Source organism: Leptonotus elevatus, chromosome 3 (genome assembly GCF_054856555.1).
Source record: "Leptonotus elevatus isolate MCC_2025b chromosome 3, RoL_Lele_1.0, whole genome shotgun sequence".
Classification (NCBI taxonomy): domain Eukaryota; kingdom Metazoa; phylum Chordata; class Actinopteri; order Syngnathiformes; family Syngnathidae; genus Leptonotus; species Leptonotus elevatus.
Window position 1 is genome coordinate 28,368,590 of NC_141241.1, and position 131,586 is coordinate 28,500,175.

The window sequence follows — 131,586 nt, forward strand, 5'->3', positions numbered from 1 at the left end:
GTCCATAGGTGTGATTGTGAGTGTGGATGGTTGTTCGTCTCTGTGTGCCCTGCGATTGCCTGGCAACCAGTTCAGGGTGTACCCCGCCTACTGCCCGAAGCCAGCTGGGATAGGCTCCAGTGCCCCCCGCGACCCTTGTGAGGACAAGCGGTTAAGAAAATGGATGGATGGATCGTTATAAATTATTTGAGTTTTACAACGACCTGTTGCTGCTTTGGGGTCCTACTCGTTGTAGTCACAGACCATGACAGCAAGGGAACCACAAACCCTTTGGACATTGAACATGGAGATCGATTTTCTTGTCCTTTTATTTTTTCCAGTTCTGCTGCAGACATAGCATAGAGCCAAGTGGCCCCTCCCAAGCGAACATATATGGCAAGCGTATTAGCCAAAGGTGTGGCATCGTGGAATTGATGATTGATGGAAGTGCCCACCTTTTCGTGTGTGCTTCAACACTTTCAGCGAATGCTTGATAATGCGAAGCGTTGAAAAATGCACAGACTGAGCACCGAGTGAAGCAGGATTATTTCTGTCGATCGTGGTGAGTACAAACGGTCCTCAATCCGTGTATTTTTGTGAGGCTTTGCATTATCAAGCATTCGCTGAAAGTGCAGAAGCACACGCCAAAAGGTGGACACTTACATCAATCATCAATTCCAGTTAATGACCATGCCCACCTCTGTTATTAGCCATGAATCGGCAAATAATATTCATAAAATTGAGTTCGAATTTAGAATGACAAAAGAACAAGATCCTAGATATAAGCGGCCAAAATGAGTTTCCGCCGCAGGGTATCATGCGGTCTCCCTTAGAGATAGCGTGAGAAGCGCTGTCATCCGAGAGGTATCTGGTTAAGTCTTTAAGATGCCACATTGACGCCTCTCTGGTCAGGTGTTCCAAGCATTGCAACAATCCGTAGCACAGCACCATGCCACATGGTGGCGCCTCTTAGGTGTGTTGTGTTGGTGAGTCACATTCTTCCTTTGTATACCAATTAGCCATGAACGTGAATGGTCATGTTTTCAAGATAGCTACACTTTCCCATGACGTGTGATAATGCTAACCTCACAAACCAGATTGATAATTGTGATTCACTCAAGGGAGTTCTTCCCATTATCAATCTGGAACTTCACTCAGATCCGTTTGGGAAAGGAGGCACATTCTGTAAAATACTTTGAGCTGATTGGGCGATGCGGCATCTTGTGCGTGTTTGTTCTGACCAATCACGGCAACAGATGAAAATGTCGTCTTCGGTCTCGTCTTGGGGAGAGAAAAAAATGCACGAACATCTTTACCAGATAAAAATGCATGAAGCACCTCTCACTGTTAAACATTCAACAAGATGGTGAGTAATTCTGCAAGAACAGAATTAAATGCACCGTCCATTCGTCTCTTAGGTTTGTTTGTCCCTTCCCCCGCCATCGGCGCTTCTTGGTTTCGTCCCGCCCTAAGCAACTCCTGATTGGTTCGACCTAAAAAAGGTCAGTTGCGAACGTATCGTGAGTGTGCATATGTGCGTGCGTGTGAGTGTGTACTCATTAATTCACCTAAAACCTATTAAAAATCCCATACCGTTCACCTAAACAGAATACTTCAGAATCCAGTTAGAGCCGTGAGGTTGTCAGGAGACCTGAGGAAGGATCAGAGAAAAGAAAGGAAAGTGAAATCCAGCACCGACCAGACATCACCTACTACCCACCGAGTTACCAACCAGAATCTTTCACCAACCCCAGAAACATCTAAATTCCAACAAATTAGGGAGACCTCAAGAGAGCAAAGGAAAGACTGAGGGAAGGAAGGATAGATGAAGCAGAGTGAGATCCACAGACATCTGCCTCCACGGATTCAATGAACAGAGGAAGAAGCAGATTGTGTTTGAACTTCGGTAGATGCTGGTGTGATGGATCTGACATGCATGAAAACCTCCACCAAAGAGGGGAGCCGTCGACCCTGGCCAGGACAGAGCAAGCACAAGGGCCACGGCAGCGCCAAGGCACAATCCCCGGGCCTCGCAGGGGCCACCGGCCGGAGAGCAAACCCAGGAGCCAGGAGCACCCCCCACCCCAACACGGCCCGCGGCCCAAGCCCAACGCAGCAGAACGGGGCACGGCAGGCCCGCCAGATACCCCACCGGCCCACAGCCCCCGCTCCCCCCACAATCCCCCGCCACCCACCACAAGCAGAGGGAAAATGATATCCCAACGCTCCGATCCACCTGCTTCTCAGACGTGGCAGTGAGTGTATGTGGTGCATTTAAAAAATAGGGGCGGGGGGGGGATGTGGTGGTGCGGCGGAGATACAGATGGGGGACCGCAGCACTGCTTAATACTGCGGTCTGTCCCAACCGATGGTCCCCCCCCCCCCCCCAGTTGTGGGGTGCATTAAAATTAGAGGGGAGTTGTAGGGCGAAGACTATGTCCCCACCAAACTCCCCCCCCCCCCCCAATTTTTTTTTGTGTATTAACAAAGTGTATTGTGCAAAACTAATGCAGTGAGTTAAGAGGAGCGACCAGCGGGGCCTCTCCCAACCGGGCGGGGGCAGGAGGCGCACCCACCCACCACACCCCCCAACCTCCCCACCCAACCCCCCAACGGGACCCCGGCGTATTTTTGTCTTTAATTGAGTATATGTGGACATTCAGCCCATCTTTGCTCCCTGCTTTGGCTATCCAGCAACGCACAGCTGTCCTCGGCCCAAACCACCACACGTTACGGGCATGTCCTATCAGCAGAAGTTCCCGGGGATGACCCAGGACACACTGGGGAGACTATTGGTTGAGCTCAAGTCTGTTAATTGCATAGTTCCTAGCTCTTGCTCCTGAAAACATTGAAAGCGATCCAGAAATTGTTTTCACGCCGCCGTATTAAGGAGCGTCTCAATTGTCTTAAACGCACATCGAGGTGCGAAGTTGGAGCTTCGAGGAACTTCCACCGGCTAGCTCAAGTCGAGAGACTTCTGAAGAATTCACTGTGGAAGTCTTATCGATCCCGGATTGTGATTGTATGGAAACGGTCGTGTACCAGCTACACTGTAAATGGCGCACGACTTTAAATAAATTGTAATCCGAGTTTGTGTAGTTTCTTGATTATTTTAGTTTGAATATACATATTTTGATAAGAAGCTACTTTTTGATGGTTCTTCACAGTTTCTCACATTTTTAAAGTAATGCACAAGCAAGATATCTATACTACAACATAGATATGTTTTTTCTTATGTAATTCCAAGACATTCAGACCCATTAGTGATGCTTGATTTTAATTACTTACTCACTTAAAAAAATAAAGCATAAAGTGGACATTTGGAGTGATAGTAATAATTCTGACTTGCAGACATTTCTGACATACGTCAATGGCGTGATATCGTCTTGAGAAGACGTCTCCATTGAAAGACGGCATCGAGGAGCGATAGTCACAAGTCATTCATTTTGACCTCCAACAAACCTTCCTTCCTTCCTTATTTAATTTCCTTCGTTTATGTAAATAAATTAATATCTTAACTTAATATAAGCATGTTACATTTCACTGAATAACTTCATACAGAGAGATAACACCACATGCAAGTACAAATCACGTTGTGTTGCGTGACGTTAATAACAAATTAATGTAATCATGAAATAAATAATACACAAAAATATGTTTATAATCTTGTAAATTACATTGTCATTCACAGTCTGTTTACATGTGGGCGCATGGCCATTGTTGAATGAAGCTGGCCGGTGAAGTCATGGGTCTTTTTTATTTTTATTTATTTTTTAACCTTTCTCAGCTTTGCAATTCGGACCTCTCATTTCAATAGGATATTCCAGTGCACTTTTTCTGGTCGGATCGGAAAAGTCTGACCTCCTACCTTCCTCGAATGCAGCATTATTATTATTTTTTAATTATTTATGGTCATAATAACTTGACAAATCAAATCCTTTACCAACAACAAACGAGAAACAACAAAAATAAATATATACAAACAATTAAGCATTTGAGTTCAGCCAACAAAGCAAAAGTTACACATGCATATAGTAAGAGTTAAGTAAATAAATATACATAAATTATTGCAAGACTTTCAATTAAATAAATTAGAGTATGTGTCAAAAATATTTGTACCTCTCTTGTTGTTGGAATTTTTAAGAGACTCAATCAACAACCAATATCAATCAAAATACCTGAAAATTTTGCTTTGCAGCATTATTCTCCCGGTGTAAAAGCGTTTCAACTTGGACGTCATTGCTAAACCAACCAATTGTTTCCTCGCTATATTTTAATAGAGGATTACAATTGGCTCAGTAAACAGTTTTGCAATCTGATTGGTTGAAAGGTTGACTAAACAATTCTAGACCCGCCCATTCCCCTTTGGCTGCGACGACGTTTTCCACCGACTGTGTGAGTCTGAGACGAAAAAAAAATTGTTCAAGGAAAAACAGCACCGGACGAAGTATTTGGCAACTGGAAGAAGAAACCCCAGAATTCCCACCTCATTTTATCTGAGCCAAATACTCACATCAAGAAGAAAGATTGGTACGTGGACTATATTTGTTGTTATCGTTGTTGATAGTTTGCATGAGACAATTGCTTTCAGACTCACTGGTGTCAAATGAAAAAAAGTATCACATTGAACCTATCCCCTTTCTGTCGAAGTACAATTGCCCTACAGGTTGTGAAAAGAATAGGTCGAGATTTTGCTCAATCAAGCGATGAAAGCACCTCCCGGATTGTCTTTAATTTAATGTTGATCATTTATTGATATGGACGTGGGCGCTTTTGCCATTGTGAAGAGTTTTTTTTTTTTAGTTAGGCATTTTGGTACACTGTGTTTAAACCACATGCGTGTCGCAAATAATTTTTTGGATCAACGTGAAAAGTAAAGACTTATCAAATATTACTATGACTCAATAAGCTACAGCAAGCAGACTCGACCTCGAAATGGGGGGAATACCTACGTTACACTGGTCAAGCCAGCCTTCACTCGAAGTTAAACCAGCTGCCCCAATTTTGTTCGTATGCGGCATTACGGTAAAACCCAGCCAACACACTGCGAGGGCAACCATCAAAATAAAATATTACAAATAATACATGAAAAGCAACGAGGTCCCATGCAAAAGTGTTGTTTTTAATTAAATAAGTTTCCTGAAATCTGCATATTTCACTGTCCTTCCCCTTGACTTATTACAACAACAAAAAACAACAAAAAAAACAAAAAAACTAACAAGAATCAAAATAATCCTTTCCGTGTCACAAGATAAGTTCAATTCTGGATGACACAAGAACAAAACCGTTCCTATCCACATATGGTGTTGTAAAAGTCCCCTGAAATCGTCATATTTTAATGTCAGTACTCCAATAAAAACAACAACAACAATAAGTAAAGATTAAAAATAATACTTTACATATCACAACACAAGACCAAGTCCTGGAGGACACCAGACCACACTATAAGGCTGCGTTCACAATGCAGCTCAATTCCGATTTTTTTCAAAAGTATCTGATTTTTTTCATGCAGTGTGAACAGTACAATTACGATTTTTTCACACCCGACTTTGGCCTCTTTTATTTGTGGATATAAATCGGATATGTATGCGATGCGTCTGCACTGTGAACGCTCATCCGCACGCATCCAATTCATATATCATCAAAAGCCTGATATGCGCTGTGTGCGGGCGTGAGAGTGCTTGGAAGGGAGACTACTGACATGTCTGTGGATATATACAAAGCTGTTTTGAGTAACAGTGTTAACATTTATTTGTCTTTAATTCAATTACACTTGAAACACTTGAAAGTTGACATGTGTGGCGATAGTAGAAATTCAGCCCTGCAGACGGTTCATCACGAACAGCGATGAGGCGACGTCATCTTCGGTAGACTTCTCAATGAAATGAGAAGGTCGAGGAGTGTCCCCTCATTTCCCCCAAATATTTCTATTACCTCTTCCAACCTTGCAACTCTGGCGACATGAGATGAAAAAATAAGTCAGACGGATTTCTGTTGCTGTAAAATTACCGAATGAACAATACTGAGCTCTCTCAGGAAAAAAGCAAAAAAGGAGCACAGGCGTTCGCACAGCTGAATTTGCATAATGCATGCAGACAAGACACATGAATCAAACTCCTAATACATCCGCGAAACGAGTCCACCACTCCACCAATCTGTAGCGTGCGTTGGCACAGCTAAATTTGCACATGACACTAATAAAAGTCGCTTGCCTTGGCAGCTTGGCTGGCAATAAAACGCGAGTCGGGCAACTTCCGTGAACACTGCAACGCGACGTGTGCTCTTTGCGCATGCGAGTGGCATCACGGGCACGTTGCGTTCACATTAGATGTCGCATTTGTTTTGTAATGTGTACATAAAAAGTTTGGATTTAACAAAAAATCAGAATTGGCCATCTCGCCCTGCAGTGTAGTGTGAACGTAGCCTAAATCTCCACCAAAAAAGGTCGCAACCAAATCTGGTGTTATATATCAAAATAAAACTCCTCTAAAATTGGCATACCGTATTTCAATGCCAGTACCCATGATTTAAAAAACAAAACCTATAAAATCACATTTGCCTCATGGCAAGGTGCTCCATCATGCTAGAAAAGAAATTGTTCCTCACCAAACTATTCTTGGATGGTTGGGAGAAATTCTTCTCAGAGGTTGTTTTTGTACTGTTGTTTATTCATGGCTGTGAGTGAGCGCAGTCTTTTGTCTGAGAAGCAAGCCCTCACATGGTCTCAGGGAGTTTTACCGTTGGCACGACACGGGACGGATGGTACACCTTTTCTTCACCGGACGAGCTTTTTTCCCGGCTGCCCCAAACAGAAAATGACTTTACGTCAGTCCTCAGGAGTCCAGTTCTTGTGCTTTTAGCAGAATATCATTCTGTCCCTGTCCCTGATGTTTTTCCTGGAGAGAAGTGGCTTCTTTGATGCCTTTCTAGACAGGCCATCCTCCAAAAGTCTTCGCTTCACTGTGTGTGCAGATGCACTCACACCTGTCTGCTGCCATTCCTGAACAAGCTCTGCATTGGTGGTGCCCCGATTTCGCAGCTGAATCAACTTTAGGGAACGGTCCTGGCATTTGCTGTACTTTCTTGGGTGCTCTGAAGCCTTCTTCACTTAATTACAAGTCATCTGATTATTCTGAGTCTTCATAACATTCTGGAGTACAAATTGTGCAAATTGCCATAAAAAAATGAGGCAGTAGACTTTGTGAAAATGATTATGATAATTATTATTTGTGTCAGTCTGAAAACGTTTGGCCACAGAAGTGTGCGTAAAAGGCGCGTACGAACATTCCTACACAAAGCATGGGATTGATCTAATTGGGCTTGTGTGTGAAGACGTGCGGAAATTTACGCACAGCTCCGCCCATACGTACACACTAGTGTTAATTTTATCCGCCATTTTAAAATTTGGTCTCACTTTTACAGTAGCCCAGTTTAGTTAGTTAGTTAGTCAACCTCATCCCGTTTTTATTTAGTCCAGTTTTAGTCAACTATAAATCTAGCATTTTAGTCTTTATTTTAGTCCAAGAAAATATAATTTGATTCGTCTACAGTAGTTTTAGTCTACAAAAACTGTCAACATTTTATTCTAGTTTTAGTCAGGACAATCATTTTACCCTTGTATATATTTTTTGTCAGTAGATTATGTTGGACATTTCGGATCTAAAACTATTTCACATAAAATATTCTTTCATCTTTTTGATGAAAAACAACTGCACACGCAATTACAGTCCAGTATATCAACAACTGGCTACTATAGCTCAATCCTACAAGCTAGTAAATTAGCCATCATTAGCGGTCGGACTAAGATTATTTCTGGAAAATTATAACCGTTGGATTAATAGTACGTTATAGCTATAATTTACATTTAGTTTTTTGAATCCACCTCCTGTGTTGGTGCATGTTGCACTAGCTAGCTGCAGATTTTAAAGGGAGAGTGTCACTGTGTGTCACATGACAGTGTCATAGTGACAGATTAGCAGAGACAAGATTTTACTAAATCATATACTATTCGTCTCGTTTTTGTTCATGAACTAAAATGTCCATAAAGTTTAGTCCAGTTTTTATTAAGTGGAGTACATTTTCGTCTCGTCTTCATTAGTTGACGAAAATGCATACTGATTTAGTCCTAGTTGTTGTTTATTAATGAGGGTTTTAGTCTAACATAGTCTAGTTTTAGTCAGATGGAAAATGTGCGACGAAATTCTTTTTGTTTAGTTTTCGCTGATGAAATTAACACTACAGACACAAAACCTTGTGGTAGAAGAGTGAAACTAGAGATTGAACGGCTATACAGACAACACCAACAAATCAAAATTAAACAAGGGGTTTCTAATGCATAAAACATACCGTACAGTAGATTGATTTCACCCACATTTCAATGAAAGCACCATCACGCAACAAATTCAGCTATGTGAACAGGAAATAATTTCATTCAATCAATGAAGTCTGCTATCTGCTATAATAGTTCTGTGGATGTGCTCCTCTAAAAAGAAGCTGAGACCGGCTGCGCGTGTACAGTAGTGACGTCACGTGTCCCTCAGCTTGCAGTACGGATATCCACTTGCTTCTCCTCCTCCAGTTAATTACAGATCATTTTGTCTGCGGGCCGTGACGTGACATTTTTTTTCATTCTTTCACATTTTTCCACTTTTTAATGGTAATGCCTCAATTAATTACTTGTTCCAAACAGCTTCCACTTCTCAGACGTGTACCTCAATGTTGGTCTCGGAGATTCTCTCCGACCTCTTTGCCATGATTTTGGATTTAGGAAAGTAAAGGACAGTACACAATTCTTAAATACATTGGAAGAAATAAAGAACATTGGCGGTGGATATTTGGTTACTATGGATTTTGACTCTCCAATATTGTACATGAGGAGGGACTAATGGCCCTTGCACATTATTTAGAAAGGAGATCCCCCGAACAATTGCCACCTTCTGGATTCATCATGGAACTAACAAAGTGGACTTTATATAACAATGTTTTCCTGTTTCTCAACCAAATGTACAAACAACAGAAAGGTACAGCAATGGGAGCTTGCTTTGTACCCAATTATGCTAATTTAGGGGTGTGAATTGCCTAGTACCTGGCGATTTGATTCGTATCACGATTCATAGGTCACGATTCGATTTGATACCGATTAATCCCGATACGAATCTATAAATTAATTATTGAGATTTTTATTTTTTACTCAAATTTAGAAATTACTAATCAGTAAACTTGTACATGTACACTGTAAGATTTGTATGAAAATGTATTTATTTATCGGAAAATTCAAACATAACTAAGCCACTGCATTTAACAAACAGGTTGCAGTCTGTTTCATGTCTGAACAACACTGAAATAAAATATTAAAGCTTAATGTTCCATTAATATAACATTCTTCCATGCTTAATGTGTAAATCCTAACCCCAAGTAAGCCGTTTTGTTGAATATTCCCATAAAAAATTGATATTTAAAAATCGATTCGGCCGCATATCGAATCGATTCGAGAATTGCGCACTGTAATATCGTGATATATTGCCAAATCGATTTTTCTAACACCCCAATGCTAATTTATACATGGGTTTTTGGGAATAAAATGGTTTATTCTAATTCAAATGTATTTCTTGATCAAATAGTATGGTGGGGACGTCGTATAGATGATGTGCTGCTATTTTGGTCTGGGTCAGAAGAGGAATTGATTCAATTTCAGAGCTATTTAAATAATATAAACACAAATCTTAATCTTAGCCTAGAATTTTCTGTGACAGAAATCACATTTCTTGATTTAAAAATCTATAAAGATGACAAAGAAGATATTCATACGACAATCTATAGAAAACCTACTAACTTGACAATACAAACTTGAGAGCTGATAGTTACCCCCCACCCTGGCATTAAAGAGAAGTGAATTTTCAAAATTGTATGTCAAGCAATACAGAAGGTCACAGGAAAAAAATATTTACAGGAAGAGCAGTGATTGTTGGAACACAACTGCTTATCTAAAGTAAAAGAAAAAAAACAGCATTCATTTAATTGTGTAACTTTCTCTTGTTTTATGAATGGTGGCCTTTTGGCTCTGAGGACACTTTAAGCAGCTGTAAAATTCATCCTTGTTTTTTCCGAAAATACCACATCGTCCTGCTAACTTCCAGCCAATCATATAGTGTGACGTCATCAACAGGCGCAGGCCATGGAGCATGTATACTCTGGTTCTGGCATGACCACCCCAACATGGGTCATTCATGGGCCACCACCCAAAAAAGGCTTACTGTAGTATAGGACCCTAACGTTTTCAATTCACTATACTGTATATATTCATATGTGTATATTTTAGGTAGCTATACTTACCCGATACAGTGTTCCAGTGAACGTGGCTCACTTATTGCAGCCTTTTTTAGTCCTATTTTGAATGCAGTTTTTTTGCAGTAGTTTACCTTATTTTATTTTATGAAGGCTTGAACATTGAGTGTTTAAACAAGAAAAATGGGGAAAATGTAAATGCCTTTATAAGAAAAGTATGTATGTAAGTTGTATAAAGTGTGTCGTGAGGGGTTTTACAGCCTTAAAACATTTAGAATAGATGTAAAAAAACAAAAAACAAAGCTGACTACTTCGCATATTTCACTTATTGCGGGTATTTTTTGGAACGTTAACCCCAGCAATAAACGAGGGAACACTGTTTACAGTAGTATGTTGCAGGAGAAGTCAACTAATGTTCCTCCTAAGTTGCTGTGTTTTTGTGTTTAGGTTCATGAGTGACCGAAGAGGATGATAACTTCTTTATGTTGCGCTTCACAATCAACAACCCTACCATACCTCTTCCTTTCCTCTTAAAACCCTGACCATGAATCATTCTCCACATCTGTCCGAGGGAAGCAGGACGACAGTAGGTGCTCTTTTGTGCAGCATGGGTATGGAGTCTGACAGGGGCATTCGTTCGCCCGAAAGTGTTGCCCAAACCCCAAGTCCGAATGGAGAAACCCCCAGCTCCAGTCCTCCACTGCTGCTTTCACCTGGGCTAGGAGTCCTGGGAGCCTTGGGCATCATTGGTGAGGCTGCTGGGGCAGATTGGGAGAGCAGAGAAGAGCTCAGGCTACGAGAGCTAGAGGAAGCACGGGCCAGGGCAGCTCAGATGGAGAAAACCATGCGGTGGTGGTCAGACTGCACTGCAAACTGGAGAGAGAAATGGAGCAAGGTACATTGTTGACCAAACACATTTTAATTGATATAAAAGCTAAAAAAAAACGTTTTTCCCCTTTGAAGAGCAATTTTGCTAATCAATGAGTTCATTTTGCGGTTAATCCCCGAGATCTGAAGCAAGGGTTTTATTAAACAATAAAAATATGAAATTATAACGGGATGATTAATATTATATTATATATTAAATATTTCAGTATTAGAGTATCCTTCTGAAAATTCTGCAGAATTATTGTGTATTCGGGTAAATGTACATCTTACTTTATAACGAACAACCAATTGTTTCCATTTATATAGCCAACGATTTATATTTCTCAAATTCCAACTGTGCATAGCAGCAAACTATTTTATTGTCAAGAAACATTTTCAGTGGTGCAATTTAAAAAATATATAAATTTTGACTTTGCATTTCTTGTATTAAAAACACAAGGCGATTAAATACATTAAGGATTTAACAGCCTTTGTGCAACTCCACTTGAACAGCTAGCATTTTATCATGTAACAACAGAATAATACAGTAAGTTTATGGCTGTGCATTTGAGTTTAGACAAGCTACTAGGAATAAGGCAAATCTTCCTTATCGCCGACTTCTTAAAATAATCGCAAAAGTCATTTTTTTCAGATTTTTAAAGAAACACAAAAAATTTAACCATTTGCATCATGAGGAGATAATATAGGCAAAAAAAATGTTTTGCAAAAAAATGACTTATGCAATTGTTTTAAGAGGGTGACGCTATACTAGTACAAGTTTTGGACGTGTCAAAGGCCCTAAAATGAAAACACCTCGAAAGGAAACAATTGAAACTGTAGACTACTGTATGTTAATTTAAATGAGGCTTTTCGATACTACTTTTTTCAGACCGATACCTATACCAGTCCTCAACTCTTCAGTACTGACCGATACTGATGCCAAGTGCCGATACCATTATTACATTTGATACATTGAATTTCACAAAAATAATTACACATAATTTTAATGAAAGACCTATACAGTATATGCCAATATCGCAAATTTCCTGAAAATTGCATGAAATTTATGGCAATTGTTTTCCATTTATCCATAAAGACATATTTTGTATAGAACACACGATAAAATGAATTCCCAAAAATAATTAAAATGAAACAAATAGCCTAATCCAGTGGCCAGAAAAAGTCCCAGAAAAAATATGTGGTTGTAAAACATCTTGTTACAGTGAAGTGCAAAGGATTAAATTGAACACAATAGTGCTTCACGTACAGTGGAACCTCGGAGTTCGAACCGGAAAAATCTGAGTAAAAAATGTCTCGAAGTTTGACCTTATTCTCGGAGTTTGAACACCCAAGCAAAGCCGAACGTACCTTGATCGGGTAGCCGAGCCAAGCCGAGCGATGCCGAATGCTCACGTTGCGGTAGTGGAGACGAAGCGCTGCTCATTTCCAGTCAGAGCGGGTGGAGGTGCTCCGTACATTCCCGAGTGCATTTGAATTTTTCCACGACAATTTTCTTTGACATGGGCCCAAAGAAAGACAGCAGTGGTGGCAGAAAAGAAAAACATACAGTGCTATGAACCATAGTGGATTTAGAAAGGAGATTATCTCGCCGTTGTAACTACTTCCATAAATAATGGCACAATACCTTAGCTGTTCAACAACGTGCCTGATGCTAAACAGCGCACAAGGACCCTTTGGTAGTCTAACAATATGCCCAATGTAAAATACATTAACTCAGCACTGAACTAAAGCATGCATTCATTAACATAGCATTTTTCATCCACTGAGGCCATCACACCACAACAAAAAAGGTAAGGTATTTTTTATTGTTTAAATACTGTACCTTTATGGGGTGTACATGTTTTTTTTACATAAATAGAATAGTTTTTTTTACATAAATAGAAATTAAAATTAAAATTTTCTATTTTTGGAGCTTGGGAACAGATTAATTGCATTTTCATTATTTCCTATAGGAAAAAAATGTTTCGGAGGTTGAACAATTCGGACTTTGAAAAATTCACAGGAATGAATAGTGTTCAAACTCCGAGGTACCACTGTAATTAGAGAATAGCTACCATTTAAATAGAGTTGCGGCAACACAAGTTTGTCACCATTTAGTTCAACTATGGCGTCTAAGTCTGGCCTCTTGATGCCAAAAACTGTAATCAATCTTCACCAAAATTCATGCGAGCATTTCTACTTATGTCAACTTTAACCGCAAACCATTACAGCTTAATGACAAACGCTTATCGTACATAAAGTTAAAGTACCACTGATTGTCACACCCACCTACTGCAAGTGGGGTGAAATTCGTTCTCCGTATTTAAGCCATCCCCTGAGGGAGCGGTGAGCAGCAGTCACACTCGGGAATCATTCGGTGATCTAACCCCCCAATTCCAACCCTTAATGCTGAGTGTCATGCAGGGAAGCAAATGGGTCCTGTTTTTATGACCCAGCCGGGGATTGAAGTCACTCTACCACTAGTCCACTGAGCTGGTAAGCCAAACAAAATATTGCTGCAACCGTAATAATTTCAGAGGTTTAATATTAAAGTGCCGTGTCATAAAAATAAAACCTGATGTTGATGGTGCCACCAAATTACACAAAACACATAACACTTCATGGGAGATGTATGTATTTTGTGGCAGAAATGGGCCAAAATAGCAACAGATGAGATGAGGGCATTACCATAGCAGCGAGAGATGACTCATGCTGCTTCTCGGTTGCATCATCTCATCCCTGTTTTATTTTAGGGATAAAACATCTGCTCTGTTTTTTAAAGACACTTCGGCCCACTATGTTATTGTATTATGATGTTGGTCCTAATGGTGGTACTTACAGAGCAACCCCTGCCTAAAAAGAATGATTGATATTTATTGTATTTATAATACTATTATTTAGGGCCCGACCGATATGGATTTTTTTAGGACAATGCCGATATTTGGCAGGAGAAAAAAATGAATAATCAGCCGATTAATTCCCCCCCAAAAAAAATAATTGTACTACTACAATAACTTTTTATCCGGCGCTTACAACAAATATATGAATTAAAGATAACATTTGATTGTTATACAATATTTTGTGCTTCCGTATTTAATTTTAAAACAGAAGAATTTAAGTACAAAAATATGAAAAAAAAATAACATTAAACCTCTGGGAAATTAACTAAAGTAAAAATAAAGTCAAGAGGCAAATTGGAGGTATGTTATTGTGCATGTAGAACAACCTAATAAACAACAACTTGTAAACAGGGACTTGGGAGATGAAGGTAACATTGTTCACACAAGCTTTTATTTTTATATCTACAATTTTCAAGAACAAAAAACTTTCAAGTGCAAAATATGCAATATTTAAGTAAATTTCTGCCGCACTCCCACCCTAACAAAAACACTTATTTAAAATGTAAATATAGTGCCCTTCTCATTTGTTCAGATGTTTAAAGTGCAGGTCATCATTCTTTTTCTTGTTCTTCTATGTTTTAGTGATGTTTTGATGTAAAAGCTTTTGTATTTTTTTATCTATTTATTTAATTGCTCTTGCCGAGCTGTATGTTAGGAAAAGAATGTAAATAAGAGCGGCAAATAAATGTATTTTTTCAAAATCAAAATCAAAATCAAAATCAAAATCTTCTTCTTCTTCTTCTTCTTCTTCTTCTTCTCCTTCTCCTTCTCCTTCTCCTTCTTCATCATCTTCTTCTTATTGTCATTATAATAATAATTATTATTATTATCATTATCTATTTCTAAAATTAATTTAAAAAATAACGGCAAATATTTTTTCATGGTACTGCCACCTTGGGTCTGCTCTTATAGTAGGATTGAATTGATTATTTCATGGCCTTGATGGCTTCTTGTTATGCAAACCTAATTAAAGTGACCAAAATATGTGTGAGATTGCTAACTGTTTTCACCCAGGTTCGTGCAGAGCGTAACCGTGCACGTGATGAGGTCCGCCAGCTGAGGCAGAAGCTGGATGTTCTGACCAAGGAGCTGACCAGTGTTAGACGGGAACGTCAAGAACTTGTATCAGAGAATGAGATGCTACGAAAGGATGGGGCACAACTTCACAGTGATTTAACAGCGCCTCTTTCAGTCATAAATTCTGCCTCCTCCCCTGCACACCACCTCTGTACTTTTTCTGCCTCTTCCTGTCCACCCATTGCACCTTCTTCCCTCACCTCCTCATCCTCTGCAACGCAAGTCAATACTGTTTGCAATCTAGAAAAGTTAGGTGAGGGAGTATCTGCGTCTCCCGAGCCAGAACCGGTGAGGGACATGAACGCACAAAAAACTGGGCAGCAAAAGGTGAGATTGTGTTTTATATTCTAAGATTTTTTTTTGTACATTCCAGACCACTGCTTCTTTTACATTTCTTTTCACTTTTATTTCTAATATTCACACTTCTTTTTTCTTTTTTTTAAACGGTGCAAGTATAACTCATGAGATATGTTCCCTAGACTCTATATTAGGGCTGGGCAATCAATTGAAATTTAATCGTGATTTAGATTTGAGCTTCTCACTATTCATAACAAAATATTGTAATAGAAGAAAGTACCATTTGGCATGGAAGGACCACAATACCTCTTGCCGCCAAAACAAATCACGACATTGTGTAAGTCATGTTTGTTTCTACTTACAGCTTGTTTACATGTTCCTCAGACCGACTTTTGGGACAGATCCACTTGTGATGTCAAAGTTACATTTGTGTCCCTGAACTTATGTATAATACCTTAATACATTATGGACCCCCCCCCCCCCAAAAAAAAACTGTTATTCTCAGGATAGAGTAACCATAATTGTGTGGTTGTCAGTGGAAGCAGAGGAAGTGCTGTTCGAATAAGCCTAATTTCAGCCAGACTAATTTCCTGTCTCTTTCCATTGCTATTGTTCTCATACTTCCTCCCCATAGTATAGTGTGAATTTCCTTGTTACCTTTTGGCCCTCTCTTTTAGAGTCAAACTTTAGCATAGATGTGAAATTTTGGCGCCTTAAACATGTTTTCTTTAAAGTTTGATAAGTGTGGACATGGACCTACTTCATAGTGAAAATTATTTGAGGTTGCATCTGTTGGAAATTGCTACTATTGAATAATGTGACGAGAATTGAAGTTTCATAGTACAGTAGCTGCAGATTTGTGTCATATACTATATGCAGTGGCTATAAAATGTCTACACTACACCGCTGTGAAAATGCCACGGTTTTGTGATGTAGACAAAATGAAACAAATATTTCCAGTGCTATTTCCACCTTAAATGTGACAATCTGCACAATGCAATTGAAAAACAAACTGAAGAATGAAAGGGAACTCTAGCATAAATATGCACCCCCTCAAACGAATACTTTTTGGCAGCAGCAGCGCCTTTGGCTTTTATCACAGTATTTTTAGGGAGGAGTCAATCAGTGTAGCACATCTTCTTGTGGCAATATTTGCCTACTCTTTGTTGCAAAAATGCTCCTAACTGTCAGATTTTGTGGGCATCTGCAGTGAACAGCCCTCTTTAGATCACTCCACAGATGTCCAATTGGATTCAGGCCTGGACTCTGGCTGGGCCATTCCAAGACCTTAATCTTCTTCTAATGGTGCCATTTCTTTTGATGATTTGGATGTGTAGGCCTACTGTTGGTCAGTATAATGCTGAAAGATAACGTCTTTCTTCATATTCAGTTGTGTAGTAAAGAAGTCTGAAGGTTTTGTGCTAACACTGACTGGTAGCCTATTTGGAACTGTTCATAATTCCCTCCACCATGACTAAAACAGACCCAAAAAAACGTGATGTACCACCACAGTGCTATATTATATTATATTATATTATATTATATTATATTATATTATATTATATTATATTATATTATATTATATTATATTATATTATATTATATTATATTATATTATATTATATTAGCATGACGACACATTAAAAGGATACTTGACTCATTGAGCCATTTTCAGCAGCAAATAGTTAATATTTTGTCCAGAATGAATTTGGTAACTTCATTATTTTTGATGTACAATTAATACCTTTAAATACAATTTTTTTCCTCTTGCTGTTAACTGAAGATGACATCACCTGTGCTGACGAAGTAGGAAGTAACTAGGAGCTAGCTCCCATGGTGTTCGTTTACCTGCTAGGGACTAAAGACAAATTTTTGCAGGGTTTTTACTTTCTGGACCTGGATTTGCCACCTCTGGAAGTAGGTAACGACCAATCATGGCTCAGTTTGCTGATCAAACCCAGAAAACAGGTGAGCCATGATTGGTCGTTACCTACTTCCTCAGCACAGGTGATGTCATCTTCAGTCGACAGCAAGTGGAAAAATTTGCTTTTAAAGTTAATTATAGAAGAAAAACAATAAAGTTATCAAATTCTTTCTGACAAAATATTAACTTTTTACTGCTGAAAATGGCTCGAGTCAAGTATCCCTTTAAAGCTGAAATCTGTTACAAAAAAAGGCACAAATGACTGGAAGCTCCACAGCCAAGACATGAAATGAAGACAAAAGACTGTTTAAATTAAATTATTATCGTTTCATGTAACATTGGCATGTTACATGAAACGATAATAATTTAACACTTTCAATAGTGTTTGGGCCAACAGAGAATGTCTTGAACATCCTAATTGACAGTAGTTAAATAAAATCAAAACAATACAAATATATTTATATGTAATAAAATAGATATATAAAATGTAAAACAAACCTTCATATAAAGATAGATAAAAACATCCCCCTGACACAAAAATATTAAATTTATTTTCAAATAAGTTGTACAAGTAATATGTCAAATTAATGGTGGACAAAGTTTGTATATGATTTATCTTGGTTTCCTTTTTAAATCACCCAAAAAATGGCATTTGAACACAGGTGTGTCGACTTTTTATATCCACTGTAGGATCTTTTCATAGTTTAGGCAGATACTGTTAAAAATAACATTATTGGGACTGAGTGTATGGCTGTAATTTATGAACAAATCCTATTTTGGTTTTGTTCAAAATAATAATATTTTGCTTAGGCGGTTTCAGTTTTCACTACCTTATTTTTTAATGCTGTTGTTTGTACCAGCAGGAAATGGAGCGCCTTCAGTCTGTGCTGCATTTACGAACTCCAGTAGGCGATACTCAAGGGGCGTGGGACAGTCAGAGTGGCAATTGTGCCGGTAATGCACCTGGCACACGCTCATCTTCTGGTCTGAGCCGGCAAGAACGCAGCAGGCAGCTGTGGGGCGATATAAGCACCACAGAGGACGACTTGAGCAAACTTCATGCTTTACAGCTTCGTCTGGACGAGTCCCAGAAAGTCCTGTTGAAGGAGAGAGAGTAAGTCAGTTTTACAATTTTTCTACTCTAAATGATCAATGGTTTGGAATATGCCTTACCCACTTGTATCTTTAGTGTACTCAAAATAAATTTATAAACTTGACTCGTACATATATCTGGCCATACAGTGATCTTGGGTTGCCAGCTCTTGGAGGTAATAGTGTAGGGAAGTATTTGGGGGAGGGTCACATTTGATAGATAGAGAGATAGCTTGATACTGTAGATATAGCGATAGACTAATTCAACTAACTCAAATTTTGTCAAATCGATACATTTTCAGACAAAGCTGCGGAAACTACTGAAAACACTAATATGCATGCCAGGCAAGTACCACACACATGCACACCAACTCCTTGTTTGTCCTCCTAGTTTTTTCCCAAAACTTATTTTTAATCTTCTCGACATATATTTAGGTTGACAATTTGTCTTTAGGGAGTAATGGTGTGTCAGCTGATATCATTCAATGTACATTTGGTTGAATAAGCCTTAAGAAGCTCATCATTTTGAGCAGCATGTACCGTATGCACCAACAGCTTAGTGTTCCACCGCTGTTATTTTGAAGGTGATGTGTTTGCGCACGTTTGCCCTCTGTTTTCACAGACTAGCGCACATAAATACTGTATGCACTCCTTGTCTTCACAGAGAAATATTTTTGGTGTGTATAGATAGAACACCATCATTATCAAAAATGTCCACTAAACTAATGTTTAAATCAAATCTTATGTTGTTATACTTGCATGCCTAGTAAAAAGACAATGAAACAATTCCTTTGCTCTGCAATGAATAGCAACCACATCAACAGGCAGTCGCAGAGCCCATTCACATAGAAATGACTAGAAACTAATGCCGATTTTCCCAAATAGCACCACACCACACCAATTCCGTTGCTTTTCCATTACAACAGGCGCAAGGTGGGATCAATTGAACTGTGCAGGCCTGCACTGCACATTGCACAGTGCCCGCTGCTAGAGTTCTGCCATAACATTTCACGAGTGGCGAGTCTCAGGCATCGGCCACAGTTTTTGTGGCCATTCAAAATATGAATTGTCAACTGTAAAACAGTCATTAAAAATAATTATCTGCTGCGTGCGCCTTGGCCTCTATGGGACAGTGTGCATGCATGGAGACACACACTTCTATATTAATATAACAGTTTTTTTTAAAAACAGATTATGAGGGATATATGCCTGTCAGTATTGTTATAATATCTTTCTGTGTATGTTACTAGAGCATTTGCGTGAATATTGTTCGTTTGACAGTAAATCCATCCCGTAACATGTAATGCTAATTTTTGCTAGCTTGTCAACATGATTTCCCATGTATTGCTAGCAATAAGCTGGGGATGTTTCTAAAATGAAGTGTTGTATCTAACAATAAATTGCGTATAATTGATTTTGGTTTATGTTTAATTTTACAGTTAACTTCAACTGTGGTGTCAGTAGGGTGACCAGATTTTCATCATTTAAAACCGGGACACTACAATGTCGCTGAAAATCAAATATACAATAAACGGACACCAGGAGCTATTTTATAAAAAATTTAATTGCAAGTCAATCTGCTGACTGCTAGTGTTTGTGTCATTGGTATTACTTAAGCTAAATGCGGTCTTGGTTGACAATTCAACAGCGCCAAACAAATTTGTCATTGTCCAACTTTTTTTTCTTTTTTCTTTTTGCTCGCTCCAGTGTTGTGGCATTGTTACCTCCCAAAAAATGTTATCCTCTGCCCCTTCTTGATTTGACATTTAACTGTTCTGATTTTGGTGCATCAAATAAATTATGTTTCCCAGCAATGTGTTCACGCATGTTTGGTGTATTGAATGAGCATTTCTATGGATGTTTGAGATGTCCTACTGTTTGAGTGGTTATTGAATGCACCTGGAGTATTTTTGTAGGAAGGATCCATTTTTTTTCAGTGGTAACTACATTTGCACAACCTACCTCGCAATCCCACATTGTAACATTGCAAACGTGCCACCATCATCTCGCGTTCGGTCTGACTACATTGACCATGATTCTTAAACACGGAAGCAGGAAATAGTTCTAGATCCGGTGTGACACAAACGGGAATGGTAAAGTATATATAAAGGAATTTAACAGTTCAATTTGTTAGGTTATTAGGTGTCATTAGACAACTTCAAGCACAATCAGGGAAGGCAAAATAACATACAGTAGTATGTCACATGTTTGTTGCAAGCAACACAGCTTTCACAACACAAGAACTTGCACACACTCACCACGCGGTTCAGCACAGTTTTTTTTTCTTCGATTCTAATGTTTTTTTGCTCGCAAGAAGCCAAAATTGCAATCATGATTACATTTCGATTAATCGCCCAACCCTATAAAAAGGTTGAGCCATTGTTAGTGGGGTCATAAATGACAGTGCTGGCTTTATTTATTATAAATATTCCATCTGGGTCAATAAAGAAATTGCAGGGGTAAAGGAATGAAATAATCTGATTCAGCCACTCTAGTAAACAGGTTTTAATGCCATTTTCCAACTGGTTTAGCTGAAAGTTTAAACAGAACTATGGAGGCGTCAAAGTATTTTTATTTTTATTTTCTCTCTCGATTAACCTGAGAGAGGAGATTATTCTTGACATTTCAAACATTTTACGGTGTACACATGTTGATGTGTAAGGTACATTTGTTATCAAAGACCCACTAGAGGCTTTAAAATCCAATTGTTTAGAGTTGATTTGTGTGTTATGTGTTTTAATATTTTGCAATGAAATTGATTTGTGTTATATTTTTGTAAAATCACAGAGACAAGCTTGCATTAAGTAAAAGCATTGAAAAGCTGGAGACAGAGCTCAGTCAGTGGAAACTTAAATATGAGGAGCTGAGCAAGAGTAAACAGGAAGTCCTCAAACAGGTAAGCGATACATGGTTTCATTGATGTACTTCATTATCAGTTTAACGTGTTAATTAGATTTATTAATATGCTGCAAATTAATACGTTATGGAAAATTTGTGCAATTAAAGTCCCACAGACAAGCCATTTGGCTTTTATACTTAGAACACCCAAAGGGCAGCCCAGTGGCTGGATTAGTCTCATCATTTATTTGCAAATGAGGAAATAACTGTCTCCAAGTGTCTTAGTTAGTTTTGGATTTACATCCAAACACAGGTGTGATCAGCTCTACGATTCGGCTTTTCTAATTTCAATACCTAAAGGGCAGCCAAACTGCCAACTCAACAATGACCCTTGCCTTATGGATGCTAATGGCGCCTCTGGATTCCTTTAATCAGCTTCCATGCATTTGAAATTTGGCCCATTGAGTGACCCGTAGGCTGCAGTGGCACATCACTTCCTACCTGTCCCACTAGTCAAAGACATGGACGTGACTTGGACCTTTGAACGGCAAATTTATTTATAATAAGAACAAAGATGGGACTATAAACAAGAACGCAGTGATTTGGACCTTGTGTAAAAAAATTATTTTCTGTAATGTCCTCGAATTCAAATTATTTTTGGGTGGACCTTTAGCAGATATGAGGTTAAAATCGATTAATTGCCTGCTCAATGGTTGTTTGGTTTCCCCAATATGTGCCTGTGCATTCTTCACTGCACTTGACTGCATACACCAGATTGCTGGGCTGGATCAACCTTTGTCTCAGGGTGTTACCAGGTGTCATAATGTTTTGGTACTTTTATTTCTCCATAATTTGCCTCTTCCATTGCCACCAGCTGAATCTGTTGAGGGAAATGCATCAAGATGAACTTGGTCGCATATCTGAAGACCTGGAGGATGAACTTGGAGCTCGTTCCAGTATGGACAAGAAACTAGCTGAATTAAGAACTGAGGTAAAAGGCTATTCTTTTCCCAGTCAATTAACACTTATTTGTAAACACTGTTGGATGCAAATTGTTTGAAACCTCAGCTACTAAATCGTTTAACTCATTCAGTCCCAGCCATTTTCACTGAAGCAACCCCCTTCGCTCCTAGCGGTTTTACTGGATTTTGACTGATTTTGCAAGTCCCACAGAATATTCTGTTCTATTGTTATAAAAACATAGAACCTACCAAAAGAAAGATTAGAGTCCCTTCTTTCATCAGGAAAAAAGTGTAATTGTATCTGTTTTGCAGCTATTAGCATTAGAATATAGCTACATTTCATCATTATTCACAAACCTGTTGAAAACACTAGCAAAAAGCTTGTTGCAACATGGCCCTGCCTGATCTCTTATACTCTGCTGCCACCTGCTGGCCGTTTTTTGTAATAACTACCATTGTGTTAAGCGACCTCTTCATGTCAGAAGCTGTATCAAAGCCTTCTTGTGCTTTAGTATCAAAAAAAATTTTTTAAATGTATAAATTTGTTTTTGGGTTTGAAGGACAAAGTATTAAAAAACGTATTTACACATTTTTGGGTTTGAATGAGTTAATATGGTATTCTTAGCAAATTCTTGAAGTCTGAATACATCAAGCCAAAGGTCGGCCAACATGGCCGACTGTCGGCCAACTGCCACGACAGCCGACAGACAGTCCAGTTAAAGTGACGGCGGACATACCGCAACAACTTAAGCCGACGACAAACTACTATGCACTTTCTGTGTATACATGATAAGAAATATCATTGGTGGCTTCCAAGAAAAGGTAACCAGAATCTTTACGGCCGCAGAAGATCAATAGCGTAAGCATATCGGCTTCATTTTCACTGTTGATACCACAGATTCAAAATTGTCGTTTCCAAATGTTGAAGGAACTAACTACTAAGTCCACTCATCCAGAGGCAAAACATCAACCAACGCGATTATATCTCTGTTAGGAAACATCTGATGGTCTCACTGTGCTTCTTTTATATGAAAATCAGGGGAACACAAAATCAACATTAAACAAAAATAAATAACTAAAATATGAAAGAAAAAAATGTACATGCAACTTTGTGGATGTTAATTACAGCATGTAGTTTCCACTGGGAGATCCCTGATATATTTCAATCCCACCACTCCTGTTTAAACATTGGTTGTGTTTTATGAAATAACAAGTCAAATATATGTGGCTCTCAGATGGAGAGATTGCAGATAGAGAATGCAGCAGAATGGGGTCGCAGAGAGCGTTTGGAGACAGAGAAACTGGCACTAGAGAGGGACAACAAGAAGCTAAGGGCACATACTGAAGACCTGGAAGAACAGATAGCTAAGAAACGCCGCCAGGCTGCAACAGCAATCGACACTGACCTCAAGGCCATCCAGACTGAGTTGTTTGAGAAAAACAAGGTAACAAAAAAAGGCAGTAGTATACACATTTCTCTATAAAGCAGGTATGATGATAAATTTGCTTTAGTCAAAAAAAAAAAGCATCATTACAGAATTTTACAGAAAAACAAAAGTCCTTGGGTCCTTGTTTGTTGTTTTTTTGCAAAACCAACATTGTTCAACAAAGAAAATAATCAAAGCGGCAACGTAGAATACATCATCTTACTGAGTTAAAAAAATTGTTTCCTTCTTCCTGAAAGCCTTTAGTAGGTTGCATTTAGTCATTACGCTCACTTTTGGTTTGTTTTTGTGTATTCAGGAGTTGGCTGATCTTCGTCACATTCACGCTAAGCTGAAGAAGCAGTTCCAGGAGAAGACAGCAGAGCTAGCCCATGCAAACAGGAGGGTGGAGGGCCATGAAGTTGAAGTAAAAAAATTGCGACTGCGGGTAGAAGAGCTAAAGAAAGAATTAGGGCAGGCCGAAGATGAGGTAAGAACGGAAACTTTGGAATGTTTGATCGTTCATATTGCAGAACAGTGACGTCATAATTGTTTTATTACCCATCACAAATCTTTGACTTCCAACTACTTAATCCATGCACATGACCAGGGCTTGGTATTAACCTTGTTGGTCACCAATCACTTTGGCTAGTGTTTTTTATAGTTACTAGCCGCTCAGCATTTTCACTAGACTCAATTATGTTGTTGGATAATAGCAGTTATGTTTTCACATGCGGAAAAACAATTTGGAGCACTTCTTTCCCTTTCAGGTGACTGATAGAGCCCTATTACAGGAGACTAGGTGCTCAGTGGTGTTAAACTCACGTCGAACTTGGATGAGACGATTGTAGCCTAAATTGGATCCAACAGACACATCACAGACAAACGGTCACTGTCTTGACCGATGTTTTCAGCTATAAGTTGGTAAACAAGCATTGCAGAACAGCTTTGTCAAAGAAAGCTATTAGACTCAACATCGACACAGGACTGACATCCAATCTCCATATATCACTTGTAACACGTACAAATTAGTGGTGTTGAAACTTTTGACCATGTTCCCCCCGCGAGGTACCTGTTTATGGCATACATTACATGCGCCAAACTTTGAATCGTGCTTGAGCAGACGACTTGTTTGTTTATCTCTGTGGTGCCACGCGTCAAGCAAGGGGGGAGGGGGACGAGACAGTTAACTGCCCTGATTGTGGGCTGGCAGGCAGCGAAGAATTAGCTGCGGGTGATCGGATTTTTGATAGGGACTTAAATATTCCGATATATATACACACAAATGTATATGTATTTATATATATATGTATGTGTGTATATATATATATATATATATATATATATATATATATATATATATATATATATATATATATATATACACATATACATATATATGTATATATGTATGTATATATGTATATATGTATGTATGTATATGTATATATATATGTGTATGTATATGTATATATATGTATGTATATGTATATATATGTATGTATATGTATATATATGTATGTATATGTATATATATGTATGTATATGTATGTATATATATGTATGTATATGTATATATATATATATGTATGTATATGTATATATATATATATGTATATGTATATATATATATATATGTATATATTAGGTCAGTCTGAACAAATTTACAAATTTCCTAGATACAACTATATACAATATATACTATATATATATTAGGTCAGTCTGTACAAATTAACTACAAATTTCCAAGATTCAACTTTTAAAATGGTCAAATTTGACCGGAATACATCAGGCTAACATGTTAACCAGATCCCTAGGTTCAGTGCTGTTGGACTGTTTGACTGAGATCCATATTTGTGTTGCTGTTATTTATTTTACTTTTTTTATACTCACACGATTATGTGTATGTTTGTTAGCTGGACGAGTCCAATAACCAGACAAGGAAACTTCAGAGATCTTTGGATGAACAAGTAGAGCAGACGGAGAACCTGCAAGTACAATTGGAACATTTACAGTCCAGGTAAGACAGACAGACACACACACACGTGCATGCAAGCACACACATGTACATGCAGTTATGTGTATGCTTACTGTAACATTTAATTGACGTAGATGGATGTATTCCAGGATGGTATTAAGGGTGATGACAGAGATGGGTTTCTATCTTTAGCAAAATGTTAAGAAATTTAAAAACTGTTAAACATAAAGGTAAAAATCGAATCAAACATTTCCGTTTGATTGATTTGCTAGCGCTTATATATAAAAGTAAGCTCTTTTCTTTCAAGAAGAGGTAAAAAAATAAAAAATAAAGATTGTGCAAGAGAAGGCCGGAAACCGCCAGATCCAAATCCACTTTTATGTTAACAAGAGTATGAAACCTTAGGGAAAAAATAATATATTGTATTTATTTAGATCAGATATCAAATGTGCGATTATTCGTGAGTTAACTATTAAAGTCATGCGATTAATTACAATTAAAATATTTAATCGCCTGACACCCCTATAATTTAATTATTTATTACGTGCTGGTATGTTTCAAGGCAAATGTGAGATGAGCTTTTGTGAATTTTGTAGGTTTTATTTATTATTTTTTTCTGCAGTGGTTTTCACTTTCGAACTTGGGTTTGAAACCTTTTCCAGACTGATCGAGTTCAAATCACATTGTTTCTGTTTTTGAATTTCTTTGGATCTTGACGTGTTTGTTTGTTTGTTTGTTTGTTTGTTTGTTTGTTTGTTTAGCTGTTGTAGACTACGTCACTTTTTCTTTCAGTGATTCCTTGATTTAAATCAGATTCTCAAAAACTGGCGAATGATTCAACAAGGTCAACTGCTTTTTTCCCTTAATAATTCATATAGTCATTCTGAGCTTGGGTTGTCTGTGAGATATTAAGATTGATTTAATGATTCAAAATGTTTTAAGTGTGATAAAAAAAAAAAATTGAAGGAAAGAAATCGGGAACTCCTTTATGTGCATTTACTAGAAGAATGTTTTTTTCGGGCACTGTTTTATTCTCATTAAATTGCAGCGTGCGTATCTTTCTTGTAGACTTCGACGGCAGCAGCTCAGTCCTGGTATGTTTGGGAAGATGCGATCAGCTCGGTTCAGCCCTGATAATGCAGATGGTCCAACCAGTGACATGGATGAGGAGGAAGAGCAACTGCAGCTGCAGATCCATGGATGACACATGTACACACATGCACAGTGTCAGTGCTTAGAGGAATATATATATCTAAAAATGCCAGTTATCTCAATGATATGAATATCTTTATTGAGAGTGAAAAGGAGGCCCCTATTCTGGAGTGACAACAAGTATTACCACGACAGTACTTGCTCAATAGGAAGGAGTTCCAGCATCAAAGCTGTACCAACGAAACAAACGTGCGAGACGCTCGCCATGATGGGAGGAGGTGCTGAAAGTCCCAACAACGATACTTGCTTAGTACATCAGTTGCATTGAATACTGATGGGTCCTGGTTTATAAGATGAATTTAGCTAAATTGATAGCAGTACAAATGGATTTTTGCCACTTTTGTTTCTAGAGTGAGTCTAACTTTGTTTGTGACTTCTACCTGCTGTTACTGCTGGACTGCAAACATCAGGATATTCACGGAGATCTACCACTGAAAAAGATGACAAAAGCAGTTATTTATCTATGTGAAAAGGTTCTATTAATATGAGAAGCTTACCTCATTGTTAAAATATACACAATTTCTCTCACACCCATATACATACTTTCACACTCACATCCACGGCTATGTTAGTTAGTTAGTAAGTTAGTCTTCTCTTCACCTCTTTATTATTATTGTTATTATTATTATTATCATCTTTGTACTTTTGTTACCATTTCAGCGTGGGCAGAAGTATGGTAAATTCATATGAAAGACTTTTGCAGAGTACTGTATGTTGATTCATTAAAACCTTTCATTGATAAGATTATTTTTTTAATCTTGCAAATATGGTGGACACTATATATATATATCCCTCCACATTTCTAAAACTGAGCATCTGAGGTTAATTGAATACACTACGTTCCAGCTAACCCACAACCTTGAAAATTGATATAATAATAATAATAATGTCCTTCCTGGCCAAACAAAATTGGTATTGTAATTAAAATGATCATACACAAGCTTTTTTTTGTTACGTGGCCTTGAGCAGCAAGAAGGGTCATGTTTAAACGTTTACTGCGTGTGATTTGATTTGTTACAGGTATGCAAAAACTATAGGTGAGTTGACAATGAACAGGATGGGGATACAGAAAATTGGTGGTTGAATGAACATAAGGGCAACAAGCCAATTTGTACATCATTTTTAAACTTCTCAAAAATTACACAGATTTTCCAAAAAAGACCAGTGGAACAAAAGAGAAAATGATCTGAATGCTCATAAACCGGGTATATTATTATTTGCTGTTGTTTCTTAGGAATGTTGCAACATTTATGTCTCCATGTCTTTGTGGGCTGTATCCAACCAGTGTGGTGCCTTTTAATATACAAAGCTTTGAAAAAGTATTCATAACGTTTTTCTCATTTGTGACCTTACAAACTTGATTGTATTTTGTTGATGTTTCATGTGTTAAACCAAATTCAAAGGGTATGAATACTTTTTCAAGGCACTGTTGTGGAAATAATTTTTGAGAACCAGGTTGTACAATCCTTCAGGGTGGAACGAATCAGGTGACGGAGTGAGGTGAGAAATCTGGTAAAGTTACCTGTAACAATGTGCTTTGTGTAAATGACTTTTTTTCTCAGATTCTAAATACTGATTATGTGGTTATGTAAGTAATAAAACACTGAATTGTCAACACCATCAAGTGTCATGACGCAGCAATGGGACCAAGGTTACTTTTAACCAATCAGGGTTATGATCTGTTTGTGTTGTTGTCAGTAGTTAGCTTTTAGTTTTATGAATGCATTTTTATGACAGGGGTTTTATATCATATCCATAAATGTCGTCAGTATCAATAAAGAAAATTACAAAAGTGAGCGTTTGTTTGCTTCTATGCCGATTGGCTGTCGCGACACGATGTGGCTTTGAGTTAAAATTTTCAAACACAAGCGTATGGGCAAATACCGAATTTGTAGGTGCTTGGCCCCAACTCGCGTCCTGTCAAACGCATCATCCATGCTTCCCGGTACGGATTCACACCTACCCGCCTAATTGCGGTGAGAAAAACGCATGCATTCGCCCTGACCGTAGCATTAGGAGAAGCCCATGGACAATTCTGAGCTTTGTCACAACTTAGTCAATATGGCGGTGGGGAGCTCTCTGCTCACTGAAAAAAGCATTGGACAAGAACAGGAAAGATTTTTAAGTAGAGGACATGCTCATATGGAGATTTATGGACTTAATAATAGGTTTCTCAGTAACATAACAGTCGTACAGGCCACAGTGAAGGCTCTTGCCGGCTGTGGCCCCGCTCTTTGCCTGGCTAAAGAATGGCATTTACCCGGTTTGCTATGCAGTGATTGTATGTTGAAGTGGTTAGTGCCTATGACTTCATGAGGGAAGGAATGATGCCGTGACCTCGTAACATTCCTAGCCATGTTAGGGTACTGGAACATTGGGGGTCCATTGAAAACAAATGGAAATACTTACAAGAGCAACAACATCAAGAACTTTTCATGAGAGGAGGAGAAGGCCAACTCGGTTTCAGAGCTACTACGCCGTGATTGGTCAACTGCTGGTCACATAAAATATGGACGCCAGGTTGCTACCCTGCAGCTGGGATTTCGTTGTGTTTTGCAATAGGTGTTTCCACTTTCATGTTTCAATTATGCCTTGTTACTCACAACGACCAGGCAGCGGTATTATGATGCATCGGTTCACTGGAAACCCACAAAGGAGGGAATTGTGGGAAGTGAAAGTCAAACGAGAGGACTGGAAAGCAAATAACACATCATTGCTGTGCAAAGTAAAGTAAAATAACACGATTTGAAGTAGGCGGGACTGCACAATACAGCCTTCGACCTTTTGTCAAGCGTTATAATTGAAAATAAAAAATATAATTGATTTTAATTATAAGCCTGTACAAAGTGAATGGACTTAAAATAAAATTATTATCAATTTTAACTCTTGATAAAACAGGCCCATAATATGGAAATTAGTTATTGTGGATTTTGTGTTGTAAATACAAGCTCTAAATATTGTACATGCACAATTGAAAGTCATTGATAAAAAAACTAAGAAGAAAATATGACATTTGGTTGTCAGTTACACTGAAATCACGTTCAAATTTAGGACCATATATTCATTATGAGAAACAAATTACAGAGGAACCTGTTATAATACATTCATTGGTAACATGAAAAATTGGCTTGATTATCAAGTCTCTTGCTTGTTATATCAGGAGCCAAAGACAGGAAATAAAGCAAATACATGTAATCAGATCTCTTATTTGAACAAATTATGTGTTGTTTATGAACACACTGATACATTTCCAGCATTCGCAACGTTGAAAATCAAAATACATGGACAGTAAAAATACCATAGTAATAATACCATATAAGTAGCCTACTAGTAATAGCCTGTATAATACAGACAGTGTATTCCTTATATTATCAGCTTGTCAAATACATCAAAGGTTAAAAAATAAATCAAGAAAAAAAAAAAATTAATAAACAAAAAAATCAAGGGGAGAATATAAAAGAAACTGTACACCTAGTTTGTGAAAGAAAGTTTTTTTTGCGTGCAAAACGATAGGCATGCTCACGTGCTACAAGCTTGAGCGCATGCCCGCCCTGTGCCCGAGGGTAGCAACAAATTCTCAGAAGGAGGCGAATACATGCCCCTCGCATACTTTAATTTAACAGCAAACAACCGACTGACTTGGTCCTAATCATTGTTATGCAAGGAATGAAACTTCTTGTTGAACTGCCAAACTTGAATACTGAACTACGGAAGCGTATTGCATTCACTTGAAAAAAAAAAAGTCCTGTTTTTCTGACAAATTTTTTGGGGGGAGCGTTGTTTTTTTGAATATTTTTTCCCTGTTTTTCAAAATATTTTTTTTCTGGTTTTTTTTATATTTTTTTTTCTCTGTTTTTCTGAATAATTTTTTTCCTGTTTTTCGGAGTAAATTTTCCCTGTTTTATAAAATAATTATTTTCCTGTTTTTTTTTCTTTCTGTTTTTCTGTTTTTTTTTAAGGGGTTTTCCCTCAGAGATTAGAGAACAAACCACAATACAGTATACACATTCATTCCTTTATTGAGAGCCAGTAAGTAAACATGACCATCTTATTTAGTTTAATCAAGTTTTATTTTGATATGGGTTTAAGGCACTGGGAGATAGTCCTGTCTTTGAGTCATATAGACGGTACTATTATTAGTTTGTCGACTTTATGCAGGCACCTGAGGACTTTGCATTTGTTCAGGAGGAAAGCCCATTCAGATCTGCTAGATGTAGCAATGTTTGTCCAGGATCAGTTGGATAGATATGGCATGCTACATGGCTACAAAATGATGCATTTGAAATGCATTCAGGTTGGCTATGTGGTGACTCAAGAAACGATCAGGATACTGATGAAAATACTGGATCCGCATGGTGTGCAACTGAGGCGCAGGAATTGCCTTCAGCGCCGTATCTACCAGAATCCAGGCCCAAACTTTTTGTGGCATGTAGACTTTTATGACAAACTCAAACCGTACGGAATCTGCATCAATGGTGCAATAGATGGGTTTTCACGAATGGTGATATGGCGACATGCTTATTCTACAAACAGTGATCCGAAGATAATCACTGGATACTTTATTAATGAGGTGTCATCAAGGAATGGAACTTGTGCCCGAATTCGTTCGGACCTTGGCACTGAGAACTGTTATATTGAACAAATCCATGTAATGTGCTTAGATAGTGGAAAAATGTTCACTGTCTTTAGGTTATAGGATTCCACACATTAAAGGAAGTGGCCAGTATTATCAGCAGTATACTGCAGCCTATATTCAAATTACCAGTACTTAAAAAGTGTGAAAATTAAGCAAAATGTTCCCGTTAGCGTTTGTTCTTAATTACATGATGCAGTTAGTTAAGCCTATTGCAGATGTTGAGAGCAGATTTGTACTAAATTACTGTCTAATTTGCATCATAGTGTCTACTGTACTGCAAAAAAATTGTGAACCGATTTATATCACTTTTTTTATTTATACTTATTTAGAAAGAACTACGGGAAGTTGTTCACCTCTGGAACACTCACAGAATTCGCCCAAGCAGGAATGCTGTGTCTCCAGGTGGGCGCCCAGTGATGATGTACACTTTACCCCAACTTTTTGGTGCTAGAGAGTACCTGAAAAAGGTATCCCAACAAAAGATTGAAGCCTGCAGAGAGGAATGCCTTCAGAGGGGACCATACCCCTGCGATGATACAGTGTTTGACATTTGCTGCCTTGTCATGGCAGAAAATAATCGTCATCCACCCACCTCTCCAGAGGAAGCCATTGAGCTTTATATGTTCTTACGTGCTTACATGCGAGCTCAGATTGTATGAACGCAATGTGCTTTATTGGATCAAATGACATGATGTAAGCCTCCGAATTGTACCTGTAAAGGGTATTTAGTTACAGCTGTAAACAATGGTGAATTTTATACTAATGAACATCCCCACTTTGTGCTTTTCTATATCTTCTGTCTATTCATTATTGAGGAAATCGGTTTTGACAGTTAATAGTTGAATGAAAAAAATGGAAGACCTTGGTTTCATTATAAAAAGAGCAGTCAAGGAAAACGAAAATAAAAAATTATCAATATAACACTATATAATACAGTATCCTATCCACTTGTGTATGCTTAATGTCAAATGTAGCTCTTACAAACAGAATATCTATTAATACCAAAGTGAAATATTTTTTCCTCTTGATATTTTGTTATTGTGCATTATACCACTAAGGAAGTATACTGTACCTTCCTAATTTTTGTAACTCTTGAAGAGATTTCAGGTGTAATTTGTAGCACATGTAATACAATTTGGTAATTGTATTGGATTTTCATGTCATCTATCGTAAACAGATCAGACATTCATGTGTATTTGAATGCAATGTCGCTGTATACATTTGTTAAAAAGGAGTTGCCATTAAACTTTCAGCAAATGAAGCATACTGTATGAATAACTTTTATTAGTGCAAGCATCTTGACCTGAGTTTGCATACATTTGATACATGTAACCTTTTGCAATAAAAGCACCAAAAGAAACATGACCAATGTTCACACTGTAGTACATACATAAACATGTCTCAGAAAGTATGATTTCTGAACTACATGACTCAACAATAAAGACACGAAAAAAATAAAAAATAAATCAAAAGTACCTTTTAATTTAACAGATCCACATATGCTGTCAATATTAACATCTGATATGAGGTAGTGTTTCAATTTGCATTATTTAACAGTGGAAAATATAACAGAGGTATTTTTCATTCTCATCCTAGACTGAAAACAAAAGTGTTATTGCCTGCTGATAAAGTATCCAAAATAATAAGTCAACTAACCAATGCTTGCTTTTCACACAGCCCCAGAGTTAGTCATATTTTGCTGGCATCGGGTGGAATCCCCACAACTCCAAAACCATTACTTTCCAGGAATCCCCCCCAAAAAAAGTTTGTTGAGCCATTGTCATTGCATTCTTAAAAGCAGCACGCAACACTTTATTTAGATTGGTCAATCAATTGTTAAAATACCTGGGGACTAACCAATAATATAAAATTTGTGAAACATTTTAAAATCACCACATTTGTTGCTCATTGTGCCCATTTTTTTGGTAAGTTTTTTGAACAGGGAAAGTCTTCTTGTATCATCTTCGCCTCTTCTTCATTTTTTCCATAGAGAAACGTCTTGTGGCAATCCATAGACTGGAATGTAAGACGCCAAAGCAGCATCATTAATTTCTCCAATTATTGAGCTGTCAATCTACAATAAACACCAAAAATATATACATTAGACATGAAAATCTGAAACTTTATGTCCAAGACTATTTACTTATGGGCAAGACAACCAATCATCAGTGCAGATGATAACACAATAGACAGTATGAAACAATACAAAAACTTATGAAGCTGGCAATAACGTAGTGTGCTGAATCTGCTGATATAACGTCTGACATATACGTTTAGAACAATTTTTCTACAAGTAATAGAGAATACGCAGACCATAACTGAGAGAACCTGATGACGCGACATGTGAAAAGTGCTGTTCCCAATTAAGTGTAAAGTCTACACCAGTTTACAGAAGTTCATTTTGTTTTGCAAATGTGTATCTTAGAATCTTGTAACAGTGCAGTACCCATCAGCTCCTGAATCTACTCAAAGCTGTGGATGCAAGTTTTTTCCTAAGGTAAAATGTGTTAATTTTGGGGCTGCAGCTATGGTTTGTTTTTGAGAATTTATTACTCTTCTGATTATCGTATCGATTAATTGATTAAAAAAAAGATTTTTACATTATCAAACCATAATAGAAAATGATACCTAACAGAAATGACAGGCCAGTTAACTAGACCTAACAATTGCTTTTGTTCATGAAAACAAAAAATGTGCTGTAATATTGTTGTCCCCTTTGGGTTGTCCCCTTTGGGTTGTCTTCGTCATATGTGTGAGTGCGTGCGTGCGAATGGTGGGGCATGGCTGACGTGCTGACAGATGTGTGAGAGTACTTTGATTAAGCGCAAAGCTAATCAGTCTGCGTTCATGGAAGACTATTAGAAATCATTGATTATTAACTGTTGAAATAACAAGATTTGGACCATTTTAAGTTAAAAAAAAACTTCTCATAATAACTGTTTAAATTGATAAGTGATAACCCATCAACTAATAGTTGCACCTGTAGTAACTTTAGCATGATAGTGAACGTGTTGTTCTAACTGTTCTTACACTATGTAAGTAATTTGCATGACCATGATGTCTACAGTGCATCTCTAAGTTATCAAGCGTGATTCATTTGTTGCACATTCCTATACTGGAAAAATGCAATGATGACCCTTAGTCTTACTTTGACAGTGCTGAACACTTCACATACTGTATATTTGTTCTGAAAATATGTCATAAAATAATTTTTACACGTGATATTTAAAACCAATCCTGTAAAAAAAAAAGGGGGGGAAAGCAAATAGTTTGTATATTCATTTGTATATTTGTATAGCAGTGATGTCTACATCAAGCTGCATTGTTGGAAGGGACAATTGACAAATATAAATATTCGAACCTCTGGAGTCACATGTGGTCAGCTATATGTATAGGTGTATAAAAAAATAATTGAAATTCTGTTAAATATTAAAATATACTTGAGACAAAATACTACATGTAGCTTTGCAGGAACAAATTTCCTGTGACTTGCATGATCCTGCTGCATTTTCTGAATGCGCTCCTCAGGAACATCTCTGTTGCGTAAAAATGCCCACAGACCATCATCTTGTGGGAGGCCAGGAGTTGATGATGCAGCCATTGCAGCTAGCACTACAAAAATACAGGAAAAGGCCAAATCTATATGAATAATCATTTCAAAGTCAACCTCACAGTAAATATTGTGCTCACTCAAATCACCAATCAAACAGGTTTGTGTTGTGTGTCCTTTTGTGTGTCAAAGTTTATTCATTAACAATAATATTATACTAATAGTACATAAGACTAAAGCCAACATGTCAGAGTAGGGTTTTAGTAGTAGTCTTACTTTTGTTATTATTAATGATCAATTAGAAAATAGTTCATCAAGATCAGGGCTTTGCAACATCCTTCCTCATCGTTACATGCTTAAAACAGGTGTCCCGTGCTAAACAATATGTTACGATTCTCATTTGAGCCATAATAATAATTAACGTTATCTAGGGTGACTAAATGTGTCCTTTTTGGGACGACAGGCCATTTTTTAAGTCCTTTCATAAATTCATGAAAATGTCCGGTTGGCATTACGTGACTTATAGGAGGTGAAGTACACTATGTAGCTGCGACTGGTACCACAATTTCAAGGTCGGGGCAAGTGTCCTCTTTTTGTGGAAATGGGAATATGGTCACCCTAACGACGTTATCTCATTAAGCATAGTGTTTGCGTATATTTAGCATATAACATTACGACGTAGCCTACATACGGCTCGTTCTACCTAAGGTACGGGAGCGTAGTAGTGCATACTGTACTTGCATATAAACGAAGTTATGACGAATAGCTCGTTCTACTTTTGTCAAGTGAAGGATGATCAATGCCCAGCGGGAATCCCTGCTGAATGCCGCTGGGTATTGTTTAAGCAAACTGTTAGCTTACTAAAATCATGCCGATCGATTGATATGTACGTGTACTTGCATGCTCCATAACATAAAATGATATACCTACCTTACACTAAGACATTAATAATAGTGTGTGTGTTACTAATTAAGGTACATGCCTTACCTTAACTGAGCCAGAAGGTACGTTGGACGTATGCGGGAAAGTGTCCGTTTCCGCTATTAGCGAGTCTGCAACAAGTCAATTGGAGTTCAGAAGTAAAAAAAATAATAATAATTACTCCGAAAAACAGAACACCAGCTCTGTTTTTCGGAATAATTTTTCCCCCCTGTTTTTTTTAAATAATTTTTTTCCTGTTTTTTTTTTACAAATATTATTTTCCCTGTTTTTCTGAATATTTTTTTCTCCTGTTTTTCGGAATATTTTTTTTCAGCCTGTTTTTCGGAATATTTTTTAACAAAAAAAAAATCTGTAAAACTGAAAAAAATATTCTGAAAAACAGAAAGAAAAAAAAATACTCAAAAAAACAAAGCAACCCCAAAAAATTAGTCAGAAAAACAGGAGTTTTTTTTTTTTTCCAAGTGAATGCAATATGAATGCAGTACTGAATGACGTGAATGTCAATAAAAAAGTTTGGTCACTGAATACATTCTTAATGAAATCTTATGTGGTAGAATGATTTTTTTTATTTATATATTTTTTTTTAAGATCAGTGTTTGTTGTCGGAGTGAATCATAAGAATTTGGCCACACCCTCCACCAAAAAGTCACAATATTAAATATAAAACATGACCATTCTTAAAACTAATATATAATCTATATATATAAATCATATCTATATTAATCTATATATAAGGTATCCTAACGTGAGCTTTGCAGCGATAACAATCATCCTCTGGATGCCCTGATACTGTATCAAAACAATTGTTTGTTTAAATTCTGAATTGTTTCTGAAATTATTGTACAAATACAGGCTCCACAAGATGGTCTACTGTGAGCCTAGTTTCAAACGGGCGGATTTTGGTAGGCGTGGCCAAGGCCTACCTGATTCCAAGCGCTTCTGTTTACAAAATGAGTTGGGCGTGGCCAAGGCTCTCCTGCGCTACCTACTTTGGTCTGCACACTGTCTTTCATGTCTGCACCTGAAGAAATATTGATAGGCTACATGCTTTTTTTGCTCTTCGTTTTCAATATATGATCACCAAATTCCACCTTTATGTAAAAAATGCCATTACAACAGGCATAATTAATTACATTATTCTCTGTCTCGCCCGCCTCGGCAAACTTGGTTGCCGCTTCCCACATGGCCGTCCTTCCACAGAGCCTGTTGGCAGAAGGCAGCGAGGCAGGCCCCGGTCGGGCGGCAGTGGACCTTTGCGAGAGAAAGAGCGGAGGTCCCCTTGGCCAGCGGTGAGACCAGCCAGTCCCCGCTCTCTCTCGTGAAGGTCCCCTGACGGTGGCGTGAAGGCTGCTTCCGCAAGCCGCATTGATGCCGAACGGCTTCCGCGAGCCGGCGGAGCAGCGGTGCCCGCCACCATGCCGAACGGCTTCCGCGAGCCGGTGAAGTGGGGCACGCCTCCATGCCGAACAGCTTCCACGAGCAGGCGGCGTTGGACCCGCCTCTCTGCCAAGTGGCTTCCACGAGCCAGCGAGCAGAAACCAGCCATTCCTTGCTCTCTCATGAAAGTCCACTGCCGCTCGCAGTGCCAACAGCGTCCGCGAGTATTATAATGAAGGTGGAGGGAGGGGTTAAAAATTGTGAGGGTGGAGTTTGCGCTGAGCTAGTGACGTATAAAACCGAAAAATGTAGGATTAGTGATGTATAAAATCAATCTGCTGAAACAGCCCGTTTGAGAGTGCTGTTTGAGTTGTGTTGACACAAACTGCCATAAACAAGGGGACAAGATAAATGGGAAATGGGTAGTTTTCTTGACAACTCTGGGGACTTAGTCAGGGTTGGGGAATGCATACTATGATCAAAAACCTCAAAAAATTGCAATTTTCATTTGAGGTCTCCTTTAAAATTATAATTGTTTTAAATTGCCAAAAGATTTCGTAAAATGTTCTTATTACAAAGCAAGAAAATATGTTTTTAGGCTTTTCTGAGTGATCAAATAATCAATCTTGATATGAATATTAATCTTGCACTATCAAACTTGTATGAAAGGGCCCATTACTGATACAAATGTTACTTATTAATTTGGATTATAGATTTTGAGTGTGTGCATTTTTCCCAAATGAAGATCTTATTTAATTGTAAAGAAATATAGTAATCTCCGTCGCCCCTGCTGTTGTACAAAATATAAATTTTGAATATTTTGGAGTAAAGCTCAGCCAGAGCCCACTTATTGCCCATTCTTAGTTTAGCCCATCTACTGCCCACCTACTTCCCAAGTGGGGCCTAACGAAGCCCACTCTAAGCCCAGTGGTCTTGTGGTAGAGTGGCCACTCTGAAACTGGGAGGTCATGGGTTCAATCCTCAGCCGGGTCATAGCAAAGACAATAAAAATGGGACCCATTTGCCTCCCTGCTTGATACTCAACATTAAGGGTTGGAATTGGAGGGTTAGATCACCAAATGATTCCCGAGCTCAGCCCCTGCTGCTGCTCACGGCTTCCTCAGGATATGGGTCAAATGGAGAGAACGAATTTCGCCCCACTTAGGTGGGTGTGACAATCAGTGGTACTTTAAGCCCATGCCCAGCCAAAGCCCAACTACCCCATGTTGTGCTTATATGGGCCCCAACTGTACGTGTTTACTGGGTGGCTTCGCCCAGCGTTTCTCATCAAAAACCACTGCTTCATATGTTGCTGTTTAGCTGCTACCCTGCTGGCTAGAGATCGCGCCAATGCTGGAGTGGCCCTAACTGGAGGACGAAGGCGGTCGAGATGAAGCTGCAACTCACGTTCCTGTATGAGGAGAGCTGGGGAGGCTCCGGTTGTGGCGTTGCTCTGTAGTGTAACAAAGTTCCCTTCCGCAGAAAAGGGAAGGCCGTCTGCAAGGTGTGCTCTCGGTCCATTTTTGAGGGTTTGATTAACCCTCTCCACACCACCATTGGCCTGAGGGTAACACAAGGCGGTTCCGATATGTTTTATTCCCCACTTCTCCATGAAAGCAGCAAAGTCAGCTGAGACGAACTGGGGCTCATTATCGGTCGTAACAACATCTGGCACGCCCCAATGTGCAAACCCTGGAGTGGAGCTCATACGCCACCAAATGTTCACCTGGATATGAGTCCAGTGGTTGGTAGGCCATGCCAGCGGTTAGAGAGGAGGGGGTGGGGAGTGGCCAGTTTCCCCACTGGCAAGGCACCGCTGTCCAGTCCTTGACGATGGCTTCCACATCACTGTCAATGCTTGGCCACCAGACCAGGCCCTTGCACAACACCCAGGTGTCCCTCGTGAACCAGATGCGGGGCCTCAAGGACAATGGGACCACAGTACAAAGCCCCTTGGCCACACAGACATCGTTCCAACATGAAAACATGCCCTTAAGATCCTCTAACGCCTCAGCAGGCCAGCCCTCTTGAATGAAGATGTGGAGCTGGGTCAGTGTAGGGTTAGGGTGGGCAAACTCGGTCCTCGGGGGCCGGAGTCCTGCAGGTTATGGAGTTTTCTCTCTAGCAACTCAAACTGATTCCAATCAACAGGATCGTTATCAGGCTTATGCAGAGCTTGCTGATGAGCTGATCATATACCAGCTGTGTTGGAGAAGGGAAACATCCAAATCCTACAGGACTCCAGCCCTCGAGGACCACCAGTGGTGTAACGTGTTCTGCAGATGCTGCCTGAAGGTACATGCAGTGAGACGACAGCTTGGAGGGGTGTGTGTAGCATGTGGATGAGACCCTGTTCCAAGGTGTCATGGTTGGTGTCCGGCGCAGAACCGGGGGTGGCACGGGATAGCAGGTCCGCCACCACATTTTCCTTGCCAGGTGTGAACTGAGTGGTGAAATCATACGCTTGCAGTCCACCGGTACAGCCGCAGCTGCTTATGTCCTGATCAAGTCGAAGCTAACAAGGCTGTGAGAGCTACGGAGCCCCTAAGGTGACATGGTAGGGGGGAAAAAATACTTTGTGTTCCCTCGCAAAAAAACTTTGTGTTCTCTTGCAAAGATTGCGTTCCCTTGCAAAAACGTTTGCGTTCCCTCGCAATGATGCAAGTAAATGAGAGGACTCTTTTTTTTTTAAAGTGAGTTGATGTAATTCCGGGTCATCTTACGTGTAACCAAAAGCGACGAGGATGGAGCATGTAAAAGCTTTCCCGAAGCGATGACGTTCCGTGTTGCTTTTGGTCACATGGAAGATGACCTGGAAGTACATCAACTCGTTTCAAAAAATTAGGTCCTCTCGCAAAAAACGTTTGCGTTATCTCGCAGTCTTTGCGAGAGAACACAAACATTTTTGCGAGGTAACGCAAATTATAATTTTTTTACCAACCATGTTACTTTAGGGGCTCTGTAGAGAGTCTAAAGTGCTGTCCAAAAATTTTATAAAATAAAATAAGACAACCCTGCTCTGCGGCTGATGGATATATGGCATGTTGAAAGTGCCTAGATCAGTTTGTGATCTTGAGGTTTAAACTTGGAAGACGTACGCATACGCCAGCCAAGGAGTTGCCGTGGAGCACCGCACATTCCCACGATAATTTCACTCTTGATAGACTACATCAAGCTCCATAGCAAAGATGCTTGTACAAGACTGTACAAGACTGCACAAGGCTTGTACAAGACTGTATGTACTAGCTAATTTCTGTCTTTGTTTGTGCCAATTTCTGCCAAAGTATAGGACATTCGATAAAACCATTACTATGACATTTGATAAATATTAACATACTTACATTTACATGTCTCCTGCGTGTTTTTTCCCCCTGGTGTTGCCATTGCTTCCGCCATTGCTTCCCGTGGTGTTGCCGAGGGGGCATGACGTGACTGTAGTAAGGGAGAACCTAGGGTGGTCAGCGTTTATCTTTGTGAAAAGGGACCTGCAGCTCTTGTCTGTAACCCTGCCCCTACAGTTTACAGAGAATTGGGAAACTCCTTTGTCTGCGTGAACGTGCAATCCTAAGGGGGAGGGACGAGATGAGGGGTAAGGGATTGGGCCTAAATGTTTATTCTGTAATGGCATTTGTGCAGGCGGGCAGGTGAAATTACTGTAGGCACGTTGTTGCACGGCGTAATGATGTAATGTGGCATGTGTCCACATTATGATTTGTTGTATAAGGCTTTTTCAACATAGGTGATCAATGAGAGAAGATTGTTGAAGTTCATTCACATGCTCTCTGCTTCACGTGCTTGTGACATCGGAACAAATCTGGAGCAAAACAAACAGTTATGTCGCCCAACATCGAGCATGCCATGGCGCTTGAGGAGTCAAAATGAACCACAAAGCTGTGTGTATCACTGTTTTCCCATATCTCCAGAATGTGCGGACTGTGTACGGTAGGTACCGACTTGACGTGTCGGTATGTAAACTTTCACGTTCAGTTCATATTCTACAAATACCAACTTTGGTGCAAAACAGTTCGTTCGTAAAGTTTTGGCTTAATTTTGTTCGTACACGAGCTTGATAGACAGCTGTTGTGGACCAGGTGCCACAACGAGAAGGGTCAAAAGAAGAATTGAGCCTTCTCCAGGCTATCAAAAGAGGAACCAATGCTGATGATTTTGGCCTCGTCAACAGCTGGAGACTTAAAAACCCAAATAAGAAGGAATTTTTCAAGAATTGATTTTTTTCTTACAAATAACTCTATTGCTGATAAAACTGTTGCAAAAATACATCCTATTATTATCAGCGACCATGCACCAGTCTCCCTTTCCCTACAAATTGATTATACCTTTAAACCACCACCGACATGGCGTTTTAACATCTCACTGCTAAACGACGCAGAGTTTGACAAAATTATAAGAAAAGAGTGGGCAGACTTTTTGGAAATAAATGACTCTCCAGACCTATCTCCATATCTTCTCTGGAAAGCTGGGAAAGCAGTAATTAGAGGTCAAATGATATCATATTCATCTTGTAAAAAAAAAACAGGATCAAAAATGAGAAAAAGACTAGGAAGGTCAAATTAAACAACTGACGGATGAGTGAGTACGCGATAAACCCAAAAAAACAAATATGGACTGACTTACAAAATAAAAAAATACAGTTAGACAATATGTTATCTAAAAAGACAAAGTTTATAATACAACAATTGAGATACAACAACTTTGAATATAATAACAAATCAGGTACATTTCTTGCAAACCAACTTCAACGCAATCAGGAAAAATCTCTTACCAGAAGAAATTAATCACATTTTTTATAACTATTATCGCAACCTATACTCAGAAACTAACAAGCCTAACCCTGAGCATATTGAGGCATTCCTCAGTAGCTTAAATATACCTCAGTTAACTACTGAATATAAAGATATGTTAGATGCGCCACTTACTATAAACGAGCTGTACAGTGCTCTAGATAGTATGCCTAATGACAGAGCACCTGGCCCGGATGGTTATCGGCTACATTTTTTAAGCCCCTTTGGCTAATGCTTGCTCCATTATTCTTAAGAGTAGTAACATAAATTAAAACTAATAGTTACATACGCCCACACATGAATACAGCAGCAATTAAACTTTTATTAAAGCCAATAAAAGACCCCACCCTTCCATCAAGTTACCGTCCAATTTCACTAATTAACACTGATATTAAAATTATCGCTAAGGCTTTCGCATCTAGACTCGAAACAGTAATCTCGACAATCATTCATAGCGACCAAACAGGCTTTATTAAAGGTCATCACTCTACTAATAATATTAGGAGGCTCTTTAACCTTATTAGCATGTCACAGCGGCATGATAAAAAGGAAGTTATTATATCGATGGATGCAGAAAAAGCTTTCGACAAAATTAACTGGTCCTTCCTCTTTGCTGTTTTAAATAAATTTGGCTTTGGGAAGTCATTTATTCACTGGGTGTCAGTATTATATGATTCTCCTAAAGCTACAGTTACTACTAATGGGGTTATATCTCAGAGTTTTACTCTACAGAGAGGCACAAGACAGGGATGCCCATTGTCCCATTTATTAATTGCAATATTTATTGAGCCGCTTATTAGCTATACGCCAGGAAAGAAGGATTCAAGGAATTCACTCTGGGGTAACAGAACACAAAATTAATCTATATGCCGATGATATTTTACTTTATTTAGAAAAGCCTGCTATTTCATTAAGGGAAGTATTTAACTTAATAACTAAAATATTAACTGGACTAAATCAACACTACTACCTATTACAGAAAATTCATGGAACCCTGCAAGCTAGGACCCACACTACCCATTTCCTATCGGTAACTTAAAATACTTAGGCATAAAAATCTCACCTAAATTAACTGATTTAATTCATTTAAACTTTACTCCACTTCTGGATAACATTTATAGTAACTTGGAGCGCTGGAATAATCTTCCCATTTCTCTAATAGGACGAATAGCCACCATTAAAATGAAAGTTTTATCCAAAATAAACTATTTTTTCTCAATGATTCCATTTAAACGTCTAACTGGTTCCAGTTGTTGGACTCGGCCGTTACAAAATTTTACTGGAATAAAAAAAAAAAGCAAAGATTAGTCTATCTACTCTTCAGAAAAGTAAATCCAAAGGAGGTCTAGAGGCACCAAATTTTTGCACTACTATATAGCTAACCAGCTATAATATATCATTCTATGGGCACAACCCAACAGAGATACTAACTGTTGGCTGGAACTAAAACAGAAGGATTGTAATAACCTCAGACTTTTAGATTGACTCTTTATTACAACATCGATTAAGCGACACAATTGTTTTAAAAACCCAATGATTTCCGCCACCCTGACTGCCTGGTGGAAGGCACTAGAAATTACAAAAGCCCAAGTGGAGCCCTGCGGGCTTTCTCCCCTATGGCATAACCCCGACTTTCAACTTAACAACCAATCGTTTTATTTAGGTGTGTGGGAGCAGAAAGGAATTACACATCTCCACCATCTTTTCTCAGATAATATGTTTATATCGGATACATCCTTGCTCCAAAAATACAAAATAAAAAACATAATTTTTGGTAATTTTAATTTTCATAATTTGAGGTAAAATTATATCATATTCATCTTATAAAAAGAAACAGGATCAAAAATTAGAAAAAGACTTGGAAGATAAAATTAAACAACTGACGGATGAGTACGCAATAAACCCAAATAACCAAATATGGACTGACTTACAAAATACAAAGTTAGACGATATGCTAACTAAAAAGACAGAGTTTATAATACAACAATTGAGATACAACAACTTTGAATATAATAACAAATCAGGTAAATTTCTTGCAAACCAACTTCAACGCAATCGGGAAAAATCTCTTATAACGTCTATTAAAGGGACAACTGGTGAATGCACACAATCACCAAAATAAATTAATCAAATTTGTTATAACTATTATCGCAACCTATATTCAAAAACTAACAAGCCTAACCCTGAGCATATTGAGGCATTCCTCAGTAGCTTAAATATACCTCAGTTAACTACTGAATATAAAGATATGTTAGATGCGCCACTTACTATAAACGAGCTGTACAGTGCTCTAGATAGTATGCCTAATGACAGAGCACCTGGCCCGGATGGTTATCGGCTACATTTTTTAAGCCCTTTTGGCTAATGCTTGCTCCATTATTCTTAAGAGTAGTAACATAAATTAAAACTAATGGTTACATACGCCCACACATGAATGAATACAGCAGCAATTAAACTTTTATTAAAGCCAGAAAAAGACCCCACCCTTCCATCAAGTTACCGTCCGATTTCACTAATTAACACTGATATTAAAATGATCACTAAGGCTTTCACATCTAGACAAGAAACAGTAATCCCAACAATCATTCATAGCGACCAAACAGGCTTTATTAAAGATCGTCACTCTACTAATAATATTAGGAGGCTCTTTAACCTTATTAGTGTCATGTTTTGGGCTCTGTTTTCCTTGTGTGTCTCCCTTGGTCTTGTTTAAGTGTGATCCTGCCCTTCCTCATGTGATCCAATCAGTGCCCTCAGCCACTTGTGTCTTGCCCCAGGTGTGTCTTGTTGTGTCGTTAGTGTCTGTGTATTTAGTCTGCTGTCTCCCCTCTGTCTGTGTCGGTTCATAGTTTTTCCCCATGTGATGCTGCCCGTTTTTGCCTTGGATTTTTCCCCCATGTCATGCTGCCCGTTTTGCCTTGTTGTTTTGGTTTCCCTGGTAATTTGGAAGCTCGCTTTTGTTTTATAGAAATTAAAATCTTTTTTTTTTTTTTTTGGCTCAATCAACTGCATCCTTGCCTGGCTATTTTTTCTCCCTGCGACTGGGTCCTCCACCAAACCACACCCTTCTTGACAGAATGAACCGACCTCGATCAGACCCAGCGGGAAGCTCCCGTTGCCGACCGGCACGCCGTCTGTCGGCTCGAAAGCACCGTCAGCCTGCCACCCAATCCCATTCCCTCCATGTAAGTTCTTTTTCTCTGGCTGGTTCCGCCTTGTCCTCTGTTCCCCATTCATCCGATCTCCTTAGTTCACTTAAGTCCCTGCCCTATGACACCATTTTGTCACCCCATTGTTTCATAGACAAAGACTTCAACGATGATGATGATGATGAAGAAGGCTGTTTTTTGGTTAATGCACTTACAGATTCCAGTTCCGATTTAGACACCGATTTGGATTTTTTCACCAGCATAGACCCTTACATGTTTTCGTCACGTTTTTTGTTTGCGGATTATTTTAACACCGGGTCATGTCACCCCCCCGTCACCTCGGTCCCCGCCAAGTTCATCACTCCGGTCCCCATCTTGTGCACCTCATAGCCCCACATTACCGCCACGTCAAGACTTAGTCCCCACTTCACCTGGTTCCTTACCCAATCCCGTTTCTTCTCGTCACGTTCCTTCAGTCTCTGTATCCTCGGTTTCTAGTATCCCTGCTGCTCCTCACTCCCCATGGTGGCAGGCTGATGTGGCCCCAGTTACTGCTCTCAAGTCAGCTTCAGCCACGCCACCTCAAGCCATGTTCACCCAGCTACCGCCAAGCACCGCCAAGCACATGTCCCCGAACCACGTCTGCCGCAGTTCCAAGTCCACTAACCACGTCTGCCGCAGTTCCAAGTCCCCGAGCCACGTCTGCCGCAGTTCCAAGTCCCCGAGCCACGTCTGCCGCAGTTCCAAGTCCCCGAGCCACGTCTGCCGCAGTTCCAAGTCCCCGAGCCACGTCTGCCGCAGTTCCAAGTCCCCGAGCCACGTCTGCCGCAGTTCCAAGTCCCCGAGCCACGTCTGCCGCAGTTTCAAGTCCCCGAGCCACGTCTGCCGCCGCAGTTTCAAGTCCCCGAGCCACGTCTGCCGCCGCAGTTTCAAGTCCCCGAGCCACGTCTGCCGCCGCAGTTTCAAGTCCCCGAGCCACGTCTGCCGCCGCAGTTTCAAGTCCCCGAGCCACGTCTGCCGCCGCAGTTTCAAGTCCCCGAGCCACGTCTGCCGCCGCAGTTTCAAGTCCCCGAGCCACGTCTGCCGCCGCAGTTTCAAGTCCCCGAGCCACGTCTGCCGCCGCAGTTTCAAGTCCCCGAGCCACGTCTGCCGCCGCAGTTTCAAGTCCCCGAGCCACGTCTGCCGCCGCAGTTTCAAGTCCCCGAGCCACGTCTGCCGCCGCAGTTTCAAGTCCCCGAGCCACGTCTGCCGCCGCAGTTTCAAGTCCCCGAGCCACGTCTGCCGCCGCAGTTTCAAGTCCCCGAGCCACGTCTGCCGCCGCAGTTTCAAGTCCCCGAGCCACGTCTGCCGCCGCAGTTTCAAGTCCCCGAGCCACGTCTGCCGCCGCAGTTTCAGGTCCCCGAGCCACGTCTGCCGCCGCAGTTTCAGGTCCCCGAGCCACGTCTGCCGCCGCAGTTTCAGGTCCCCGAGCCACGTCTGCCGCCGCAGTTTCAGGTCCCCGAGCCACGTCTGCCGCCGCAGTTTCAGGTCCCCGAGCCACGTCTGCCGCCGCAGTTTCAGGTCCCCGAGCCACGTCTGCCGCCGCAGTTTCAGGTCCCCGAGCCACGTCTGCCGCCGCAGTTTCAGGTCCCCGAGCCACGTCTGCCGCCGCAGTTTCAGGTCCCCGAGCCACGTCTGCCGCCGCAGTTTCAGGTCCCCGAGCCACGTCTGCCGCCGCAGTTTCAGGTCCCCGAGCCAGGGCAGCCGCCGCAGCCCCAGGTCCCCGAGCCAGGGCAGCCGCCGCAGCCCCAGGTCCCCGAGCCAGGGCAGCCGCCGCAGCCCCAGGTCCCCGAGCCAGGGCAGCCGCCGCAGCCCCAGGTCCCCGAGCCAGGGCAGCCGCCGCAGCCCCAGGTCCCCGAGCCAGGGCAGCCGCCGCAGCCCCAGGTCCCCGAGCCAGGGCAGCCGCCGCAGCCCCAGGTCCCCGAGCCAGGGCAGCCGCCGCAGCCCCAGGTCCCCGAGCCAGGGCAGCCGCCGCAGCCCCAGGTCCCCGAGCCAGGGCAGCCGCCGCAGCCCCAGGTCCCCGAGCCAGGGCAGCCGCCGCAGCCCCAGGTCCCCGAGCCAGGGCAGCCGCCGCAGCCCCAGGTCCCCGAGCCAGGGCAGCCGCCGCAGCCCCAGGTCCCCGAGCCAGGGCAGCCGCCGCAGCCCCAGGTCCCCGAGCCAGGGCAGCCGCCGCAGCCCCAGGTCCCCGAGCCAGGGCAGCCGCCGCAGCCCCAGGTCCCCGAGCCAGGGCAGCCGCCGCAGCCCCAGGTCCCCGAGCCAGGGCAGCCGCCGCAGCCCCAGGTCCCCGAGCCAGGGCAGCCGCCGCAGCCCCAGGTCCCCGAGCCAGGGCAGCCGCCGCAGCCTGATGAGTTATTAACATTGTTTTTTCAGTTTTAAATTATATTTTAGTCGTTTTAGATTTAGTTAACTCAGTATGGCTAAATGAATAGCATTTTTATGTGTCTCACACTCCTGAGAAAATAAGGGAGTGTATGGGTCTGGTATCTGTCTCTTCCGAAGGAGACGGGCCGATGTGTGATTGTTTTTCTCTAATCTGATTTATAGCTATGGGAACTTGCTGAACTTGCAGAAGGGAGGAGAGAGGGATTTTCTTGTATTCATTTAGTTGTAACCAGGTGTGTTGTGGGCTGACCTTTTTCTGAACCCTCTTTGTGAATAAATAACGATGTGAGCCAAGAGGAAGGGGACATTTGAACAGAGCATCGCTTGGATGGTTTGTCTATGTGGACCAGAAGCTTCTGGTAATTAAAACCTTTGCAAAGGAACTTCTTCAACAGAATCTCACCATTCAGTTAATTGAACACGCAATGAGTACAATACTTAATATTGTATACTCTAACAAATGGTGACCGCCGACGCTGAATTATAACGAATGGTCTCCTCCGTTGAACCAAACGGATGGTGTTATTTTGACGTGGAACAAGCTGCGGCGTTCAAGGACGGGCGGAACTTCTAGGCCTAAATAAATAAAGTACGCTAAGTGGAGACTGTTATCCACGTAGAAGAGGTTTTGTCTGTCTGGTCCGCTGCAGCTGGTTTTTTCGTCTTCCAAATTATCTAAAATTCAAAAGAGATCTGTGTGAACGAGTATAGTTTGATGTCGTTCTATTGTGAGTTGTGATAATTCCGACGATATTGAACTAAACACGTCGTTCATGGCTCTTATTGAAAAAGTCCTATTTACACGTAATATGTTTTTTGAAAAAGCGCCTGTTTGAAATTGAACAGAAAGGGGTCCAGGTTGATTACAGCGATGATTGGATTTTTGTATCACTGTATTTGCAATCAAGAGATTACGTGAAAGATTTTATTTCAGTTTTGGCGTTCCTACTTTTGTAGTTTTGGGGTCAGGATTACCGTATGAATTCCTTTTGTTCTACGGTTGGATTCGATGGTACGTGACATTTTATTTTGAAAATGAGCGCCTTGCAGAAATTTTGCAATGTATGGAGAACAGTTTAGCTCAGCGGGATTGGGTAACCGCTGTGTATAAACGAGAGGTCACGTAATTCTTATGTCTGTCTGTGTGTGGCCATATGTGTTAACATATTGAACTATTAATACTAAAAGTGAGACGTCACTGTATTAAAACCGAATGTATACATCAAAAACTATAAACAAAATGGAGGCGATTTCGACCCGGATACAGAATGGTTTGTCCTGAATGCGCTTCCGGTTCAGCGAAAAATAAAAGCGTCGATGAACAATGAAAAAACGAACTATGGATCGATTGTATACAAAGCTTTCGCTGGACAAAATGGTATGTCAGACTTTTGTATTTTCTTTGTTGGTAATGGAAAAAGGCTGAATTTGATGCTAAAATGACTCCAGCATTTGTGGAGCAGTTTACGGATGGGTTGTTCAAAGTTACCCGTTTACTGAAATCACCGTATAAAACTGCAGTTTGAATGCTATAAGATTTGTAGACAACGAATTGAAGAAATAACACCGTTTATTTTTTTTATAATGACTGAAGAGTGTGTGCGTATGCATTTGAGTGTGTGACCTAGCGTTTTAAAAAAAAAAGGTGGGGGTTTGTAAGTGAGAAGTGTGCATATGGGGATTTTGTTTGTTTTTCTTTAATATTTTAACTAAGTTTGGTGTTGTTTTGTGTGAGATGATACTGTTGTGATAGTGGCGTTTGTTTTATTAATGGGAATATGATAAAATAGGTTTTGCGATTTATAATGTTAAGATTCCTCCCCCCCCCCTTCCCCCGTTTCTAGGTTAGAAAAAAGGTGGGGGCTGAGCTGTGCGCTGTGAGCATAATGTGTCCTCGTAATGGGATTCTTTTTTTTTTTTTTTGTCAAAATGGTAAGAGAGGAATGATAAACAATATAAAATAAGTAATAGTATTTGAAAGATATTGTTGAGTTTTTGAAAAAAGAATATTAAATTAGTGTTTTATTTTTATTTTTTATTTTTTTTATTTTATTTTTTTTTTAAGTGACTGAGCTAATAAATCTTTACACTTTAATGATTGATGACGATGGTTAATTTGTTAACTTTCCCTTTTCGGGACAAATGAATAAAGAGTAATGATAAAATAATGGCATTTTGTTTGAGAGTTGATATAATTATGCCTACATCTTTATAGCTGTGGCTGGAAGTAAGATAGTTGAATAAGGAGTTATGAATGTTTTTGGAATTGACATGTTGATAATGATTTTTAATATTTGTTTTTTTTTTTTCTGAGTGTGTCATTTCAGAAACTGATGTTTGAGTTCCAAGGCAGATGAGGGTTTGATGGCCTTCACTGATTACAAACTGTGAACGGGATGCGCCCCAGCTGCTGATACGTTGTATGGCTAATAGCTATTTGAAGGGGTATTGAAAAAAAAAAAAAAAAAAAATGAGGCTGTGTTTTTTACGAAACTATTTTGAGAAAGCAGGGAGTGAACTGTCTTGCTATGATCCCATATCCTCAGTCTGGCATTTTTAGAGCATTGTATCAACGAGTGTGCATTTTTTGATCAGGTGAGCTCTCAGAAAGACTGTGTGTCATCGGATCCACATTGCAGACAGCGTCTGAATGGATGTGGCAGAGATCAAAGGTCAAAAGCCGCAGCGCAACGGTCTTCTCGTCCTGTGCCTAAGAAAAACATGATGTTCAAATTCCTCAATGCCCAGTGACTGTGTATACGCCTCATTCTAGTGACTTCTCCCCTATGGCTGTTTTGCATCCAGAGGAAATCTAAATGCCTGCTCTGAACATTGCTGCCACAGCAGCCGCCATGCTGGCCAGGACTGAACATTGACAACAGCTGCCGTCCTGCCTTTTGCTGGGGGTCTGGACAAAGAAAGTTGGTGGTCGGAATGAGATGTGATCCATTCAGTAAAATGCTACATAGTGATATGCAAGGCATTTTTAATGTGTTGAGTGGGGAACTGTGATCTATAGCAAGATATTTCAGGAAATTGAAAACGACATATGTAAATTTGAAATGAGGGATTGAGAAAATTTATTTCAATCTATAGCCTACTAAATTTTTGCCTATATTTTTGGGAGAATCAGTTTCTGAATTGGTACAATGGGAATTTTCTTGGGCAATCATTCCTTTGATCAGTCACATTTTGGGCAGAATAATCCCAGGTGACAAATCGAAGAATTTGGGTAGTCTACCCCAAATTCTTAAAGAAGAGACGAACTATTGCGACACTCTTTTCATTAAAAAAAAAAGACCTTCAAAGAACTTCATCACAAGATGGCTTCAAAGAACACATATTCGTCTGCCGATATATTGCGACACTTTTTAATGAACAACATTTTATGTTAAGCCTCACATATGCTATGCTTATTCCACTAAAAATCTTTTAAATGTATCAAATTGTTTTTTAATGTCATATGATTGCTAAACTACCTCCTCTTCTGCTAAAGGGATGTTTTAAGGATAATTATTTTTATCACATAACCATTGAAAAAAAAAATGTTTTAATGTGTTGAGCTCTCAAGAGCTCAAATGAGGGAATGATGAGTTATTAACATTGTTTTTTCAGTTTTAAATTATATTTTAGTCGTTTTAGATTTAGTTAACTCAGTATGGCTAAATGAATAGCTTTTTTATGTGTCTCACACTCCTGAGAAAATAAGGGAGTGTATGGGTCTGGTATCTGTCTCTTCCGAAGGAGACGGGCCGATGTGTGATTGTTTTTCTCTAATCTGATTTATAGCTATGGGAACTTGCTGAACTTGCAGAAGGGAGGAGAGAGGGATTTTCTTGTATTCATTTAGTTGTAACCAGGTGTGTTGTGGGCTGACCTTTTTCTGAACCCTCTTTGTGAATAAATAACGATGTGAGCCAAGAGGAAGGGGACATTTGAACAGAGCATCGCTTGGATGGTTTGTCTATGTGGACCAGAAGCTTCTGGTAATTAAAACCTTTGCAAAGGAACTTCTTCAACAGAATCTCACCATTCAGTTAATTGAACACGCAATGAGTACAATACTTAATATTGTATACTCTAACAAGCCCCAGGTCCCCGAGCCAGGGCAGCCGCCGCAGCCCCAGGTCCCCGAGCCAGGGCAGCCTCAAGCCTCCTTGCCACGTCTGCCACGGCAGCCTCAAGCCTCCTTGCCTCGGTCGCTCTCGTGCAAAGTCCCTTCACCTCTTCCATGGAGGTTTCAAGTCCTTGAGTGTGGACAGGAGGTGCACGTCCCACTGCCGTCTTCTCCTTGTCTGGCGGCGCACGTTGTGGTTGCCCTTTGCTCCAGTGTGGCGTTCGGGGCGCCCTCCAGACCGGCACCGCCGGGCTCCCCTCGTCTGGTGTCCGGGACGCCCCCCGGAGTGGCCTTGATGGGTGTGCCAGGTTCCCGCCGCCGTGCCCCCCTTCGCCCGCCCTGTTTTTGGACTTTTTTGTGTTAGGGACGTCTGGGAGCCGTCCCTTGAGGGAGGGGTTCTGTCATGTTTTGGGTTCTGTTTTCCTTGTGTGTATCCCTTGGTCTTGTTTAAGTGTGATCCTGCCCTTCCTCTTGTGATCCAATCAGTGCCCTCAGCCACTTGTGTCTTGTTGTGTCGTTAGTGTCTGTGTATTTAGTCTGCTGTCTCCCCTCTGTCTGTGTCGGTTCATAGTTTTTCCCCATGTGATGCTGCCTGTTTTTGCCTTGTTGTTTTGGTTTCCCTGGTAATTTGGAAGCTCGCTTTTGTTTTATAGAAATTAAAATATTTTTTCTTTTTTCTTTTTTTTGCTCAATCAACTGCATCCTTGCCTGGCTATTTAAAAAGGTAGTTATTATATCATTGGATGCAGAAAAAGCTTTCGACAAAGTTAACTGGTTCTTCTCCTCTGCTGTTTTAAATAAATTTGGCTTTGGGAAGTCATTTATTCACTGGGTATTATATGATTCTCCTAAAGCTACAGTTACTACTAATAGGATTATATCTCAGAGTTTTACTCTACAGAGAGGCACAAGACAGGGATGCCCACTGTCCCCTTTATTATTTGCAATATTTATTGAACCGCTTGCATTAGCCATACGCCAGGAAAGAAGGATTCAAGGAATTCACTCTAGGGTAAACAGAACATAAAATTAATCTATATGCCGATGATATTTTACTTTATTTAGAAAAGCCTGCTATTTCGTTAGGGGAAGTATTGAACTTAATAACTAAATTCTCACAGTTATCAGATTATTCTATTAACTGGACAAAATCAACACTTCTACCTATATAATCTTCCTATTTCTCTAATAGGACGAATAGCCACGATTAAAATGAAAGTTTTACCCAAAATAATCTAGTTTTTCTCAATTATTCCATTTAAACCTAAAGAGGTTCATTTCCTCTTTTTTTTTCCTTTTTTTTCCCCCTGGGAGCTCAGTATCGTTCATTTTGTAATCTTACTGATTTGACATGTCATCATCGCTTTTTCTTTTTTCTCTTTTTCTTTTTTTGTGTGTGTATATGTGCGTGCGTGGAGACGACAACAAGGGCAAGGGACGGCGGTAGAACAGCAGAGAGAGGGGGGAGGAGGAGGACGGGTGACGAGGGAGAAGGGACCGGGAGGCGGAGGATGGGCGGGGAGAGGCGAGGAGGGAGAGGTGGCAAGGAGAAGGGAGAAGGAAGGAGGAGGAGAGAGGGAACCACGAGGCACCCTGGAGGCCCACCCGCCCCGAACCGCGTTGCCGGGCACAGAGCGACGGACCGCGCGGGGGCGGTGACGCCCCGGACACCAGGGAGAGCACCGCAACGCAGCACCCCCCAAGAGACCAAGGGAATGGCCAAGACGCAGCCGTCACCCAGCAGCCAACAGGGGGGCAGAGCCGCCCACACTCAACCAGCGGGGACAGCACCTATTAAGTTAACCCACTGGCATGCATTGATTGAGAATATTAACCCTTAGTGCCCATTGCAAGTGTTTTTTATTTTGTATTTTTGATATAAACATATCTGAGAAAAGATGGTGGAGATGTGTAATTCCTTTCTGCTCTCACACACCTAAATAAAATGATTGGTTGTTAAGTTGAAAGTCGGGGTTATGCCATATGGGAGAAAGCCCGCAGGGCTCAAATTGTTTTTTTTCTTCTTATTTTTTTTCACCGAGAGAGCTCAGTATTGTTCATTCGGTAATTTTACCGATTTGACATGTCATCATCATTGCTCTCTCGCTTTATTTATTTATTTTGTATTTTGTATGTGTGTGTGTGTGTGTGTATTCATTAGTTCACCTAAAACCTATTAAAAATCCCATACCGTTCACCTAAACCGAATACTTCAGAATCCAGCTAGAGTTGTGAGGTTGTCAGGAGACCTGAGGAAGGATCAAAGAAAAGACAGGAAAGTGAAATCCAGCATCGACCAGGCATTACCTACTACCCACCAGGTTACCAATCAGAGTCTTTCACCAACCCCAGAAACATCTAAATTCCAACAAATTAGGGAGACCTCAAGAGACCAAGAGAGAGACTAAGGAAAGGAAGGAAGGACGGATGAAGCAAAAGGAGATCCACAGACACCAGCCTCCACCGATTCAACGACCAGAGGAAGAAGCAGATTGTGTTTGAGTTTCGATAGATGCTAGTGTGGTGGATCTGGCATGCATGAAAACCTCCACCAAAGAGGGGAGCCGTCGACCCTGGTCAGGACAGAGCAAGCACAACCCCCCCAGGGCCCCCCAGGCAATGGCAGCGCCAAGGGACAACCCCCGGAACCCGCAGGGGCCACCGGCCGGAGAGCAAACCCAGGAGCCAGGAGCGTCCCCCACCCCAACACGACCCGCACCCCCAACCCAACGCAGCAGGACGGGGCATGGCAGGCCCGCCAGGCACCCCACCGGCCCACAGCCCCCGCACCCCCCACAATGAGAGTCCCATTTTCTTCATCATATATTGAGTAATGTATGTTCTATGAATAATTTTATATTGGATAAGTTGTAAATTTGTGTGTTTTGTCATTTTAAATACGTTTTCACAAACTTGAATCCAAAAGTCAGATTCCGGAGCTATAGACAAGTCTGTCTCCCATTTCGAGATGGGTAAAGACATTTTATCAGTATACGAAAGTATTTTATATATTTTTGAGAGGTTTTTTGTTGTTGCCGGAGAAAGCTTAGTAATATCTATAGCGAAAACAGGCGGTTTGAGCATACCCCGAAGTGTTGGAATTTGTTTCTTTATCATACTTTTAACTTGCAGATAATGTAAAAAAAAAAAAATAATAAGTTTTTTATTTTGTATTTTTGGAGCAAGGATGTATATGATATAAACATATTATCTGAGAAAAGATGGTGGAGATGTGTAATTCCTTTCTGCTCCTACACACCTAAATAAAACAATTGGTTGTTAAGTTGAAAGTCGGGGTTATGCCATAGGGGAGAAAGCCCGCAGGGCTCCACTTGGGCTTTTGTAATTTCTAGTGCCTTCCACCAGGCAGTCAGGGTGGCGGAAATCATTGGGTTTTTAAAACAATTGTCGCTTAATCGATGTTGTAATGAAGAGTAAATCTCGAAGTCTGAGGTTATTACAATCCTTCTGTACTAATTCCAGCCAACATTTAGTATTTCTGTTGGGTTGTGCCCATAGAATGATATATTGTAGCTGGTTAGCTATATAGTAGTGCATAAAATTTGGTGCCTCTAGACCTCTTTTGGATTTACTTTTCTGTAGAGTAGACTAATCTTTGCTTTTTTTTTATTCCAGTAACATTTTGTAACGGCCGAGTCCAACAACTGCAACCAGTTAGCCGTAGGTTTAAATGGAATCATTGAGAAAAAATTGTTTATTTTGGGTAAAACTTACATTTTAATGGTGGCTATTAGTCCTATTGGAGAAATGGGAAGATTTCCTCTTTTCTTCTCGTGTGGCGTTTGGATACGACACAACTTCGAAGATTGAAGGTACTGTATTCTCTTTGACCTCGCCGCTGGTAGCCTTGTGACCGTGTTGGTCGGAGCTGCGTGGTTCGCCCTCTAAAGGCTGCAGCGACGGTGTTTGTTTGGATTTTTTGTTTGACGCCATTGCAGTGTGCCTTTTTTGTTTGGGACCATCTGGTCATATACTCTAACCCCCCGTAATGTAGGGTTATTGACTCCTGTTTGTCCGTTTTGCCACCAGTTACCGCGTTTACTGCGGTGTACTTTATTTTTTGTGCGGTTAGCCTCGCGTTAGCGCCCTAGCTACCACGTCTTGGAGTTTTCCCTTTTGCCTCCGCTAGCCTTGAGCAGCGTTAGCGCTCTTTCTCCCGGCTTGTTGCTGCCTGTTTTTTTCCGATGGAGTTACCGGTTGGTTGTTGCACTTTTTCCTTTGCCTTTGCTTGTGAAGGCGGCATCCATGTCCCCGCTCCCATCTTACGGCGTTGCACTTCTCACTCGATCGATTGGCTGTTCAGCTTCCTTTTGTGCATGTCCCGCACCTGCTGTGCAGGTGGCGTCTGCACCCCTTCTCTCAGCTTGGCGCAGCTTTGCTTGCCATCGCGTACCTTCTTGCTATTGTGCGTGTACGACTACTAGCGCTTGTCTCGCGTTTGCTGTGTCGGTGGCGTCCGCGCCCCTTCTCTCAGCTTATCGCTACTTTACCGACTTGTTGCCTGCCCCAACCCGCGCGTCGGCTGCTCGGTTTGCGTCTGCTGTGCAGGTGGCGTCCGCGCCCCCTTCTCTCAACTTGCTGCTGTTCACTACCGGGACTCCTTTGCATTCGCGATGGAGGGCTCCCATTGCTGTGTGGACTGTGGCGCCCTCTTTGAGGCCTCCGATGTCCTCGATGGTCGCTGCCCAAGATGCCTCGTTTCGGATCGCGTTGGAGAGACTCAGTCCGGCAATCCTCATGTGGAGGACCCCAGCCCCCTGGGTCGGAAACATTCAGTGCTTGAAGCACCGCCATCTGGCGGTCGGCCGGGACTCATAGAACCGCAGCCAAATTGTGTTTATCCCAGTGTGTAACCTTAAGATGGCGCAGAACACACGGGTTTTGCCCCAAATTCAAGCTTTCAACAAACATGCACTAAAATGTCAAAATAATGACCAGGACATGTAGATAGCAGTTGTTTACACCAGTTTATACAGTTAATCAGCAAAAAAAGTTGATTTAGTGTTGAGTTACTCTTTAAATCCACCAATGGTGACACTGTGTGACCTCGCAGCCGCCAAAGAGGGAAAAATTATTGATTATGATTGAAAGGCACCTTTAATTTTAAAAAAATATTTAAAAAACAAACAAAAACCACAAGACAAAAAGTGTAAATAATTGGGGGGCAACCCCCTACCCCACCAAACAGAAAAAATACTAATAGGTGAATCCGCGGGTGCTGAACTGACATATGCGGGCGTCCACTGTATTGGGCTTCAAACTTAATTTGCGTCTGAGATTAAGAAAGTGAAATGTACTTTAATTCAAGTAACTTAATGTAGATGTGATATAAACTTGTATGCAAGTATGCACAGCGGAGTTCAAGAAGATAAAAAAAATAAAATAAATAACCCCCCCCCCCCCGCAAGCTATTAACAGTGGATGATGGTATTTTGATTGATCCCATGATGACAGTAGAGACGTTGCTAAAAACTGTTGACTAAGCAAGACACTATATTGGTATGGAGTCTGTAGTTTCTTGTTTTCCCTGTTTACTGTGCTTGTGTGTGGCAAAACCTGGTGCCAAGCTCCCAATTTAATTTTCTCTCCCTGCATTAATTATTTCACCCCATTCTCATGAGGCCAGTAATACAAACAGCATGAAAAAAAGAGTTACAACTGCTATGTGCACAGTGATATCTATTAGTTCTAATGTTTACAAGTGTTGCTTTTCCACACTTTTCTTTTTTTTTGTCTTAATTCAATTGAGCAAATCATTGTCTTCCATCCATCCTTGTACTCTACATCTTGTGTGCTAATTCCTCTGATCTGGAAGTCTTTCCTCACCACATTCTGAAATCTCCTCTTTGGTGCTCTTCTTTGCCTCCTACCTAGTGTCTCAATTTTGAGCATCTTTCTACCAAAATATCCACTGTCCCTCCTCTGAGTTTCCACACATCTGGCCTCTTTGGCTTTTTAGCTAATTCCTTCCAGTTTGTACTGTCTCTCTGATGAGCTCACTCCTTATCCTGTCCGTCGTCGTCTGTTTCATACAAAGACATTAAATTCATATTTAACACAATTGAGTTGCATGGCTCCTTCTAAATAGTGATTGCCCCCCTCTGATTTGCAGTATGCAACCCTGGGATTAGCTATCTTACTTTCAGTTAATTACAGTTCTCTTGGGCAGCCGTCTGGTGTCCACTCTTTTTTTGCACCACGCAGCATGTGCTGCTTGCCTCCTAGCTGGTAGGAGGGAGCACATAACTGCAACTCTGGAAACCCTTCTCTGGCTTCCTCTGCATTCTAGACGTCATATTTTAAATTATTTTATTTGTTTCAAATCTTTAAATGGTCTCGCCCTACCTTACCTCTATGAGCTCCTCCACCCCTACGCACCTGCCCGTCGCCTCAGGTCAGCGAACCAAATGCTACTGGAGGTACGTTAAGGCTCAGGGGGGATCGAGCCTTTTTTTCCGTTGCCGGTCCCAATCTTTGGAATGACACAGAAGAAACCCTTGTAATCTGTGATGTTTTAAATCATGAAATGATTACACTATACACATATTTGCACATTCAGTAAGGTGGAAGAGTGTTTACCACGTCTGCCTTTCACTTGTAAAGTTTGGGGTTCGAGTCTCTGCTCCAGCCTTCCTGAAACCCGTATAGCTGCATATAAAAGTCAGCAGACTCCAGCAGCATTAGATTTTTGCTAATTTTTCTATGATTTGTCAGCCTACTTGCACAAAAAAACAAGTGCAGGAATGACAGAAAGACAGATTGTAACTAAATTTCTCAAAATATTAGCAAAATTTGACCAAACTATTGCTTAATTTTTTTTTAGCCATCTAGCCTTGAATAAATCTTGCATGTTTTTTTTTTGTTTAAGTATACACAGAGAGAGCATGGTGACTACACTGTAAAGAAAAAAAAATCTGTTGTTTTTACGGGGGGGGGGGGGGGGGGAACCGGCAGCTGTGGGTCACCAGGGAAATTCTGTAAAAAATAAAGTGCAAATGTAAATAACTCAACAGAACTTGTACGTTTTACTGGTATTGAATAGTAACTGCTTCTGAATTTTATTGGATTGAATGTACAGTTAACAATCTAAAATATTGTAACAGCAGCATGTTCTTGGAAAATGGTACTTCATTTGTATAGCACTTTCCTACCGTACAAGGCCCTCAAAATGCTCTGCATTTTGCCGACTCATTTCACCAACTGATTACACAGCATAGGGTGATAAGCTCGGTCATCCGGGAGGGACTCAGTGTCGAGCCGCTACTCCTCCGCGTTGAGAGAAACCAGTTGAGGTGGCTCGGGCATCTGGTTCGGATGCCTCCTGGACGCCTCCCTGGGGAGGTGTTCCGGGCATGTCCCACCGGCGGGAGGCCCCGGGGACGACCCAGGACACGCTGGAGAGACTACGTCTCTCGGCTGGCCTGGGAACGCCTTGGGATCCCGTCGGAGGAGCTGGCTGAAGTGGCTGGGGAGAGGGAAGTCTGGGCTTCCCTGCTAAAGCTGCTACCCCCGCGACCCGACCCCGGATAAGCGGTAGAAGATGGATGGATGGATGGATTATCTTGCTCATGGATCTTCAGTCACACTGCAAAAAAAATTATAGTACCACAAAAGCTCTCAACTATGGGGCAGACGTGGTTATTTACCACTACTTTTGTGCTGATCCCTAAAAAACTTTAATCAAATGAAATGTCATTGTTATGCAGCAGATAGACATTTATGAATGTATTAATTCATTTTTTGATTATTTAGTTACAATGCTCTAAACACAATTTAGCTGCACTAAGAACCATGCATGCACACATACGCACCCAATCCTTAACACTCGCCCTCAATAACATGCATGAATAATGAATGATAATGTTGTGCTCCTCCCTCTTCAATAAATAATATGTCCATCAATGTGTATCCATTTATTCTCTCTCTCTCTCTCTCTCTCTCTCTCTCTCTCTCTCTCTCTCTCTCTCTCTCTCTTTATTTTTGGTAGCGGCAATGAGGAAGCTCAAGAAAGATTTGTCTGGTGGAGAGTGAGCGAAAACAGCACAAACCAAGGAGAATACACTGCAGAGTCAAAAGATGACAACAGATCTGAAAATTCCAATAGAACCAAAACAAAAGTTGAGAGGAGGGCAGCGCGTGGAAAAGGAAAAACAGCTTTATATCAGAGAGGAGTAGGATATGTCCATCATATTCAATTCAGGGAGCGAGGGAAACATCTAGATGATACTCAGAGATGGCCTCAAACTTCAACGACATTGTCAAGCAGGGCTATGTACGCATGCGCAGTCGCAAGCTCGGGGTAAGTAAAATATACAGTTAACAATTTCTGCATTCAAATAATCATATTTATTAAGTTAACTAGAAATGCATTTTTTTTTTTTAATCTAGTGGAATTGTTCTGATTATTTCTGGGTAATTATACAAAATTACTGTCATCATGGTACTATTAATGTTGTTGAAACATTCGTGCCCATTGTTCCACAACAACAACAAAAAATAGCAATTGATTTAATATTAATAAACCTTAAAGAATCTGTAAGGCTACGTTCGCATTGCAGGGCATGTTGGCCAATTCTGATTTGTTTTGTTCAGGCCGATCTTTTTATGTGATCTTTTTCACATTACAAAAACAAATGTGACTTATAACGTCTGCATGGCTATATTATTACTATCACCGCAAATGTCTACTTCATGCTTTGTTTCAAGTGGGATTAAATTAAAGTCTAATATAAAACTAGAGCTGCAAACAGCTATAAAGGGCCCTCACAGCCCTGGCCATTTTAGGGTAGTGGCACGTTGGGGTGCATTAAAAATGAATGGAAATGCCATTAATACATTCCAGGCTTCCACAAACAAAAATTTGTGGAAAGTGTTTTGTAATGAGAAAAATAGCACTTCATGGTATTGTACTACGATACAGGAATAACATCAAGATTTGTGGGGTGTCTGGGTGCAAGGCAGGAACATTTGTTCTTTAGTTCAATTATCCCAAGGACTCAGAAAAATTCTCCTGGGAGATCAACATGTTTTTTGGTGGAATTGATAACATACAGTATATTGTAAATTTAGGGCCACTCGTCATTATTATTTGTTGTCATTATTATTCTGCAAATGAAATGCGTATCTGGGGACTTAAATGTCTCATATTATTCAACTTTTCCACATACTAAAAAAGTTCTCAAAGACTTAAAAAGATTCCTGTTCTGGGTAATTAATTTTTTTTCTAAATAGTTCCCTTGCTGACTGTTTTGTAAATATTTATTCATACACATATATTTTCTGTTTATCATTTTTTTTAAATAGTTCTTCTTTTGTAATCAAAAGCATTGATTTGAATATTTATTAGACTGTCAATAGTTTTCAAATAAACAAAAAAATATACATTTTTGATCTATCCATATAAATTTCAAACTACATATTTTTTTCAATTTCGTACTAAAACAATACAGTAATGTATTGATGTAAGCCCCACCCATTTTTGTCAAACCACGACCATTTCTGGTTTATGCCACGCCCACTCAGATTACAGATACAGATCATTTAGATGGTCGAACAGATACAGATAGTGCTGTACTTGCTCATCTCTAGTTATTACAGAGACAGAAGTTGTAGCGTTCGTTTGCAATTGTTTAGGCAGTATCCTGGAGGCTCTTTAGGCCCAGGGGACTGGGTCGAGCTCTACACCTTGAGTGGGATCTACAACGGTCAATCTGGGCTGGAGGTCTCTGGGATGGCACTGCTGCCTGTGGCCGTGGGCTGTCATCCATCTCAGTGTGGATGAGCTCCCCTTGGGTGCTTTTCCCTCACATGGTTTCTCTGTGCCCCGCCATGTCTACTTTGAGTTGCATTTTTATGTATGGAAAATGCTATATAAATAAAGTTTGATTTGATTTAAGCACCAAAGAGCAGTTCAGAGTGCCCACCCTATTGGGGACTCTATCGTTTTGCTGGGGGGACTTCAAAGCTCACATGGCAATGACAGTGAGACCAGGAAGGAACGACCCCACCCGATCAGAACCCAAAGTGTGTCTTGTTATTGGACTCCTGTGCTTGTCACGGATTGTCGATAACGAACACCATGTTCAAATATAATGATCCATACTTGCACTTGGCACCAGAACCATGTAGGCTGCAGTTCAATGATTAATATTGTGGTTATGTCATCGAACTTGCATATTTTGGACGCCCGGGTGAAGAGAAGGGCAAAGCTGTCAACCAATCACCACCTGGTGGTGTGTTGGCTCTGATGGTGGGGGAAGATGCCGGTCCGACCTGTCAGACCCAAATGTATAGTGAGGGTCTGTTGGGAACATCTGTCAGAGTTCCCTGTCAGAAGGAGTTTGTGTCAGAAGGACCTCTGCCAGAAATGTACCCACGTCGATGGGGAGGTGGGGGACATTGAGTCATAGTGGACCATGTTCCGCACCTCCATTGCTGAGGTGGCCGTTCGGAACTGTGGCTCTAAGATGGTTGGTGCCTGTCATGCTGGCAATCCCCGAACCCGTTGGTGGACACCAGCGGTAAGGGATGTCGTCAAGCTGAAGAAGGAGTCCTATCGGGCTTTTTGGCATGTGTGGCACCGTAGGCAGCTGATGGGTACGGGCTGGCCAAGTGGAATGCAGCTTCTGCGGTCGCCAAGGCAAAAACTCAGGTGTGGTAGGAGTTTGTTAAGGCCATGGAAAGCAACTTACGGACAGCTTTGAGGAAATTCTACCAGCTCAGTGCCCTAGTGGTAGAGTGTCCGCCCTGAGACTGGGAGGTTGTTGGTTCAATCCCCAGCCAGATCATACCAAAGACTATAAAAAAGGGACGTATTTGCCTCCCTGCTTGAGACACACTATTAAGGGTTGGAATTGGGGGGTTAGATCACCAAATAATTTCTGAGCGTGACTGCTGCTGCTCCTCACGGCTCCCTCAGGGGATGGGTCAAATGCGGAGAAAGAATTTTGCCCCACTTAGGTGGGTGTGACAATCAGTGGTACTTTACTGTAATTCTGGTTCACCATCTGGCGTATCAGGAGCAGCAAGAAGTGCATTATTAACACTGTGTATAGTGGAGGTGAGACACTATTGACCTCGATTCTGGACCTTGTCAGACGGTGGGGGGTATACTTCAAGACCTTCTCAATTCCACCAACAGGCCTTCCTTTGAGGAAGAAGGGACTGGTGACTTCGAGGGGAGCTACCCTATCTCTGATGTTAATGTCACAGTAATGGTTAAAAAGCTCCCTAAACCCTAACCCTGTCATGTTTGGTTTCTGTTTTTGGTTGTGTGTCTCCCTTGGTCTTGTTGAGTGTAATCCTGCCCTTCCTCGTGTCAACCAATCCGTGCCCTCAGCCACTTGTGTCTTGCCCCAGGTGTGTCTTGTTGTGTCATTAGTGTGTGTGTATATAGTCTCCTGTCTCCCCTCTGTCTGGTTTGGATCATTGTTGCTGTCACCACTGGTGTTTTGTTGTTACTTTGATTTTTGGTCTTTTCAGATCTTTGTTGGTTTTGTTCACCCAGTACCCCTGGTAGTGTTTTTGTTAAATAAATTGTTTTCAGTATAACATGCATCCCTGCCGTGGTTCTCCTGCCTCCCTGCATTTGGGTCCTCCAACTCCTACTGTGACAAACCCTAACCCGGTGGCAAGGCCCTAGACGTGGATGAGATCTGCACAGAGTTCCTAAAGGATGTTGTGGGGCTATGCTGGTTGACACGCCTTGACAACAATTGGGGATGGTACTTCTGGATTGTCAGACTGGAGTGGTGTTCCCCCTTTACAAGAAGGGGGACCGGAAGGTGTGTACCAACTACAAGGGGGATCACACTCCTCAGCCTCCCTGGTACGGTCTATTCAGGGTTGCTGGAGAAGAGAGTCCATCGGGAAATTGATTCTGAAATCCAGGAGGAGCAGTGTGGTTTTTGTCCTGGCTGTGGAACAGTGGATCAGCTCTACACCCTTGCCAGGGTCCTCCCGGGTGCATGAGAGTTTGCTCAACTAGTCTACATGTGTTTTTTGGTCTTGGAGAAGGCTTACAACCATGTCCCTTGGGGAGTTCTGTGGGGGGTGGTTTAGGAGTATGGGGTAATAAACTCCCTAATACGGACTGTTTGGTATCTGTATGAACAATGCCAGAATTTGGTCCACATTGTAAATCAGACTCGTTTCCAGTGAGGGTTGGACTCCGCCAAGGCTGCCCTTTGTCACTGATTCTGTTCATTACCTTCATTGGCAGAATTCCTAGACGCAGCCAAGGGGGTCCGTTTTGATGGTTTCAGTATTGCAACTCTGCTTTTTGCGGATGATGTGGTACTGTTGGCTTCATTAAGCCCCAATATCAAACTCTCATTTGAGCAGTGTGCAACCGAATGCAAAGCAATTGGAATGAAAATCAATCAGCACATCCAAATCTGAGCATGGTCCTCAGTTGGAAAAGTGTGGAGTGTCCTCTTTAGGTTGGGGATGAGAGCCTGCCTCCAGTGGAGGAGTTCAAGTATCTTGGGGTCTTGTTCACAAATGCAAGAGGATCATTGCAGCATCTGCAGTAATGCGGACTGGCATCGGCCCGTTGTGGTGAAGAAGGAGCTGGGTCAAAAGGTGAACCTCACGTTTTATCGGCCTACCTATGTTCCTACCCTCACCTATGGTCACGAGCTGTGGGTCGTGGCAGAAAGAACCAGATCCAGAATACAAGCAGCCAATATTAGTTTACTCCGCATGCTGTCTGGGCTCTACCGAAGAGATAGGGTGAGAAGCTCGGTCATCCGGTCGCTGTGCAGGCCCTAATCATTTCTCCAAAAACAATAGTGTCCTTGCAGTAGTCCCTGCTGGGCCCTAACTAGTAACACCCTTATTAAATTAATTGAGTCTTTTTTCTGTTAATGACTGTGCAACATCAAAATATTGCTTTTGTGCATGTTACAGATTTATCGCCGTTGCTGGTTAGTTTTCAAGAAGTCGTCCAGTAAAGGGGCCTCGTCGACTGGAGAAATATCCTGATGAGAAGTCTGCCCTTATCAGATCCTGTCCTAAGGTGTGTGTGTGTGTGTCTGTGTGCGTGTGCGTGTGCGTGTGTATACTGTATGGAATGCATGTGGATATGTGCATCCATTGTGCATAAGCGCTCCCGTAAGGTGCCCAAATTAGCACAATTTGAGAGAGAGAGAGAGAGAGAGAGAGAGAGGAGAGAGAGAGAGAGAGAGAGAGAGAGAGAGAGAGAGAGAGAGAGAGGAGAGAGAGAGAGAGAGAGAGAGAGAGAGAGAGAGAGAGAGAGAGAGAGAGAGAGAGAGAGAGAGAGAGAGAGAGAGAGAGAGAGGAGAGAGAGAGGAGAGAGAGAGAGAGAGAGAGAGAGAGAGAGAGAGAGAGAGAGAGAGAGAGAGAGTCATTGAAGCAATGATGAGCCTCGACATCTGACCAATTAACTCATTCAAACCCCAAAACATATAAATACGTTTTTTAATACTTTGTCCTGCACTCCCAAAAACGTATATTATTTATCCCAGGTGGCTTCGGGCAGTAGGCAGGGCTGGCAACCCTGAACTGGTTGCCAGCCAATCGCAGGGCACACAGAGACTAACAACCGTCCACACTCACAATGCCTTAACAACATACTTAACAAAATGTATAAATAATAAAAATACTTAGGAACAAAAACCTTTATATTTCTTCCTTCTCATATTTGAATTACTACTACTAGACTGTCTCTTGTTGCTTCATTTCATGTTAAGTTTGTTTTTGTTTGTTTTTGTTTGCTTCAATTGTTTTTTTTTCTTATAATTTTTTTTCACTAGTTTTAACTTCACAGTTTTTATTTGTATGCATGTTCGAAATACAATTCAATTCAATAAATGGGAATAGGGAGTAAAATAACAGACATAAGATTAATTACGTTACCAGTCTCAACAAATACACTGTATATCTCAAAGTAACTTGAAGTTTTCACACCCAAAACAAAAACTTCGCATCACTCTAAACAAACTAAAGATGTGATCAACTAGACTTAGAAAAATGACATACAACACAAAACAGATATCTTAAAAAAAACATCTCATAAATACAACTAATTTCATTTTCTCACTCATCATTGTGTGTGCGGTTTTTTTACCCCCTCCCAATCCCTTATATTTCCTTTATTTGTTGACTAGGTGACAGAAATTAGCAATGTTAAGAGTGTCACACGACTGCCTCGGGATACCAAGCGACAAGCAGTGTCCATTGTTTTTCCTGACGACACCTCACGTACTTTCACTTGTGAATCAGGTAATGTTTAGAGAAATACATGTTGATATTTGTGATGATAAATGTCTATGTTAAACAATGTGTTCTATTGCTGATGCAAAGAAAGCTGAAAAAATATTACACTGAAACTAATCAGTCCAATACTTCTACCACAGAATGATTGACAAAGTGTTATTTTCTCTATGATCCATCTCATCCAGTGTTTCCTGATCTTCATTGAGCCATGATGAAAAAAAATCTCTCTATACAACCCCAATTATAAATGTCCAAAATAGTGGCTACATTTTTAATTTCCAACTGGTACAAAAATATTTTTGATTCAATTAAATGAATTCGGACAATTTCCCGTGGCTCACCAAATGGTCACTAAGGTTACGTTCACACTGCAGGGCGTGATGCCCAATTCGGATTTTTTGTTAAATCCGATCATTTTATATACCATCCGCATTACAAAAACAAATGCGACATCTAATGTGATGCGACTCGCACGCGCAAAGAGCACACGTTGAGTGACGTACACCTAAAACAACGTCACGTTGCAGTGTTCACGGAAGTAACCCGACTCGCAACGTTTCGCAACCAGCCAAGCCGCCGAGGAAAGCGACTTTTATCAATGTCATATGCAAATTTAACTGTGCAAACGCACGCTACAGATCGGTGGACGGGTGGACTCGTTTCGCAGACGTGTTAGGAGTTCGATTTATGTGTCTTGTCTGCATACATTATGCAAATTCAGCTGTGCGAACGCCCGCGCTCCTGGACTGCTTTCACGTTTGCTCCTGTTTGGCAGCTGTCCTCGGCTTCCTCGTGCATCAGTTTTGAACGTGTTGTTTACAAACAGCAACAGAAATCCGTTGGACGTATTTTTTTTCATCTCATGTTGCCAGAGTAGCGAGGTTGGAAGAGGTAATAGAAATATTAAGTCTGCCGAAGATGACTTCGCGTCATCGCCGTTCGTGATGAACCGTCTGCAGGGCTGAATTTCTACTATCGCCACACATGTCAACTTTATGCTTCAAGTTTCAAGTGTAATAGAATTTAAGACAAATAAAAGTTAACACTGTTACTCAAAACAGCTTTGTATATATTCACAGACATGACAGTAGTCTCCCTTCCAAGCACTCTCTCCCTCCCGCGCAGAGCGCATATCAGGCTTTTGATCAGTATGAATCGGATGCGTGCGGAAGAGCGTTTACGGTGCAGACGCATCGCAGACACATATCCAATTTATATCCACATACGAAAGAGGCCCAGGTCTGGTGTGGAAAAAATCGGAATTGTACCATTTACACTGCATGAAAAAATGAGATACTTCGGAACTGAGCTGCAGTGAACGCAGCCTAACAGTTTGCTAATGTCTCATAAAACACTGGATGAAATTACTGATTTAATCTACCCAGAAACGTACTTTAAGAAATCCCCGTTTGTGTTTTTGGCTATTGTTTTCCATAGAACTGGAGGCAGAAGAGTGGTTCAAGACATTGTCAAGTGAGTGTCTGGGAGCACAAGTCAGTGACATCATTATGGGAGAACCAGATCTTCTGGCAGCTGGGATGCAATGTGAACACACAGGTTGAATCATCATCAAACACATATTAACATGCACTTTTAAGAACATTACTTTAATTACTTGTGATGCCATATTAATAATAATAATAATAATAGTAATAATAATAATAATGATGATGATGATGATGAACTGTGGGTCGTGACCGAAAGAACAAGATCCCAGATACAAGCGGCAGAAATGAGTTTCCTCCGCAGGGTAGCCGGGCTCTCCCTGAGAGATAGGGTGAGAAGCTTGGTCATCCGGGAGGGACTCAAAATCGAGTCACTGCTCCACCGCGTTGAGAGGAACCAATTGAGGTGGCTTGGGCATCTGGTTCGGATGCCTCCTAGACCCCTCCCTGGCGAGGTGTTCCGGGCATGTCCCACACCACCGGCAGGAGGCCTTAGGGACGACCCAGGACAAGCTGGGGAGACTATGTCTCTCCGCAGCAGCTTTAGCAGAGTAGCCCAGACTTCCCTATCCCCAGCCACTTCATCCATATTTTCCATGGGCATACCGAGGTGTTGTGATTATTTGGGTTGCCGTACTGGCAAACAAGTAATTTTGACGGTACTGAGGGGAGATGTAATTTCCTCAGCAACCTCTGGGGGCACCACGTTAACTTTGCTTGTTTTAGGAGCAAAATAAACAATGAAAATCCTATTATCAAGTATTCATAATCTGAAGTTGATACTATAGTTAATTATGGAGTTCTTTGCTTTAGTAAGAGAATTACTAATCCACTCAAAGACACAAATGATTCAAAACTGAATGGAATTTCTAGACAATAAATTAATTTAGTAATCACACAGACAGTATCACTCAGCCTAACCCATTAAAGAAACAAAATGCGAATAAACGATAAAAAGAAAACATGCAACCTAACGAACTAAGAAAAAAAAGAATGAAAATTGTAAGTTGGGGTGGGAGGGAGAAATGGAAGCGTTTTGATCTGTCAATCCCTTTTTTATTTGGATCAAAGCGATGCGCCAGTTGTATGGTCAGATTGCAATGAAGGCGCACTTACGGACTGGTTCAGGTGCATGGAAGAGAGGGATTCGGCGAGCGCTGTCCTCAGTTGAAGAAAACTCAGCCGGTAGTCCCGTTGGAGGCGAGGGCGGTCGGTGCGTGCGCAGCTGGAAGGCCGCAGCGAAGTCTCCGGCTGGTGGTGATGTGCGCGCGTGGCGTGGAGGCCGCGACAGTTCCTCAGATGGCACTAGTCCCCGGTTAGTGTTCGGGGTGCGCGCGGCTAGAATGCCCGCAGCGAAATCCGAGGCGGGTGAAGCCCATACAGTTCAGTTGGTTTGGGTGGACGGCCGTGCATCGCGGGCACACTCAGTGCGTCACAGGCGGCGTGTGACTCGGTTGACGGGATGACGCGTGATTCAGAGAGCGAACGGTGGGTGGATCGGCTCTCGGCAGGAACAGTTAGTCCTTGCGTGATGCGCGCTTTGGGGCGCACGGTGTGGTTGCAAGTCCAGGGCTCAAAGAAGCCACGTGGTCGCTCTCAGCGTGTTCGGCGACCACGTCTATCGTGATGGTCAGGAGCAGTTCGTGGGCCAGAGAGAGAGACCAGAGAGCGGGATGTTGTTGGTGCGCTGGCTTTTAAACATGCGGGACAGGTGGTCAAGAGTCCCGCTCCTTCCGTGCGCAAGAAGCAGGCTTGGTCAACTGAGGCCAAGCTTTTGGGATAGCATTTGAACATTTTAATCAGAATTGACAAACCAGATGCTTCATCTATCATTCTGAGCACATTCCAAACACTACCGCGATCATAAAATGATTTAATCCGCTAAGCTTCCTAGTTAGCTAAACATAGATGTATATGCAAAAGCACGAAATGTGGGCATCATCATCGACAATACTTGACGATTAACGGAAGAAATGCTTGAAATTCAGAAAGTAAGTCAGTCAGTCAATTAGTAAGTCATTAGTAAATCAATTACAGTTTTTTTTTTCTTTACCACTTACACCCTTCATGTCATTGCTTGGCCTCTCCCTAGAGCGTTTTAATGTATTCCTCCTACCTTGCCCCAACTTGGACATCTATGGAGAGTGCATGATGCAGATCACCCATGAGAACATTTACCTCTGGGACATTCACAAGCCCCGTACCAAACTGGTCACCTGGCCACTCTGCTCCTTACGGCGCTATGGACGTGATGTCACTCGCTTCACCTTCGAGACAGGAAGGTAAGACTTGATGCATACAGTCCCATACAGTATCGATCTAATCAGATCCTTTTTTTTATTGCAGCCTTTTGATAGACAGACTAATATGTTACATATACAGTTGATCCCCACTAGTTGTGGGGTATGTTATAGGAATTGGGCCAGCCCAGTGAATAATGAAAATTTCTTTAAAATTGACGCTCATTGAAATGCAGGTGACATGCTGGTTACAGAAACACATGACAGAAAACAATTACAATAATACAATAAATTATTATTTGCTCACCCCCAGTCTAATTGTCATTTTTGCTTCCAAATGTGATGTGGATGGGGCACATATCCCATCACTGCTCCTGCAGAAAATGTTGACTTAGAAAGAAATGTTAATCCTTTGTAATCAAGACTGTACATTTAAACTGCATTAAATGCCGGATTGCACATAAAAGAAAATCAGATGTTATTCAAGAAAGAAATGTTAATCCTTTGTAATCAAGACTGTACATTTAAACTGCATTAAATGCCGAATTGCACATAAAAGAAAATCAGATGTTATTCAATATATATTACTTTGCGATTTAAAATGTGTTTAAATGTTGAATCAGTGTATCAAATGTTGAATCAGTGTATCAAAGAGTAATGCATTGAAACAACCATTTTCATTCCTAAATTAAATGCTTGTTTCCTCCTCTGTGCAGCAGTGCTTCTTGTTTATTATTATTATTATTATTATTAAATAAAATATCATTTCAAACCACTTTTTGTGTCAGGGTGGGCGTGAGTTGTTGAGGGATGGTGGACCTAAATTCGGGGAAGCAAGGCAGAGAGACATGAATGAAGTGCAATATGAGGAACTTTAATGCAACATAGAGAAAAAGCTGAGTAGACAATCGTGACTGGACTGGTCGCCATGACTGGACGGGACGCGACTGGACGGTCGCCATGACAGGATGGAACGCGACTGGACTGGTCGCCATGACTGGACAGGACCGAGTAGACTGGTCGCCATGACTGGATGGGATGCGAGTAGACTGGTCACCATGACTGGACGGGATATGAGTAGACTGGTCGCCATGACTAGACACGGCGTGAGTTGACTGGTCACCATGACTGGAACAAGCGTGACGTGACGGGATCTAACTTGACTTGCTGTGGAGTGACTTGCCTATGGTTGCTATGGTTTCCTGGCTATCTGTGACGATGACGTCTTGGCTATCTGTGACGATGACGGCTTGGCTATCTTTGACGATGACAAATGACGGCTTGGCTATCTATGACAACGTTGGCTTTGCTATCTGTGACGATAACAGCTTGGCTATCTTTGATGACGACGGCTTGGCTATCTTTGACGACGACGGCTTGGCTATCTGTGACGATGACGTCTTGGCTATCTGTGACGATGACGGCTTGGCTATCTTTGACGATGACAAATGACGGCTTGGCTATCTATGACAACGTTGGCTTTGCTATCTGTGACGATGACGTCTTGGCTATCTGTGACGATAACAGCTTGGCTATCTTTGATGACGACGGCTTGGCTATCTTTGACGACGACGGCTTGGCTATCTGTGACGATGACGGCTTGGCTATCTGTGCCGACGACGACTTGGCTATCTGTGACGATGACTTGGCTATATGTGATGATGATGACTTGGCTATCTGTGACGATGACGACTGGGTTAGCTGTGACAATGAGACTTGGCTGGCTGTGGCGATGATGACTTGGCTGTGGCGATGATGACTTGGCTGTGGCGATGATGACTTGGCTGTGGCGATGATGACTTGGCTGTGACAAAGGCTACTTGGCTGTGACAAAGGCTACTTGACAGTGACGATGGCTACTTGACAGTTAAGATGGCTACTTGGCGGTGACGAAGGCTACTTGGCGGTGACGATGGCTACTTGGCGGTGACGATGGCTACTTGGCTATCTGTGACGATGACGACTGGGTTAGCTGTGACGATGATGACATGGCTGGCTGTGGCGATGATGACATGGCTGTGCCGATGACTTAGTTATGGCGATGACTTGGCTGTGACAAAGGCTTCTTGGCAGTGACAATGGCTACTTGGCAGTGACAATGGCTACTTGGCAGTGACAATGGCTACTTGGCTATCTGTGACAATGACGGCTTGGTTATCTGTAACAATGACGGCTTGGCTATCTGTGACAATGACGGCTTGGCTATCTGTGACAATGACGGCTTGGCTATCTGTGACGATGACAACTTGGCTATCTGTGACGATGACGACTGGGTTAGCTGTGACGATGACGAGTGGGTTAACTGTGACGATGACGAGTGGGTTAACTGTGACGATGACGACTGGGTTAGCTGTGACGATGACAACTTGGCTATCTGTGACGATGACGACTTGGCCATCGGTGACAATGACGACTTGGCTATCTGTGACGATGACGACTGGGTTAGCTGTAACGATGACTACTTGGCTGGCTGTGGCGATGATGACATGGCTGTGCCGATGGCTACTTGGCAGTGACAATGGCTACATGGCGGTGACGTTGGCTACTTGGCGGTGACGATGGCTACTTGGCGGTGGCGAAGGCTACTTGGCGGTGACGAAGGCTACTTGGCAGTGACGATGGCTACTTGGCGGTGACGATGGCTACTTGGCGGTGACGATGGCTACTTGGCGGTAACGATGGCTACTTGGCGTGTCAATGGTTACTTGGCGTGTCAATGGTTACTTGGCGTGTCAATGGTAACTTGGCTGCAACAATGGTTACTTAGCTGTGATGAAGACGACTTGGCTGTGATGAAGACTTAACGCACAAACTTCCACACATAACATAGGCAATGCACCCACACCGACTAGACAAATACAACAGACTAAATACACCAACACTAATGAGAAACATCTGAGGAAAGGAAGACACACACAGCTGGATGGGGTTGGACATAACGAGAAGGGAAAAAAACAGGAACACAAGACAAAAAATACCAACCACAGACAACAAGAACAAGAACACCCATAACAAACAAGAACACAATCTCCACAGAACTGAAACAAGACATTCTGCCCACATATGGGCTTCCAATTCCAAAGGGGAAGTATTGACATATTTATATCAGTTTCTATGGTGAATCGACATATCGGGGCTCCATTGATGTCTTTTTGTTGTGACTGTGCATGAGCTATAGGTCAAGGTGACCACACTCAGACTTGATTGAACAAATTCAGATCAGAAGTTGTGGACACAAGTGATAACAGTTTTCAAATACTGGGAAAGTCAACTCACACCTCACTTTAGATTTAGATTAAGAGCATTTTTAACCTTCTTATTGGATTACCACCCCAGGGGCAATGTCTTATACAATTTCCGCTCCACCAGGCATGCACTCCACATATTTAATACCAGTTCAATGCAACTAAACCAGGAACTTACCATTCTCCATTCTCTGTAACGTTTATTGTCACGGGTGTGCCTTGTTTCAGTGTCTGATTATGATACAGTATAATGCAATGCGCCCATTTTCATCCCAATATTTCTGTTTCACTTCCTCTTTTTTTTTTCTTTAATAGGCTCTGTGACAGCGGTGAAGGTCTCTACACGTTCCAGACCAGAGAAGGAGAACAGATATATCAAATGGTTCACTCTTCCACGTTGGCAATTGCTGAGCAGCACAAGAAGGCTATGCTGGAGCTGGAGAGAAAAAGCAGAGTGAGATCCCTCGCTATGACTATGGCACAACAATTATTTATGCCTGTAGCGATAACTGATGTTGTCTTTTGGACGAAATAGTAATTTGATCAGCGCTTGAGGAAGTCGTAATTACCTCAATTTGTTAACTTTCAGTTTGGAGAAACACAACGAATAAAATCCAAATTCTCGTTTATTTATTCATAATCTGAAGTCGCCACATTCAAAGTTTGTGGTTCTTTGTATAACTAAAATAATTACTAATCCACTCGGACACAAGCAGGATTGAGACTGAACTAGATTTAAAAAAAACTTTATTCACTACGGTTACACATACAGAATCAAAATACTGTCTACCTAACTATCATACGGTGGGGGGGGGGAAAAGAATAAAAGTAAAACTAATAGAAATAAGAAAGGAACAATTTAACGAGGTAGAAAGGAAAGGTTTGACTTGCCAAATCTGTGAGATGTTTGAAATGGAAGTTGCACCAACGATATGTCAAATTGGTTATGAGACGTTCAACTTACTGGAGTGAGTTGGATCGAGCGGATGGAGGGAAGATCGGTTGAAGAAAGACGAAAAAAACTGCTCCAAAAAACAAGGCAAAAATAAAAATTATAAAAATTGTTCCACAGTCGGACGAGGGGCGACACAGCTCGACTCAGGCGCGGTTGAGAATTCAGCCGGAGTTGTCCTCTCGGCGCGCGAGAAGATCCGCGTATCAGCTGGCCAAAACCCGCTACTGAGGCCGAGATCCGCTGCGTGTCTGCGTCCCGAGGGAGATCAGCCATTGAACTGGCTCTTGCTGCGATGGGACACTGGGAGCAGGTGCTGGTTGACGCACAGGAATTACGCGTGTCCGTTCAACTGTGGTTGCTGGGTGACACACGGAGTCACAGAAAAGTTTGGCGCGGACTGTGTTGCCGAGGTGGGACGAACACAAAAAAAAAAGGAAAATATGAAACTGACAAAAAAACACAGGATGTGTCCGTCTGACAGTGAGGGCGCTCGCCGGGATTTGGTGCACGGCGGCTGCGGTGCAATCTCTAAGTCCGAGACACTTGGTCGTTGAGGGAACAAAGGTGCCACGTGGTTGAGAACGTGGCACGGCACTGGGAGCAGCGGCGGAAGACGAGAGAATGAACAAAGCTCGCGCCGGCTGTTTTAAAGTTGTGGGACGTGTTCAAGAAGGGAGGACCGACCCCTCCCTCTTTGACTCGACTCAACTCCAAGACCTTTTAAACTCCAAATTATTTAAAGAATTAATAACTAATAATTAAATTTGGTCAGGCTGGCAAGCCAAGTTCTTCCAAGCAAAACATGTTATCGTTACACACTCCTGGCTCCTGGGTTTGCTCTCCGGCCTGCGGGGCCCGGGGGTTGTCCCTTGGCGCTGCCGTGGCCTGGGGGGCCTTGAGGTGTTGTGTTTGCTCTGTCCTGGCCGGGATCGACGGCTCCCCTCTTTGGTGGAGGTTTTCATGCATGTCAGATCCACCACACCAGCATCTATCGAAATTCAAACACAATCTGCTTCTTGCTCTGGTAGTTGAATCGGTGGAGGCTGATGTCTGTTGATCTCACTCTGCTTCATCTATTCTTCCTTCCTTTCCTCAGTCTCTCCTTTGGTCTCTTGAGGTCTCCCTAATTTGTTGGAATTTAGATGTTTCTGGGGTTGGTGAAAGACTCTGGTTGGTAACCCGGTGGGTAGTAGGTAATGTCTGGTCGGTGCTGGATTTCACTTTCCTTTCATTTCTTTGATTCTTCCTCGGGTCTCCTGACAACCTCACGACTAGCTGAATTCTGAAGTATTCGGTTTAGGTGAACGGTATGGGATTTTTAATAGGTTTTAGGTGAACTAATGAGTACACACTCACATGCACGCACACACACACACACACACACACACACACACACACACACACACACACACACACACACACACACACATACACACACGCACATGCACATACTCACCCACATACAAAATTAAAATAATTTAAAAAAATTAAAAAGAGAGAGAGCAATGATGATGACATGTCAAATCGGTAAAATTACCGAATGAACAACACTGAGCTCTTAAGAAAAAAAAAGAAACAGAAACTAATAAGCCTAACCCAGAGCATATTGAGGCATTCCTCAGTACCTTAAATATACCTCAGTTAACTACTGAATATAAAGATATGTTAGATGCACCACTTACTATAAACGAGTTGTACAGTGCTCTAGATAGTATGCCAAATGGCAAAGCACCTGGCCCGGATGGTTATCCGGCTATATTTTTAAAGCACTTCTGGTCAATGCTTGCTCCACTATTCTTAAGAGAAGTAACAGAAATTAAAACTAATGGTCACATACGCCCACACATGAATACAGCAGCAATTAAACTTTTATTAAAGCCAGAAAAAGATCCCACCCTTCCATCAAGTTACCGTCCGATTTCACTAATTAACACTGATATTAAAATTATCACTAAGGCTTTTACATCTAGATTAGAAACAGTAATCCCGACAATCATTCATAGCGACCGTACAGGCTTTATTAAAGAGCGTCACTCTACTAATAATATTAGAAGGCTCTTTAACCTTATTAGTATGTCACAGCGGCATGATAAAAAGGCAGTTATTATAATCATTGGATGCAGAAAAAGCTTTTGATAAAGTTAACTGGTCCTTCCTCTTTGCTGTTTTAAATAAATTTGGCTTTGGGAAGTCATTTATTCACTGGGTGTCAGTATTATATGATTCTCCTAAAGCTACTGTTACTACTAATGGGATTATATCTAAGAGTTTTACTCTACAGAGAGGCACAAGACAGGGATGCCCACTGTCGCCTTTATTATTTGCAATATTTATTGAACCGCTTGCATTAGCCATACGCCAGGAAAGAAGGATTCAAGGAATTCACTCTGGGGTAACAGAACATAAAATTAATCTATATGCCGATGATATTTTACCTTATTTAGAAAAGCCTGCTATTTCGTTAGGGGAAGTATTTAACTTAATAACTAAATTCTCACAGTTATCAGACTATTCTATTAACTGGACAAAATCAACACTTCTACCTATTACAGAAAATTCATGGAACCCTGCAAGCCAGGACCCACACTACTCATTTCCTATAGGTAATTTAAAATACTTAGGCATAAAAATTTCACCTAAATTAACTGATTTAATTAATTCAAATTTTACTCCACTTCTGGATAGCATTTATAGTGACTTGAGCGCTGGAATAATCTTCCTATTTCTCTAATAGGATGAATAGCCACTATTAAAATGAAAGTTTTACCCAAAATAAACTATTTTTTCTCAATGATTCCATTTAAACCTACGGCTAACTGGTTCCAGTTGTTGGACTCAGCCGTTACAAAATTTTACTGGAATAAAAAAAAAGCAAAGATTAGTCTATCTACTCTTCAGAAAAATAAATCCAAAGGAGGTCTAGAGGCACCAAATTTTATGCACTATTATATAGCCAACCAGCTACAATATATTATTTTATGGGCACAACCCAATAGAGATACTAACTGTTGGCTGGAACTAGAACAGAAGGATTGTAATAACCTCAGACTCCTAGATTTACTCTTTATTACAACATCGATTAAGCGACATAACTGCTTTAAAAATCCAATGATTTCCGCCACCCTGACTGCCTGGTGGAAGGCACTAGAAATGACAAAAGCCCAAGTGGAGCCCTGCGGGCTTTCTCCCCTATGGCATAACCCCGACTTTCAAATTAACAACCAATCGTTTTATTTGAATGTGTGGGAGCAGAAAGGAATTACACATCTCCACCATCTCTTCTCAGATAATATGTTTATATCATATACATCCTTGCTCCAAAAATACAAAATAAAAAACGGAAACTTTTTACATTATTTGCAAGTTAAAAGTATGATAAAGAAACAAATTCCAACACTTCAGGGTACGCTCCAACCGCCTGTTTTAGCTAAAGATATTACCAAGCTTTCTCCGACAACAACAAAAAAACTCTCAAAAATATATAAGTTACTTTCATATACTGATAAAACGTCTTTACATGGGAAACGGACTTGTCTATAGCGCCGGAATCTGACTTTTGGATTCAAGTTTGTGAAAACGTTTTTAAAATGACAAAACACACAAATTTACAACTTATCCAATACAAAATTATTCACAGAACATACATTACTCAATATATGATGAAGAAAATGGGACTCTCAGACTCCGACATTTGTCTCCAGTGTTTACAAAACACTACAGACACTTATTTTCATGCTTTATGGTTATGTACTCTGGTTATGTGTTTCTGGACTAAATCCTTAGAAAAACTTTCCGCTGTCTTGGACTGTAGGATACCGTTCTCTCCAAACTTGTGTTTGCTAGGTGACTTAACAACAACTGACTTACCACATAAACAATTTCAATCTATACTTGTAGCCCTTACTATCGCAAAAAAAATAATTCTTGTTAACTGGAAAAATAAACAAACTCTGAATATCGACCAATGGTCTAACCACCTCATAAATCACATTTTAATGGAAAAAATATCTGCCTCAAATAAAAACCAAATGTCAAAATTTAAAGAAACATGGTCTACGTATATAGAATTTTTTAACCTAAACCTGGTTACTTGATTCTGCCTGTTAGCGAGAGCCACAGCAGCGTGATAACTTGCATTGATGTTTCTGTATTTGGCAATTTGTAACTAATGGTTGTGTTTTTATAGTCAGGAACCTGGCTGCTGCCAGCGGGATCGAGCGGATTCGCCTCCGATGGGCACCAGGGGTTGATATTCGGATTCACGGCATGCCAGTGGGTTAATTCTGTGGGTGCTGTCCCCCCTGGCTGGGTGTGGGCGGGTCTGCCCCTCTGTTGGCTGCTGGGTGGCGGCTGCGTCTTGGCCGTTCCCTGGGTCTCTTGGGGGGTGCTGCGTTGCGGGGCTTTCCCTGGTGTCTGGGGCGGCGCCGTTCCGGCGCGGTCCGTCGCTCTGGGCCCGGCGACGCGGTTCGGGGCCTGTGGGCCGCCGGGGTGCCCGGTGGTTCCCTCTCCCCTCCCCCTTCCTCCCCCTTGCTGCCTCTCCCTCCTCGCCTCTCCCCGCCCGTCCTCCGCCTCCCTGTCCCTTCTCCCTCGTCACCCTTCCTCCTCCTCTCCCCCTCTCTCTGCGGCCCTGCCGCTGCCCCCTGCCCTTCTTGTCGTCTCCTTCCCCCTCCCCGGTACGCCTTCCTTCCCCTCCCCTGGGCCGGGGGCTCCATCCATGGCCCGGGTCTCGGTGCTCCAGGGGCCGGCGGGGGTGGGGTTTGATGTCGTGCCCGCCCCGCTCCGGTGGGCATCCTGGCACCTCGGGCGGGACCCAGTATCCGGGGGGCGAGCCCTATCGCCCCGCCGGGCTGGTCCCATATGCCCGCCGGGGTGGGTGGGGGCTTGGTGGGCGGGTGCGCCTCCTGCCCCCGCCCGGTTGGGGAGGGCCCCGCTGGTTGCTCCTCTTAACTCACTACACTAGGTTTGCACAATACACTTTTATAGACATATAGGGCACATAACACACTTGGGGGGTGGGGTAGGGTGGAAACACCGTCTTCACCCTACAACTCCCCTCCAATTTTAATGGGGGGGGGCTTGTGGGGGTGCCATCGGTTGGGGACCGCGGTATAGAGCAGTGCTGCGGTCCCCTGTCCGTGTCCCCGCCCCCCCCCCCCACCCCCTATCTATTTTTTTTAATGCACCACATACGCTCAGTAACATGCTTGGGAGGCGGGTGGATCGGAGCGTGGGAATATCATATATATTATAATATTCCCTCGGCTCCGGTTCACCTGCTCCTAATTTTAATGCACCCCACACACACACACTTGTATATACACTGGGTGGGGTCACATTCACGGTTTAGGGGTAGAGTTCGCCAGTCGGCGAGCTGTCGGACTCAGTAACGGGTTAACTTCCACAAAGAACGCTGGGGTGACGACCGGGGCCTTCCCCCGCTGGGCCTGGGGTTCGGGGGTGTCGGCCGTCCTCCGGTGCCCCCATCTCCCCTTCTGCCCCCGGTGTTCCGTCCCTCCACGCGGCGGGGGGTGGGCGCGGCTGCCCTCTCCGCTCCGCTGTCCGGCCCCTCGTCGGCGCCGGTGCCTGGGTGCGGGTGGTCCCCGGGGGCTGGGGGTCGGGGGTTGGGGGGCTGCCGGTTGGTCGGGGTCGGGTCGGGGGGGCGGCTTTGTTGGGGGGGGGGTGCGGGTGGGGGGTGCTGGGGGTGGGGGGTGTCTGGGGGATTGGGGACTTGGGGGCGGCTGGGGCTGGGTTGGGGTGGATGGCGGGGGTGGGTGGGTTGGAGGCCGGTGGGGTGCCTGGCGGGCCTGCGGTGCCCCGTCCTGCTGTGTTGGGTCGGGGGCGCGGGCCGTGTTGGGGTGGGGGGCGCTCCTGCTCCTGGGTTTGCTCTCCGGCCGGTGGCCCTGGCGGGGCCCGGGGGTCGTCCTTTGGCGCTGCCGCGGCCTGGGGGGCCCTGAGGTGTTGCACTTGCTCTGTCCTGGCGGGGGTCGACGGCTCCCCTCTTTGGTGGAGATTTTCATGCATGCCAGATCCACCACACCAACATCTACCGAAACTCAGACACAATCTGCTTCCTCCTCAGGTCATTGAATCGGTGGAGGCTGGTGTATGTGGATCTCACTCGGCTTCGTCTGTCCTTCCTTCCTTCCCTCAGTCTCTCCTTCGGTCTCTTGAGGTCTCCCTGATTTTTTTTTTTTTTTTTGGATTTGTTGGAATTTAGATGTTTCTTGGGTTGGGGAAGAATTCTGGTGGGTGGCCCGGTAGGTGGTGTCTGGTTGGTGCTGGATTTCACCTTCCTTGGTTTTCTTTGGTCCCCTCGGGTCCCCTCAGGTCTCCTGACGGCGGTGTTCGGTTTAGGTGAACGGTATGGGATTTTTTCTAATAGGTTTTTGGTGAGCTAACAAATACACGCACGCACGCACGCACATACACATTCTCACCCACATACAAAAATATATATATATATATATATATATATTGATATATATATATATTTATATATATATATGTGTATGTATATATATATATATATATATATATTTATATATATATATGTGTATGTATATATATATATATATATATATATATATATATGTGTATGTATATATATATATATATATATATATATATATATATATATATATTAAAAAATAAAATAAAATAAAAAATAAAGAGCAATGATGATGACATTTCCGAATGAACAATACTGAGCTCTTAAAAAAAAATAAAAAAATAAAAAATAAATTAAAAAATAAATACATATGACATTCTTTTCCAAACACAAACAAAATATACATGGTGTGAAACATTCAGTTGTGCGTAAGTTCACATAGTGTGAAACATTCAGTTGCGTAAGTTCACTTGTATGAGATGAATTTCTTAGGTGAAATGTGTAAGATTGCTTTGTGGGTCATGTGAGGACAATTCCGATCGTCCCCACTTAAAGGCGCTGTGGTCACATGTAACTTTCGAGAACGCTGGAATGTGACTGACCTGGGTTCAACCAGGGCCATCTGGTTTGGAGTTATCTTTGATTTAATCCACAAACTCGACAGGGGAGATGATGGAGCCCCCCGATAAAATACTGGTGCCATAAACTTGTTGTTCTGATGGGTGAAAAGCAAACATTCACATCCTGGTGACATGGGTGGTGATTGACTTCAAAAGTGTGCGAGGGTGAAAAAGAGGGGGAGAGTTGCTATCTCTCAACCCCCACCCCGGGTTGACCTTGCGCATATTTCCAAGAGTGAAATGTTTGAAGAAAGGAGAACAAAAAAAAAGAAAACGTTGAGGATGACTGGCAATATTCGTTACATGCCCAAACCTCCAACTTAGGGTTCAGAAAGCTACCAATGGCCGATGCCACAGTGTGTGTACTGTACAATTTGGTTATAGACAACATTTGGACAACAACCGTTTTGTCTGTTCACAAAAACTGACCAAGAACTCAATAGAGATCCTGATGTTGACGTCACGCGTCCCAAAATGGTTGCGCTGGCAGCATAGAAAACGCGTCTGCAACTTTGAGTAAATGGCAAATGCCAGACTTTAACAATGATTGACAGCTGTTGTGGACCAGCTGCCACAAAGAGAAGAGGCAAAAAAAAAGAATTGAGCATACTCCAGGCTACCTACCAAAAGTGGAAACGATGTGTTGCCAATGTTGCACTTTGTACATGTTGGCTAAATGTGCAGATGCTAACTGTTAACACACGCAAAATGTGGGGGAAATAATCAGTTTTGTTCATTTGTGCTGCTACGGTTTAATAGATATTACACAGTTAAATTTAATAAATGACCAACAGCAAAAAGAAGACTTTTTACGGCATAAATAATGGCGGTGCTGGGCAGATGCTAAATTGCTAATATAGGCTACCTAAATAACACTGCGAGCCTTGAGTGAAACTGCTAACTTCGATGGCATTTTGACCACACATAAAGGGGAAATAAATCCGGATTGTACAAACTTGTAAAGACTTTGTATGATCAGATTTGAAAGCACTCACCGACATTTTAGATTAGCAGTGTCGCCAAAAAACCTCCTGACACTTCATCGACAATCCAACATGTCCACCTTGCATATGTATATCATGTCCTTTTCATCAACGTAACTGTCAATGCTCTTGGGTGGAAAGTTGACTGATAAACGCTAGTTTTTGCCCTCCGCGCCATTGTAGTCCATTAACGCTGCGCCAATACTTTCCTGCCAGAGGGGGGCGTGTTCAGAGAAATAGTCACGTGACGTCCAGATCTCTATTGTCAAAAATCGGTTACATGAATAGATAGCCAACAAAAGTGCAGCAATTGCACAATACAGGGGCAATATCTCAGAACAGCTTGTGTATCTATAGTATGCCAAAAAAGTTGAGAGTTGTGAAAATCTCTCCATTAATAAGGTCTGTTTCATAAAATGACAAGATTTACCCAAAAGAGTGAAATCCTAAAACTGTCCCAAAATGTTATAACTTAAAGCACTAAGGAAGAAACAAGATGTTTGGCGGTTTTATTTAGCTTTTCGAGACATTTTCAGCTGTTTGGAACCTTCAGATCAATAACACTAACGAATAGCCCCATTTGTTGGATAAAGTTCAGAACTTAGATTCTTACCAGTCCATAGTTTTGTAAGAACAAAATCAATTTATTAGTTTAAATCTGCAGACGTCCTGTCTAGTGTTCAATGTTACATAATAGTTACTACGAATGTTGTCTGTTTAATTTCCAGTTGATTTTTCGAGGTTCAGAATCAAACTCCTACCCATCTACCCCTATTGCCATACTGCCCAGATCAGCCTACTGGCACCACATTACTGGAACCCAGTCCGGCATGGACTCTGGTAAGCTGCACAACATCCTTTGCGCATCCTCTTTTTTTGTGTGTGTATGTGAGAGATTTTTGGGGGAGATTGATTTTGATCGGTAAATGTTATTTTTGGCCTATACAGCCACTAATAGCAGGAGGTAGTAAATCGTAACTAAGTCTTAAGCTTTAAGTTTCAAGCAAGTCCCAAGTTACTGTAGCAAAATCCAAGGGAGCCAAGTCGAGTCTCCACTAAATTTCAAGCAAGTCAACTCACATCATACAACGATAAAACATAACCCCAAAAAGTATAGTTACACATATAAAAGTGAACAACTTTTAAGAGTATGAAAAAATAATAATAATACCTGTACTTATATACCAGCCAGGGATGTCAAACAATTTTTTGTTGTGGGCCACAGGGCTCTACACTGGGGGGGGGGGGTTGCATTTTGCGCAAGGGGGATGCATTGCGATCATCGAGTGCACACCTGACATACACTTGACATGTCGTTCAAACATCAATCTGACTGGTCTTGATGAAAAATCTGAGTCAAGTGAATCAAGATCGAGTAAAATGCCTTTGATTTTGAGATGAGACTGAGACACTTAACAAGTAGTCCTGAAAACAAAACCGATCTTGAGAACTACAACATTAACTATGGAAAAATAACACTTGATCGAGTGTGATTTGGAAACAGAAACAAACTTTTTTCCATACCATGTACTGAACAGAAAAAAAAAATTTGTAGGTGTGTTTTCAATTGCACATTTACAGTAAGTAGCAAAAGATTGAGTGCAATTTTTTCCAAGGTCTATGACTTCCAGATTGATTGATTGAACATATAACATTACAAGATATGAAAATAAAAATTGAAAGAAACAAAAGGATAATCAATAGACGTCTTAGTTCAATGCAGTTTGCATGTCTCGATGACGCTGAAGACTAAGCTCAGTATTGTAGCTGTTTCAGAAACTTGGTTAAATGGTAAAAAAAATGAAATGATTATGAATTGCAGGGGTATCACATATTTTTTGTTAACAGGAAGAACAAAAGGGGAGGAGGTGTGGTTTTATATGTAGCCTGCAATGTAAACAAGTGGGAAGGGTTGATGACAAGTTGGAAGTCATAACAATAGTGTTATGGTGTGATCAATGGGACAAAGACCCAGTTGTAGAATTGTGAACAAAAAGTTTATTGGAGACCCCCCCCCAAGGGAACAAATCGTCTTACAAAAGGCAAAAACACAAAATCACCACGATGGGGGAAAACTAACTGAAATCTCAACAAAAAAAGTAAGAGTGTTTGGAGCCAGCTTAACTGATTGCTGATGTCATGCAGGTGTTGCTGAATGAGCCCTACTCTCCAGCAGCTCTGCCCCGCCCACCTACACTGCCCTGGTAGTGTGGGTTAATAAAATCATAACCACAACAAATATAAATTGAGGTGGAGAATACTATGTAATCATGAGTTGTGTCTATAACGCTCGTCTATGTAGAATAGAAATTCTTAAGGAACAAATGATTGAAATGTATGGAAAAAAAGAAGAAGAAACAAACAATTAATAAGAAGACTGTATTTATATGTTTGGACTTCAACATTGACCTACTAAGCCCAGAAGGTCATATGGGGTCAATTGACTTTATTGGGCAGGTGTCAAATTTAAGGCCATCATTTTATGTGGGCCATGAAGGTATATCATATGTGTCGACTTCATGTTTCTTGCAAATTAACTTTTAACAACAGTGAGTTACATAAGTGATCGTCTACCAAGTTTTACAACTTTTCATTACTAACTATGGAGAAATCCTGTGATTGTTTCACAACATTCAGACTGTGAAATTTAAAAAAACTGAAGTCATTAAAACGGATCTAATGAGGCAAACCTGGGACCCTGTTTATGTTGCTGATGTAAACGAAGCTCATAATTACATCCAAAGGACGCTTCAGCCACCCTAAAATAGGCCTAACAACACCACTCACTGAAGAAATAATAAACTTGACAAAAATAAATCCATAGAGTATTATAATGGAAATTAAGCAATAAAGATTGCTAGTGTATTTAAAAGTAAATGGTATACAGATAACAATGGTTTGGATATGACTTTATTTAAGGATACTATAGAACAGGGAACTCGGTTCTTGAGGGCGGAGTCCTGCAGGTTTTGGATTTTTCCCTTCTCCAACACAGCTGATATTTGATGAGCTCATCAGCAAGCTCTGCTTAAGCCTGATAACAATCCTGTTGATTGGAATCAGCTTGTGTTGGAAGAAGGAAACCTCCAAAACTTGCAGGTCTCCGGCCCTCGAAGACCGAGTTTGCTCGCCCCTGCTATAGAAGGTGTAGTTAAACCTCTGACCTATACTTTTAATCTAATTGTGGGAATACTGAAAGCATTCCATACATCCAACTGACTATCATTACCAGCTCTCTGATACTGTTCAGTGGCGCACTTGGTTAAGTGCATTGTCCAGAAACCAGAAGGTCACGGGTTTGAATCCCACCTCCGACTCTACGTTGCAAATATATCCATGGCAAATATGCTAAGGCATACATTTATACCAAGTGAATTTATTTCCACTTTTCCATCTATGAATAAAGGGTACTGCATGCATGGTGGCGCTATTGAGTGATTATTTTTTTACATTTTGTTTGCATTTTTCAATTTGATATCATTAGTTCAAGTTTCCCATCTAAATGAATGGAGGATACTGCATGCCTAGGTGGCACTATTGAGTGATTAAATTTTTTTTTTTTTTTTTGCATTTTTCAATTTGATATAATTAGTTCCACTTTTCCCTGTAAATGAATGGAGGGCACTTGCATGTCTAGGTGGCGCTATTGAGTGATTTATTTTATTTTATTTTTTTGCATTTTCCCATTGGATATTATTCGTTCCGCATTTCCATCTAAATGAATGGAGGGTACTGCATGCCGAGGTGGCGCTATTGAGTGATCTTTTTGTGCATTTTTCCATCATTAGTTCCACTTTTCCATCTAAATGAATGGAGGGTACTTTCGGATAACATTTAAGGTTTTAGAAGAAACTAGTCAACAAGATTAGCTATTATGAAATTCATGGATGAAATAACCACTGCAATGCCCAATATATATATTTTACAATAGGAATTTTTATTACTCTAAAAAAAACATCCACAAAAACAGATTTAGATACAATTAATCATCGATTTTTGCTGCATAAGATCTACACATGTGGTGTCAGGGGGGTTGCTCACTCCTGGTAATGTTCTTGTTTGAGTGATAGATGGCAATATGTATCTTATGATAAAATTGATTCTCTGTCTTTAAAGGTATCATGTGGGGTCCTTCAATGGTCGGACCCTGGGCCAAAATTTTGGTTTTGTATCTGAATGAACTATGTATGGTGTCTCAAACTGCGAAAAATAAATAAATAAATAAAAGGTTTGATGTGAATAAGTTATCTTTAAACATAAGTATAACAAAATGTATGATATTTTGATATTTGGGAACCGTAAAATAGATTCAGCAGTTCAATTGAGAATAGAGGGTCCAGAAATTCAAAGAGTTTTTGAAGCTAAATTCATAAATTAAATTGGAAACTGCATGTAAATTATATTAAATTTAAAAAAAAAATCAAATCAATTGCCATAATATTTGAACAATTTGTTGAACCAATATGCGCTGTATATTTTGTACTATTCATTGGTTGTCCTTTACATAACGTAATGTTCAGAAATATGGGGGAATGCATGTACCACCCAATCAATGGTGATTTCATAACAAGCAAAAGTAATGACGTGGAAATAGCTTTGTCGCTTTTTTCCCCCCCAATATCCTAATAAAGTTTAATAATATGTAATGTAAGGCATTATGGCTTTAGCTACAAACCAGAAAATGGTCTTTGATGGGAGTTGATTAGCAAAGTGTTGGTCCCTTCATATATGTAAAAAGGAGAAAACTGTTTGTGCTTGGTCTGCAGGCAATGCTTCAGAAGAGCTGTTGCTGTCAACTTGTTTTCCTGCTGAACACTACGCTTCTCTGCCCTTTGAAAACACGCATGCACAGTCCCAGCCCGATATAAACTCACATTACCAAAGACTCCAGCCTTCTTTCCCCGGGCACTGACACGTCCACACACCGTTGGGACTGGATTGAACAAATCTGCTCAACGCATCAATACATGTATCTTGGTCATCTAGTACCGTGACCTCTTTTGAAGTTCACGTTTGGCTTCAGTTGGGGTTGTCTAACTTGTCTCACCATCAAAGTTTAGGTCTCTACTGTGGCTAAAGAGGAGACTATATCAACAACACAAACCTGTTTGCTTTGCGTATAGTGGCTTAAGCGAGAGTATAGATATTGTCTTTTTTTTCTTTTTCGTTTTTAACAATGATGCCTTTTTGGCTGGTATCAGAATGAAAACAGAAAACTGCAGCAGCTGAGAGTAATTGCTGTTTCGATGGATAAACATGTTTCTTAATATAAAGATAAGGCCTTCTGGTGTACATAATCTCATGCCATAAACCCATAAAAGTGAATGAAATCTTAAGTCATACCGATCAAATTGAGCAGTTTAGCATTACATTACCGAACCAAATCTGCATGTATGAATTCCAGAGGTCTTTAAGGCTGTTCTCTTCCATTTGTAAATGATTTGTTCCCTTACATGTCACCTTGTTTGATAAGAATTGTATCTTTGTGTGCTTCAAAGTTTAATTGCTGCCTTGCTGCCTAGACAGTATTGTTTACTTTTGCTTAGCATTGTGTATTGCATTGCATTGTGTTGTTGATTTCCTGTGCATTAAGAAAGTGTTAAGACTCGTTTTCATTCCCCTTTTTTAAGGAAGAAAGAACATGTGACCATAATTTCATGGTTTCCTCTCTCACCAAGGCAAGTTCCATTTGTTGCAAGGGTGTCCATAACTGTTTTGCTCTGAAGACCACATGAGAAAATTTGAAGGATGCAATGGGCACGTTGACATTCAGATGCTAAAACCAATTCATCAAGCAATAATATTTTGTTTTAATATTACTCTATATTTATCTTGAAAAGCTGCTACGTCAATTTTCTTTGAAAGGTAATAGGACAAATACTGTAGGTACAATGTTACAATGCTATGTATACACATTTACACCACTTGCCCATGATTGACAATGAAGATATATACAGTGCAGGCCAAAAGTTTGGACACGCACACATCTTTTTCAATGTGTTTGCTTTATTCTCATTACTATTTACATTGCAGATTCTCACTGAAGACATCAAAACTAAGAATGAACACATGGAGTCGTGTATTTAACACAAAAAAAAAGAGGAATAACTGAAAACATGTTTTATATTCTAGTTTCTTCAAAATAGCTACCCTTTGCTTGATTACTGCTTTGCACACTTTTGGCATTCTCACCTCTGGGAACTCCTTCAATACTGTTGGAAAACCATTTCAGGTGATTGCTTTTGAAGCTCATCGAGGGGAATGCCAAGAGTGTGCAGAAAAACATCAGAGAAAAGATTTTAAAGAAACTAGATTTGAATAACAATTTTATTTTTTATTGTACATCAAGATAACCAGGTAGGACAGGTGTCCGGCACTAACATCAATATTGAATTTATTTGGATACATTGTTTTTATATTTAGTGACATAGGTCTACTAATGCACCTATTACTTATAGTGCTTGCTTGAGGCACTACTCTGTTACCCACTGCTCTCTCAGCCCTTTATTATTGGAAAACCTGTATGGAAATATAAGCTAAGCAAGTAGTTACTTTGGAGCAATATATTGTAGTTAAATAGAAAATAACTCATCAGAGGCTGGTTTCACCACAGGAATTCACAATGGCATGGACTTTGGAGATTACAAAGTATGAGCCAGAAAGTCAGCAAAGGCCAAAGTCTATGCACATATTTATTTTATAAAAGGAAAATATAATCAAATGTCATTACTGAGTCTAAATCCCATGTGATCTGTCTTCAAGTATTAAAAGCTTGGCCTATCTTCAAACAGCAAATGAATGAACCTTCACCTATTGCTCCATCTTCCACATTCAAAACGGCGACAAAGTTGACGTACTAATCAGTGCTCAAGGTGTGATCTATGTATGTATATATTTGGCTGCATGTCGTAAGGTAGCAGCTATAAAGAAATAGACGTTGCAAGATATATGGTAGTTATTTAATCGTAGTGTGTGCTGACCGAGCAGTGACATTGCGTAATAATTACCTTAATAAGAGAAATGGGAAGGAAAGTCACTCTTGCTACGTGTTCGTTGGATCAGTGGGCGTTGGAGTTTGACGGCAACTTTGAAAGAATACTGAAAAGTAAGTCAGATCTGTATTCGTATTCAGATGACCAAATGTCTTCGCTTTTGTTGCACTTCTATCACAATCGTTATCATCATGAACTAAAAGCAAACAAACAAAAACACGGTGCATATCGTGTTTTTGTCGTGTCTCCGTGGACTGTTACTGTAGTAAATGTTTTCGTGTTTGTGCTACTCTTCTACTAACCAATGTACGCCTCGGTTCGATACGACACGATTTTTTTGTCTTTCTTTTTGTTGGGCTGTTTGCTTTTCACAACGAAATTTCTTCTCCTGTCGTTCAGTATCTGAGCGAGATGACCTGGAAATACTTGGAGGAAAACTTTGTTTTGTTTTGTTCGAATCACAGATATGACTACAGGCCACGGACTTTAAGGGCCCCTAGATAAAGCCTCGTTTCGTTCAGGGCGTGCAGAATTAGCCGCCATCTTGAACCGGGAGACCCCGGCTATCTCTATCATTCACTTGTAACGGTTTTTTGGCTGCAAGAATTTAATCATAACTGGTCGAATTCTTTACCAATTTTGACACAGATTGGCTTGTTAGAAACATCAGACATGCATATATGATATACAACACGTGGCTAATTTTATAATCAGGACTTTCATAACCTCTGAGGTACAAAGTCGCCATAGTGTAAGTGCACATTGCGCTTGCGTGTAAAACAAGTTTAAATTAATTGGCTATCAAAGTAGCAGTCATTTGAATGGTATTCCGAGATGATGTCACAAGTCCATATGGTGGTCAATTCGGTGAAAGAAATCTCGGCTCATTGAAAAGCATAGGACTTTGAATCATTTCAATTTGATTTGTGAAGATTATTTTGATTTAAAAATGTGATGAGATGTCGTTTCGCTACCATAGAGATCCAGGCGGTGACGTCACACATCCCAAAATGGGCGTTAGCACCGCCATTCTGGCAGGATAGAAAACGCGTCCATTACTTTTATAACGATAAACAGCTGTTGTGGACCCAGTGCCACAACGAGAATGTGCAAAAGAAGGATCGAGCATTCTCCAGGCTACCAAAAGAGGAACATTTAAAACCTGCTTCCAACCTCTTGGCGCTTCATTGAAGAAGGATCCTACCTGTCTCTTTCCCGGTCCTGGTTCCCGTTATGGTGCAGCCAAATATCAAGCACTTAACGAAGATTAACTGTAGTGTCCCATTAGAGAGCAGTCAGTAAACGACATGCTATGCTATAGATGACATGATAGACATGCTCTAGAAATACAAAACATCAACTTTCCAGCAGTTGAAATGGTCCAAATCGTAGCTTCCCACTAGTTTTGAATAAAAGCCGCCCTACCCATAATGCACTGTGCAACCGAGATGTGCACTTCGCTTATTATTGTGTGGCTGACTGTTGCATACTGTTGGCTAACATGCATGATTATGTGATCTAATTAGGGTGCTTGAAAGGTGAAAACATTGTGCCAACATTTAAAGAAGGGTGTTCTTATGGGAGTGTCACAAGTTGGTGTTGAAATGAATCATGTTACGGGGGGATGGTGATGTAAGAGGGATGTGGGTTGAGGATGAGCATTAACTAAATTAACGTTGTGGTTATAAATAACTACAAGACCTTGAAAATTTGCTATATTTGCTCATAGATCGCCATGCCTGGGGTAGATTTAAATTCATTTATATAATATATTATGTTGTATGACTTCATTTATATAACAAGAAGAATGATAATCTAACTTTAGTATTGAAATTACTCATATTTGATGGCTATCTGCTAGAAAAGGTGCCTCATTGAGTGGCCTTAAGGGGGTCAGCGTGACCCAGGAGGGAAGTTGTTTTTGTGTCAACAGGTAGGGAGTGATACAGCGAGGCAAGTGGAAAGCTAACTTTGACAGATGTTAGGATAAAAACAGGATGCTGAGTTGATCGTAGAGGCTGCTCAGCAGCGTATGTGTGCAGATTTGCAGCGCTCGACTTGGGAACTTTTGATGTGGGAGGACAGGAAAGAACAAGGAATAAAACGATGTCTGCTTATGTTAACGTTAGGCCTACGGACCTGTCAATTACGAAAGTTCTGTATTTTAGTGATAACATGATTGTAATCAGATGTAACGACTTATAAGCACTTACTAAAGCACATGAATTTTATATACTTTTTTTGGAATACTTGGATGTAGCCTAGCTTTAGAACTTGGTGGCTATGAGAAATCTTGAGAAGGACCCCCGTATATTGGAATGGTTAACATCTGCTACAGGATGGGAAAGGAAGAAGGTAGCCTAGGTCAGTTTGACCTAACATGGGAGAGGATGAGAAAGGAATGAGTTAATCGGGTAGCTTGACTTAAAACGTGGGAATGCTTGCAGCTGCGCTCGCTATAAAAATATTTTGCGACGTGTAAGATGGAGAAAGGGCACCATCTAGGGGTGAAACCCTCATACTAACTTCCTTGGTAGGAGGGACCCAGACAAAAACTCCTCTTTATCGAACTATCGGGTATATAAGGAGGAGAAGGGCTAATTTTGAGGCTTTTTCCGACAACCTTCGGGGAGATGGCTTATCCTACTCGTAAGGTAAGAAAAGGAATGGTAATATTGGCTGTTTTTTGTGTCTGTTTTTGAGTGTAGAAAAGATAGCTGAACTATGCCTTATATTGGAAATTCTAAATTAGACTTGAGCTCTGATAGGAGGAAGTCTAGGATAGCCAAGGAAAAGTCATTATTTCAAACCTATTTCTCCTATTGGGCCAAAACTACTTAAGTCCGTTGTTTTATCAAAAAGGGGTCCTTCTCCAACATTTCTGTCATTTATCTGGGTTTCACTCTTTCTAACAAATACAATGATATTATTTTTATTCTTTTCCAACTTAAGGAGCACTGCTAGTTGACTTTTATTTCATTTTAGTTTTAGGTTATATTCCTTTGATTTTGAATTTATTTTACTTTTATTTTTGAATCTTTTGATTTTGTTTTATTTTACTTTTGTTTCTGAATCTTTTGATTGTTAATTTGTGTTATTTTATTTTATTTTTATTTTCAAAAAACTTTTTGACTTTTATTTTGAATTTTGATTCTTATGATTTTGAATATATTTTGAATTAATTTTTTAATCTTTTGTTTTTGTTTTCTTTTCCTTTTGTTTCTGAATCTTTTGATTGTAAATGTGTTTTATTTAATTACATTTTTATTTTTTTTGAAAACTTATTTTACTCTATTTTTATTTCTGATTCGTATGATTTTGACTGTAATTAAAATGTATTTTTATTTCTGAACCTCATGAATTAAGTACTATATAGTCATTTATCCAACTCACTCGTTTGATTATCTGTACTATCATTAAAATTGTAATAAACCTTTGAAAATTCTAACCAATTTTGATATGATTTCGCCCTAAAACATTTTCTTTTAATAAATTTTGCTGTTTATAGTTAGAGGGATGACTATTGTAAGCGTTAAAAGGAAGGTCGCGGAATGATGACGTGAGAGCGGGGCGACGGGGGAAGGAGAACAGTTCTGGAGGGAAGTGTGTGAATAAACGGGGCAGTCAACAGTTGCTCCCCAAAGACAGTACATGTTCTTGCGTATTTTTCCTCACGGAGAGTGTTCTGAAACGGAACACGGCGACACGCTACATTGGTGGCAGCGGTGGGATGAGAGTTGAGCTCCTGGCGCCGTTTCGCGGGGATGACGAGAAGCTGTTTGCTACCTGGGTGAAGCAGTTTGAGGCTGCCGTTCGCGCGCACGCCAGGAGCGGGAGTTACGCCGCTACGTTGGGGAGTCTCCTCCCTACAAGGCTGGATGGTGCGGCTTTTATGCTGTGGGACAGTTTGATGCTGGATGTCCAGTGTGACTATGAGCGGGTTAAGGAGAAGTTGAAAGAGGCTTTTGGACAGAAGCAGTTCCTCCTATATTTTCAGACTTGTATCAATGCACGGCCCCGCCAACCAAATGAGAGTCTGGATGTGTATGCGGCTGACGTTTCCAGACTCGTGGCCGAAGCGTTTCCGGATTATGACCGGGCTGGAATGGTGAAACTTTCAGGCATTTTCTTGCTGGTCTTGACCCTGCCCTTCAGGCTAAGTGCCACGGATGTGGATGAGGCTTTGATCATCGCGGGATGTTGTGAACGGGCAAGACAAGCTCTGAGAGTAGCCACAGCCCCGTCGCCCTACTCCATCCCACCACCTACAGTCGTGGCGTCCCTTGATTCAGCTGTTCGTAGTGTTGTGGACTGCAATGCGAATTCAACGGAAACGCTTGTCCATGCCTTGGAGCGACTTACTTCGAGGATGGACGACCTGCAGATGGAGGTGAGAGATTTGAGAGCCCGTGCCCGAGTGGATGAGTGCGGTGGCCATCGCTCCTCTTTTCCTGGGGCTCGTCAGCTGAGTCCGTTGGAGCATAGTGGACGACATCGTGCTTGTCACTGCGAGTGTGGCGGAGTTCGCTGCAGGGTCATCTCCCAGGACTTCCAGAGGAGGAGGCCGGTCTCCGCAGCGTGGACGCCAGTGAGGATTCAGCGACAGGGAGTGGTCTCCTTACAAGCGGGGGACCCGCGAGTCCACTGCTACGACCTTCTCACCACCCCGACAGCGCAGCGAGAGCCCGAGGGGGCAGCCCTACCTGGAAGACCGGTAGGCGAGACTTGGAGTGAGGTTTTTGTCTCCCTCCCGGCATTTCAGACACTACCTGGGCCTTCGCCCCTTTACCATTGTGACAGATCATTGGCCATTGGTGGGTGACAATGACAGAACGGGGGGTCGGAGCCGTTGGGCCCTTGAACTGGACCCCTATGACTGGGTAATTGTGCACAAAACTGGTGCTCAGCACACTAACGCCGATGCTCTATCACGGAGGCCGGTTCCCAGCGGCGAGTTGGTCGATGGGGATGTCCATGATATAGCAGGCGGTCCCGTGCACACGGGTACCCAAACGGGGCCGGCCGGTGCCCTCAGTTCTATATGCACTGTGGAGTCCTCCTCCACCGCCCCTGTAGTGGGTTATTTTCCAAGCCCCCAAGCTAAATCCGACCAAAACTGGATTTACACCCTGTCCCACAAAGGGTCCCATGTCCAGGAACTCCAACAGAAGGACTCTGACATTGCTCAGGTGTTGGCCTGATTGGCGGAGGGCCGGAGACCCCCGAGATGGCTGTTGAACACAGCGAGCCGGAGATTGAGGAGATTTTGCCGTGAGTTTCACTGGCTTGTTTCCATTGATGGCTTACTGTGCAGGATTGTGTGGCTGACTGATATGTGGCGGACGACACAGGTGGTGGTCCCGGATGCGTAGGTCCCCGAGGTTCTGTCTCAGCTGCATGGCACACCGCTGACGGCTCACCTGGCATATGAGCGTGCCAGGAGTGTGTGTTATTGGCCCACTATGGACAATGATATCAAGGCCTGGTGTGATCAGTGCTATGCATGCCAGAGGAGAAAATCCCCAGTTCCGCAATATCGGGCTCCTATGAAGACCTCGCAAATGGGAGAGGCCTTTCCAGCGTGTCGCCGCCGAGTTGCCACTCACCTCCAAAGGCAACCGTTATGTTTTGGTTGTCTAAGACTATTTCACGTTTGTCAACTTGTATGCCATCCGTGAAGAAGGCCACCACGGTTGCTGAATGTCTCTTCCAGAACTATATCTTGGAACATTGGGTGATGGAGACCCTGCACACTGATATGGGAAGACAATTTGAATCTGATGTGGTGAAATATTTGTGCCAACTGCTGGGTGTGAAGAAAACACACACCACTCCCTATAACCCAAAATCTGATGGGATGGTTGAGAGGTTCAATAGGACGCTGATTGATCAATTGGGCAAAACCTTTCTGTCCTGTGAAGGGGAATAGGACTCTTTCCTGCTGCAAGTTGCCTTTGCCTACAATACTAGTGTACACTCCAGTACTGGATTTACACCTTATTTCCTCACTCATGGCAGGGAGGCCCGGACGCTGGTTGAGGTGATCTTGGGACCAATGTTGCAGGGCAATCCTAATGGTGGGCCCCCAGGGGACTTTGCTAGTTCTCTTCTCAGGAATCTGGGGTCGGCTTTCGGCCAGGCGAAGGACAACAACATTGCGGCGAGCAAGAAGCAAAAGGCCCTCTATGATGCTAAGTTGAGGCATGACCCGTATGAGGTCGGAGACCTTGTATGGCTGAATGACCCCACTGAGAGCCGCCGTAAGTTGGCCCCACACTGGAAAGGGCCTTACGTAGTGAGGCGGCGCATGGATAGGGATGATGAGGTGTAGGGGTTACTCACCAGATTGGTAGCCCGTTTGAGGGAGACTCACCTCTGCAGACCGTCCACTATGACAGGTTGCGGCGCTACAATCTGCCTGTGGTTTTTCCCCATGGAGGGCTCGAGTGGAGGATCTCCCTCTCCTGCCCTGCTCATGGCACCGCCTGATGATGCTGTTTTGTCTGATGGCCTTGCTGGTGGATGTCTCATTGATAGGGACGGAGAGGGTGCTTCTGCACGGTGTTTGGGTGAGTCTCCTGCGCCAGGAATTGAGGCTTCTAGGCTATCGCGTTTCGGTAGACCCTCACGATCTCCTGCCTGGCTGGGAGAATATGTGTGGCGGTGATAATTTTGTTTTGGCCTGTGTTGTACACCTTGAATGGGTTATATGCGCCAGTATTTTTTTTTATTTTTTTTTGTTTGTTTGTTTGTTTTTGTTAATGTATGTCAATTGAAAAGTAAAGAAGAAAGAAAGAAAAAAAAATCTGACGAAGAAAAACAAAAACCCTGTTGACTTAAATTGAATTGTATTTTGTGTTGGGTTTGACAATACCCCCCCCCCCCCCAAAAAAAGTTAATCCTGTGTGTCACTCTTTTGGTAGTTATGTTCTTTTGGATGTTTTGGGTGTTGTTCTGTTTGCAAGTTTTCTCCTTCCTTCGTTTAATCTCGCTTGTGTAAATGTGACATTTCTTCCAGTAAGGGGGGACGCATGTAAGCGTTAAAAGGAAGGTCGCGGAATGATGACGTGAGAGCGGGGCGACGGGGGAAGGAGAACAGTTTTGGAGGGAAGTGTGTGAATAAACGGGGCAGTCAACAGTTGCTCCCCAAAGATAGTACATGTTCTTGCGTGTTCTGAAACACAACACGGCGACACGCTACACTATTAACAGTAGCGATTAGAGATTTTATCTCGAGTTAGGATTACCTACGTTAAAGTATTTCGACCCATTTATACAGGAACCTAGTGCTTGAATTAAGAATTACTTGCGCAACTTAATATCTTTCTTAGTGTCAGTTGGAGTTTATTTGGTTTTGATAGATATAACTCTATATCCTGAGTTCCTAAAGGATAAGATTTTATTTATATTTTAGATCCTTCAACTAATAAGTAAAAGTGTTACTTATTCCTTGAATTTAATTCAAACATGATTATTACAATTCTTTTGTGGATTAGCGTAGTAATAGATACAATGAGGTATCAATACTCCTTTTACTATTATTTTTAGCTAAATTAAATAAACAGAAAGAGCATGCAAAGGTTCCCAATTCTGCTTATTACTTCTAACCTTTTTCTAACTTAAAGTTCTATTTCAGTCATACTCCTAACAACCACTTAGGTCTTTTAACGAACGAATAACTATACCTTACCATCGGTAACTGCTAATTCCTGAACCTTTAAAGTAATTTCGGTTTATTTTAGATTAGGATAACAAGCCCGAGCGGGTTTAATAAAACCAGCTAAATTTATTTAGGTTTTAACAAGTGCAACCGACCATTAGAGGAGGAGCCGCTGTAAAAAGAGCATGTTTAGATTTTATCCTTATTTCGAATTGGTTACTCAATAAGGGTTTATCTGAAGCAAGACCGGGCTGACGCTCTAAAACCGGGGCGGTGAGAACTTAAACTAATCCTTCTCGCAGCCAATTTGAAGCGCTCCCGTCAACTCCTCAATCTTGGCCGCGTTACAGCAGGTGGAGATAAAGCGGCGCTTTAACCCACTGAACGGAGAGTCGGCGAGATCGGACAATACAGACCTGGCTAAAATGTCTCGGCTGTTAGTTGCATTGTCTGAGGAAATAGTGACTGTGTTTCTGCAGGGGGAGCATATCTAAAATACATCATAATATGATATGAACAGCCACCAATTTACATTGTTGTGACATCTTTTCAAAACTAAAATTACTGCCATTAGAAAGTGGCTGCACTCGTCAAAAAATTAGTAAAGCGGTGCTACTTCATGGATTTTAGTGTGATGTAAACAGTGTCATTTGAAATTGGAAATTAAATCAATCAATCGAGCTTGTTTTTCAATTTTATGCTATATTGTCTGTCTCTCTGTCCATTGGAGAATGAATGTATATGAATGCATTAATAATTAATATATTTAATTTTAATGTTGGATACACGTGGGTCACATGCATCTAACTGGTGTCTGTTTTTCAACTTAATATTTCTTTAAAAGTAAAAAAAAATTTGAGTGAGGAAGCATTTGCAACGCATTGGATTTTTTATTTTTTTATTTGTTTTGGTATTGTAGCTACTTGTGACATTTTCAACAAAACAAATCACAAAAATAGCCTGAAAATTCAGCAAGGTGTGATTTTTATTTTTATTTTTTAATGCTCATGAAATGTAGGGGTAGGACCAATGTGGGACTCCCAGTTCAAGACCGTGGCCACTCCAGTTTTCTCAAGTCAGGGTTATGTAGGATATCTATGCTTATTATGGCACATTTTTTTAACTTTTGCTGGAATACATCCAATAAGATGCTTCCTTTCAAACTTAGGAAAACACATCATAGGTTCATTCACCCCCCCCCCCCCTCCTCCAAAATTGTATTGAAAATTTATGAATACATGCAAAATATGCAGACAGTAATATTAGCAATGTATATGAGTTTCAACATTCTACAAGGCATAAAGATTTTAGGGAAAGATGGAATTGGGATTTTTGTCACGGATAGTGTGATTTCAATTCAAGTCACGATTTTCTTCCACTCAAGCTTCAGTCCAATATTTACTATGTACAGTAACACATACAAACATGATAAAGCGATTATTCTTATAATTAAGAGTGCACCGGATTTTGGGGGAACGGTGATCGGCCTGAAAATTGTGATTGGTGTACTGAGGCAAGACTAATTGATGGCCGTTATTAACATATATAACATGCAATTATGTGTAAAGGAAATACAGGGCGTTTCATCGCAATATGTCACTTTATGATAACCTATATCTCAATAACTGTTGAAGATATGGAAAACAAACTTTTTTTCCCCTGAAAACTAATGATCTCAAGTTTAAGTACAAATTTGAACACAAAAATCCAAAAAATAAACGTTTTATTAAACTTTTCATGCGAGCTCTTGGTTACTCGGCACACATCGAAACGGTATTCCATATCTTGCCAAACTTGAACAAGCATATCAGGATCAATGGTCATCAAGGCCTCAGTTATCCAATTCTTCAATTATCCACTGATGTTGAAATGCATTTTCCTTTCCAGTAAGACATTTCAAGCACGCAAGAGGCAAATCGGTCGAAATGGCCTTAATTATGACGTAACAATGGTCTGGCAAAACCACCGCAGCAAAAAAATTAGAGATTTTACCTTTCCAACAAAACTAATTTCATCCTGCATTTGCCAGTTACTGAGAGATGGAATTTTTAAGTGACATGACTGAAATGTGGGCCAAGGGTAGATTTTGTGTATTTAGACTAGTGTTGTCACAATACCGACATTTTGACTTCATTTTTCTTCTATGTCAGCGTTTATAGGTTATTAGTAAGCCCACATTGTTTATTTGGAGTAACGTTTAACATTGATGGGTTTTTTTCTGTCCGGGCATGAAATGTCCTACTGTCTTTGAATGCACCTTGTGTTTTTGTGCGTGTCACGTGACATCAGTATTTACTCCTATTTTATAGAGGACCCACAATGGTTGAGTACAAACAATAAGACTTTGTAGAAAGCTTTCAACAGAGCAAAACAACAGTTTAAAAATAGTCATCTTTTATCTGGATCTCGTCATATGTTATTCTTTGTCTTCTACAGGTATTGAGATTGCTAAAGAAAATGGAGCCAAATACAGACTGGGTCCAGAGCTGGAAATATGGTGGGATTTATAAAAAAAAATCCTAATTTGATGTCATGTAATAATAGTGTTCTGCGATATGAGCATTTTATATCCCAATATAATTAATTATATATCTTGATAATGATGTATATCCTGATATACTTCCCTCCCATAAAATTAGATAAGTGGCAATTTTGTTACACATTTTCTCAATTTATTTATAAATCATATTTATATACAGTAAACGCAGTAAAATTAATTTAAAAAACTAATACAAATAAAATCTAACACAAATATCCATTAGCCAAAGTTGTCAGTGTGTGATTTTCTTGAATTGAAATGTCTCAATCAAAACATTTATCTTTTTTTGCCTTACCTTTCTTTTAATATCTCTGTTGTAATTCCTCGTTTTTGCAGTGGGTATGGTTGTGCAGACCATTTTCATGAATCGGATACATTGCTACACTCTTTTGAAGTTCTCAAGAAGCTCCTAGAATGTCCCATCACCCAAGACATTATTTGTGACGTGGGAATGTAAGTATTCTTTTTGAAAAAGAAAAAAAGAAATGCTGAATTGAAATAATTCAATGACCTCACTATTCAAACAAGTTTTTCTTGTATGATAAATGATATGGGGCGTCATCTCATCACTATTCTGCTAAAATGTTCATTTCTCACAGTTTATTTTTCAGGCCTTTGTGTAGGTCGTTGCAGTTACGCTTTATTACTCTGTGATTATTTTCAGGCTTTCTTGTAAGCACTACTGTCAAGCTTTGTCATAAAACTGGATGTGGCGCAAGCATTGGAGCAAAAATCATTTAGAAATTTGTGGCAGACTCTTTGCATTTTTTAAATATCACAAACATTGACACTTAAAAAATACCTTAATTGGACAGGTGTAAAATTTGTGTCCGTGCACATAGGTGCGTACTACTTTTAGCACTGCTCTTCAGTGGTTACATTGGTGTAATGAAGAAGAAAAAATCCAGTTTTTCATCCAAATTTCCTCCTTTTACTGGCCTTGAGTTTGGATAATGTGACTTTCATTTATGAAGACAAGTCTATTTGTATTTTAAAGCTGCTCTTTTTAACAACTTGCCCAAAACTATCTTTCAAATAGCCTTTAATTCAAATGTTTGTGTTTACTTTTACTGGAGTGTAGACAATAATTAATTAAAGGGGAGTATGCAATTAAAAAAATAAATACTTTTCTAATATTCCTTAAAACTGTCATTCTGGCCGGACGATTAATATAAAAAAAATAGAGGTCAGCATAAGGACATAGGTCAGTGCCCATCTAATGATACCAATGTCACGTCATCTGTTTCTGATTGATAGTTTTTTGTCAAGTGCTGTGGTTTCTTGCAATTCAAATTAGTGGCACAAGATAGAGCCAGAGATGGCTTTATTTATTTTATTTTTTCCTCACAGCTCAATTTATCATGTAATACTGTTAGTTTATTATGACATTTTTCACAAATATCACACAAATAAAAAAGTTGTTGTTTTTCGGGGGAAATTGCAAACTTACACAACTTAAGTGAAAATATGGGAGTTTCCTCCACATTCAAATTCCACTCTTGCTTGATATTCCCTCAGGCCCATCATGCATCGCAATGTACGCTACAACTGCCGGGTGATTTTTCTCAACAGGTAAGTTATTCTGCAACCCTAAATCAGATAATACATTAAAAAAAAAACTGTGTTAGGTAGGCATGGCATAGGTAGGTAGATTCAAATGCAGAAAAACAAAAAACAAATGCATCAGCAGAAAAACTTCAAGATTGTTTAAGATCATTATTAGGGTTGTATCCATTTGATGAGGTTTTGTACGGATAATGTTTCCAAAAGTTTATTTTACTGAATGGTGGATAGACTGATTCAGTTTTTTTGTTGGTGTTTGGAATCCCTTAATGTCGGACTGATTACGATCATTGAATATAAATTCATTTTCATCAACCAATCCTCCAATAAGTGAGATAGACATCTCCTGTAGACTTTCAGCATTTCAAGTCTACACAGATCTTTTCCAGAAGCAGAATGTGATTTAGATTGATAAGTCTGACTACTTAATACTTCATGTGGGAATGGGGTCGTCTGGGTCTTGATCTGCAGGATTCTGTAAGTTTGCCATTTTTAGAAGTATTGTTGATTTTGACCAATTGATAGTAGTCTTACAGTTGTGAAGATGATTTCAAATGTTGATTTGGGTTCTTCTAAATAAAGTAGACTTATCTTAAGCTTTTTAAACAAACTGAATGGAAATGTAGATGGTGCTAATTAACTAACTCATTTATTATCTATCCTGTTAGAAAAATCTTACTGATTCGGCCAAAGATGCTGATGGCCAACCATGGCGTCTACAGAGAGATGCGTTGGTTCTCACCCTGGACAAAGCTTCGGTTGGTAAACAAAAAGCGATCAAGACTGTGAAGTGATATGACTCAGTTGCACTTTAAGATAACATTGATTTAATCTAAGAAAGCCAAGGCTAAATAGATTTCACAATCAGTCAAAGGTAGTACTTGACAAATTTGGTAGTGCCTGGAGGACTAAGGGGCCACAACCGCTCCTTCATGCGCAGAAAGCAAAATTTATAGTTAATAGGGCTGTGCAGATCAATCCAAGTATCGATAGAATTGATACTAAAGTGAGTATCTGTATCGTATCGCTACCAAAGAGCCAGTATTATTCCTTTCCATTTTTTGGGGGGGGGGGGGGGGGGGGTTCTTATGGAACCCTCGCGTTATCGCTTTTGTAGTGCATGCACCGGCCCACCAATGACAGCGGTGTGCGTGTGTTGCGTGTTTTGCACCGAATATTCGGCCACTGAAAATTTAAATTAAAGCCGAAAGAATACGGCCGAAATAGGTGGCGGTGACGCAAGCAAAAAAACGCTGCAAGCAAGCATCTGTTTGAATTAAACGGCGAACGCAGAGGTGAGTGTCCGCCTTTTATTCTCACTGGCTTTTCACCGGTCGGTCGCAGCAGCTCCCCGGGTCATTGCGCACACCGGTGGAGAGGGGCATCGCATGGTGTACAACATTTAAGTGGGTCGAAAAAAGACAGAACTGCCGTGTACTGCAGTACAGATGAGCCACTCGTTCTCCTGCAGCGCCTTTTATTTTTATTTTTATTTTAAAGAGCCCCTCAAACGCTTCCACTTTTTTCACCGGCATCTAGGCCGTGTCAGCTCAACCCCCCCCCCCCCCCCAGTGAATGACATTTTACACTAAGAATCATATTATGCTTCGCTTGAGCTTTTCAAACTACTAGTTGAGCTAGGTTTTTTTTTTTTTGTTTCTTTGAGTGCAGAAGAGTGACAGGGACTAAGAATATGAAGATTATTAGAACTACATTGCAACTTTATAAAACAGTCTAGGTATGTTTCCTTTGAGGATATTACATTATGGCATGTTTATTAAGAACCCAATCAGGAAGTTTAATTTGCAAAAAATAAAAACATGTTATTTATCAGGACAAATTATTTAAAATGCCATAATATTTTATTAACCTAAAAGTAATTATCGATATCGGCGATACTGGCACCAGTATTTACTTGGTATCGATCGATACCAAAATCTCAAGTATCGCAGAGCTCTAATAATTAATGAAAGTTAAAGAATCGTTGTGGAGTTGGTCACTTTTTTACTCGTGACTGCCACCTTTGGCCTAAAGCGTAACTGCAACCTCTGTGTTAAGCCAGTGAATGGTGCCACTCCACCCCTTCCCCATCCAAGAAACTGTGGCGTGTTTGCCCCAAACACTCCATACTGAAGGTACAGTTGGAGTAAAAAAATCAGGGCACTTTGTACTAATTTGGACATTGGTTGAGCATGAATGATGTAGAAAAAGTTTTAATTTTAGTCCTACCTTTTTGAACTGCACAATGCATATTTAAGGGCCATTAATAGTTTGACTACAAATAGTTATCCTACAATGCTAATAATTTTCAAAAGTAAAAATGTAAATGAGCTCTACTCTCTAGATTTATTGAATTGTATGTACTGTGAAACTCCGTTCCGTTCCGTTCCGTCTTCAATTCCGCTTATCCGGGGTCGGGTCGCGGGGGCAGCAGCTTTAGCAGGGAAGCCCAGACTTTTTCTCCCCAGCCACTTCAGCCAGCTCCTCCGATGGGATCCCAAGGCGTTCCCAAGTCAGCCGTGAGACGTAGTCTCTCCAGCGTGTCCTGGGTCGTCCCCGGGGCCTCCTGCCGGTAGGACATGCCCGGAACACCTCCCCAGGGAGGCGCCCAGGGGGCATCCGAACCAGATGCCCGAGCCACCTCAACTGGTTCCTCTCAACGTGGAGGAGTAGCGGCTCGACGCTGAGTCCCTCCCGAATGACCGAGCTTCTCACCCTATCTCTAAGGGAGAGCCCGGCTACCCTGCGGAGGAAACTCATTTCGGCCGCTTGTATCCGGGATCTTGTTCTTTCGGTCACGACCCACAGCTCGTGACCATAGGTGAGGGCAGGAACGTAGATCGACCGGTAAATCGAGAGCTTTGCCTTTTCGGCTCAGCTCCTTCTTCACCACAACGGACCGATACAGCGTCCGCATCACTGCAGACGCTGCACCGATCCGTCTGTCGATCTCCCGCTCTAACCTACCCTCACTCGGGAAAAAGACCCCAAGATACTTGAACTCCTCCACTTGGGGCAGGACCTCATCCCTGACCCGCAGAGGGCACTCCACCCTTTTCCGACTGAGGACCATGGTCTCGGATTTGGAGGTGCTGATCCTCATACCAACCGCTTCACACTCGGCTGCGAACCGCTCCAGCGAGAGCTGGAGATCACGGCTTGAAGAAGCCAACAGCACCACATCATCTGCAAAAAGCAGAGATGCAATGTTGAGGCCACCAAACCAGACCCCCTCGACACTCCGGCTGCGCCTAGAAATTCTGTCCATAAAAGTTACGAACAGAATCGGTGACAAAGGGCAACCTTGGCGGAGTCCGACCCTCACAGGAAACTAATTCGACTTACTGCCGGCAATGCGGACCAAACTCTGACATCAGTCGTACAGGGACCGAATAGCCCGTATCAGGGGGCCCGGTACCTCATACTCCCGAAGCACCCCCCACAGGACTCCCCGAGGGACACGGTCAAACGCCTTCTCCAAGTCCACAAAGCACATGTGGACTGGTTGGGCGAACTCCCACGCACCCTCAAGGATCCTGCTGAGGGTGTAGAGCTGGTCCACTGTTCCACGGCCGGGACGAAAACCACACTGCTCCTCCTGAATCCGAGATTCAACTTCCCGACGGATCCTCCTCTGCAGCACCCCCGAATAGACCTTACCTGGGAGACTGAGGAGTGTGATCCCTCTAAAGTTGGAACACACCCTCCGGTCCCCCTTCTTAAAAAGAGAAACCACCACCCCGGTCTGCCAATCCAGAGGCACTGTCCCTGATGTCCACGCGATGTTGTAGAGACGTGTCAACCACGACAGCCTCACTACATCCAGAGCCTTTTGGAACTCCGGGCGAACCTCATCCACCCCCGAGGCCCTGCCACCGAGAAGCTTTCCAACCACTTCAGTGACTTCGACCCCAGAGATAGGGGGGCCCACCTCAGAGTCCCCAGACCCTGCTTCCTCAAAGGAAGGTGTGTTGGTGGAATTGAGGAGGTCTTCGAAGTATTCTCCCCGCCGATTCACGACGTCCCAAGTCGAGGTCAACAGCACCCCATCTCCACTATACACAGTGTTAATGGCACACTGCTTTCCTCTCCTGAGACGCCGGATGGTGGACCAGAATTTCCTCGAAGCCGTCCGGAAGTCGTTCTCCATGGCCTCACCGAACTCCTCCCATGTCCGAGTTTTTGCCTCAGCGACCACCGAAGCCGCATTCCGCTTGGCCAGCCGGTACCTGTCAGCAGCCTCCGGAGTCCCACAGGCCAAAAAGGCCCAATAGGACTCCTTCTTCAGCTTGACGGCATCCCTTACCGCTGGTGTCCACCAGCGGGTTCGAGGATTGCCGCTCCGACAGGTACCAACCACCTTACGGCCACAGCTCCGATCGGCCGCTTGAACAATGGAAGCACGGAACATGGTCCATTCGGACTCAACGTCCCCCGCCTCCCCCGGGACAATGGAGAAGCTCTGCCGGAGGTGGGCGTTGAAACTCTTTCTGACAGGGGATTCTGACAGACGTTCCCAGCAGACCCTCACAATACGTTTGGGCTTGCCTGGTCGGACCAGCATCTTACCCCGCCATCGGAGCCAACACACCACCAGGTGGTGATCAGTTGACAGCTCCGCCCCTCTCTTAACCCGAGTGTCCAAAACATACGGCCGCAAATCCGATGACACGACTACAAAGTCGATCATCGAACTGCGGCCTAGGGTGTCCTGGTGCACATATGGACACCCTTGTGCTTGAACATGGTGTTCGTTATGGTCAGTCCGTGACGAGCACAGAAGTCCAACAACAAAACACCGCTCGGGTTTTGATTGGGGGGGCCGTTCCTCCCAATCACGCCCCTCCAGGTCTCACTGTCATTACCCACGTGAGCGTTGAAGTCCCCCAGCAGAACGAGGGAGTCCCCGGGGGGAGCGCTCTCCAGCACACCCTCCAAGGACTCCAGAAAGGGTGGGTACTCTGAGCTGCTGTTCGGTGCATAAGCACAAACAACAGTCAGGACCCGTCCCCCCACCCGTAGGCGGAGGGAGGCTACCCTCTCGTTCACCGGGGTAAACCCCAACGCACAGGCGCCTAGCCGGGGGGCAATGAGTATGCCCACACCTGCTCTGCGTCTCTCACCGTGGGCAACTCCAGAGTGGAAGAGGGTCCAGCCCCTCTCGAGAGGATTGGTACCAGAACCCAAGCCGTGTGTGGAGGTGAGTCCGACTATATCTAGTCGGAACTTCTCAGCCTCGCACATCAGCTCGGGCTCCTTCCCTGTCTGAGGGGTGACATTCCATGTCCCCAGAACTAGCTTCAGTAGCCGAGGGTCGGACCGCCAAGGCCCCCGCCTTTGGCTGCCACCCAACTCACTGCGCACCTGACCCCTTTGGCCCCTTCCACCGGTGGTGAGCCCATGGGAAGGGGGACCCATGTTGCCTTTTCGGGCTGTGCCCGGCCGGGCCCCATGGGTGTAGGCCCGGCCACCAGACGCTCGCCTTCGAGCCCCACCTCCAGGCCTAGCTCCAGAGGGGGGCCCCAGTGACCCACGTCCGGGCAAGGGAAACGAAAATCCAAAGTTTGTGTTCATCATTGGGGTCATTTGAGCCATGCTTTGTCTGGTCCCTCACCTAGGACCTGTTTGCCATGGGTGGCCCTACCAGGGGCATGAAGCCCCGGACAACATAGCTCCCAGGTTCATTGGGACACGCAAACCCCTCCACCACGATAAGGTGATGACTCACGGAGGGGAATCTGTGAAACTCCTAAAAATAAATGCAAAAATGATTCATTCGTCCTTAATCTAATGAGTTAAAAAGTTTTTGAATAGGTCACAAATTCCATTTATATACACGACGTTCCATATACATACACTCGATCAGAGGTGCCTAAATCAGGTCCTCGAGAACCCCTTCCATCCTGTTTTCCATGTCTCCCTAATCCAACGCAGCTGAATCAAATTATCAGATCATCAACAAGCTTTGCAGAACGCTGATAACGATCTTGATCATGAATCAGGTGTGTTGGAGGAGCGAAAAATGAAAAACAGGCTGTATAGGGGCTCTCGAGGATCGGACTTGGCCACCCCTGCACTAGATAGTGAAAAATAACAACATTTTACACTAATACAAGTATATTGGGTTACCCTTGACTGACTTGTCAATCATTCACAATCACATTCTATCTGTAGCCATTTGTGATTTTGGACTGTGGGAGTCTATTTACCTATGGAGAACCTATATAGTATCAGTGTAACATATTTTACCTTTGCGATACAAATACCAATATGCTTGCTTCTTTTATATCTTCTAGGGCAGTAGAGGAGTACTTTCTGCCAAGAATGATCCAGCAGGTCACAGGGCAGGTAAATAAAGAAACACCGACATAAAACTATGACATGCAATTGTGTACTTTCAGCATAGTGCCAAACCACCTCTGTGCTCATCAGGATACAGTCCCATTTGGAGACTGTGTGCTTTCCACCAAGGATACCTGTATTGGTACAGAGATGTGTGAAGAGTTATGGCACCCCTCTAGGTAAGGTTACATTTTGTCACTATTGAGACATCTGTCATTTCAGAGCAGCAATAGCTTTTGATCAATTTCTCTGTAATTAATAACTCTTTATTTAGCCCTCATAGTCAGATGGGTCTTGATGGGGTTGAAATCTTTACAAATTCCTCTGCAAGCAACCATGAGCTGCGCAAAGCAGACCAAAGACTCAACTTGATCAAGTCAGCCACCATCAAGGTAGATAACTGAAAAACATTTGAGTTTAAAACCCTTTCATGCACAAGTTATGATAACCTATATCAGGATTTTTTTCTCAACTTTTTTTTATAACTCTTTAGGAATGAAAAAAATAATAATCACCTTCATTTTTTTAAACATACAGTTGGTGACATGTCCACTAGGGTGGATAACGTGCACTTGAGCAACTGATGAAATATGTTTATATATGTAATGTTTCCTTCCTTGCACGTCACATCTGTTGGCCATCTTGTTGTCGATCTTCTTTTTTTTTTGTTGCACTTACAAATGTCGACCACTGGATGGCAGTGTATGTCAAGACTACACTTGTGTCCACTAGAGTAGCCAATGGCCAACTGTGGCAAAAAGATTCATTTATATAAGAGAAAACAACGTTTAATAGCTGTCCACCGTCGTAGCCACTATCCATGAAAGGGTTAACATGGCAAAAGATGACTAGGAAACAACATTTCACCTTATATGTTCACTTTTTTACATGGTGATCAGTTCTGCGTCTGCTATACTTTTTAATCAGATTAATATTTCTAATTGAACTAAATTGAAATGCCATGAATCCATTGCAGTGCAACATCCCCACCCCCCAAAAAAGGGTGAGCCTCTTGCCAAGCTGTCGCACCCCTGTCAAAATCTTGCTTTCCTGTATTGTGACGCTTTTTCACATGCAGTAGCAGTGGCTGATTGGTGCACTGACTTTCTGCTGTCGTAGCACGAGAACCTGATCTGCAAAAATTTACTTAATACATCACACGCAGGAGCAGCACAAGCAGACACACAGCCAAAGTAAAAACAAAAACAAAAATGTTTTATATGAAGAGATAAGACCTGTCAAAACAGGCTAATTTCAGCTATAATGATTGGTCTTTGTGGTTTCAATACTTTTGCTCACCTAAATATGTTGTTTCATGACAAATAATGTTGTAACTGGATAATTGATGGATGGACGTATACTATTCTTTTTCATATCCAGTACTGTGAATACCCGAAAATAAAAGCTGAACTTTATTTACTAATAAAGGAGTTATTGACTAGAGTATAGGATCTATCCAATGGGCTATCCATAGTATTGATAAATTTGCATAGCTCTACAGTCTGTGTATTTTGCATGTACTTACAGAGTGGAGGTATCTACCTGTATGCAAATCAGAGGGGATGTGATGGAGACAGACTGTATTATGATGGTTGTGCCATGGTGGTCGTTAACGGGGACGTTGTGGCACATGGAGCACAGTTTTCCTTAAATGAGGTGGTAAGTCTGGAAATTAACGGTTTATAGTATTTCTTGAGGTGGGATGTGATCTGACTCTACACTTATTTATGCGCACATTCACTATGGATAATTGTGTCTTCAATTAACTAAACAATACTGAAGAAGAAGAAACTAGACTTGATGGAGCAATTCTTGACAAGCACAGGGAGAACATCAAATTCCTAACAGAAATCCAGAATAATCCCACAACCATTTTGCTGTAAAACGATGATGCTACACATTATTACACTGTGCTACCATGTGTTTATGCTTGAATAAATTATTAAAAGTCATAGAAAAAGCAGTAATCTATCCATTTTATATATACTTTCTTAGAACATCTTGTAAAAATGCCTATTTACAGATTGCCAATCACTGGATTTTTGTTACAACTGCCCTCTTGGAAAAAGTAAATTTAACTGTAAATGTTATTTGGAGATAATATAATTTCATGTAAAATGCAGCACTTGTCATTGCTTGTTTTTAGGAGGTGGTAACAGCCACTTTGGACCTAGAGGATGTGCGCTGCTATAGAGGAGAGTCATGTCAGCCGCAGATGGTGAGCAACTTTTATAAACTATATTACTTCAAGGCTGCACTTGTGGTCACAACTTCATGTGTAGTTATTAAGCCGGTGTTTCGACGTCCTCGGGTTAGGGTTAGAGCGCTCCACTCACAAATTCAGCTGTTTACTTTCTTTGTACCGCCTGCACTGGAATCCGTTTTTTGGGGCAATCTGAATAACTAAACGGTAAATTCAACAACGTTCCGAGTTTCCCAATGGGCTGAGTGAAGCAGCACGCACAGAGCGTATTTCCGAACACTTCCACGATGAGGGACCAGCGGGGCGGGGGTGTCTTTTTTTTTTAAAACAAATTTCCCCTTAAAAAAATGACATTTCTTAGAAAAATAGCAAGAAAACCTGTAAAATAGTAAGGTAAAAGAAAGAAAGAAAAAAGAGACCAAGATAAATTGTCATGGTTAAAGCAGAAAATATGCTTGGCCATAGGATATAAGAACACAGAGTTGAGTCAAACTTTTCTTTTGCAAAAGGAGAAGATCTTTGGCTCATTCACTTATCCTTCTGACCTAAAGAGCCCCCCTCCCTCTTTATTGTAGCTCACGCAGGGTGTTTTACAAGCCGACAAAAAAGAATTCCACCTGCAGGCAAGTAACCCACTCCTCCTCACAGGTTGGGAAATTTCCACTAAACATTTTAATACCTTCTTACTACACTGTCGAATAAGTAAATACTAATTATTGAGTATGCAGGTTATATTGTATGTGTTTAAATGAGATAACATATACATTTTCCATTATAGGTCATTTGAAAACCACAGTGTGACCTATAATCTGTACAACCCAACTGAAAATAAATGAAATATTAATATTTGCACCTTTTGAACAATGACATCCTGGAAGATTTGTAAAGGCTATGGCGTGTAATGCAAGATGTGACTACAAAATTATTATAGGCACGTTAAATGGTGACAGGTGTTTGCTGACTGCCATTTAAAATTAGCTTCAATTAATTATAAACACAGGCACCCCCCTAGTATTAAGATTGTGTGTACTTTTGTGCTCAATTGTTTATTTTTCCTTCCCCTCTCTAAAATATTTCATTATATTTTTCAGTTAAGTTGCATTTGTTATTGGTAACATTATAAGCCTTGGTCTCATTTTTTATATCACAAAACCTGGCAGTTAGACGGGGGGGGGGGGGGGGGGGTGGTGGTAAACGTTTATTTTTTATTTTATTTTTTTATAGATATTGTACACATTTTATTCCTTTGAGGGAAGCACCCAGTATTACATCACTGCACAAACAGTATTTTCACGTATGTAATAATATTGTTGTTTGCGCTTCTCTGACCCAGGGAAGTGAATCCAAACCATGTTATAGGATCAAAGTAGACTTTTCTCTATCCAGTAATGATGATATCTGCCTCCCCACCTTCCAACCGATAACATGGCACTTTCATGCACCAGAGGAAGAAATCAGGTACACAGCATTTTGTGGACTTGCGTGTGGCATGTGTCGCTGTTCAGTGAAACACTTCTCCGTTGATTCTTGTGTATTTTCAGCCTCGGACCAGCCTGCTGGCTATGGGATTACTTAAGGAGGAGTGGACAGGTGAGATTGAAAGCCCATGTAAATATGTATTATGTTACATAAAATGATGTTTTTCTTTCATTTTGCTTGTCAACAAGCAATATGACTATGTAATACTTAACTTTTATGATGAATTTACTCTACCTTTTTAGGGTGGCTTCCTGTTGCCTTTGAGTGGAGGTGTTGATAGCTCCTCAGTTGCCTGTATTGTCTACTCTATGTGTGTGCTGGTCTGCAAGGCTATAGAAAATGGCAGTAAGTAGAATTATTTTATTGTGGCCAGTGTTACTTTAGACAATCATAATTCATTCATAAAAGAATTATGTATTAGACAAACGTAATTCATTAATTTAAAATAAAATGTATGTATTTGTATACATGTATAAATACAGCCTTGCTTTCCTTTGATCTTTCCATCCTCCTAGATAACCAGGTACTGGAAGATGTTCGCAGGTTAGCTGGAGATGAAAACTTCTTTCCTCAGCACCCAAGGGACCTCTGTGGTCATATCTTTACTACTTGCTACATGGGCAGTGAAAACTCATCAGTAGACACGTGCAACCGTGCCAAAGAGTTGGCCAGTCAGATTGGGAGGTATGCAAGATCAAAAGTCTTTAGTGTACTGTAACAGTGTGTGACTTTATGTCCGAAGAAGCAGAACAGCTGTGTCCTCAAATTCAATCTTATTTTAATTAACTATGTCAATGTCATCTCTGCTTGGGGAGCTCAACATGCTTTTTCAAGAGTGTAAACAAAGAAAGTAAATTTAAGACTAAGACTGGCTAAATTTGCCTTAAAGGAATACTTGACTAATTTTGCCATTTTCAGCAGTAAGGAGTTAATATTTTGTCTATGTATAATGTGATAACTTAATTTTTTTCATGTCCAATTAATATGTCTAAAACACGTGTACCTCAAACGCTTTGAAGGAGGAACTGGGACACTCAGAGTGGGATAAATCTGACTTCAAACGCAGCATAAGACCGCCATTTTGACTTGTAACGTCATTCCGGAATTGTCAATACTCAACTGTGCTGATTTAGTCGAAAAAATCGCTACTGTGGTTCTGACGTCACCTCGTCTAATTGGTCAAAATCTATGTGGAAAATTTCTAAAGAGGAACATAGTGTGCTATAAAGTTAGAATTCTTTTTTTTTTTTTAAGTTGATTATCTAAAAATGAAAACCAGTTGGCTGCTCACTATTAAGTAAAATGTGTTTTTCTGTCATCTGTATTTGTAATTTATAATATAATTATTATTTTGTTCTTCAGGGAATTTTTATATATTTTTTAAATCTGAATACCCAACTATTCAATAGAATTTTCAGTAGGATATCCAAATACTAAAATATTTGATTGCTGGAGCCCTAAAACTATTCAGTAAGAAGAAAGATCTCAGCTGCAGCTGTTGTATGGCAGCAGCATTTGAAAAATAACCCGTAACAAAAGTGGCCCTCCTGTTTATGTTGACATTTGCACTTCATAGCTACATAGATTGTAAATTTTCTTGCAATAGATTACTCTGTTGTAAATTTTTCACAGCGGGGTTCAGTCCTTATCTCCTGGGATTAACAGGGTTTACTTTAATAGTCTTTTAATTTATGTATCCAATAAACACCTAAGTACTTGAGATCGCAACACCCACTTAACGATTTTTCTTTCTCTGTTCTTCAATTTTGTCATGTGTGGAAACAATTTGGAAAAACTCTGCATTAGACATCAAAGGCATGTTTATGCAAATTTGTTTTCATACAATTGTTACTACGGAAATTAATTGTTTATTAATTCTTTGTGTTTTCAGCATACATATGAACGTAAATATAGACATGGCAGTGAAAGGCATTCTGGGTATTTTCTCAATGGTTACTGGGAGGTGGCCTCAATTCCATGCCAATGGAGGAAGCCACAGGGAAAACTTGGCGCTGCAGAATGTACAGGTTTGTCATTCACTCCGACGGCATTACGTGTTCTACCTACTCACACAAAATGTTTGCGTATGTACATGCATTGTGTTCATAGGCGAGGGTAAGGATGGTCCTGGCTTACTTGTTAGCCCAACTGAGTCTGTGGAGTCGAGGAAAACCAGGTGGCTTACTTGTGCTTGGCTCAGCCAATGTAGATGAGAGGTAATGACTGATTATACTACAGAATGTTATACCTTCTCTGAGAAGTAGTAGGCTATTTGTTCTCTGCATGTAACCCTCCTGTTACGTTGTGGGTCAAACTGACCCATTTGAAAGCTAAAGTAAATGTTGATAGTAGTTTTTCACTTCTACTTGGCTTATTAGGTATATTCAACATATTCAAGTAAATCTAAAGCGTGATTTGTGAGCGTAACTATTATTTGAAATTGTTAGTAATGGGGTTAAAGATTTCTTTTTTTAATGTTTTTTTGATAATTAAGCATAACCCAGGTTTTTACTGGTATTGGTATTAATACCGGTATATACCCGTATCCCCATACCATACTAGGTATTTGGGTTTCCTCCTCAATAAAAAAGAAAAAAAATCTACATTGGGTTAATTATTTTTGATCAAGCAACCGAAGGAGCTAAAAGCTAGCTTTTTTACCTCTTGTCAAATTAACTTTAGCTCTAGAGGTGCAAAATCATCCACAAAACAGGACATCAAAGTTATATTCATTAGTTATTTAATGTTGCACAGGATATCATTACCAGTGATAGCTGGGTAACTTGACATCCTAGGTAGTTTACGCTGGGTTTCATACTGCGAGCTCTGTGATGTTTCACCCATTTACACAAAGCGAACATAGCATCGTAACAGGCACTTTGAACTTTTGTTTTCACCTTTCGTGTAGCATTTTGTGTTGCCCGCGGCATCCTCGGAGTAAACAACCGTTCTGTTACAGACAGACAAATAAACCATTTACAGGTGCATTTATTAAAAATGGGAATTATTGTGCGGGATTACAGAGAGAGAGAGAGACACCTTTTTTGTTTACCTCAGACTTAGCTTGAGACTTGTATACTTAAGCCTTTTCTGCCTATTTTAATATGAGTATATCCTTCCGCTGCATATTGTAGACCCTTTTGCCTCAATCTGGAAGATATCGCACTTGTATTGCTAAAAAAAAAAAACTCACTGCCATACGATTTTCCCAACACATGCTCTCGTACATTAATTTCCATACTAAGTGTCCAGAAAGTTGTCGGACTCGGAAGCGTTAACTTAATCTAGGCCCAACCACTGCCCACTGGTTCTCTTTAGATGCATAAAAAATGTATGTAATGTAATATGTTGCTAATAAAATGTATACATTATGCATTTGAATATACGCTATAGGCTTTACAATAGCCATACACAGATGAGTAGTGAGAGAACTTGAGGCTTCTCATTAGTTTGACTCTTACAAAAGAATATTCATGAAGTTGACTTTTTGGTGAATGCATAGTTTGTCAAACCAGCGTGTATTGCTAAAATATTATCTACCAAAATATTTGCTAGCAAGTTTCTGAGCTATATTTACAGGCCCACTTACATTAAGTCTCTCCCTGACTATTTTTTTCAAATCAGTCTGACAGGTTATTTTACTAAGTATGACTGCTCCAGTGCTGACATCAACCCAATTGGAGGGATTAGCAAAAATGACCTTAAGGGCTTCCTGCAGTACTGTGTGGAGAAATTTCAGCTCACAGCTCTGAGAAGGTGAGGTTTGCTGATATACTTTGGGTGATAGTAAACTGAGTTGAGTACTTAACAATAGATTGCATATGGGTATTTAGCTTTAAACCTGATTCATGCCCCAGAAGTGTCTGGCTCCTCTGAACATATTCTTTATGCAAAAGGTGGTACAAATATTATTTTCTACTTCTACGCTTATAATAAAGAAAATATTTTATGAAACATTTGAAGTATCTCAAAAAATCTAGCATAAATGTTTCCTAACATCCCACACCCTCCAATCTCATTCAGTTAGAGTATCAGCATTTCAGTTCCTTTGTCATTTAATCTCATTACAGCATCTTGGCTGCTCCACCCACAGCTGAACTAGAGCCTCTGACTGATGGACAGGTGTCGCAGACAGATGAGGTACGAAATTAGAAACTGTTCTCAACAATAAAACTTTTCCAGCTTCCTCTCAATGCTCTAAACCTTTTTAGCTGATGATTATTTGCCTATTATTTGTGCTTTTACTGCTGTACAGATCAATTTAGGCTATTTTTATCTATACGCAATTAAATTCTCTCAGTTTTTAAAAGTAACTAAGTTACTTTACTTCATTTTATAAGTAACTAAATTACTTAAAGATGCATTGTGTAGCATGCATGCTCCACTAATGCCCAGATGAGTACAAATAACCCTGACTTTTTCACTGTGACTGCGCCTATCAGCTTGTATCTTCCCTTAACTAACTATTGTTGTAACACAATGATAACTTTGCCCTGTTTCAGCTTTTTAGGAACGTATACTGTCGCACATGTCAAATTAAAAATGAGTGAATATTTGGAAATTAATAAATAAAATAAGTAACATTCATTACCAGCTTGGACAAAAAATATCTTGTCTTTGTAGTGTATTCAATTGTATATACAGTAGGTTAAAAGGATTTGCAAATCATTGTATTCTGTTTTTACTTATGTTTTACTCAACATCCCAACGTCATTGGAATTGGGGTTTGGACAATTACTACCTTATGAACAGCTGAGTAAGTCTTCTCGTATTCTCTAATCTTTCACCTTGTTGCAGGCTGACATGGGGATGACCTACTCTGAGTTATCAGTAATTGGACGACTCAGGAAGATCTCTAAATGTGGACCTTTCAGTATGTTCTGTAAACTTATTCACATGTGGAAGGATGTGCTGTCACCCACAGAGGTTAGTGAGCTGAAGTACCGAAGAGTATATGATATGATGTATTAGTATATGATTCCATACAATTGAGGGTTTTTTTTCAAGCCAGGTGTAGCTTTTTAAACAAGCACAAACAGCCAAACAAAAGCCTGTAACAGAAAAAAAAGACAAACAGAGCTTTAGTGGTCTAAAGATAAGCAATCATGGACTGTGGAACACTGGCTGAAAGTGATGTTCAGTGATGAATTATGAATCTGCATTGGGCACGGTGATTTCTTAAAATCAGGAGAGTTGTAATTTAAGTAGAAATATATGTTTTTTGTAACATTTGCCTTTTTTTCTCCAAAATTACAGATTTGATAAATTATCTTTCATTTGTATAGTGCTATTCCACCACAAGGCCCTCAAAACGCCTCCTAATAAATGTTTGCGTATGAAATTTAGAATATTTGTTTATGTCAAAATATTGGGGTCATTTTTTTTTTCATTTTGTTCAAGACGTCATAACATTAAAGTGATTACATCACGGTATTTTAAGCCCTTCCACGGTTAACTATAGGCATATAATGATTAAATCTTACCTTTGACACCATGGCGATGTAATTTTTTATGAAATATTAGGTATTTTGCTGGTTCCTTTTCTAAAAGTAAAACGCCCGGTTCAGTAAAACCCCGCCTCTCCCCATGTGGTTGCCGCGCCCCCTCTTTTCCGAACCGGCTGCTGCTGAAGCTCTGCGTTTGAGCACTCCTTTGAATTGCCACGCAAGCCATCAATTCTTCAATAAACATTTGAAACAAAACTGCTCCTTGCCACAAGAAATCATGGAGGAGGAGAAGGGAGAAGAGACGGGCAAGAAGTGGGGGTGGTGGCAATCAAAAGCAGGTCGCGAACTGTGTACCTACTATTTACAGCACAAAAGGTTTACATGTAGTGAGTTACAAGTGTGCCAGAACCTAGGATTTTAAGACGGCCAATTGTCATTGCACTTTGGCTACTTTTGTCACTATCCCATTGAGGTCTCAGAGAGTGGGCGTGTGTTTAGTCTACATAGGCGGTGCGGGGTGGATCTGCTCCTAATGATGTCGAACAGTGACCACAGCTAGTTTTCTCAGGTTGGTCCTGCAGGTTTTGGATATTTCCCTTCTTCAACACAGCTGATTCATGATCAGCTCATCAGCAAGCTCTACATAAGCCTGATACCGATCCAATTAATTGGAATCAGCTGCAGTTCGAGTCGAAACGCCTCTAAAACCTGCAGGACTCCGTTCCTCGAGGACCGCAGTTAGAATTTCTCATAGAGGGGGCGAAAGGAGGAAAACACCACTTCGGTGAGGAATTAGCATTTTAACATGGCTAAAAGCTCCAAAAAGTAGATTTTTTGCATTGCTGTCCCTTTAAATGTAGAAAGAACACATAACGGGTGCTCTTCAAATTTGTTTGTCAATAAAGAGCAAGAGCGTCAGGCAGAGCAAAACAAACCAAGTGAGCCCAAATACAGTAGGAGAGACAGAATGAGAGCGAGACAATTTGCACCCTCATTATGGAAAAGAAAGTAGCGAGAACCCGGTGTGTTACATTAAAACACCTGCGGCTTAGAGTCGGGTGTGGCTTGTATGTGTAACAAACTCGAGTATTCCCCAAATTTAGCTAGCGCGGCTTATAGTCAGGTGTGCCTTTTTATAGTCCAGAAATTACTGTAATAAAAATTCTAAGATGTGATTTAATTTTTTTTTAAATAAAATCATTTGACAGCTCTAGTCTGAGAAATTCTAATCTATTAAATTACTATGCAGATAATAGTTAGGTTTTTGAGCATCCTTACTAGTAAATTGGGGAAGCGCATAATACATGAGTAGAGAAACAATGCTTTTGAAGGGCGATTTAGGTTGTGGGCGTATTATATTCGAGAGCATATTATAGTTAAGAAATTACAATAGTAGATGCATTGTCATGTTTAATCATGTTGTTTGCATAATTGTTTTTTGTAAAAAGTGAATGGACACCAATATGAAAAACAGCAGTTCATGCATTTTGTGCATTTAAAAATGACTTAATGTTTCCTTTTTAAGGTTGCACATAAAGTTAAGCACTTCTTCAGGATGTACTCCATAAATCGCCATAAGATGACAACGGTGACTCCATCCTACCATGCTGAGAGCTATAGCCCTGACGACAACCGCTTTGATCTCCGTCCTTTCCTCTACAACACACGCTGGAACTGGCAGTTTCGATCGATTGACAGTCAGGTAACAAAGTCTAATGCGTAAGACCCAATTTCCTGTAACATTATATTATTGGATGCCATTAAGAGCTTATTCTCTTTCTTTTTCCTCAGATATCACAGATGGCAGCAGAAATTCAAAATTAATAGGTGTTCATTTCCATGTAATATCTGTGCAGGTCAAAACATTACACATTTGTTGATTTGCTTCAAACTAAAATCGTAATAGAGCACAGTTAATAACTGTTTAAGTCAGTGATTCCCAACATTTGGGTTTGAAAATATTGGGACAGACCACCAAACAAAATTGTCACAAAAAGTGGAAACACATGTCAGTTGTATATTTTCTGCCATCTAGAAGATCATACATTTGTTCTTTCTATGACTGTAAGTTGCTGGCATGGATAGATGGACAAAGATACATTATTAGTTATACATAAATAATTTTCTGACCAGATAACCCATTCACTCCCAGCCATTTTCACTGAAGCAACCCCCTTCGCTCCCGGCTGTTTGACTGGATTTTGACTGATTTTGCAAGGCCCTTAGAATATTGTGTTCTATTGCTATAAAAACATGCCAAAAGAAAGATTAGAGTCTTCTTTCATCAGGAAAAAAAAGTATATTTGTATCTGTTTCTGTTTTGCAGCAATTAGCATTAGAATATAGCTAAGTTTCATCATTATTCACAAATCTGTTTAAAACAGTGGGGGAAATAGCTTTTTGCAACATGGCCCTGGTTGATCTCTTTTGCTCTGCTGCCACCTGCTGGCCGTTTTTGTAATAACTACCAGTTCTTCAATTGTATTCTGCAGTTGAGAAGCTTCTGTATGCTCTAGTAAGACGTAAAAAAAACAACAATGCATAAATATGTCTTTGGGAGCATGGTAATATTTAATTTTTATTTATACATTTTTGGGAGCAAATGAGTTAAGTGAAATTTGATAATTTCCCACAACACCTTTAGAGCGCTAATGGCACACTGGTTGAGAATCAATGATTTACTAAGTAAGTGTATGGCCATTTTCTTTAAATGAAATTGCCACCTATACCAATAAATGAGACTGTATGATTACAATTGGCTACAGAAAGAGGATTTGGGCATCATACACTTACCGGTAATAATGTTTTCTGACTTTCAAGATTGACCAACTGGGTGTTGAATTTGAAGTTGGTTGTAATATAACAAATAGGCTGGCTATAGAATTATACATACTTGCAGTTTGGTAAATGGATGGATGGAGAGACAAAAAAAGTAATTATTGGCTGAAACACTTCAGAATTCACCCCACAGTTTTTGTCAGCAGTCACATCAATAAATATGAAGGAAGCAAATTGGGGACATGGACACACACAATTATCTCAAAATCTTATTGGCTGTAAACACCACCAGAATGGATTTGAAATTAGATGAACAGTATTTGCTTTAAGTGCATACTTTCAGTTTTAATGTGAGAGTATTTACATCGAAATCAGTTGATTGATGGAGGAATTACAAGAGTTTGTTCAACTGTTCCATGGCCAGGTGGGCATGTACTGCCACCAACGGATTTGGTTCTATTGTATTTTTTGATGATGTGGCTACTGACAAAAGCAGCTGGATGAATTCTGAAGTGTTGAGAGCAATAGTATCTGCTTATTCAGCCTGGTTTACAAGACTCATTGGACAGTGGGAAATGACCAGATGCATACTGTGAAAGCAACCGAAGTTATTTGAGGCAAAAAAGTAAAACGTGTTATGCAATGGTCAAGTCTATCACCTGAACTGAATCTAATTGAGCATGCTCATCTTGCTGAAGTTGTCCTCAGGGCAGGAAAATGCTCCAAAAACAAGCACAAACTGAAGACATTTGCAGTAGAGGCCTGGCAGAGCATCACCAGGGATGAACTCCAACATCTGGTGATGTCCAAATTTATTTATTTATCCCATTGCTTATGGTCCCTTAAAAAGCAGGAGGCATAAATACAAACTATTTTAATTTTGGCACCGTTTACACTCAAATTAAAGTTGAAAGTCTGCAGTTGAAGCACATCTTGTTTGTTTAATTTCAAATCCAATTAATTTCACTTAAGGGATTATTGGCCAATTCCCTACTTGATTCTTGAAACCTTACTCCATTTCCTACCTGGTTCTTCAAAACTTACCCCATTTTTACTTGATTCTTCACACCTTACTCCATTCACATAATTATCCGATTTTCACCATTCCAATTTTAACATTGTAGAAATATTCACGCCATGTTTGGATCCATTTACTTCATTCCTAAAATTCACAATTTACCCACAGTTCGCAATTTTGTACCCTAACATTCCCCATTCATTCCCAATGGCAGATTCAACATTTTACACATTTGATTTTCGTTATTCAAATTTTAATATGTTCCAAATATTCATGCCTTGATTAGATAAATTTTTTCTATTCCAACAATTCACACCTGACTCACAATTCCCGATTTTGTACCTTACTAGTTTGTCTTCGTGTGTGTGCATGTGAGTGCTGAGTACATGTTTGCAATCATTTCTTAACAAACAGGCGCGTCTTTGCGGACTGGCTCAACCCATTCTGCTGGGTTAGATGTTCTTGTAGTCATCAGCAAATAGTAAAGTGCTTATTCATGTGATACATTTTCCCAACAGATTCAAAACCATTTCAACTTCGTGTTCAGCTATTTTCCAGGTCATTAACTATCATTCTATGTCATTTAATATCATTCCAGATAATACCCGTTTTTTTATTCAGCCTCACGGCCTTCACACGCAATTTCTACAGAAATTCCATTCTCTAGTTTATATTAAAACGTATCTTGAGCATGTGCATGTTGCACATTTGATGTGGCCAATCAAAACATTCTTTGTTTCCCTTGTTCCATGATTCTGTAGTGATAATTGATGTTGTCTTTTGGACGAATTAGTAATTTGATCAGCGCTTGAGGAATTTCCTCAATCGCTTATAGGGGCACCACGTTCTGTTTACTTCCAGTTTGGAGAAACACAACGAATAAAATCCAAATTCTCGTTTATTTATTCATAATCTGAAGTTGCCACATTAAAAGTTTGTGGTTCTTTGTATTACTAAAATAATTACTAATCCACTCGGACACAAGCACGATTGAGACTGAACTCGATTTTATTTTATTTTATTTATTTATTTTTTATTTTATTATTATTTTTTTTTAATATATATATATATATATATATATATATATATATTATTTTTTTTGTGTGTGTGTGTGTGGGTGAGTATGTGTATGTGCGTGCGTGCGTGCGTGCGTGTATTTGTTAGCTCACCAGAAAACCTATTAGAAAAAATCTCATACCGTTCACCTAAACCGAACACCAGGAGACCCGAGGGGACCAAACAAAACCAAGGAAGGTGAAATCCAGCACCGACCAGACACCCCCCACCAGAACTCCTCCCCAGCCCAAGAAACATCCAGACCCCAACAAATCCAAAAAACATAAAATCAGGGAGGCCTCAAGAGACCAAAGGAGAGACCGAGAAAAGGAAGGAAGGACAGACGAAGCCGCGTGAGATCTGCAGACACCAGCCTCCACCGATTCAATAACCTGAGGAGGAAACAGATTGTGTCTGAGTTTCGGTAGATGCTGGTGTGGTGGATCTGGCATGCATGAAAATCTCCACCAAAGAGGGGAGCCGTCGACCTCCGCCGGAACAGAGCAAGCGCAACACCTCAGGGCCCCCCAGGCCGCGGCAGCGCCAAAGGACGACCCCCGGGCCCCGCCAGGGCCACCGGCCGGAGAGCAAACCCAGGAGCAGGAGCGTCCCCCGCCTCAACACGGCCCGCGCCCCCGGCCCAACGCAGCAGGACGGGGCACTGCAGGCCCACCAGGCACCCCACCGGCCCCCAACCCCCGCCCCCCCCCCACGACCCCCCGCCCCCCATCCACCCCAGCCGCCCCCACGTCCCCAATCCCCCAGACACCCCCCACCCCCAGCACCCCCCCACCCCGCAACCCCCACCACCGCCCCCCCCCCCCCAACAAAGCCCCCGGCCCAGGGGAGGGGAAGGAAGGCGTACCGGGGAGGGGGAAGGGGACGACAAGAAGGGCAGGGGGCAGGGGCAGGGACGCAAGGAGAGGGGGAGAGGAGGAGGAAGGGTGATGAGGGAGAGGGGACAGGGAGGCGGAGGACGGGCGGGGAGAGGCGAGGAGGGAGAGGCAGCAAGGGGGAGGAAGGGGGAGGGGAGAGGGAACCACCGGGCACCCCGGCGGCCCACAGGCCCCGAACCGCGTCGCCGGGCCCAGAGCGACGGACCGCGCCGGAACGGCGCCGCCCCCGACACCAGGGAAAGCCCCGCAACGCAGCACCCCGCAAGAGACCCAGGGAACGGCCAAGACGCAGCCGCCACCCAGCAGCCAACAGAGGGGCAGACCCGCCCACTCCCCGCCAGGGGGGACAGCACCCACAGAATTAACCCACTGGCATGCCGTGAATCCGAATATCAACCCCTGGTGCCCATCGGAGGTGAATCCGCTCGATCCCGCTGGCAGCAGCCGGGTTCCTGACTATAGAAACACAACCATTAGTTACAAATTGCCTAATACAGAAACATCAATGCAAGTTATAACGCTGCTGTGGCTCTCGCTAACAGGCAGAATTAAAATCCAAGTTTAGGTTAAAAAATTCTATATACGTAGACCATGTTTCTTTAAATTTTGACATTTGGTTTTTATTTGAGGCAGATATTTTTTCCATTAAAATATGATTTATGAGGAGGTTAGACCATTGGTCGATATTCAAAGTTTGTTTATTTTTCCAGTTAACAAGAATTGTTTTTTTTGCGATAGTAAGGGCTACAAGTATAGATTGAAATTGTTTATGTGGTAAGTCAATTGTTGTTAAGTCACCTAGCAAACACAAGTTTGGAGAGAACGGTATCCTACAGTCCAAGACAGCGGAAAGTTTTTCTAAGACTTTAGTCCAGAAACACATAACCGGAGTACATAACCATAAAGCATGAAAATAAGTGTCTGTAGTGTTTTGTAAACACTGGAGACAAATGTCGGAGTCTGAGAGTCCCATTTTCTTCATCATATATTGAGTAATGTATGTTCTGTGAATAATTTTATATTGGATAAGTTGTAAATTTGTGTGTTTTGTCATTTTAAAAACATTTTCACAAACTTGAATCCAAAAGACAGATTCCGGAGCTATAGACAAGTCTGTTTCCCATTTTGAGATGGGTAAAGACGTTTTATCAGTATATGAAAGTAACTTATATATTTTTGAGAGTTTTTTTGTTGTTGTCGGAGAAAGCTTGGTAATATCTTTAGCTAAAACAGGCGGTTGGAGCGTACCCTGGAGTGTTGGAATTTGTTTCTTTATCATACTTTTAACTTGCAAATAATGTAAAAAGTTTCCGTTTTTTATTTTATATTTTTGGAGCAAGGATGTATATGATATAAACATATTATCTGAGAAGAGATGGTGGAGATGTGTAATTCCTTTCTGCTCCCACACATTCAAATAAAACGATTGGTTGTTAATTTGAAAGTCGGGGTTATGCCATAGGGGAGAAAGCCCGCTGGGCTCCACTTGGGCTTTTGTCATTTCTAGTGCCTTCCACCAGGCAGTCAGGGTGGCGGAAATCATTGGATTTTTAAAGCAGTTATGTCGCTTAATCGATGTTGTAATGAAGAGTAAATCTAGGAGTCTGAGGTTATTACAATCCTTCTGTTCTAGTTCCAGCCAACAGTTAGTATCTCTATTGGGTTGTGCCCATAAAATAATATATTGTAGCTGGTTGGCTATATAATAGTGCATAAAATTTGGTGCCTCTAGACCTCCTTTGGATTTATTTTTCTGAAGAGTAGATAGACTAATCTTTGCTTCTTTTTTTTTTCCCCAGTAAAATTTTGTAACGGCTGAGTCCAACAACTGGAACCAGTTAGCCGTAGGTTTAAATGGAATCATTGAGAAAAAATAGTTTATTTTGGGTAAAACTTTCATTTTAATAGTGGCTATTCGTCCTATTAGAGAAATAGGAAGATTATTCCAGCGCTCCAAGTCACTATAAATGCTATCTAGAAGTGGAGTAAAGTTTAAATGAATTAAATCAGTTAATTTAGGTGAGATTTTTATGCCTAACTATTTTAAATTACCTATAGGAAATGAGTAGTGTGGGTCCTGGCTTGCAGGGTTCCATGAATTTTCTGTAATAGGTAGAAGTGTTGATTTTGTCCAGTTAATAGAATAGTCTGATAACTGTGAGAATTTAGTTATTAAGTTAAATACTTCCCCTAACGAAATAGCAGGCTTTTCTAAATAAAGTAAAATATCATCGGCATATAGATTAATTTTATGTTCTGTTACCCCAGAGTGAATTCCTTGAATCATTCTTTCCTGGCGTATGGCTAATGCAAGCGGTTCAATAAATATTGCAAATAATAAAGGCGACAGTGGGCATCCCTGTCTTGTGCCTCTCTGTAGAGTAAAACTCTTAGATATAATCCCATTAGTAGTAACAGTAGCTTTAGGAGAATCATATAATACTGACACCCAGTGAATAAATGACTTCCCAAAGCCAAATTTATTTAAAACAGCAAAGAGGAAGGACCAGTTAACTTTATCAAAAGCTTTTTCTGCATCCAATGATATAATAACTGCCTTTTTATCATGCCGCTGTGACATACTAATAAGGTTAAAGAGCCTTCTAATATTATTAGTAGAGTGACGCTCTTTAATAAAGCCTGTTTGGTCGCTATGAATGATTGTCGGGATTACTGTTTCTAATCTAGATGTAAAAGCCTTAGTGATAATTTTAATATCAGTGTTAATTAGTGAAATCGGACGGTAACTTGATGGAAGGGTGGGGTCTTTTTCTGGCTTTAATAAAAGTTTAATTGCTGCTGTATTCATGTGTGGGCGTATGTGACCATTAGTTTTAATTTCTGTTACTACTCTTAAGAATAGTGGAGCAAGCATTGACCAGAAGTGCTTTAAAAATATAGCCGGATAACCATCCGGGCCGGGTGCTTTGCCATTTGGCATACTATCTAGAGCACTGTACAACTCGTTTATAGTAAGTGGTGCATCTAACATATCTTTATATTCAGTAGTTACCTGAGGTATATTTAAGCTACTGAGGAATGCCTCAATATGCTCTGGGTTAGGTTTATTAGTTTCTGAGTATAGGTTGTGATAATAATTATAAAAAATTTGATTAATTTCTTCTGGTGATTGTGTACATTCACCAGTTGTACCTTTAATAGCCGTTATAAGCGATTTTTCCCGATTACGTTGAAGTTGGTTTGCAAGAAATTTACCTGATTTGTTATTATATTCAAAGTTGTTGTATCTCAATTGTTGTATTATAAACTCTGTCTTTTTAGTTAACATATCGTCTAACTGTATTTTTGTATTTTGTAAGTCAGTCCATATTTGGTTATTTGGGTTTATTGCGTACTCATCCGTCAGTTGTTTAATTTTATCTTCCAAGTCTTTTTCTAATTTTTGATCCTGTTTCTTTTTATAAGATGAATATGATATAATTTTACCTCTAATTACTGCTTTCCCAGCTTCCCAGAGAAGAGCTGGAGATAGGTCTGGAGAGTCATTTATTTCCAAAAAGTCTGCCCATTCTTTTCTTATAATTTTGTCAAATTCTGCGTCGTTTAGTAGTGAGATGTTAAAACGCCATGTAGGTGGTGGTTTAAAGGTATAATCAACTTGTAGGGAAAGGGAGACTGGTGCATGGTCGCTAATAATAATAGGATGTATTTTTGTAACGGTTTTATCAGCAATAGAATTATTTGTAAGAAAAAAATCAATTCTTGAAAAGGACCGGTGCACAGCGGAAAAGAAGGTAAATTCCTTCTTATTTGGGTTTTTAAGTCTCCAGCTGTCGACGAGGCCAAAGTCATCCATATATTCCCCTATTACTTTTGTAGATTGTGATCGCCTTATACATGTTGTTTTATTAGAACGATCTATTAATGGATTTAAGGTTGTGTTAAAGTCTCCTCCAATAATAATAGTAGAGTTCGCTGCTAATTCAAACAGTTTAGAGAAAAATTCATGGAAAAAAGCCGGATCATCATTATTAGGGGCATATAAATTACCGAATGTATATATTTTATTAAATATAGTCACCTGAATAATAATGTATCGGCCCTCTGGGTCTGTTATTGTATTATTTAGAGTAAAGAGTAAATTCTTATGTATGAGTATACAGACTCCCCTTTGTCTGAAGTTGCCACATTAAAAGTTTGTGGTTCTTTGTATTACTAAAATAATTACTAATCCACTCGGACACAAGCACGATTGAGACTGAACTCGATTTTAAAAAACATGCATTTATTCACTACGGTCACACATACAGAATCACAATACTGTCGACCTAACTATCATACGGTGGAGAAAATAAAAATGAAAGTAAACTAATAGAAATAAGAAGGGAACAATTCAACAAGGTAGAAAGGAAAGGTTTGACTTGCCAGATCTGTGAGATGTTTGAAATGGAAGTTGCACCAGCGATATTTCAAATTGATCATGAGACGTGCAATTTACCGGAGTGAGTTGAATCGAGCAGCGGAGTGAAGATCGGTTGAAGAAAGAAGACAGGAAAAAGCTGCTCCAAAAAAAACAAGGCAAAAATAAAAATTATGAAAAATTGTTCAGCAGTTGGACGCGCGCGACACAGCTCAACTCAGGTGTGTTCGGGACTTCAGCCGGAGTTGTCCTCTCGGCGCGCGGGGATATTCGCGTCTCAGCTGGCCAATCACCTGAAGCCGAGATTCGCTGCGTGTCTGCGTCCCAAGGGAGATCAGCCGTTGAACCCGCTCTCGTCACGATGTGACTCGGAGAGCAGGTGCGGTGGGATGCACTGAACTTGCGCGTGTCCATTCAACTGTGGTGGCTGGGCCCCGACGGGGTCACGGGAAAGTTGGTGTTGCCGAGGTGGGGCGAGCACACCAAAAAAAAAGAAAATATGAAAAATGAAAACAACAAACAAAAAGGATGTGTCCGTCTGACCGTGCAGACGCATGCTTCTTTACACTGCGCCTCCAAACACGATCGCCAAGTCCGAGACACTTGGTCGTTTCTTGGACCAAAAATGCCACGTGGGAAGTCCTTTTTGTCTGTTCTGGGCCAGATGGATGGGAAAAAAAAGGGAACAGGAACAGTGGACGAGAGAGAGAGCAATAGTCCGCGCCCGCTTTTTTAAAGTTGTGGGGCGTGTTCGGGAAAGGAGAACCGCCCCTCCCTCTTTGACTCGACTCAACTCCAAGACTTCTTAAATTCCAAATTATTTAAATAACTAATAATAAAATTTGGTCAGGCTGGCAAGCCAAGTTCTTCCAAGCAAAACATGTTATTGTTACACATATTGACTAATCGTGCGGCACGAGGTAATTTCGTTCTTTGCGGAGTAACTAAGAACTCTCTTGAGGTTGAAATACATATGACATTCTTTTCCAAACAAACAAAACAAACATGGTGTAAAACATTCAGTTGTGCGTACATTCACTTGTATGTGATTAATTATTTTTTAGATGAAATGTGTAAGATTGCTTTGTGGGTCATAGGTGTTCCAAGTGAGGGCAGTTTCGGTCGTCCCCACTTGAAGGCGCTGTGGTCACATGTAACTTTCAAGAACGCTGGAATGTGACCACCTGGATTCAACTGAACATCTGGTGTAGGGTTTATCTGTTGTGTTAATTCCCCAACTCAACAGGGTAGAGGATGGAGCCTCCGATAAGACACTTTAGTACCATAAACTCGTGGTTCTGGTGAGTGAAAAGTAAACATTAACATCCTGGTGACATGGGTGACGGTTGACTTCAAAAGGGTGGAAGGCTCTTTTGGCCTAGTCTGGCGAGGGTGAAAAAGGAGGGGGGAGAGTTGCTATCTTTCAACTCAACCCCCAGGTTGACCTTGCGCATATTTCCAAGAGTGAAATGTTTGAGGAAAAGAGAACACAAAAAAATTGAGGGTACTGGCAGTATTCGTTACAATCCTTACATGTAAGATTTCACATTCCTTTGTTGAAACATCAGTGTCCCCATCAAACATGACTGACAGAGAGCATTCTTTATCTTTTCGTACATCTTCCATTTGTGTTTCTGCAATGATGCCAACAAACCGTGCACATGCTTGCTGTCGTATGTATATAGCGTTCAGTTTTGCACCGTTTTTCCTTTGCAGATCAATTTGGCCTTCAAATTTGGTAGAAGGTACTTCTTCTGAAATATAATAGGCCATGTTAAACTTTATCAGTTTGGCCTCCTTTGTACAGTCGTTAGCAGCCTTCTTGCTTATTAAATGCAACTGGGAGTGGAGTTGCAGTTTCATTATACAAGTCAGGCACATTTTGTGTTTCGGATTGGTACTGTGATTTCGTGAAGTGTCATGTTTTAGCTGAGTAGTGCCAAAATTCACTGCCAACTTTGTGCTTCCCAAATGCTGTGTGAACCAGCAGCAGAATTTGCAGTTCATTGAATTGGTTTCACTTAAATACCTCAGCCAGGTAAACTCACGCAGCCACTCAGCCCCCCCCCCCCCCCCAGAAAAAACACTTTTTTTTTCCCTGCCTCTTTTTGCCACGAACGTTTCCTCTGACCCATCAGTATATGTGTCCGACACACGCAAAGTTATCTATAAGAAAAACATACAACATAATGTGAAAACTGGCTAAAAAAAACCCTCACACCTTGTCTACAAATCTATATCGTCCTGTGGTTTTTCTTTTTAAGACAAAAAAAGGTTGTGCTTTACCTTGACTAGTTTCGGCGACGACTGCCGCCTTCCTCAGAAGCTGTCAAACTGATAGTTGTGACATGTCTTATCAACTGATGTTCCTGGGTGTAGCCGGCGTGGCGGAGCTGTCATGTGACGCTCCATGCCGTGTTTAGTGTGTCCGGTCCCCGTTTCCTGTTCTCCATTGCTTCTTTTATCCATCTTTTGTATTTTTGTTCTTCTGTTCCAATGATGCACAACTGTCAGTTTGACAGCTTCTGAGGAAGGCGGCAGTCGTCACCGAAACTAGTCAAAATAAAGCACAACTTTTTTTTTTCTTAAAGAAAAATCACAGGACAATAATGTGAAAACTGTTGAATCTCGCCAGTACCATTCGCCTCTCTCAGCCACAGAGGTGATCATTATTTCTCCTACTCTTCACATAGCCTTGTAGGCCTAAGTGTTCAAATAAAAACAAGGCAGAGGTTTTATTCATAATTATTATTATTTCATATTATCTAAATGCAAGACATTATTATGCAGTTTGCACTACACTAAAACAGTGGTTCTAACGATCTGAAAAAGCTGTACTTAATGATACAGTCAAAATGTATTGCACATAATAGTTAAATATTGAAAGTAATAATTAAAAAAAGAGAAACATTTAAACAGGCTGTATGCATTGATAAAAGTACAAATCCACAGTAGCCACTGTCAGGTAAGCACCTGCTTGGCTCGCTCTTGTCCTCTTATGTTAGCAGGGCTGTCCAAACTTTTTGCAAAGTGGGGCCGGATTTGTTGATATGACAATGTGTGGAGACGGATACGACGGACGATTCAAACTGACGCTAATGATTTTAGCTGTTTTTTTGTTTTTGCAAATGGCTTTCACTTTTAACTCTTTGACTGCCAGACGTTTTCAGAAAAGGGATGCCGTCAGTGCCAGCCGATTTAAGCATTTTGACTGATCTTTCAAGGTCCACAGAAAATGTTCTGTTTGGACTATGGAAACACACATACTACCAAATGAAAGATTGAACTTTCATCTTTCATCAGAAAAAAAAGTTTGTTTCTACCTTATTCCGTTCTTTAGTAATCAACAATAGAAAATGGTTAGTTTGAACCAAATTCGCTTGTTTTGGACCAAAATACGGAGAAATCAAGCTTTTAGTGAAACGATATTTCATGCACTCTAGTGAATTTTACACTTCTTTTTGTCCATGAATGATGCCACAAACACCTAAATAGTGCTTTACTTCTATAAAATACTACCACCAAGAATGAAAAAGTCCAGAACCAGTGTCTTCTCCGTGATCAGACTGTACCCGCTCCTCCGATGAATATGCATTGGACTCGGGGACTTCATTGTCCGATCGAATGTCCGCTTGTGCAGCTCCGGCGTTAGCAGCGCTAGCCGGTGAGGCTTTATGACGTGAGAATAAAGGCCGCGTCCAACTGTGGCGTCAACCTCGGGATTCACCATCATCATCATCATCAATGTGCATTGGTCGATGCTTTTCGACAACTCTCCTTCGCCGGATCGAATCTACGCTTGTGCCCGGTCGATTGTGCTGCGCGTTTTCCGGCGTTAGCAGCGCTAGCCGGTGATCATAACGGTCGCGTCAAGGCTTCCAACTTTGGCGTCAAGCTCGGAGTCATCATCATCGTCGACATCAATGCGCTTTTTAGTATTGATCGATGCTTTCCGTCTTTGAAAAAAATGCTCAAGCGTGAGCTGCTTGCAACCGGTTCCTGCATCAGCCATTGTTGCATGATCAGCCATCGTCTCCTCAACACTCTAGCTCCGCCTCACGTCTTCTACTGACGCCCACGGTGGGCGGCCCACTCAACCTTGTGCAAAGAGAGTCATCGCTGCCATCTAGGGGCCAAAACGAGTCATTTTACTAACTAGATCTGCTTGATACTTTCAGCACAGCTGCCCAAGGCTTTTCTCCACCCGTTTCCCAAAAAAAAACAAAAAAACATAGTGAATGTCTTTTAACGTCCTCGGCGCCCTTCCGTAAGTTTTTACTAAACGTTTTATAACGTTTATGGCAGTCAAAGAGTTAAAAAACAAAATTAATGAAACACAAAGATGGGAAAGAAAGGGCATATTCAAAACTGTAGTTTTAATCACCAAAAAAATAATTCACTGCGATTTAACAATTAGTTAGAGAAAATGGATGGATGTTTCAGGCGCAAGATTGCTCGAGTGGTTTGTTTGGCAGAACATGCTTGGAATATATTAAAAAACGATCTGCTGCCCTCTTCTGGTGAAATAAATATATCCTCGTTTTGACATTAAACGGGGAATCCGACAAGGATGTCCAACTTTTAGCTAACCATATCAAGTCAAGCACTCTGAAAGGAATTAAAATTGCAGAGCAAGAAATAATTATTAGTCAATTAGCCGATGATACCACTCTTTTTCTCAAAGACTCTGACCAGATACAGTCTGCTTTGGATATCATAAATGTGTTCTCTAGTCTAGGGCTTCTGGACTTTACCTGAATGTGAATAAATGTGAGCTTATGGCAGTGAAAGACTCTGTTGTTGTTGTTTTGAACATTCCTGTCAATAGATACAGTTACATATTTGGGAATATCTATCATTAAAGATGAAAAAACAGAAGTCCCCTGAAATTTGCAGCGATTATTTAAAAAAAAAAAACTATTAAAAAAAAGATTTGATATGTGGCTTCTTAGAGATTTGTCTTTAAGAGGTAGAACTTTGATCAGTAAAGCAGAAGGTATTTCCAGACTTATACTGCCCTCTCATTGTATGTAGATATCAAGACCATTAAAGACCTAAACCAGATGCTTTTCAAGTTTTTATGGAAGAATAAAACGCATTACATAAAAAAAAAAAATCGGTGGTTATGAATACGTATGCGAAGGGGGAACTTAACTTCTTAAACTTTGACTCCTTGAAGTTGAACAAAACATTTAAAATTAACTGGATTAGGTATTTTCTGAATAATCCTGACTCAATTTGGAACTGTATTTCGATTTATGTTTCTTCC

At 41.2% G+C, this 131,586-nt stretch overlaps 3 protein-coding genes across 6 annotated transcripts; all 3 read left to right on the forward strand.

Moving 5' to 3' along the window:
- The first annotated feature begins 4,359 nt into the window (after nt 1-4,359).
- On the forward strand, nt 4,360-28,630 carry ccdc102a (coiled-coil domain containing 102A). Of its 3 annotated transcripts, none has more exons than XM_086071817.1 (10): nt 4,360-4,509; nt 10,711-11,158; nt 15,045-15,434; nt 18,189-18,442; nt 21,208-21,316; nt 22,133-22,249; nt 23,456-23,665; nt 23,964-24,134; nt 25,561-25,664; nt 26,691-28,630. In XM_086071817.1, the coding sequence occupies exons 2-10, from the start codon at nt 10,808-10,810 to the stop codon at nt 26,824-26,826; spliced, it is 1,842 nt and encodes a 613-aa protein (XP_085927943.1). In that variant the 5' UTR covers nt 4,360-4,509; nt 10,711-10,807; the 3' UTR covers nt 26,827-28,630. The 3 variants fall into 3 exon arrangements, with proteins under 3 accessions (XP_085927943.1, XP_085927944.1, XP_085927945.1); XM_086071818.1 differs by having other exon boundaries at nt 18,192-18,442; XM_086071819.1 differs by lacking the exons at nt 25,561-25,664; nt 26,691-28,630 and adding an exon at nt 24,415-24,893.
- Nucleotides 28,631-59,883: 31,253 nt separating this feature from the next.
- dok4 (docking protein 4) lies at nt 59,884-87,861 on the forward strand. The gene is given in 9 exon segments (XM_086071659.1): nt 59,884-60,148; nt 64,759-64,800; nt 64,802-64,867; nt 65,979-66,093; nt 67,525-67,644; nt 69,625-69,814; nt 73,333-73,471; nt 82,692-82,803; nt 86,730-87,861. Coding segments are annotated over 9 exon segments (996 nt in total). The 5' UTR covers nt 59,884-60,082; the 3' UTR covers nt 86,876-87,861.
- A 705-nt stretch (nt 87,862-88,566) lies between these two features.
- nadsyn1 (NAD synthetase 1) lies at nt 88,567-120,965 on the forward strand. Of its 2 annotated transcripts, XM_086072417.1 has the most exons (21): nt 88,567-89,068; nt 99,052-99,112; nt 99,491-99,607; nt 100,673-100,726; nt 101,386-101,475; nt 107,014-107,065; nt 107,150-107,238; nt 107,334-107,451; nt 108,587-108,718; nt 109,206-109,277; nt 110,596-110,720; nt 110,804-110,852; nt 110,984-111,086; nt 111,257-111,425; nt 112,633-112,768; nt 112,851-112,957; nt 114,366-114,497; nt 114,812-114,881; nt 115,539-115,667; nt 117,714-117,890; nt 117,980-120,965. In XM_086072417.1, the coding sequence occupies exons 1-21, from the start codon at nt 88,984-88,986 to the stop codon at nt 118,010-118,012; spliced, it is 2,100 nt and encodes a 699-aa protein (XP_085928543.1). In that variant the 5' UTR covers nt 88,567-88,983; the 3' UTR covers nt 118,013-120,965. The 2 variants fall into 2 exon arrangements, with proteins under 2 accessions (XP_085928543.1, XP_085928544.1); XM_086072418.1 differs by lacking the exon at nt 101,386-101,475.
- Nucleotides 120,966-131,586: the final 10,621 nt, after the last annotated feature.

Coding starts and splice junctions, on each gene's coding strand:
- ccdc102a (XM_086071817.1), top strand. CDS start 10,808: ATGAATCATTCTCCACATCTGTCCGAGGGAAGCAGGACGACAGTAGGT. Junction 15,435..18,188: donor AAAAAACTGGGCAGCAAAAG/GTGAGATTGTGT, acceptor TGTTTGTACCAG/CAGGAAATGGAGCGCCTTCA. Junction 18,443..21,207: donor GTCCTGTTGAAGGAGAGAGA/GTAAGTCAGTTT, acceptor GTAAAATCACAG/AGACAAGCTTGCATTAAGTA.
- nadsyn1 (XM_086072417.1), top strand. CDS start 88,984: ATGGGAAGGAAAGTCACTCTTGCTACGTGTTCGTTGGATCAGTGGGCG. Junction 110,853..110,983: donor ACTTAAGGAGGAGTGGACAG/GTGAGATTGAAA, acceptor CTACCTTTTTAG/GGTGGCTTCCTGTTGCCTTT. Junction 115,668..117,713: donor ATGTGCTGTCACCCACAGAG/GTTAGTGAGCTG, acceptor TTCCTTTTTAAG/GTTGCACATAAAGTTAAGCA.